General features: G+C 51.0%; 3 protein-coding genes across 4 annotated transcripts in view; 1 reads left to right on the top strand and 2 right to left on the bottom strand.

Moving 5' to 3' along the window:
• LOC113606699 (coiled-coil domain 40 molecular ruler complex subunit) overlaps window positions 1-9,359 on the bottom strand; it is a 38,119-nt gene extending 28,760 nt beyond the window's left edge. The window contains exons 1-4 of the mRNA XM_027081372.1: window positions 9,312-9,359; window positions 4,267-4,428; window positions 3,324-3,407; window positions 3,031-3,250 (exon numbers count right to left, since the gene is read on the bottom strand). Of these exons, the coding sequence (XP_026937173.1) occupies window positions 3,031-3,250; window positions 3,324-3,407; window positions 4,267-4,428; window positions 9,312-9,359 (514 nt within the window). The remainder of the gene's footprint in view (window positions 1-3,030; window positions 3,251-3,323; window positions 3,408-4,266; window positions 4,429-9,311) is intronic.
• A 691-nt stretch (window positions 9,360-10,050) lies between these two features.
• Window positions 10,051-12,781, bottom strand: LOC113606698 (sodium/potassium/calcium exchanger 1-like). Its single transcript, XM_027081370.1, has 4 exons — window positions 12,753-12,781; window positions 11,261-11,321; window positions 10,395-10,832; window positions 10,051-10,059 (listed from the first exon to the last, which is right to left on the bottom strand). Exons 1-4 carry the CDS (start codon window positions 12,779-12,781, stop codon window positions 10,051-10,053), a joined length of 537 nt encoding a protein of 178 aa, XP_026937171.1.
• Window positions 12,782-30,432: 17,651 nt separating this feature from the next.
• Window positions 30,433-93,102, top strand: TBC1D16 (TBC1 domain family member 16). 2 transcript variants are annotated; one of them, XM_027080919.1, is made up of 11 exons: window positions 30,433-30,667; window positions 33,578-34,175; window positions 81,689-81,850; window positions 82,867-83,014; window positions 83,927-84,094; window positions 84,595-84,743; window positions 85,415-85,549; window positions 86,277-86,463; window positions 88,545-88,724; window positions 91,285-91,431; window positions 92,291-93,102. In XM_027080919.1, the coding sequence occupies exons 1-11, from the start codon at window positions 30,490-30,492 to the stop codon at window positions 92,537-92,539; spliced, it is 2,301 nt and encodes a 766-aa protein (XP_026936720.1). In that variant the 5' UTR covers window positions 30,433-30,489; the 3' UTR covers window positions 92,540-93,102. The 2 variants fall into 2 exon arrangements, with proteins under 2 accessions (XP_026936720.1, XP_026936722.1); XM_027080921.1 differs by having other exon boundaries at window positions 83,930-84,094; window positions 92,291-92,594.
• Window positions 93,103-141,674: the final 48,572 nt, after the last annotated feature.

The raw sequence follows: 141,674 nt of genomic DNA, 5'->3' as shown, positions 1-141,674 counted from the left end.
CAATCCTTAACTATGATTACTACAGGGCTTTCCTCTGAGTAAAACTGCCTTGTTAGTTGCTGATAAATACTTACAATGAACTTTCCTTCTATCCTAGTTTAGGATTGACAATGAGTTTTATCCAAACACCCATTTGACATCCACCCAGAAAATCTATTTGTTCTCTCTCCTTTAAGAATATAATGCAATGAATCAGTAGATTTCCTAATTTCAAATTATTCCAGAATTAAGCCCTCTTGACTAGGAGGTATTTTTCTTTTCATATATTGCTGAACTTAATCTTTTGTTGCTGAGTAAAAATTTAATATTTGCTAATATTTTATTTAGGATTTTTACACCTCATAAGTAGGAACACTTTATAATTTTCTGTTTTTGCACGTTGTAAGCTTCTCCAGTAAGGATTATACTGAACATTGTAAAATAAGCCTGGGGTGGGGTGTGTGGGGCGGGGGGAGGCGTGGTGTCCCTGGTGGTGCAGTGGTTAAGAATCTGCCTGCCAATGCAGGGGACACGGGTTCAAGCCCTGGTCTGGGATGATCCCACATGCTGCAGAGCAACTAAGCCCGTGGGTCACAACTGCTGGGCCTGTGCTCTACAGCCCGCGAGCCACAGCTACTGAGCCCACGTGCCACAACTGTTGAAGCCTATGCACCTAGAGCTGGTGCTCCGCAACAAGAGAAGCCACCACAATGAGAAGCCCGTGCACCGCAACAAAGAATAGCCCCTGCTCACTGCAACTAAAGAAAGCCCATGCACAGCAAAGACCCAATGCAGCCAAAAAAAAAAAAAAGCCTGGGAAGAGTTTCCCAAATTTTCCACCCACTTGTGGGTTAAATAACATAGGAAGTGTCTGGTTTGGTCCTGTCTGTAATCCTATGGCATTTTTTCCCTTTACCTTTGGAATTTAAAAATTTCACCAACTATGTCTAGGCATGTTTATTTTTTCTTCCACCCATCTGGCCCTCCATGAGACTTTACATCTGAAGATTCATCTTTCTTGAACTCATGCAAATGTTTTCCTCTGATGTCACTGGTTAATGCCCCTAATCTCCTGGAATTTCTATCTCATGGATACTGACTTTACCAGACCTACAGTCCATGTCTTTTATCTCCTTCTCAAAACGTCCATCACTTTGAGTTTTTGCTTTGAATTCTGGGCAGAATTCCTCAAACTGGCCTTTTAGACACAAGTTCAATTGTTCAATTTCCAGCAGTGCTGATTTGCCTATTTAGTACTTCTGGCGGGGTGTGGGGGGTGATTCTATATTTTAATTCCGAGTATCCTTTTCCCTAATAGTTGGTTCTCATTTGACTGATGCGATGTCCTCTAAAATCTCACGTCGAACACCAGCTGGCGTATGCTATGTTTTCGGAACCCGGTCTGTGTCTGTGGAGGCGTCTGCTCTCCTGTCTGGGGATTGCCACTGATGACTCACATTTGGATGTGAAGGTTTACTGACTGGTGGGCTCCACCCCCCTCCTAAGTGAGGAGGTCAACTGTGGACATTCTCCAGAGGCCAAGCCCCACGTTTCACCTATGGGACAGTGCAGTGGCGGCACCTGGTAGGCAGGGCTGGGACCGCCACCCGAGTTCTTTAGTCTGAAGAGGGGAGAAAAGGTGCCGTTAGGTGGGTCCTTGCTTGGTTAAACAGCTTCTGCTCCTGCTACCTGGTGACTTCCAGAAAGGACAGAGTGTCCACGAAGATGACTGGATCTTTCCAGAAGCCCATCCATACCTCGAGGATCTGATGAGGGGTGTTGGTGGGCACTCACTTCTCCTGCGTGGAGGGGGTGGGGGACCTGTGTCCTCTTTCAGACTGGTCTAAATTCTGTTATATCCGGAGGATGTGGCTCCATTGTTTTAGTGTGAATGTCGTGCTCTTCTCTTTTTGGTAGATTCTGTTAATTTGGTGATACTCAGGGAGGGGTGCTCTTCCCCAACTCTGTCCAGAAAACTCTCCTGCATTTCTCAGGGTCCAAAATGCTTCTTTCCATCCACAGTTGGGATATACGTGTGATTTTTGTTCCTCCCAAATTCTTCTAGGTTATTTTCCCCATTATTATAGTAATACAGAGTTGATAAAGAAAGTTGGAAACATGAAAAAGCACAACAACTGAAATCGCCTGCTGTGACCACGCTGTTCACTGTGGCCCACGACCTCCGCTCCGTGCAGAGCTGTTGCTTTGGTAGGAACAGTGCACGGTGATTAGTCGCACCCTCACTGTCTCTTCTGCTCCAAAGCCACCTATTCCCCGTAATCTGCCACACATCGTGGGGCTGCAGGGCTCTGGACCATGGGCTCCTGTGCTTTGGATTGGCCTCACCTGTACCTCCCCACCTATTTAAACTCTGCCCATCCCCGCTCTTCCCTGCCTTCTAGATACCCCATCTTCAACCCCAGCAGCCCACCAGCCTCTCCAGCATTTTTTAAATTAATTAATTAATTAATTTTTGGCTGCATTGGGTCTTTGTTGCTGCGCACGGGCTTCTCACTGCGGTGGCTTCTCTTGCTGCGGAGCACAGGCTCTAGGCGCACGAGCTTCAGTAGTTGTGGCTCACGGGCTCCAGAGCACATGCTCAGCAGTTGTGGCGCACGGGCTTAGTTGCTCCTCGGCATGTGGGATCTTCCCGGACCAGGGATCGAACCTGTGTCCCCTGCATTGGCAGACGGATTCTTAACCACTGCGCCACCAGGGAAGCCCGCCTTTCCCGCTTTTGACTCCAAATACCCCACCTGCCGGCTTTCAGTGTTTGCTACTTTGCCTAATTAGGTGCATTTTAAGACATTTATGTTTTCCTTCCCCCAAAAGTTTGGGAACCCCTCCAGTACGGGAACACAGCTTGCCTTTCATGAAGTCCTGCGATGGCATGTGGGGACACCCCTCGGGGTCATGATGGCACGTGGGAACACCCCACCAGGTTGCAATGGCATTCAGGGATACGAAGGCATGTGAGGATGCCCCTTGGGGTGTCTATGGCACGCGGGGCCGCGCCACGGGGACGCCTGCGAGGACACGGGGCCGCCTTACGCTTCTTGCGCTCCTCGCCGGCGGTCTCGCAGGTCCTGGCGTAGCGCAGGCGCACGCTCTGCAGCTCCTCCTCCTTCCTCCGCCTCTCGCACGCTGTGATCGAGTGGCGGTCGTGGCTCTTCTCGAGCTGCATCTGCAGGCGGGCCAGGTGCTGCTGGACCCCGTAAAGGTCCACCCCCAGCTCCTGCCTCTGGATTCGGCTTTGCTTGGTGGCCACGCCCTGCACCAGAGAGAGAAGCTGGGTCATGGAGATGCGGGTGCACAGCCAGGTGGAAAGCGGGACAGGTACGCACCAGCTCTTGAAGTTCCAGCCTCAGTTTCTCTATTTGCCGGTTAAGATAGTTCTTCAGGGCAGCCTGGAATCTTATCATCAGGGGCTAAAACAGTGGAAGAGCACAGCCGGTTACTGTGCTGTCCCCTCCAGGGCTTAGCCTGAATTACCACAACTCTTGGCAGGGGACGGCAGAAATGACCTCCACGCTGGGTGCTCCCCACTTCTGCCCAGGATTCTTATTCCAGAAACCACAAATTCAAGGCACTTGTGGTCTCACCCTAGGCACTGAAGGACCTGAGTGCAAAATGACAGGGTGGGCTGGGGCAGTGGTCCTGGTTTAATCCCTGGGGCCAGAGGGCAGTGATGAGCAGTGCCTGGGATGCCAGCACCAAATGAACTCTCAGCCCCTTTTCCCAGTGCAGCCCTGATCCTTCCCGTGGTACCGGGAGCACCAAGTCTTTCCAAAGAGGTTCATCCAACCAAGACCTGCCCTCCCCGCTTGCCAGAGGGGTGGGACACTCAAGGCAGTGGCTATCAGCGGGCGTGATTTTGCGCCCACCCAATACCCAGTCTGGAGACATTTCTGGCCGCCACAACTAAGGGGGTGCTACTGGCATTTAGTGGGTGGAGGCCCCAGGGACGCTGCTCAGCATCCTACAGTGCCCAGGAAGCCCCCACCACAAAGAGTGATCCGGCCCCAAACGTCTATAGTGTGGAGGCTGGGAAATGCTGACTCTGAGTGAATGAACTTAAAGGGAGAATAAACTTTACAAGGTGGCAGCTCAAACCCTGCAGGTAATCCATTCAGGGAGCAGGTGAGACCTGAGTGTGGCATTTGCCGGGTGGAGGGTGGGCCGTGGAGGCTCGGGGCAGGGCAGGGCCTACAGGGCAGGTGTAGGAGTGTCTCTAAGTCCATCTTCGTCTGCATGGGGCAAAAGCAAAACTCCAGAATGTTTCCTTACATGGTTTGGGTCCAAAACCACCAGCTGTGATCTGTCTTCTTCGGCCTCGTCGCTGGCCTCAGACTCCACACTCTCCACCAGGCTTCCTTCCTCGGCCATGCTTAACTGCTGGGTCCTGTCCAGGAATGAGGATGTGGCTCCTTCCCCGGGGTGGGCATCAGGCTCTGGGGGGACGAGTAGTGGGGAACAACAAACATCACTGAGGAGTTAATAGAGAGAGTGCTTCTCTGGAGGAATTATCAGGCAAAGCTGACGCCCAGTTTCGTGCAACATGATGGAAAAAAGAAACAAAAGGCACCCCTTTGGGTTAGGGTTCACAAGTGCTATTCACAGGGTCTTCTGCTCATGAATTTTCTACTAGCTGATTCAACACATTCTGTAGAAAGGATTGCACTTTAAAGGTAGACAAGAAGGAAACACATTTTGTTGATACTTTTTAATCCATAAATAGTGAACAGAAAGGTGGCTTCTTAATGATGGACTAGATTTTTTTTTAATGGAAAACAGATATAATTGAAAAGAAATCAGTGAGGCTCTAGTTTCAACTTCTCTCCCTTCCTGAGCTGCAGAGATCCTGTTCTGTTTGTAACTCCTTTAGATGTGTGCTGTCTGCCTGCTGCTTGTGAGCGACGTGAGGCTTGTTAGCTGGACCATCCACACACACCCATCACATGGAAGATAAAAAAACCCAATCTGCTTTCCCACGTACTCAACACTGGGATACCGGAGCCAAGTGGAAAGATAAGGGTGTACCGGGAAAGCCTTGGAAAGTCAGCAAACAGACACATGTTTAGGGGTGAGCTTACACGGTTGGGTTACTTAATGACGCTTAGGGTCTCTAAAATGGAGAACAGTGCCTACCTCACTGGGTTAGGGTAAGGATTAAATGAGATAAAACAGAAAAATGCTCCACATGTGTTATCCATATCTGTTAATGATATTTCTATCTTTTGGCTCACAGCGCAACAGGAAACAAGGTAACAGGTGGTGAATGAGTGGCAGCCCTCGCGTAGAAGGGCGTGTGAAGGGGCTTGTCCCACAATACCTGGCTCCTGTGTGGAGGGGCCCTCGGTAACCAGAGGCGGCTCGTCAAAGTCCAGGGATGTGTTGCTGCTCCCCCGGCTCTGTCCGAGGCAGTGCTGAGCCCCCAGAGGAAAGACCTTCTGCCGGAGCGCTCCCTGGGATTGATTTTAGAGCAAAAACAACCAAATCTGAATTTATGAGGGTTTAGTCAGGACAAAGGAGTTAATTCATTACAGTGTTCAATTCAACATAGTTGTGGACTTCCCTGGTGGCGCAGTGGTTAAGAATCCACCTGCCATTGCAGGGGACACGGATTCGAACCCTGGTCTGGGAAGATCCCACGTGCCGCGGAGCAACTAAGCCCACGCGCCACAACTACTGAAGCCCGCGCGCCTAGAGCCCATGCTCCACAACAAGAGAAGCCACGGCAATGAGAAGTCCACGCACCACAATGAAAAGTTGCCCCGCTCACTGCAACTAGAGAAAGCCCACGTGCAGCAACAAAGACCCAACGCAGCCATAAATAAATAAGTAAATAAATAAATTTATTTTAAAAAATAGAATATTGTTTGCATAACATTTGGCTTTTGCAAATGGTCAAAACAGAAAACACCTACCGCCACTCCCATGAGGAATCGGGAGTGGTCTCTTTCCGTCTAGATCTGTAGCAAAGTGTGAACGCGGAGGCATGGGCGTGTGCTGGACGTGGGTTCCTTTACTCCCAAATGCTGCTCTCTCCAAGGATGGTAAGAAACACCTCTGAGCATCCTCTTTATAAAGGGATGCTGGAAAGCCTGAGCCCTGGCCAGGGTCTCCCAAGAGGGCTGTTTCTTCTCTTCTTTCAAACTATTTCACTTTAGGGACATTTCCATATGAAAAGGTTTTCCCTCAATAGAAGCACCTGGCTCCATTTTAGCTCTAAAGGGGACTCTTGTGATGATTATTGTTGACAGTAATTACTGCTGCTGATGAATAGGTGAATATTAGTAACAACAGACAATGACCCTGCACAAGACCCTGCAAGGTGGATGCCAGTCATTTCTGTCATCTGTAGGGGAAGCAGCTCACAGAAGCTGAAGCCCTTGTCTAAGTTCGCACAGCCAGCCAAGGGTCATCTCAACGCCCAGCTCCTGTTCTTTCTAATTGTACTTCCTCAGGTGATGCTGCTTCTAGAAATGATTTCTGAGGCATCCAGAACCACAATGACATTAATGGGGGCCCAGAGTCCAAAGCCCACCTCTGGGGTGTCCAGAAAGGGCTTCTCCTAATGAGACGTCAATGAGGTGTCAGAACACCCCAATGACACAGCAGCTTCTACTCCACGATTAAGTTACTTCTTAAGACTGAGCGCTGAGAGGAGAGAAGTAGGGTTCTCTCTTTGGGCTTGTCTATGCCCTTCTGGCTGATCAAATTTGGAGACTGTTTCTTCATGAGTTTTCTAGAAACTAGATTCGAGGATGGAAATTGGTTTTACAGCTCAACAAGTGATCTGTACTTCAACACTCCTGGCTATCTTTTATTTATTTACTTTTTGGTCATGACTCACGGCTTGTGGGATCTTAGTTCCCCGACCAGGGATTGAACCTGGGCCCTTGGCAATGAAAGAGCAGAGTCCTAACCACTGGACTGCCTGGGAATTCCCAGTCCTGGCTTTCTTAGAAAGGAGGGCACTGTTTTGTTGTGTTAAATTCTTAAAAGTGGTTTTGATCATGTACTTATCATTTGTAATTATAAAGCTTAATTGGGGGTCATCGAATATTGAATTGCGTCATTCTCTAAAGTTATTAACTCTTCTAGGTTTCACAGGGTGGGGAGGGATTGTCACTTCACTGTTCAGAGCCAGAGTGACCGTTTGCCATCACAGCTGCATGCCTCTGGGCAAGGAAGTCCCTTGGCCCCTCAGTTTCCTCACCTGAACTATGAGGATAATAATAGTTACCACCCCACAGGGTTGTTGTCAGGATTCACTGAAACAACACATGTCAAAGGCATTGAAGTGTCCAGCCCAGAGTCCATGATGGAGAAACGTTACACGTTCTTTTCCTGCCCCGCCCTGCCCCTCACTTCCCTTCTAGAACAATCAAACCTAAGCCAACAGGTTGGCTTGGTCCAGTGTGGGGTGATGAGCCTGGACAAGGTGAGGAGAGCAGGTTCCAGAGACTGTCCCCGAGGTGGGTCATGATAGCACAGGTGTCAGGCCTGGGCCTGCTGAGGAGGGCTCCCGGTGTGGAGAGTCACAGCCCAAACAACTGGGGCCTGGCCTGGGTGGGGTTGGCCCAACAAGGTGATGAGGGTGTCCACAGTCTGGGTGGCCCAGTGAGGGTGTATGTCTGAGCCTGAGTGGGGTGAGGAGTGTCCACATGGGGGCAGGGAAGTGCAGTGAGGGTTACATTCAGGGGATTGATCAAATTAATAATATGTTAAGGATAATAGGGACCAGGTCTCCTACTGTTGGAAAAAGGAGTTAAAATATAGAAGGGGAGAAAACTAGCAGGAACCATGTCAAGGGTGTTTGGAATTAGAGACGTTTTGGTGTGAGCTACATGTATGTGTGTATGTGTATGGTGTGTTTGGGGTCGAGGGTTCCGTGAAAAGAAACCAAGCTCCTGGAGAAATGTCTGGTTCTCAGGCTGGGGCAGTCTGTGCCAGAGAACAAGAAAGTGCCTAAAGGATGATGGTGGTTAAAAAAAAAAAAAGAAAAAAAAGAATGGTACTGATGTGTCAGAAAGACACAAAGGCCAATTTGAATAGGCTCACGGGTCAAATTGGGAACAATCTGAGTCTCAATATAAATAATGATAGTAATGAATTATAACACAGTGAATGAAATGGGAAACAATGAGTCCATACAGATATGAAACTTTACATGAATAAATTGAAAGTTTAATGAGGAATGGATGTTACCATAGTTTCAGAGTATCCCTCCCATGTTTATCTCAGAATGAAGAGTTGTTTTAATATTTGAAAATTAATCAATGTAACCACCAAATTAACAAACTAAAAAAGAAAAAACCGTGATCTTCCCAATAGACACAGAAAACACTTTTGACAATAGCCAACATCCTTTCATGATTAAAAAAAAATCCACAAACTAGGAATAGATGGAACTTCCTCAACCCGACAAAAGGCATCTATGAAAACTCACAGCTAACGTCATATGCAACTGTGAAGATTGAAAATGTTCCCCCTAAAATCTGGAAAAAGGATGCCTGCTCTCACTACTACTATTTGACATTGTACTGGAGGTTCTAGTCAGTGCAATCAGACATGAAAAAGAAATAAAGGGCATCCAGATTGGAAAGGAAGAAGTTAAACTGCCTTTTTTCACAGACAACACAATCCTTTTCATGAAAAGTCCTATGGATTCTACAAAAAAAAAAAAAGCTACTAGACCCTATAAGGGTGATTAGCAATGTTGCCGAATATAAGATTGATATACAAAAATCAATTGTATTTCTATAAATTAGCAACAAACAATTGGAAACCATTTATAATGGCATCAAAAAATGCAAAATAGGAAATTCCTTGGTGGTCCAGTGGTTAAGACTCCACGCTTCCCCTGCAGGGGGCACGGGTTTGATCCCTGGTCTGGGAACTAAGATCCTGCATGCCACACAGCGTAGCCAACAAAATAAAAAAATAAAATAAAATATTCCACAAATTCTTTTTAAAAAATGCAAAATATATAGGGATAAACCTGACAAAAGATGTGCAACAACAGTACACATTGCTGAGAGAAGTAAGAAGTCCTAAAACAATGGTGTAATCTGTTGTTGTTTTTTCTCATTTGAAATAAATATTCACTTTCCTATCTTAAACCAAAAAAGCACCTTCTCACACAGTGTTTCTTAAATGCCTAGGAGTGAGGAGTATCTTTACAGTGGATAAGGCTGACACTTTTTTCATCAAGTGATCCAAGCCAACATCATCAATAATGGACAAGCTGAAATGATGTATCACCTGACAGGACATCAGGAGAACACAGCATCCTTCTGTGACATTCCTGCCGAAGGATCATAAACCATACCTGGAAACCTGGAAATACCAGGCAAAGCCAAACTGAGGGACATTCTCCTAAATAGCTGGCCTGTGACCTTTAAAAGTGTCAAGGTCATCAAGGTCAAGGACAGATTGAGAAGACTAAAGAAACTGGGCAGCTGAAGGCAACAGGCAACTCCGTACTGGAGCTCTGCTATAAAAGACATTACTGGGACATTTGGTGAAGGAGGCCTGAGGATGATTGGGTAATGTAATATAATTTCTTGATTTTGATAGTCATTATATTGTTGTTTGTGGGAAACATACATGGAAGCATTAGGAGGCAATGGGGTATCGGATCGACAGCTTACTCTCAAATGCTTAAAAATATTAAAAGTTCTATGGTACTCCAATTTTTCTGTAAGTCTGTGCTTGCTTAAAAATTAAAAAATGAGGGGACATCCCTGGCGGTCCAGTGGTCAAGACTTCGCTTTCCAATGTAGGGGGTGTGGGTTCGATCCCTGGTCAGGGAGCTGGGATCCCACATGCCTCTTGGCCAAAAAAACCCCAAAACAAATTCAATAAAGACTTTAAAAATGGTACACACAAAAAATATTTAAAAAAAATTAAAAAATGAAAATTATAAGAATGTAACTATTGTCATTATCTAGAACTGCACTGTCCAGTATGGTAGCCACTTGTAACAATTGGTTATATAAATTTAAATTAATTAGAATCTTCAAAAAATTAAAAATTCAGTTCCTCCATGTCCCTGGCCACATTTCAGGTGCACTATAGCCACAAGTGAGTAATGGGTACCATATTGGACAGAGCAGATAAAGAGCATTTCCATCATCATGCAGAATTTTACTGGACAGTGCTGCTCCAGAGACTGGACACCTAGATGCCCTTACATGGAATGTTCCCAACTTGGGTTTGGGAACAGCAAGGGAGGGTCCAGAAACTCTTGGCATTTGATGGTAGATCCTGAGGCCTAAGTTTACTAAGCCATTTCTAACAGGGATTGCAATGTGAATTATTTATAGTGTACCCGGAGTTCCTCATGTAGGAGTACAAACAACTTGAGCAGTAAAACACTTGTGTAAAACAGACCTCAGGCTACTCACCGATTCCTGGTCCGTTTGCTCAGATGAGCCTGATACTTGCTGGGAGGGCTCTGTGGAGATGACCCCCACTCCTCTAGATTTGGATGGGCCAGGGGCCTCTCCGTCTTCAAGACCTGTCTTCCTCCTTGCTCTTTCATGCCGGTGTGTGGGGCCAACTTCATCTCTGGCCACCTCCCCAGGACTGATGTCTGAGTAAGCCAGATCTGGAGAAGTGACTTCCCCTTCAGGGGCCGTGGCTTCAATATCAGATTCTAACTCCTCTTCAAATTCGAATTCCTCTTCTGTTTCCATTCCCCCTTGGATTTCGACTTCCTCATCGTCTTCATCTTTCCCCTGCGCTGAGACTTCCCCATCGTTTTTGATTTCCCCTTCAGAATGCTCTGTAGCACCCTCAGTTTCTTCATTTCTCTGGTCACTGCTCTTCTCTATCGGTGATACCTGTAGCCATGTAGCAGGAAAAAAATCAGGATACAAAGTATAAAGGGTCTTGTGAGGTTTTATTCTTAATAAGGTAATTACACCGATGGGAAAACTGCAGCTACACACTCTGAGCATCGCTAGGAGATTATGTTTCATGCTTTAATTTATCTGCTCTCTGTTTTTGGTAATTATTTTGCATCCTTCTTTACAGGAAATGACCTCTGAAAAACTCAGGGCAATCTAACTGTAGGATATCCGAGGCATTCCTGAACAGCCACCAACACTTCAGAATGGGGTGGAAGGAAATTGAGCTTCTCTGCAAATGACTTGAGTCTGTTCTACAGTAAGGTCATAGGATCATCGTACAATTTTCTTGAGAAAGTCTGAACTCTCTTTAATTCTTAGTAAATACAGCCCAGAATAATTCATCCCATAAGGAACTTTACCCTGTTGCCTTCATGATTCTGGTCCTCTTCTCCTTCAGAAGATTTGTCTTCCAGGTGAGACCTGGTGGCAGAGAAACAATTTAGCAGTTTCAAATAACATCTTTCTTTTTCTTGGCATTTATCACCTCCTTGATGTCTGTATATCTACTTATTTACTCGCTAATTATCTGCCTTCCCTCTAGGCTGATGGCCATGACTTTGTCACTAACACCAGCACTAGTGGCACAAAAGAGTCATGCCAAGAATGAATGAAAAATGCAATTATCAAAACATTAAAGGAACAGGTAGATTACTCTAGAAAAGTCACCTTAAATATACCTCTGTCTGTGACAAAACTGGGGAAAATAAATGCAAAATAAGAGAAAATTGTACAAAAAAGGACAAATACCCTAGAAACTCTTGGTTAGTTTGCCCGTGAATTTTGTTTGTTTGTTTTTTGTTTTGGCCGTGCCTCAGAGCACGTGGGATTTTATAATAGTTCCCCAACCAGGGATCAAACCCGTGCCCCCTGCAGTGGAAGTGCAGAGCCTTAACCACTGGACCGCCAGGGAAGTGCCAATTACCCCATGATGTAGAGAGTACAAGAATGTCACATTTTAAAATTGTTTTTTTCTAATTAGAAAAAAACTATATTTTTTTAAAAAGTAAAACTAATACAGAAATATGTGACAGACAATGAAAATCCCCTGTGACTTCTCCTCTCCTTCTCAAGATAACCAGTGGTAAAAAGTAAGAGATTTAAGGGTATCTTCTTTCAAATATTTTTCTATGCATTTAAAGCTACCCACCCACCCAAATTAGAGATCACACTATATATACTGTTTTGCATTTAGTCTTTTCATTTGCTGTAATCTAGACTTCTTTCCATGTCAGTACATGTAGACCTACCTTAAAAAAAAAGAAAAGAAAAAAAAGAAACAATACAGCAGTGTCTAATGTAAAAGGTTAAATTCTTTAAAATAGTTTCTATCCTTTTAAACAAAGCATAAGAGAACAGAGGCCTGGTATTTTTACCTTACTACGGTCTATCTGTGTGCTCAAGGCATTCACGGTGGGGCTGCCTGACCATAGGGACCCCGGCCCATCGCCTGCCACCTCCAACCCTGGTGAGGGGGAGGGAGGCGGGGGGCTGGGCTGATGCTCCCTGTCACAGCACCTCGCTGGGGCAGCATCCAGTACAGGGACTACCAAGCAAAGTGGTTGTCATGGTTACTGTGGGACAAGGAAGTCCCGGGTTTCAGCGAGTGGAGCGCCCGGAGCGAGGGGAAAAGGGGAGGGTACGGGAGAGGACAAAGGGACGCGTGGTGAGAAGGGAGAAGGGCGCGCCGGAATGTGGGGGTGGCCGGGGAGGGCAGGAAAGGCCCAGAGGGTGGGGATGGCAGGGGCAGAGGAGAGGGGAAAGGGACATGGAAGGGAAGGGGCGCCTAGGGGGATATAGAAAGGGGGAGGCGTGGGGGCCGCTGCGAGACCCAAGGTCCCTAGGCCCGCTTACCCGCCAGCCCGGCCGCCAGGCTCCGCCATCTCCCGTTGCTACGCGACGCCGTCAACATCCGGCTGGCGAGGACCACGCGCTGGGCGTGCGGGGCGGACGGCCTTTGTGCCATTTATGTGCATTAGAAACACGGAACATCTAACTATGTAAATATATTAAAGGATAAATATGCATTTTCTCCATCTTTATCTCTTAGGCCGAGCTCTACCCCTCCTGGCTCAGTTTCTGTAAAGCGACAAACATGTCAACGTGCGTCCAGCTGGGCAACTCCGGCTCCCCGGGGGATCGAAAAGGGCACTCGGGGAGCCGGGGACCTGGGACGGCTAAGTGCCCTGAGGGTGGCAGGCGGAGGTAGGGGCACGAGGGGCTCCGTAGCCGGCTGCACCTTCGGATGCCGAGACCTCTCCTAGTGCCCGCCTGTCCATCTGCAGACCTGGGGGCCTCAGCACCCCTTTCCCGGGGTTCCTAAGAAGAATTCTTGGCGGAAGAGGGATGCCCCGTGGTCTCCTGATGGTTGCTGTTCTTTTCCTACCTCAAAATAGGAAAAACAAACGCAGAGGGTGGAACAGAGAGGGCGAGCACGCATGTGGAGCGTCCTAGGGGTTCTGCCTTCACTCCGGGGGCTCGGGGCTTCCTTCCGGGGCAAAGTCCTGGGGCCGGAGTCCCAGGCGGGCAACGAGGCCCGAAACGGGATGCGGACGGCCGGGCCGGATCCTGGGGTCGGAGGGCGGAAGGTGACTTAGGCAGTTCCGCGGCCGGGTTGGAGCCCGTTTGGGACCTGGGGGTTGGGGGGCTGGCCTGATTGGGCCGGGGGCCGGGTTGGCCCGGGGGGCGTGCCGGGGGCCGGGCCTCGCCTCGCGTCCCCGCCCCACCGCTCCTCACAGGCGGCGGCGGCAGTGGCGGCGGCGGCGGCTCCGGGAGCCGGCGCGAATCCGGCCCCCGGTGCGGGACCCGGGTGGGTATCTGGGGCAGGCCGGGGGCCGCGGGGGCGGGGTCTAAGGGGCCCGCGGGGGACCGGGCACATCCCCTCCGCCGGACGGGGTGGGGGCGCGTGGGGCGCGTGGGCCTGCAGCCGCGGGGCCCGGGAGGGGCCGGGGTCTGGCCGCAGCCCAGAGAGGTGCAGGGCCGGAGCAGGAGCCGGGCGGGCAGGAGCACGCCGGATCACGCGGAGAGATCCCTGGGCCCCCTCTCCGCGGCGGATGCGGGCCCCTGGGGCCGGGAGTGGGCCTACTTCGGGAAGATTCGGTGTCTGCCTGTCTGGAGCTTTGGGCCGGAGAACTTGCGGTCTTTGTCTGGCTGGTCGTCAGAGCACGCGAATGAGAAGTTGTAGGGGCCCGCCGTTCGCCGACACAGCCCCCTAAAGTGTGCATTCCACCCGCACAGCGCGCGCGCTTACCATTCCCGGCCTTAGGGTGGGTGGTTCGACTGTTTAAGAGCCGCATGTCAGGAAACTCACTTCCTTTAGGCCCGGTCTCTTCCTCCTGTTCTTTTCTTTAAAAAAAAAAAAAGAAAGAAAGAAAAAGAAAGAAAAGAAAAAGGAAAAAAAAATAGGCAATTTAAGATTGCTAAATATAACCCAAGAAACGCTGCCAGAAGCGGTGAATCTTGAAATCCTGTTATTCCCACACTCGGAAGTTGGTGTCATATGTTGGCCACAATCTAGTTCAGATTCTATTCAGAAATAGAAAACGACATAATACGTTCACTTTCCTTACCGTAAAGTTTGTTTTACTGCCTCCTCAAGTTCATAGGAGAAGCTGGGTTGGTTGGCCAGCCCCTGTGACTGGTCCCACCGACCTTTCTTTACCACCTGCAGGCACCAATTCTTTAATTTGGAAAGAAGAGGGAAATGGTTCTCAAAAAACGGCCATGTGATGGAGCATATTATCAAAGGGCAGGTGCAAAGGCCCAGTTTCGTGAATTCCATTCTAAGTCTGTCAGAGATTGATTAGAGAACTTTTAAAAAATCTGTGTGTTAGTTTTAGAAATTCCTCATTAGAAACATTAATGTTTAATTGATTAGCAAACATTAAACACTTTTAAGAACCAGGAAAACTTTTGCAAAGAAAGGATTATTAAGGTTAGGAATGCATTTTAGTATTAACTGTGAAGCTTGTTCATGGCTATTCATTGTTGGTATTCGGAGACTCGTTCTCTGCTGAGTACGCTTGGCTTGTGGAGTGTTTATGGTGAGCAGTCTCAGAATATGACTAAGGAAAGTTCTTATCAGTGGAATTTTTTAATCCTTCAGACATGATAATTGTTGTGTAAATAGCTTCTGATTATCATGCATGAATTCACTGAACCCACTAAACAAACCCATAAAGTCAGTACTGAGGTTATCCCCATTTTACAGGTGGGAACACTGACACTTAAAGTAAATTCCCCAAGTTCACACATCCAGGAGTGAGAGTAATAGAGGCCTTGGGCCCAGGATGCTCCAGCTCCAGAAAACCATTGTAGCACAGTGCCTCCCCTCTTGTAACTGGACCCTATGATTCACATGCACACACTCTCCCTGCCCCCCTTTTTGCAGACAAATAACATGGTTCACTCTGCCAAGTGATTCATAAACATGCAAGAGAGTGGGGACTAATCCATGTCACCACTAGCTGCTAATATCAGTTCAGTTTAGTCTGTAAAGAGCTCCCTAGGCCTCAGTGTAAAGGCATCTGAGAAGACAGCTACTGGGTTTGCAGAACCCTACCTACAAATGTGCTGGTCTCCCTGCCTCGGGCTTTGGGTAGCTCAGTGCACTGGTTAAAAAATGGCCTCCAAATGTAGACTGCTGGGTTCAAATACCAACCCTGGTACATAGTACTGACTTAATACCTCTGTGCCTTGTTTTCTGCATCTGTGAAATGGGGGTAATACCACCTACCACAAAGTTCTATTGCAACAATTATCTAAAATACCTAGTGCCTGGCACATTTGAAGTGCTTGGTACTATAAATTTTTAATTATTATTAATGACCATCATTTGGATTTTTCACATTTAACTAGATTGGTAAAAAGTTTGGTTTTGTTTCCATGTGTATGTGGGCCATCAGATGGAAAGCTAATCATAAGCAGAAGTGGAATTCTCCATTTAGGTATATTTACTTTTTTTTTTTTTTTGCGGTACGCAGGCCTCGCACTGTTATGGCCTCTCCTGTTGCGGAGCACAGGCTCCAGACACGCAGGCTCAGCGGCCATGGCTCACGGGCCTAGCCACTCCGCTGTGGCTCTTCCCGGACCAGGGCACGAACCTGTGTCCCCTGCATCGGCAGGCGGACTCTCAACCACTGCACCGCCAGGGAAGCCCTACATTCTTATCTTTGTAACTTTGTGGGGTGCTGAGTCCCTGTGGGCTGCCCAGGGACCAAGATGATCAGGTTGCCTGGCAACACAAATCTGGAATAAAGATTTTAACTTGTCCCTCACATCTGGCTGAGGGTCCCCAATTTTGTTATTTACAGGCCTGAATCCTCTCCTGTAAGATTAGTGAATTAATTTCATACAGTGGTACAGTTGGGGAGGATGGCTTTAAACATGATGGATTTGTAGCAGTGGAGTGGAGTGGAGTGGAGCAGTGGTTTTATTGGTGTACATTGTATTGTACATTGTTCTGTTGTAGCTGTATTAGGTTGATGAATACAATCTGATACAGATACAATAGATGAGGTCAATGCACAGAAAAGAAGGCACATACTTTCTGCTCCAAAAAAAAAAAAAAAAATTGGAGCAATAATATAGGAAATCTTTTCCCATTCAATTCGGTGCTGTTGGTTTTGATGCTACCGACCACCCATATACCCTTTGGGCACCTGGTCTGGCATCTCTAATAAATCTGCTTTGATGAGCTGTCTGATGATATCTGATCTGAAGCATGTCCTTTACTCCAATCTCCTGAACTGATAAAGACATCCTCAGAGAGGAGAGAAATCAGGTCACTTGCAACTGAGTTCGACGTCTGCCTGCGGTAGCTTCAGTCATACAGCTAGCACAAGGAGAGAACAGAAAACCCAAATTCATTATCCAGTCTGAACGGCACGCCCTTCTCTGCCTGAGCCTTGGGCGGCGAGTCTGAGCAGGTGTTTAGAGTTGATGTACAAGATGAGGAATCATCTGTATGGACTCACCTGACCACATATAGAGATGTGGCTGTGTCTTTTCCATGCTCTTTCTGGATTGGCTCCTAAAGAAACCACCATAACATGGGTGCACCTTGAGCCTGTGTCCGCACCTGCTTGCACACCTTGTTGTGTATGCTGGTTTTCCACCGAATGACCCTGATCCTGATTTCAACAGTCTGATAAATTGGTCTTTACACTTTCCGGTGTTGGAATCGGAGCAAAGCGCATACTTAACACATGGCATTGGACACCCTTTCATTTTTCAATTTCTGTAGCTAAAATGCTTTCCCTGGGCAAGATCGGTTGTGTTGCATTCCAGGGGTGTTGTCAGTACATTTCCCCCCAGTTTGATCTCTGTTTTGTGGTACGTTAGCTACTCCTTTGCCACAGATAGTGAGAAACTCTGTGTGTTAAAGTTAACAGGCACAGTACAGAAGTCAGATGCACCTCATCCTCTGTGGGGTTGGTCATTGCTTTCCTGGCTGGATTTGCACTTATCCTTGCCTTTTGGGTATAGTCCTTCCTTGGTCCTCAATCCTGACTCATCTTTAAGTCTGTTTCTTCTTGCAGGCCCCCTTCCTTGGCTCTTTGAGGGAAATGGTGTTGGGGGGGTTGCTGTCGAGGGGCACAGGCAGCAGATGGTTTCTCTCGGGAGAGGCAGAGGCTTTGGGACTTTCCAGGCAGTGGTAACAATTGAAGTGACAACTGGACAGTTGGAAGAGGAAAGTCACAGCTAAGCAGGCCACCAGACCTCCCCTCACCCTCGTTTCTGAAGCTGTCTTCTCCAGTTATGGCCTCCTGAAGGTCCTTTTTCCTTATGGCAATTAGCCCAAGCCTCTGGCTCTGGAGTTGATGCCCTAAGCGTCATTCCTTCAATTTAACTGCAAGTCGATTGTTTTGGTCCTCATTTCTACACAGAGGCCCCACCCACAGCAGCCCTATCTTTGGGCCACAATCTTTTTCTTGTGAATCCTGAATGCATGTGCAGCAAATGTATTTCTCTTCTGCAATAATCCCATAATTTGAAGTTAAATACAACTGAGAGGAGGGGTGATATCATCTCACAGGTGTCTTATCTGGGTAATGAGACTGAAGGAGACCCACCTTTCCCTAAGAACGGGGTTCCTGATCTGCAGGATTTATATCACCCAGTGAACCTCAAATCTCGGGGTTCCCAAAAAGACTATGGTGCATGTGCCTGGTTCTGGGGCGGTAGAGAGAGCTGGGGCCTCCTGCCAGGTGTGTTAGCAGAGATGTTTTGTGGGAGGAAAACGATCCTTGTTTGCGTGTGTCTGGCTTGTGTTTAAGATGGCATTGCCTTGTCCCAACTCTGTGTTGATTGGGCTTTGAGGGCAAAGCAGGTGAACCGGTTTCTCCCAGCCACATGGCAGGTGACCAGAGCTCAGGGCATTTTGCTCCTGAGCAGTGTGACAGTGACAAGGCCAGGGGAAGAATCACCTGTGGGCTTTGCCCCATGACACGTCCCCCTAAGGTTGCAGTGGCCCCACTCCCTACCTGCCTCCCCCTAGCTGCTGCAAACAGCTGTCACGGTGGGTGTGGGCTGCGACCCTCAGGCGTGTAGGAACTGCCAGCTTGTGAGCTGCTAGGACCGCACCTGTCCTGCTGACCCAGGGCGGCCCCGAGGCAGGCACACAGTACAGAACAGTGAATGGGAGAAGTCTGGGCAGAGCGTTTCTGCTACTGGCTCCAGGCTGCCCTGTTTCTTTGGTCTCACTAGGAAGGTTCAAGAGACGTTTGCACCTTTGCTCTATTTGTTTTCCCGTTTGGGAATTGATGGAGCCTCCAGCACAGGAACCAAGGCTCTGGCACTGGTCTGTGTGCAGCTTTTCTCTGTCCTGCTGCCCCCTCAGAGACACGGAAGCCAGGTCTCCCCTCTGCAGGGTCTAGGCCTGGGTAGTGGCTCTGAATGGGGGTTTGATAGTCAATGGAGATAGAAAGCCCACCCTACCACAGGTGTAGTGTGGTCGGCAGAATAGTCCCCACAGATGTCTCTTCCTAGTTCTGGGAACCTGTGACTGTATTAGGTCACGTGGCAACGGGGATTAAAGTCGCAGATGGAATTAAGGTTGCCAATCTGGTGACTCTGAGGTGGGGAGATTGTCCTGGATTATCCAGTAGGACCATGTCATCCCAGGGTCCTTGAAAGTGGAAGGGGGGCCCAGAGTCAGTGTCAGAGTGATGCCCTATGAGAAGGACTCCACTCACATTGCCGTCCTTGAAGGAGGAGGAAAGGGCCACGAGCCAAGGGATCTGTGCGGGTTCCAGAAGCTGGAAAAGGCAGGAAGACAGACGGTTCCCTGGAGCCTTAGGAAGGAACACAGCCCTGCTGACACCTGAGTTTAGCCCAGTGAGACCTGGGTTGACTTCTGGCCTCTGGAATTGCCAGATAATACACCGTTGTTTTAAGTCCCTGTTTTTATGGTGACTTGTTTCGGCAGCCATGGGAAACCAATACACTCGAGATAGAAGTGCTTTGTGAAGGAAGCGGGAGGGGAGACTTGTGTCTCTTCTAAAGGGTGTCATTTCTTCATCCGTGTTTTGCTCATTTCTGGCTTTTGGTGACTTTGCCTGTCTGTCTAGGAGGACTCTCTTTCCCTGGATATAAATCACCAAATCTTGGGGACGAATTTTGGGTAATAGATGCCTTAACTTCATCCCTGGAAACATAAGCTAGAGGAGAGCCCCACCCCTCACTGCCTCTGGGCCAAGTGTCAGTGGCCAAGTGGTCCCCAGGGGGAGGGAGGAGGGAACGTGTGTGGTTAACAGCAGGCCTGCTGCTGCCCACTGGCTCCAACCCAGCAGCAGGGCCAGTTCTGAACAGGGCTGTGAAAGAAGAAATCTGCTACCCTTCCCAGCCCCAGCTACTTCTCTTGGGGCTACTGCCGTTTCTGACATCTTCCTCCTGCAACCACCACCAAAGCCCCTCCTCCTGGAAGCAAACCTGAGCTACTTTCATCGCCAGTGTGACTTACTGCTGCGAACGACAGAGCGCCAAGAACAGTCCTCAGAGGCGTTCTGATTCTTAAAGACTTGCAGGTTAATAGGAAGGAATGACTCCCTAGTCAGGGAGTTTCTGCAGAGAGTCTTTTGTTTTATGAGGGTGTGTGCTTTTTCTGGGGGGAGGCCAAGTTGATCTTTCCTTTGAATTACACAATAGCCTATTTTGCAAAAATGTCGGTGGTCCCTGACAGCTCAGAGCAGCACAAAATTCAACTTGTAATCAGGTATCGATCAGAGATGGTTAAAAGCCAGCACTGGCATTTTTATTTTATACCTTTTAAAATCATTGCCCTTTTTTTTTGTACACCCAAGCTAATGCACATTCCAGATCTTGGCCTGACTCCATCTCTGTATTCCTTGTGCCAACTGCCAGGTTGGCATCGTTCTCCTTTCCATCAACAAAAACATGGCATTTGGAACTCTACTGAAAATGGCATTCTGGTAGGCCCTTCATAAAAAGATCTTCTCAGAGATATCTTGGACTCCGGAACTTATAATCTAAAATCAACAATATTGATGGAGACATAACCATTTTAAAGCAATGATATTAAGTGAACGCATTCGAGGAGAATGAGGTTTTTTTAATCATTGTCACTGATCTACCTGGAGCTGTTTCTCTATCCACCTTCATCTCTCAGAATTTGGGGAGAGGATTTATAATATTCGTACAAAGTGCTTTGAGCATCTCGAGCTGCTCTTTTGATTTCCATTAACTCTAAGTCCTTACTAGCGATGTGAAAAGTCAGATAGCTGTTTCTGGCTACAGGCTTCACTGGTTTTGTGTGTTTTAGGATCTCTGCTGATGGCATTTAAAGATTGTGCTATGTACCCTGGTCCCCTACTCTATCTGGGTAATAAGGAGAATAAGTCTGGCCCTTAGAAAGGCCCCAGACCTGTGAAGGGGACCTGGGTGTTCTGCTTGCTCTGGGTTCTGTACCCGGCAGCCTTTCTGGAGCACAGTTTTCTGGTCTCCCAGGGAGGTGGGGATCTTTGTTCCCTGCAGGACACCGGGTCCCTAAGATAATGGGTGTAAACTGCTCTGCACGTCGGATCAAGAACCATTCAAGGTCATGCGTCTTATGGATTCAAGGACATTAGGAAGATCTCCCATCAGGTTGTTTGGTCTTTGCCAGGCCCTGGCATTGCTGCTGGCAGCCTGCTGGCAGTGCGGGGACCAGAGCTCCCTTTGTTGCCGGCCTCGAGCTCCCTGTCCTTTTCCTTGCCTCCATCCACACGATTCCACCTCAGCCTGGCCTCTTTGGGTGCAAGCTTCCTGGTCCCAAGCGTCTTTTTAAAAAATTTATATATTTTATTTTTCAGGACAGTTTTAGGTTTACCAGAAAATGAGCAGGAAGTATGGAGAGTCCATATACCCTCTCCAAGTTCCACTATTATTATTTTTTCATTGTGGTAAAGTACACACAGCAGATTTTGAATATTGACCCCTTTGAAGTGCACAGTTCTACGGCATTAAATGCATTCTCATCCTTGCGCGGCCATCACCCCATCCGTTCCCAGGACTCTTCCCTCCTCTCCACCTGGGCCTGCTCCTCTGGCTGGGAGCTTTCCCTGTGCACCTGCTGCTGCTTTTCCTGGTGGCGTCTTCCAGACAGCCCCTGTCATCCCAGCCCGCGGTGCAGGCGCCAGGCCCTTGATTAGCTCTGCCGCCCTCCCTACCAGTCTCCCCTCCGTTTTACGTGCCCCTTGGAGGCATCAGCCCGCCTCTGTGCCTGGACATCACCCACTTCCTTGGCCTGAGCCCCAGCCCTGATATCCTTTAAGGATCGCCTCCAGTTTCCTTCGGAGCCCTGCCCCTCATGTAGTGCTCCCCAGAAACCTTCCAGCTGCGCCTCCTGCAGGCTGTGATGTGGACCCTGCTGTGGAGCAGTCACATGCCCCCCACAGAGCCCACAAGTGCCCTGGAGGAGACAGGGTGCCCCTCCCAGGCTGCCCCTATTTCTCTGGCCCCACCCCCTGCCCTGCCCCCAGCCTGTTAAATCCTGTGGGAGCGCCCAGTTAGGACATAGCCTCAGGGTCAGGAGAGGGGGGCGCATGTGCAGAGGGTGCCCACGGGAGCCTGTAGGTGGGGCGTGAAGGCAGGGTTGGATGGAGGAGGGGCCTGGGGCCCCAAGGCCAAGACCTTTCCCCTCTAAGGCAAAGCGTTGAAGCCCGAGAGCCAGCCAACAGAGGGGCTGGAGAGGGATGCAATTTGGGCTCCGCAGGGGATGCAGCTGGTCAGGGAAGTGAGGGGAGCAGGTGCTGGGGGCAGGCCCTCCTCGCCGCTACCCTGCTCCACCGAATCCCCTCCCCAGCCCTCCCCCAGCCTCTGGCCTTCCTCTCCGCCCAAGCTACTGCCCATCGGAAGCCCAGACCTGTGCTCTGCTCCGGACGCAGCTTCAGCAAGGCAGTGGTCAGCACACAGGGAATGATCCCAGCAGTGGGCAGTGAAGGTCCAGGACGGCTAGACCTTAGAAATCTAGGAGGATGACTTAAATGATAGTATAGAGGGGCCCGTTGCTTCCCAAGACGGGGTTTTGGTCAGGTGGATCTAGAGACCCTAGGGGAGCTGGGCGCTGTCTCTGCACATCTGTGGCTTATCTGTGAAGAAGGAGCCCCATGACTGACCATTAACCTTCCCACCATCCCGGGTTCGTTGGAACAGCCCTGAAGGACAGGCAGGTACACAGAGAGCTGCCCTGGGCCAGATCACGATTAGTCAAGTCTCGTTGCCAGACCAGCGAGCACTGAAGCCCAGGGGCCTCCGCTCGGGGTGTCTCTGCAGGCAGTTCTCCAGATCTGCTTCCAGTCCACGTCCCTGGACACAGCCGCACGTTCCTCTACTCCGGGTGACACGTGGGCTAGAGCCATGTTTATTAACCAGGTGACAGATAGGCCCTGGGCTGCCGGTGAGGAGAGGCCTTCTGCAGCCTTGGAACCACCCAGCACCCACCCCTTCATCCTGTTTAACACGCAACTGGTGACAAACCAGGGGATGCAGAGGGGGGTGGCCCTGGGCAGCCACTGACATGTCATTAATTTGTGCTGATAACAGCACAGCCTGAGCGTCAGAGGGGCTGGTCTACCTTCTGTCAGAGCCCAATTCTCCACCTTCCTCTGGGGGTGGAGGGGAGCAGTAGGTGAATGGTTCCCCATCTCAAATGGGGTTGTGTCACCTGGGCGCCCCTCTCCCCCAGACCTGCTGGGTCAGAGTGTAGGGATTTGCCCAATGAGTTTCTTAAAGCCCCCTGGTTTGGAGAAGCACTGAATCAGATGACCTTAGAGCCTCTGGGCACCAGTGCTGTTTCAGTCGAGCTGTGCTTTTTTAGCGGGCCCTGCTTGATGTGGGGCAACTGCACCCCAAGGGCATTGTCTTGGGCTTTGGGCGGGGGGGGCCTCCATTCTCATCTGGGAGGTGGCCTGGCAGCAACTGTGCTCTTTGGGATTCTTTTCCTTCCCTTTCTTCTGACAGGGTGGGGGGTAAACTCAGATTTATGTTCACCAGCTGGAGGACTCGGGTAGAACTGCCAGATTAGGACGCTGCCAATCGGATGCTGGGAGCCGAATAGAAATTCACACTGAGCAAGGAACCCAGCCTCTGCTGACTCGCAGCGCGTCGCCTTCCCCACGGTGGTCAGCTACAGGACGCGAGCTGTGCTGGTGGAGCTGGGGACTGTGTTGGGGGGGACTGTGGTCCCACGTGGTAAAGAGGACGACAGGTGATCGTCGCTCCCCACCGGGACGGAGGTGAGGGGCCCCTGGCAGGGCCCGCTGAGTGTGAGGCATTCTGGACCCATGGGCCTTGCGTTGTAAATAGCAACAAGCCATCTCTTTAAACAGAAGCAAAATAAGGCAGTAAGGGGGATTCAAGGGGAAAGTACTGCAGGGGTTGAGGATGCAGGCAGGGAGGGTGTGTTTGGAGAGCTTGCTCTAGGCTCCTTCCTTTGGCTCAAATGAGGAAGCTGTGGCCGGTGGGCCCCTGGAACGGCTGGGGCCTGAGGAGGGCAGCTCTGCCTGGGCTCAGTCACCATCTCAGCTGCTGACGAGCAGAGCCCGGTTTACAGTACAAGCCGGCCTGTAATGAGAGTGATTCTCACTGGAGCATGTAGGTAGTGTGACAACCATGTTTGTCCATCACGTGTGCAACGTGGGAGAAGACGAGAGGGTGCAGACCAGAGCACGGACCAGGCCACACAGGTCTCTGGGTCATTGCTAAGGGCCCCCTCCTTTTAAATTTCCCGTAAGATTTTACATGACACGCACCCCAGCTTTATTAAGCTATATTGATGTCCCTATTTTTATCAAGTAACAGTACACAGTAAAAACAGGAAATAGCGATAAAAACAACATGAACACTCATTCAGTGAGCTGGTGAATAGTTAACATGTGCGGCCTTTTCAGGTAAATGTATACTTTGAATTAGGCTTTTTGAAATATCAAAAGTAGTTCATTGAAAATGGACATCATAAGAAAATTAGATGAAAATATAAGCCAGTGATGATCTTTGGCTTGAGACGAATGATATAAAGTGTAAAAGTGATAAAAAGAAATCACTAAGGAAAAGTTATCATCAATTTGCCTAGAAGTTTAAAACCTCTGTATTTCAAAATGAGTAATACAATTAAGAGGCAAATAACAAATTAGGAAAAACATACATGCAGCAACTATAGCAAAGGATTAAGATCTTTGCTATATAAAGAGTTCTTTCATATCAATAGGAATTCTGACACCCCAGCAGAAAAATTGGCAAAGTACACCAACAGACAATTCACAAATGTTTAATAAACATAGGAGAAACTGCTCAAGTGAACTGATGATCAGAAAACCATTTTCCAATGACCAAATTAGCAAAGATTCAAATCCCTAAAACTCTGATACCTTTTTGGAAATCCATTGGACATTATGTCAGGGGTCCAGTTTTTCCTCCTAAGGAAATAGTCAGGAATCCCAGAAATTGTCCTAAGGAAATAGTGAGGATACAGGTACACATTTATGTATAAAATGTAAAGTTTATTATTTAAGTAGCCACTATTTGGAAACCAAATATCTAATGATGGTGGCTGGCTCAAGAATGGTGCATCCTTGTTATATATTTATAGCTATCAAGATGGAGGGTTGACATTTTGAATTTTTAAATTAGTTAATAATGTGGTGTATTAGTATTCTGTGGCTGCCATAAAAAGTACCACAAACTGGGTGGCTTAAGCAACAGAAATTAATTTTCTCACAGTGTTGGAGGCTGGAAACCTGAGATCTTGGTGTCGAGGGGTTGGTTCCTTCTGAGGCCTCTCTTCTTGGCTTGTAGATGGCTGTCTTCATGTTCACATTGCATTCTCCTTGTACACCAGTGTCTATCTCCAAACTCCCTCTTTTTAAAGGATACCAGTCACTGGATTAGGGCCCACCCTAATGACCTAATTCTGACTTGATTACATCTGTATAGAAGCTACTTTCAAATAAGGTTGAATTATGAGGTGTGGGGGTGAGAACTTTAACATAAGAATTTGGAGAGGACACATTTCAACCTATAGCACATGGGAAAATATATGTATGTTATAACTGAAAGAATGGTATGGTATAATTCCAGTGGGTGGTTTTGTTCTGTTAAGATAGACACAGAAGATAGTAGAAAATACACAGATTATTTTTGGATGCTGTGAGTTAAGGGACATGTATTCTTTGTACTTCTCTGAACACGTTTCGTAATCTAAAAAAAGAAAAAGCTTTTAAAAAATAGGGCAAGGATTCTCCACTCCTAGTTTGACAGAGAGCAGAGGTCGGGAACCAGTTTTAGTTGAGATGAAATAGGCTCACAAAGGAACAAATACATTGAAAAAATAAATGAGCATTGTCTGAAGAGAGTAAATATTCGTGGCTAATGTTTGACAGACGTGCTAGATCTACCCAGAGGCACGTTGTCTCCCGCACTGAACAACCTGGGGGTGGAACTGGGGGATAGTCCTTGCTCACCCAGGTTACAGGGGCAGGGGGAGGAGCCAGAATTCCACGCACAGAAGACAAAGGTCTCATGTTCAGGTGTGTCCGCTCACTGGCTGACTTGGGGTGTGCGGCCCCTGTTTTCTCGTTTGCAAAACTGCGCTTCTAGGATGTACCTTCCAGAGCTGCAGTGGGGTTTCACAGCCGATGTGGGGCAAACGCTATATTGTGAACACTTGTATTTTGGAATCTCCTTCAGAGCTTCCAGCACATTCTTTTGATTATCCTCAGTGGTGGCAAACCGTCTTAGCTTAAAGATGGTGCGGTTTTTGGACTCAGCTGAGCCTTGTTTGCAGCATGCTCTGGAGGTTAGGGCGATTAAATAAGTAATACCATTTGAGGCCCAGAAGGAGGTGGGGCTCCAGACCTGCCCCAGCCTCACCCAGCAGGAGGCCACGGGCCCCAGGAGGCCACTAAGCACCTGGAAGGTGGCTGATGTGAACTGAGGTGTGCTTAAGTGCAAAACGTACACCAGACTCTGGAGATATAAATAATGTACAATAGCTCACGAGTAATTTTTCCATGCTGATTACATGCTGAGATGATACTATAGGGGATATAGTGGCTTGACTAAAAATATTCTATTAAAATGAATTTCCCCCATTTCTTTTTTACTTTTTAAGAATGCGGCTACTAGGAAACTTAAAATTGCATATGAGGCTCTCATTGTATGTCTTCTGGGCAGTGCTGGTCTGGAGAAGGGAATTCTTTTTCTTGTATAGCTCATTAACTGATCTTGTAATTCTGGAATGATTCTTGAATTCTAAAAATATTTAGAATGGACAGACAACGGAGTGAAGTCATCATTAGAATAAAAGAATATAGCTTTGCCAGATGATTAATTGGAAGGAAAACACATATTTTGATGTGTAGGTTCCAGTGTGATTTATTTTAAGCTTCGAACATTGGTTGTCAAGCGTCATAATGTGCCTTGTGTGTTCAGACAGGACTCAGTGGTTAAGACAGCGAGAGACGCCCCCTCGACCTGGGGAGGCCACAAGGCTTCCCCAGAGGTGGGCCCGGAGGGGATTTGGGTAGTGAGGAGCAGCCCTGCCCCGAGTATCCAGAAAGTGGTCTGAGCCGGAGGTCGGCCACGTATCGCCCGTGGACCAAATCTAGCCTTCTTCCTGTTTTATACAGTGCGCAAACTAAGGATGGTTATTAGGTTTTTAAATGTGTGAAAAAACTGGAAGAATTTTCTTGTGTAACGGCAAAATTATATGGAATTGGCGTGAGTATCTATTTAATAAAGTCTCGTGGGACCACAGTCATACCTGCCCACGTACTGTCTGCTTTCATACAACAGGGCAGAATCGAGTAGTCTCCACAGTGACCGCTGGGCCCACAGAGCCAAAAATATTTCCTGTCTGGCCCTTTACAGAACCAGCTTGCCATCCCCTGGGCCAAGGGATCAACTTGATTCTGCAGCCCACATTGAAAGTGGTGTCTCAGGCATGGGGGATGCCTGAGAAGGGGTGGATTTGGGGCCCTGGATATGGCCAAGAATGGAGGGGCTTCTGTGGCTCAGGGCTGAGGAGGTGAGGACCCCAGCTGGGCCTGAGTCTCCAGGGCTAGTGATTTTCAAGGTCATCCTGACGTTGGGAACCTCAGCAATGAAAGAGAAGAGAGTGATGGATTTTTCTGGGTAAAGACGCAGGAATGGGAAGGGTGACTCTTGGGCCTGCAGGGAACTGTTAGAAGGATGCTGTGTTTGGGAGAGTTAGTAGCCGTGGAGGCAACTGGAAATATGCAAAGAGATGGGAGATCAGAGCAAGGGGGCACAGAGGGACACCCAGAGAGCCATAAGGGCCTGAGGATCCAGCATTAAGCTGCCTGGTCCCAGGACATTGAAGGAAATTAGCACTGAGACAACCCCTACCCTGCTGAGCCGGCTGGACCCCCAGCCCCCGCCCTCTTCCCCAAGAACCCATCCAAGCACTGGACACAGAAAGAACTCCATTTAGGGAACATCCTAAATCAGCCCTGGATTTAAGGGTAAATGTACAAAGTGTAGAGGGTGCAAAGAACAATATAATTTAGCCTGAGAACCGCCTCCAGTTGATTATTCAAAAAAGTTTTACTGGGCTTCCCTGGTGGCGCAGTGGTTGAGAGTCTGCCTGCCGATGCAGGGGACACGGGTTCGTGCCCCGGTCCGGGAGGATCCCACATGCCGCGGAGCGGCTGGGCCCGTGAGCCATGGCCGCTGAGACTGCGCGTCTGGAGCCTGTGCTCCGCAACGGGACAGGCCACAACAGTGAGAGGAAAAAAAGTTTTACTGTGGTAAAACATACATGACATAGGGAATTCCCTGGCAGTCCAGTGGTTAGGACTCCATGCTCTCATTGCCGAGGGCGTGGGTTCAATCCCTGGTTGGGGAACTAAGATCTCGCAAGCCGCACGGCGTGGCCAAAAAAAATAAAACGAGGGACTTCCCCGGTGGTACAGTGGTTAAGAATCCGTCTTCCAATGCAGGGGACTTGGGTCCAATCCCTGGTTGGGGAACTAAGATCTCACATGCCTCGAGGCAAATCAGCCTGAGCGCCACAACTACTGAGCTCGCATGACTCAACGAGAGAGCCCACGTGCTGCAAGCTACAGAGTCCATGCACTCTGGAGCCCACGCACCACAACTAGAAAGAGAAAACCCACACGCCACAACTAGAGAGAAGCCTGCACACTGCAACAAAAGATCCCGTGTGCTGCAACTAAGACCCGACACAGCCAAAAATAAAGAAATGGAGGGAGGGGGAGGAGGGAGGGAGGGGGAGAGAGAGAGAGAAAGAAAGGAAAGAAAGAAAAGAAAGAAAGAAAGAGGAGAAAGAAAGACCACTAAAAAAAACCCACCAAAAAATGACATAAAAATTACCCTCTTAACCGTTTTTATCTGCACAGTTCAGTGGCATTAGGGACATTCGGGTACACTGTTGTGCAACCATCACCACCATCCATTTCCAGAACTTCTTCATCTTCCCAAACAGTAACTCTCCCCATTAAACACTAACTCCCCAGCCCCCGCCCAGCCCCGGGCACCTACCCTTCTATTCTCTGTCTCTATCAGTTTGACTATCCCAGGTACCTCATATAAGTGGAATCATACAATATTTGTCCTTCTGTGACAGGCTAGTTTCACTGAGCATGTCCTCAAGGTCCATCCATGTTGTAGCAGGTGTCAGAATTTCCCTCCTTCTTAAGGCTGAATAATATCCCATCATATGGACAGACTCCATTTGGTCTATCCATTCCCAGTCAATAATTTTATCATACCGGCTTCAAGTCTTCTTTGTTTTTCTGAGAGCTTGAGTTGCAGCCCCTCTGTGACGCTTCCACCCAGCCACCCCGCCCCACAAGGCTGGTCTGCACCCTGCCCAGCGTGGCCTGAAATCTCGGCCATCCATGATCTCTGACCAGGAAATAGCTTTACACACATCTCTTCATTGACACAGGCGACATCATACCTGTGGTCATCCTACTCCCAGCTTGGTGGGCGGCGTCATGAGCCCCATTGACAGTAATGTCTGGTTGGTTCACATAGCTGCCTGGGCTTTTGTTTCATTTTTGCTGGAATTAAAATTGCTTTTTGCCAGTGTGTCGGGTGTTGGGTTTTCATTTCATGTTCTCAGTCCTTCTGTTTCCACTTCTGTGAATCGCCTGCTTTTTCTGTTGGGATATTGCTCCTTTTTTTGCAGGGAGTCTTTAGGAATTCTGTATATATTCTGGATCCGATCCTTTGGTTTCTAGTTTATTTTTTTAAAGAATGAGTTGTCTGTTAACTTGGGTCCTTCACCTATCACTTGTGACCCCTTCCCAGCTGGGGCAGCCAGCGTGTGTTGGGACGTCAGGCTGGGCTTTGGGATGATGAGGACACACGGGGCAAGTGAGGGTGGAGAAGGCTGGGAAAGGTGGGAAGGATGAAGGAGAACCAGGATGTTCCCTGGGAAGCATTGCAGATGGCTGAGAATCTCAGGAAGGAAGGGACACAGGGGTGAACTCTGTGTCCTGGAGGTTTGGAAATTGCTGCTGTGGGAACAGATTCCTCTAGACCAGTTCTCTCTCTCTCTCTTTTTTTCTTTGGGCCGTGCTGCACGGCTTGTGGGATCTGAATTCCCCGACTTGGGATTGAACCTGGGCCCGTGGCAGTGAATGTGCCAAGTCCTAACCACTGGACACCAGGGAATTCCCTAGACCAGTTCCTAACAGGGTGATTTTGCCCCCTGGGGACATTTGCAATGTCCGGAGACATTTTTGGTTGTCATAGTGGAAAGGGTTGCTAGTGGAATCTGGTGGGTGGAGGCCAGGGATGCTGCAAAACACCCTACAATGGACAGGACAGCCGCCACCACCAAGAATGACTCAGCCCCAAGTGTCCGTAGCGCCACTGTTGAGAACCCAGCTCACCCTCCACATGGCCTTGTGCTAGCAGGACCCCTTCTGTGGTTCCACAGCTTCCGTTTCCAGCCCACTGGTGTGGGGTAGGATGCTGCCCCAGGAATACCCAGTCCAAGTTCATGACCTTGGCCATGCCCTTTCTCTGTCTTCCTCCCCCAGGCAGGTCTGGAAGAGCCCCGCCTGGGCCCAAGTGTGCAGAGGATGGAAACACTCCCCCGGCAATGTCTCTGGGCCGCCTCCTTCGCCGGGCCTCCTCCAAAGCCTCGGACCTCTTGACCCTCACCCCCGGTGGCGGCGGTGGGCCCCCTTCCGTCCTGGATGGGGAGATCATCTACTCCAAGAACAATGTCTGCGTGCACCCGCCGGAAGGGTTGCAGGGGCTCGGGGAGCACCACCCAGGTGAGCTCAGAGTGGGGAGGCCTGGGGTGACAGGCCTGGGCTCACATGCTGGGAGAGGAAGGCTTGGGGTCACAGACCTGGGAGGGGAGGGCTGTGGAGTCACAGGCCTGGGGAGAGCTGGCTGATCTCTGTAAAGTTAGCCAGCTCCTGCGCCACTTCCCCGTTTGCCCTAATTTCCCCATCTCGGAAGCAGGCCAGTGACCTTTGACTCATGAAGGGGAGGCAGGACGGTTTAAGGGGAATTAGCCTGAATTTGCAAGTAGAAGAGGGCATTTGAGCACTACAGGGCTTCTGGGAGCAGGGAGCCCCCTGCGCGCGGGGAGGGAAACCAGAGGGAAGCGGGGCATCCTGGGGCAACCTGCCCAGTGAGAGGCTTTCCGCCAGGCCCCCTTGAGCATGTGCAGGAATGAGGCCCTCAGGACAGTCTTGGTGGTTTCGTCCCTTCCTGCAGTCCGGAGTGTGGGGTGAGGACTGAGTGGGGCGTGAAGCAGGCCTAGGAATCTGGGGACGTGGAAATCTTTGATCCTGCACACCCTCTGTGCTTAAATCCTCTGTTTTGAAATCGGGGAAGAAAATTCTTAGACTCTGCAGGGATGGAGATGGAGGAGGGTCCTTTCCTGACCCTCCACATGGGAGCCCGGAGTTACCCTGAGCCATTCCCAGGACACTCCAGCCCATGGCTCTCCTTAGTTCCGGGAGTGGGAAACTTTTTCCTGTAGTGGCAGTGACTTTGCTATCTTTTGCTAAGCCACAGAGAAAGAAACTACATTTTTTCCAGGGCTCCAGTTGTATTTTGAGCCCCAAAACGGCAAGCTTCCTTGTGCACTAAGGGAGTGGGCACAGATTCTCTCTGCAGGAGTGTCACTGACTGTGACTGTTCTGAGGCAGGGGGTGTTAGACCTGGTTATGGCAGCCCAGCACTCACACCTGAGTCCCTCAGCCCTGCTGCTCTGAGGAAGCATCAAAAAGATGGGTTAGTGATACTCGAGGTCTGTGTGGTCCTTTGTCATTTGCGCAAATGACTTGCAACAGACAAATGTATCGCCTTATGTAATTTGCACAACAACCTCATGAGAGTGGCTGGAGCCTGGGCAGGCCTGTCTCTCGGACAAGGAGGCTGGTGCTCAGAGGTGCTCCCCAATGCCAGCCTGGGATGGAGGTGGGGTGAGGGCAAGCCCTGGGCTCATCCTGTGGGCTCCCTAGGCTGCCGAAAGGTGCTTCCGTATCCCCAGTCCCAGTGCACCTGCAGCCTGGCTGCAGCCCACCTGAGTCCAGACAGAGGTCCCACATCAGATGTCAATACATTTAAAATTATGAATTACAATCAGATCTGGGCACTTTAATGCATGCAAATTATGTGTCAACAAAGTACTGAATAAATAAAGTAATAAAAAAGGCAAGTTTAAATTATACTAATGAACTCTTTGGAAAGTATTCTGACCTCCTGCCTTGATAAGCATATCTTTACAGTCACCCGGACAGTTAGGTGCAGACTTAGAATCACCAGACCCTCCAGGTTCCAAAGCAGGAAAGCCGGCTTCCAGCCCCAGCTCTTTCCTGCACTACAGGGGCCCCGGGTGTTCTCCTGGTGACACCACAGCCCCATCCACAGCCCCCACATACAGCTCAGGTGGGAAGCCCCGAGCAGGCCCTGGAAGCAGACTCTGAACTGTGAGGGCAGGGGATTCAGGGTCCTGGTCCCTGGAGTGTGCTCTAGAAGGGGGTGCAGGCTCTGGGTGGCATGTCACCTTGACCCTGTGGACGCTTGACCACGGGACCAACTCCGAGGACTTGGGGTGCCAGGTGCAGAGGTTCTAGACCTGGGTCTGAGGGTGTTACATGTTCTGGGCATAAAACAAAAAAAAATAGCAACAGCCTTTGGAGGGCTTCTGGTATCATCCTGTTGTGATGGGAGGCAAGGGAGAGGGGGCCAGAGGTCTCAGGCTCCCTTCCCAACCCAAAGCCACGTGATCTGCGGGTGTGGAGACACTTGGCCTCACCCGAACGTTATCCTTCTGCATAACTGGCTGACAGCCCTGGAGTTCCCCCCACCTCTTTTGGAAATGGGAGCCAGGCTAAGGATTCTGGGTTGAGCCAGAGCCCTGGGGCATGAAAGGGACCCCAGCTCCTGCCCTAGGGGCTTCTCAGAACAGAAACCAGGAGGCCTGGGAACCTGGTGCAACAGGCCCAGGAGTCAGGACACCCCGAAATGGCAGGTGCTGCAGGAGGAAAGGCCACCTTACCCCAGACTGAGCGGTCAGGGGCCCGAAGAGCCCACCCACGCACTGCCGGCAGCCTTGGAGAATCGCTCTTCTCATTTTTGTCAGCAGTGCAGGGCATGACATCGAGATGGCCCCTTCTTCCAAAACAGTGGTAAGGAAGAAATGCTAAGAAGCTACAGCCGACTGGAAAAAGCCCCAGTGCCACTCATCTTGGATTTATTCTTTTTGGGACATAACAATAAAATCTGCTGCCTGTATCCGTCCTAAGATTGTGGTGAGGCTGTGAAGCCAGTGGGGCTTCTGGGTCCCTGTGCTCCCCCCAGTTCCCTGGGCTTGCCCGGACCGGGAGGCTGATGGAGGCAGGGAAGCTCTGGAGCCCCCAGTCAGTGGACAGGGTGGGGCTCTGAACGAGAGGAGGAGGGAAAGCACAGGATGGGCTGCTGCTTGAGGCCCCGGGCCCACTGGATCTGCTAAGTGTGTGTGCTTAGAAAATGCCCACAGCGCTCATTCATCCTGAGCTCAACTGTATCCCTCAGGTGTGTTTTCTTAGGGCCAGGCTGTGTCTGGAGCCTGGCTAGTCTGCACAGCCCCACAGTTTAACTACCCCAGGTGTGGCTCCTACGAGAAACCAGCCAGCGGCACCTCGCGCATGGCCTCCCTAACCGCCTGTGCTTCTGACCCCTCTTAGGTTACCTGTGCTTGTACATGGAGAAGGATGAACTGCTGGGGACCACCCTCATCCTCGCATGGGTTCCCAACTCCCGGATCCAGAAGCAGGACGAGGAGGCGCTGCGTTACATCACCCCCGAGAGCTCCCCCGTGCGCAAGGCACCCCGCCCTCGGGGCCGGCGTACCCAGAGCTCGGGGGCCCCCCCTCCGCCGTCCCCCATGGAGCCCAGGCCCACCCTAATCCCCAGAGATGAGGACATCCTGGTGGTGGCCCAGAGCATGCGAGACCCCGAGCGTGTCAGCCCTTCGCCCGAGGACGGGGAGAAGTTGGCCCTGGGCCTGGGGACAGACAGCTCCCTCCTGGCCTCTCAGCCAGCCCACAGTGACTCGGGAATCTTGTCGGCGGTCAGCTCGCAGGACGGGACGGAAGAGGGCCGGGAGCCGCGACCCGAGGCGGGCGAGGAGGAGGGCTCCTTGGAGCTGTCGGCCGAGGGCGTGAGCAGGGCCAGCTCCTTCGACTCGGACTCAGAGGCCTTCTCTTCACCCTTCTGCCTCTCGCCCATCAGCGCCGCCCTCGCAGAGAGCAGCAGCTCCGTGTTCCTGGAGAGCGAGAGCGGGTGAGTTCCTGACTCCCCACTGCCTCTCTGGAGCCAAGAGCAGCGGCATTTGTCCCCGCTCTGCTCACTGAGCGCTGAGGATGCCCGCATCCCATCCCGCCGGCACCAGAGCCTCCGCACCCTGTCCCCTCACTTCACGCCACCCTGGGGGATTGTGATGGACGCACAGTCTGGGGGAGGGGGGCTGGGCGTTCCCTCCCTCTTCTCTCCCCTTCCCTAGGACTAACCATTCCCTGCCAGGTCTGACTGGCCCCATAACCCAGTCTAACCCCCCTGGTGCCAGGCCCCAGGAGTCCAGGTGTCTTTTGTGCTCATCTCTGGAGGAGATGGTTGGTCATCCCCCAACCCCCAGGCAAACTCAGGGAGGCCTGGGTGGTGGCCGAAGGCTTGTGGGGGAGGCCTGGTCCCCAGCCAGGCTCTGTGCTTTGCCTGGGGCCAAGCCAGGCACGCGGCCCGGCCCTCCAGAGGCGTCCGTAGCCTTTCTACTTCTCACACCCTCAAGCTGTAAGAGGCTGGAACACAACCCCAGGGGGAAGTTGGCAGCATTTACCGTACAGCCCCAGAGCCCAGGGGAACCAGATGCCTGGGCACACTGGTGGGCTCACCGGCCACACAGGCAGGGACCAGGGCGGGCAGCAGTGAGACCTGCCCCCTGCCTGACTGGGGAGGGTTGTTGAAGTCTCGTGGCGGCCACCACACAGCGTCGTTAGGGGGCCTCAGGGCCTCCCAGAGGTGGGTGTGCACGAGGCTCATGAACCCGGAGCAGCCGGGGCAGGCCTGGCATGGGCAGGTGTGGGACTTCTGCCGCCCCTTCTCATGCTCGGCCGTGGTCCTTGTTCTCATTAGATTTCTAGGCTAGCAATGGTGATGATAGTAAGTGCTGACATAATCAGACAGTCAGCACACAATTGTTGAGCTCATGAGATGAGATGGGCATGTGAGACGTGTGAATGGTCTGAGCTTTGCCTGGGCACTGGGCATGTGTGCCATGGGTTCATTCTTTCCATGCTCCCAACCGTCCATCCCAAACCCTGTGAGGTAGGTGCTAACGTCGCCCCCTGTGTATAGAAGAGGAAAGTGAGGCTCAGAGGTCACCCAGCTAATTTAGGAGCCGAGTCAGATTTGAACACTGCCGGGTCTACACTAGACCTAGCGCACATAAGGTCACATGAACTGATGTAATCCCAGGAGAAAAGGAGTAGGGCGGAGGAATGCAGAATGCTTTGCTGGCTTCAGCGGGAAGGAATTTGAGATGGATTCATTCCTGTTTTCTTCCCCTCAGTAGGATGTGGTCCATTAGAGCCCAAGGGTAAACTGATAACATCCATCTCGAGTACTGGAGGGTGCATGTAAGGGGAGCGGTCAGCTGTAGCCGAGGACTCCAGTGCCCCATGAGGTTCCCTGAGCCGTGTGCTGTTTCCCACCAGGAAACCAGGCTGAGAACATAACTCAAAGCCACGCCTGGGCCCTGCCGCCAGTGGGGCTCTGTCAGCACTCCCCCTGGTGGTGCCACACTAAGTGGCACTCCCCGTGCCCCTCCCTCAGCCACTTTCTGTCTCTGTGGATTTGCCTGTTCTGGACATTTCACCTCAATGGTATCATGCAACTTGTGTCCTTTTGTGTCTGGCTCCTTCCTTAAGGTCCATCCTAGTGTGTCAGCACTCCGTTTGTGTGTCTGGCTAATATTCCCAACAATTTCCACCTCCAGTTGGATTTGGAAGCATTATTCTGTATCGCGTGCAGACTCCTGAGCTAAAGCTGGGTGGCGTCTGTCAGGTGTGAAAGTTTGGCTGCCCCACCATGAGCCCTTTCTGTGGTCATGCTTTGGGAACCCTACTTTTACCTTCCAGATCCCTGCTCCACCCAGTTTAATTTAGGGGTCATGTTTCTGCTTAGAGCTGCAAGACGTGCTCAGAAGACTAGTGCTGTGAGGGAGCTCCCTCCCTCGCCGTGGAGCTCCAACAATACCATATTGCTTGCTTTTCTGGCCCAATCAGTCCAATTCAGCCAAGGCTTTGGGCTGGGGCAGGATGGCCATGAGTGAGGTCCCTCCCTGCCTCCTGGGAGCGTGTGCTTCAGTCAGGGGCTGATGTGGAAACAGCCTGTCTTTGAGACGGAATGTGAGAGGTATCACATGGAGGCACCCTGGTTCCTGACCCAGCCGTGCTTGACAGGTTGCTGGGAGCTTAAAAAAAAACAGATGTGATTTCAAAAGGGGCTGGGTGGGCCCTGGAATCTACATTTCCTGCCAGGCGGTCCCTGCAGTTCATGTTTACTTGCTTCTTTGCTCTCGGAGCTGAGTTGCAGTTTTGTCTCCCCACCGCATCTGAGACCTGGAAGCAAAGCTGGTGTTCCTCCACTCCCTCCCTCCCACAGCTCCTGCCCTGTGATGGGCCTGGAAATTGGGACTAAATGGTCAGTAGTACTGGGAGCTATAGAGCAAGGCTTCCCAGCCCAGCAAAAAATGAGAATGCTCCAGGCAGCTTTGAAGGCTCCTGATGCCCAGGCCACACACAAACTGATTGAACCAGAATGGCTGGGATGGGGCCCGGGCCTGGGCAGTGTTTGGCCTCCCAAGGGGTTTCCAAAGTGCTGCCAGGTATGAGAACCGCTGCTGGGGTGGGGAGCACGGGGAGAGAGATGTGGGCCTTGTGCCTCAGGCAGAGGGAATCTGGGTCGAGGTCCTGGAGCGCTGGCATCTGCTGGACCAGACACCCCTCAGGGAGCTTGTCTTTGAGGACTTGAATGCACTCATAGCGGCTCCTGGAGCAGAGGCTCCTAATTTAACTGGGAATTGGCTCCCTGGGAGGGGAGCAGGAAGGCTGGCTCATGGGATCCCTCTGGTGGCAGAACTGAAGAACTACACATGGAGGCTGAGCCTGAGGCTGGGGATGGGCGAGGAGGGGGAAGCAGCCCCCATCCGAGAGTCCCCTAAACATTTTGTTATGTGGCTGGTAGTTCACAGTAGGGCTGAGTCGTTAGAAAGGCAGTGTCCATTCGTGTGCTACCTGCGGGGTATAGCCTGGCACAGCCTCATCCCTAGATGGCAAGGCCACCTGCCATAGCCACCCCACCAGCCCCAGCACAGTGATGGCTGGAAATCCTTGACTATATGAGTGTCCAAGGACTATTGGGAAATGGGTGGACAAGGAGAGATGTGCTGCTGACTTGTCATCATGGACCCTCCTTCCATGGAGATCTGAGTTATACAGGCAGGGTTTAGGGTCTGTGGCTCTCAGCCCCATACCTTCCACAGTGTCAGAAATCAAGGCTTTGGATTGAGATGAAGGTGAGGATGACCACCGACAAGATAAGTGGCCATCCCGTCATTCGCTCCTGTCCTGAGAGGTACCCAGTCTCAAGGGCCAGTTGGATGAGGGTGTCATATAACAGGACCCGCATGTGGACCCCCGTGTGGCGTGTCAATTGCTCCCCCTTGGGGAAGTGTGTGGCGATATGTATGAGCTGAAACACAGCTCCACTCCCTAAATCAAAAGGTCTCTTCCGGAACTCGTCCTAAGAAATAATCTAAACTACAGAAATAAAGCACATTTGCATGAAGATGTTCATCATGCTATTCTTTACAATGGAGGAAAAAGGGGAAGAAGCTAGAGAAGGAGACCCATCCATTACAGTTTATCTTCCAGGTCAAGGGATTTTTAATGGGGGTCCATGAGCCCCCTGAAGTCTTACACCACTTCCTGTATGTGTGCTCATGGGTGTGCATTTTCCTAAGGAGGGGGCACCCTCTGACTTTCCAAAATGTTCAGAACCTCGGTACTGCCAGACAGAAGAATGTGTATTTGTAAAGGCTGTGCTGCAGCATGGAAATTTATAGTGCATCACAAACAAAGCAGGTAGCAAATGATGTGCACATTTTGATTGAAATCTATGGAAAGGCCTGATGCATGAATGAGGTGGGCCAAGCAGTGCTGCCCACTAGAACTTTCCAGATCTGTGCCTTCGAGACAGCACCACTGGCTTGCTCAGCTAGGGAACACTTGAAAGGTGGCTAGTGTGACTGACGCACTGAATTTTTAATTTTATGTGATATTGATTGAGATAAATTTAAGTGGCACATGTGGCCACTCTGTTGGACAGCACAGGTTGAGAGGAAGCTGTGCCAATTGTTAGGATAGCATGGTTACGAGTAATTTTTTTCTTTTCTCATGTTTCAAAAATGTTACAGTGTGGTTATATTAATCATGAACCCACACACAGCTTAGACTGGCTCACCCTTGTCCACTGTCTTGCATGCTTGTTTTTTTATTTTTGTTCTTTGGTGTTGTTTTGGCCGTGCCACACAGCCTGCGGGATCTTAGTTCCCTGACCAGGGATGGAACCCGTGCCCCCTGCAGTGGGAGCAGAGTCTTAACCGCTGGTCTGCCAAGGAAGTCCCTTGCATGCTTGTTAATGAGAAGACCTGCTAAGACCCTGTGAGGTCCTTCCCATGAAGCTGATGCTGATGGTCTGCCACCCTCGTCTCCAGAGTTGTCATCGGTGCCCCCACCCCCAGGGTAAATGCGTGCTGTGTTTCCCCTCTCTCATCCCCTCCTTTGTCATTCTTGGTGTGTGTTCTTGGGGCGGCCATCCCGAGTGAAGGGTGGCGTTCAGGTTACAGAACGAGCTGGGTGGCCTTGCCACGCAGGGACTCTCGCCGTGGCTTCATTGGGGCAGTGGTTCAGCCAGCCCAGATGTGGGTCCAGGAGAGCCGGGTACAGCCCCAGGGGGCCGCGGGCTGCCTGCCCTTGGGGTCTTGCTCCGATGCTCACCTGCCTCCTGACCTCCTGTCCTCTCCTCTTTTCCCACGCACGCGGTGTTTTGGCCAGCCGGCCCCAGCAGGCTCACCCTTCCCCAGCCTCCCTCCAACTGGAATGTTCTCCCCTCCCCTGCTGAAACCCCAGCCAGACTGCGGTCTCCTCCGTGACCCCTGCTCGCTCTACAGAGCTCCTGCTGCTTTCCCCGGGCGTCTCATTTGTGTGGCGTTTAACATATGCCGCCTTGTGCTGTTGCTTTTCCGTGAGACTTACCTGTCACCTGGGCCAGTGCCGTCCTATAGAACTTTCCGTGGTGATGAACGCTGTCCCGTGTGGTAGCTGCTGGCCACATGCAGCTATGAAACCCTGGAAATGTGTCTCTGGCAACTGAGCAACTGGATTTTTAATTTATTCATCTTCACTGAATTTAAAGTTCAATAGCCATAGGCGGCGAGGGCTTTGTGTTGGACAGTGCAGGTCCAGACGAAACAGTGCTTGTGAGGGGGGTGGAGGGAGTAGTCACACGCCTGGCAAAGAGTAGCCCCTCAAAATGCTCTGTCAAGGGAAAAGGGGGAAAAGACCAGAAAACTGAACAGGTGTTCCCCCCCACCCACGCAGGGGCTGGCTTACTAGGGGGTGGATGGCAGGAGGGGTCACAAGCAGAAGCCAGTGAGGAGGGACGGTGACAACGGATGACGGCGCCCACCCCGCAGAGGGAGCCAGGCTGAAATAAATGGCAGCTTAAGTGCTTTTTGCCTTTAGGAGGAAAAGGCTCTGTGACACCAGAGTATCAGCCGTAAAGGCTGAATTATTCATACCTTCTCGTTGTCATTGGTATAACAGGCCCTGCTCCTCCTACCCTGCTCTGGGGAGAATCCAGCCTCTGAGAAGGACCTGGAGCCGATGAGCTTGGTGGGCCAGGTCCAAGCGCTGAGTATCCTTGATGGGGGGCTGCCAGGAGGGACCCAGAGGGTGGCATTCTGGGTCACCCAAAGCCTGGTTAGGAGCAGGTTGTGTGATGCCATGAGATTCTTAGCTGCTTTGGATGGTTTTCATAAATAGCCTTGCCCCATTCCTTTTCTGTCCAACCATCTCAGGGGAGGCAGACAAGCCTGCAGGAGTGAGAGGTTCATCCAGAACCGCTCACTCCTGGAGACGGGGTGGGGGGGCGGTGATATAAATGAGGGGGACACTTTTCACCCCTTCCCACCCATAGTAGCTAAAGCAAATAAGAACCCTCTCCCACCTCTGGGATGGGAGGCTGAGAAGAGGGGAGGGGCCAGAAGGATGGGACCCTGAAAAGATGAAAGGGGGGAGCAACAGGGAACGGCCAGTGGCTAGACCAGTGGATGTCCTTGGAGGCCATTCCAGCAGCAGTGGGACTGGGGAAGGGGTGACGGAAGGTCCTGGGGCTGCTGCCGCCCGGGAAGGGAGGGTGATGGTCGGAGAGGAGCTGTGGGACGGAATGCTGAGGGATGAGTGTGGGTTCCAGAGAGATTTAGGAGGTGGAATGGCCAAGAGTTGGTGAGACATAGGATGGCCAGGTGCTGGGGGGGTGCACCCCACTACCCCCCAAATGTCAGGAAGATATCTCTGAGCTAACTCAGTATTGGGTTAGCCCAGGTCCCCGGATGCCCTGAGGATGCTCCTGGAACACGCACCCTCACCCCTTCGGGGCCCCCAGCAGCAGCCTGGCAGCCAGGAAGCTGGCAGCTTCCAAAGATCTGTTGTTTGGGTTTGTTTGTGCTTCTGTAACCGGGAGCTGAGATTTATTTCTTTAAAACATCCCATCTCCCGACACCCTGCAATCTGTTCTGTGCGTCGTTAAGACTAATCTTGTCTTATGTTTCTGTAGCACTCAGCAGGCTCTGTGCCGGCATCTCTCCCTCCACACCCGCCGCCCGCCTGTTCCAAGCCCCCCCAGCCAAGGTGGCAGTCACCCGTCACTTCCCATCTCTGTGCCTGGGGATGGCTGGTAGCAGTGGCCCAAAGGAAGCCGCTCCGAGAAGGGCAGCAGGCAGGACTGAGCCCTTGGACCTGCCTGGGAGCCTCACTGCTAGGCAGGGAAGCCAGGCACTGCCTGGGGAGGAGAATGGCCCTTCACTGTCTGCCCCGCAGCTCTAGAAACGCATTGATGGGCTGCTGCCACTGCCTCCAGGAGCTTGGAGGGGCTGCCAGGGAATTCGGGCTGGGTCTCGACAGTGCCCAGTCCCTTGGTGTGAGACTTAGGGCAGCTGTTGGCTCAGACACACTGTCCTGGGAGGGAAGGGGCAGGCCAGCTGGGCTGGGCAAGATCTGCAGTCAGATGTGAACCAAGTCCTGCGTGATCCCTGGGGCATGAGCTTGGCGAGGTGTTTAATCTCTCTGAGCCTCCGTTTCCTCATCTGTGAAATGGGTCCATCGTGAAGCCAAAGAGAGGCGATAGGCGAAAGCACTTCGAAAAGGTTTAGCACAGAGTAGGCAAATGGTATGATGATGATAAAATAAAAGTGGCACTTTTATGGCACCTACCAGTGTGCCAGCCAGATATTAAGTGCTTTGTGTTAGTTTCCTGGGGCCGCCATAAAGAAGGACCACAAACCGGGCAGCTTAGAAAAACAGAGAGGGATTCTCACAGTTCTGGAGGCCAGAAGTCTGAAATCAAGGTGTCTGAAGGGCCTTGCTCCCTCTGAAGCTCCAGGGAGGATCCATCCTGCCTCTGCCAGCTCCTGGTTCTCCAGCCATTCCTCATGGCTGCGTCCCTCCAATCTCTGCCTCCATCGTCATGTGGCTTCTCTTCTTGTAAGGGCACCAGTCCTTGGATTTAGGGCCCACTCTCAATGCAGGATGATCTCATCTTGGGATCTTTAACTAATTATATCTGTAAAGACCTTGTTGCCAAATAGGTTCATATTAGGAGGTTCCAGGTGGATGTGAATTTGGGGGACACTATTCAACCCAGCACATGCTTTGTGGGTACTGACCATTTAACCCTTAAAACAATGCCTGTGGTCAGGGCTGTTCTTCTCCTGTTGTAGAGAAGCTTGAGGCACAGGGTCACAGAACGAAGGCTCCTAGCTGAGGTACCAGCTCTGAAGTTAAAAAAGCAAAACAGCAAAACAAAGTCGGGCCCTGTGAAGCCCCTGTTTCCGTCATCACTTGGCATATCAATCGCCCCTCCTGGCCCAGCCCTGGCAGCCCTCTGGGTCTGTTCAGGAGCCCCCCTGAGAGGCTTGTGGGGCCCGAGCAAAGATGCTGTGGAAATCTACTTTAAAAGTGACAAAAGTAATATACGTCTATTTTAGAAATTTGGGAGGAAAGGCATAAAGAAAATATTTACGGTCATCAATCCTTTCGGCATTGCTATTATCATTTTGGTTTGCTTCTCTCTGGCCTTTCAAAGTTGGGGATTGTAATTGTGCATCTCAGGGGTCAGCAGATCTTTTCTGTAAAGGGCCATGTAGTGCGTATTTTCAGCTTTTTGAACTGTACAGGCCTCTGTGTATCTTCTTAACTCTGCCTATAGAGAGAAAGCAGCCACTAGCAATATGAAAGTAGTTGGGCGTGGCTGGGTTCCAATAAAACTTGATTTATGGACTCTTTGAATTTCATATAATTTTCATGTGTCATGAAATACTTCCCTCCTTTTGCCTTTTTCAACATTTAAAAATGTTCAAACCCATTCTTCAATTAAAAACCTGCACACGGATGTTTGTAGCAGGTTCCGTCATAAATGCCAAACTTGGAAGCCACTGAGATGTTCGTTCTTCAGTAGGTGAATGGAGAAATAAACTGGTCCATCTAGACAAGGGAATTCTATTTGGTGCTAAAAAGAAATGAGCTATCAAGACAGGAAAAGACATGGAGGAAACTTAAATGCATGTTGCTAAGTGAGAGAAGCCAATCTGAAAAGGCTACAGACTGTGTGATTCCAACTATATGACTTTCTGGAAAAGTCAAAGCTATGGAGACAGTAAAACAAAGATCTGTTGTTGTCAGGGATTAGAGGAGAGGGAGGGTTGAATAGAGCATACGGAGGATTTTTAGGGCAGTGAAACTATTCTGGATGACACTGTAATGCTGATACATATCCCTATGCATTTGTTAACACCCATAGAATGTACAACACCAAGAGTGAACCATAAAATAAACTATGGGCTTTAGATATTAATAATAATGTATTGATATTGGTTCATCAATCATAACAAATGTACCACGCTAATGTAAAATGTTATTAATAGGGGAAAGGCCGTGTGTGAGTGGTGGAGTATCTAGGAACTCTTTGTACCTTCTGCTCAACTTCTCTGTAAACCTAAAACTGCTCTACAAAATAAAGTCTATTAAAAAATATTCTTAGTTCATGGGTTGTACAAAGACAGACAGCGGGCCATTAGGTGCTGACGCCGGGTCTAAACCAACACTGTCCAGTAAAAATGTAGTGTGAGCCACATAAAATTTTAAATTTTATAGTAGTCTTGTTTTTAAAAACTCTATTTTGAAATAACTGTAGAGTCGCAGGAAGTTGCAAAAAATGTACAGGGAGGTCCCATGCATCCTTCATCCAACCTCCCCTGATGGTAGCATCCTGTGTAAAACCATAGTACATGTTCCAGACCAGGAAATGGAGGCGGGTACAACTCACAGATCTGGCTGGTCTTTCAAGCACCCATTTGTGTGTACATGTGTGTAGATTCCTGTGCAGTTGTATCCCGTGTGTAGCTTTGTGTAACCACCACCACAATCAAGGTACAGAACAGTTCCATCATCACTCGGCTCCCATACACTCCCCTCATAGTCACAGCCACTACTCTATTCTTTGTCTCTGAAGACTTTCATATAAATGGAATCACACTCTCTGTAACCTTGATATGGGCCTTTTTTACTCAGCATAATGCCCTTGAGCTCCATCCAAGCCATCATATGCATCCGTAGTTCTTTCCTTGGTATTGCTGAGTCGTACTCCATGGTGTACACAGGTCAGTTTGTTTAACTGTCTGCCCTTTGAAGGAAGCTCATTGATGGGTTGTTTCCAGTTTGGGGCATTTATGAATAAAGCTGTTGTGAGTATTTCTCTGGGAGAAATTCCCAGGGGTGCAATTGCTGGGTCCTATGTATGGTAGTTGCATGTTTCATTTTAAAAGAAATCGCCCAAACTGTTTTCCAGAGTAGCTGTGCCGTCTTACATTTTTACCAGCAGTATGTGAATGGTACAGTTTCTCCACACCCTCACCAGCGTTTGGTGTGGTCACTATTTTATTTTTTGGCCATTTTGATATGTGTGTAGTGGTATCTCATTGTGGTTTTAATTTGCATTTCCCTAATGGTTAGTGATGTTGAGCATCTTTTCATGTGTTTCTTTGCCATCTGTTTATCCTCTTTGGTGAAATGTTTCTTCATGTGTTTTGCCTATATTCTAACCGTTTTTTTTAACTGTTACATTTTTGAGAGTTCTTTATATTTTCTGGGTACTAGTCCTTTGTTAGATACGTGATGTGCAAGTATTTCTCCCAGTCTGTAGTTATCTTTTCATCCTCCCAGCAGGTTCTTCCACAGAGCAAAATATTTTAATTCTGATGACACCCAATTTATCAGGTTTTTTTCTTATGGATCTTGCTTTTGGTGTCAGGTCTAAGAACTCCTGGCCTAGTCCTGAATCCCAAAGATGCTCTCCTGTTATTTTCCTAAAAATTTTATAGTTTTACATTTTACATGTAAGTCCATGACCCATTTTGAGTTCATTTCAGCGGAAGGAGTGAGGCTCAGGGCCTGGGGGTGTTTGGCTGCCCCAGGACCACTGAGAAGGCCAACCCTCCCCCATGGAACTGCTTTTGCACTTTTGCCAAAAGTCAGTTGGGCATATTTGTGTAGGTCTAATAGCCCCATTTTAATAAGTAAAAAAGAGACATGTCAAATTAATTTTAATAATTACCCAGTATATGCAAAATATTACCATGCGATCAATATTAAAAGTTGATGAGAGATGTTTAATATTGTCTATCTTTGTACTTAGTCTTGGGAATCCCATGCAAGCTTTAACCCTAGAGCACATCTCAGTTTTAATTCGCCACATTTCAAGTGCTTGATGCCATGTATGGCACAGGGCCACCGAGTCGGCCAGCTCTAGTCTCTATTGGTTGGCGTCCTGCTTTTGTTTTGTTTTTGTTTTTATTTTTTTAAATGTTCTCTGGCCAGCCCTCTTCCTTTTTCCTTGATGGCTGTGTGGCTTCTAGGAGGAGGTCTGGAGAGCATTCTGTTGCTCCTGCTTGTTGTGGGGAAGGTTCTGTAGCCCTGACCCCTCCCTGGCTTGGAGCAGGGATTCTGAAAGTCACCAGCCAAGTGTGTCACCCAACGAAGTAAGATTCCAAAGAGATGCATGGTGGAGCCCTTGCATGGGTGGATCTTCTTGAAATCATGCTATTGTCTACTGCCCCCCCCCGCCCCCGCAAGGACCATCAGCTCTTTAGAAAGCTGGCCTCTTTCTATGAAAGCTGTCAGGACAGGGAGGAAATAGGTGCATCAACCCTCCTGAAGTGAAAAGAAGGAAGTTCAGCCTCTGGGAGAGGCTGTGCTCCCCAGGGAATTGGCATCCCCACTGCAGGATGGCTGTCGAAGGACAGGAAATGAAACTGTTGTCGGCCTTTCCCCCTCAGCTCACAAACCACGACAGCCCCTCTGGAGGTGCCTGATGCAGCCCTCGATGATTTGTTGCAGGGGGTGGTGGGGATGCTCTCTGCGGGCTATGTTGCTCTGACTGCACAGAGCCCCACTCGGGAGCAGGAAGCTAGAGGCCCTGGAGGCCCTTGCTCTTGCATCAGCAGCCCTGGCAGGGACTCTGCAGGGCCCGGGGCCCACCTGAGCTTCTGAGAGCTCTGAGCATGAGGCCACAGAGCAATGACATGACAGTGCCTCCCAGGTGAGACGGGGAGCCTGAGCTCTGCCTTTCGGGACTCCCGCTTGGCTGTTGCAGTGTAACCCAATACCTGATGAAATCCTCCCTAAAAGCGAGAGGGGGTGGCAAATGACCTTTGTCTTTTGATCAGAACGTTCCTGTATCCTGTACTGTTTGCCTTAACGTTCATTCCCAGCAGAGTAAACAAGGCATTTTTACTTGGATTTTCCTTTCAATTCAACCAGTGTTCCCTAAATGCCTGTGATGTGCCAGGGAGAAAGGGCTCCTGGTGGCCCCTCCACCATATCCAGAATGTGCTTCCTTGCTTCAGGGAATCTGTTTGGGGAACCTGAGAGTATCGTTTCCCTGACGATCTGACAGCTGAAGCCCGGCCACACTGGTCATTGCAAACCGCCTGCCCTTTGAAAGTCATGGGCTGGAGGAAGCAGGCCTGGACTCTGGTGCCAGCAGGTGGCCTTGAGCAAATTCCCGACCTTCCTTAGCGGCAGGCAGTGACACAGATGGTCCTTAAGTGTGGCCACCCTGGAGCCGAGCCCCTGATCACCTCCCAGCTCTGCCCAGCCCTGTGCCCTGGCAAGTCTCCATCCTCACTGCCCCGCCTTTTGTCCCACACAGTGGGACAGTGACCATCCATGCCCACAACACCATCACGGGCAAGGCCCCTAAGTGCCCTGGAGGTTCCCAGGAGGAGGCAGGGAGACCAGACTGCAGGCTTAGATAACACGTGCCTCTTCTGTTACATTTTATTTGATGGTTTCCAAGATGGGATGCAGACCCTCTAGAGAAGGGGGCCTTTCCTGAGGAGGGGTTTTGGGGCCCCAAAGGCCTATAGGAAGGAGGTGCCTGCCAGGGTCGAGGTAATATGGGAGTAAGAAGTCAGAAGTGGAAATGTTCTGGAAGGAGAGAGGGGGGCTGTCTCGTGGGTCACAGAAAGGGAGATTCGCACACATCTGGAAGGGAGAGGGAGGAGACCCGGGACCCAGCAAAGGGGGCGGGGGTGGGGTGGGGTGGGGGTGGATTTGGCCTCTCCCAGGAGCCCCAGGGCTGGCGGTTAGGGCTGGACCCTGTAGATGGTAAAGGCATCAGGATCTGTCTTGCTTCTGTAAATATTTAAACACTGGGAGGATTATTTTTGGTAGCTACGGTCTCTCTCCAAGCCTGGCAGGCTGCCGGGCTGCCGGGAAGAGTGTCGAGTGACAGCGGGCTCCCTGCACGCTCCCCGGTGCTCCGTGTGAGCACGGTCACAGCAGCCACGATTTAATTGGGGTCACGGTCCCCCCCCCTTTTGGGAGAGGGTGGACAGGCACCGGCTTATAGGCTTTCACCTTCAGGGTGAAACTGACGTGACCAACATGGATGTCAGGTCTCAGAAGTTCCCCTGACGGTAGTTGAAAGTGACAGTGCCTCGAGCTTCCAAACCACGAGCAGGGAAGTGTCGGGCCAGCTGCCCGGCCGGGTACCCCCCAGGGAGGTCGCCACGCTCCACCAGACCCACCTGGGGTGAAAGGACACATTGTGTGCCCCGCAGAGCATGAGGGGCTGCAGAGAGCCGTCTTTGTCGGGTCCACGGGGCTGACGTGCAGAGAAGCCTGCTCTCCGGGCGGGCGTGGACGTGGGGCGCTGAGGGCCACCTGGGTCCGACTCTGGGATTGGCAGCCTGTTTCCTCCAGCCCCAGAATCAGGTTTGTCTGGACATCACGGCCCTGCAGCTTCCGCATGAAAGATGAGGCCGGCAAACACCATCCTTTGAAACTCCACTTTCCTGGAGGCGGCACTTCAGCTGAGGAGGGCTCTCCATGTGCCCAGCAGATGGCAGGCTTCCTCCAGATCAGCCAGGGGTGTCCCCTGCCCGATGAACCCGCCGCGCCTCCTGACCCCACCCCTACCCGGTCTCCCCAGAGGGGAAGTTCCATCTGCCCTTTGTTGCTCACCTGTCCCCACTCACTTCCCACTGTCCCCTACCGAGGGGCTCTCTGAGGGTGTGCTGTTGGGAGGGGGACACAAGCTCAGACCCAAGCCAGCCTCCCTTGGCTGTGGAGCTGCCAGACGCTCCTTTCCTGTGTCCTGTCTCTATTTTCAGCCAGCTTCTCTCTCCCCACTGACTTTCTGTCTCCTCTCTGGGGGTCTGATGGGTGGAGTATTGCCAGCATGACGCCCCCCCAACCTTGCGCCATCCACGCCTCCCCAGAGATCAGATGGGTCCTAGAGAGGCTTGGCCTCTGGCTCCAGAGCAGAGGTGCACGGCTGATGTCAGACCTGGGATGTGAGGAAGCGGTCAGCCAGATATAGTCGCACACAGGGATGCAGCCTGGTTCCTGTCCTTCCCACTGCCCCTGTGGATGTGCTGACCCCTAGGACAGCCCGGCTGAGTCTCAAGGGTGGCCTTGTTTGAGATTTACTTTGCTGGACCGCCTCTTTTTTAAAAAACTTATGATTTTTATTCAATATATAAATAATACGTGGTTAAGTGTTAGATATAAAGGGATGGTGCTCCAAAGAATTGAAAGCAGGGACTCAAACAGATATTTGTACACTCAGGCTCATAGCAACATTACTCACAATAGCCGAAAGGTGGAAGCAACCCAAGTGTCCATCGATGGATGAATGGATAAATAAAGTGTGGCCCATCCATGCAATGGAATAGTATTCAGCCTTAAAAAGGAAGGAAATTCTGACAGAGGCGACAACATGGATGAGCCTTGAGGACATTATGCTACGTGAAATCAGCCAGTCACAAAAGGACCAATATTGTATGATTCCACTCGTATTAGGTTCCTAGAATTGTCAGATTTATAGAGACAGACAGTAGAAAAGAGGTTACCAGGGGCTGGGGGAGGGTGATGGGGCGTTTCATGGGGACAGAGTTTCAGTTTGGGAAGATGAAGAAGTTCTGGAGACGGATGGTGGTGATGGTTGCACAACAATGTCAATGTACTTAATGCCACTGGACTATACAGTTAAAGTGGCTAAAATGGTAAATTTTACGTTATGTGTATTTTGCCACAGTAGAAGAAAGGACAAAGATGGGAAAAGAAGTTGAGATCATCAGGGTAATTGGGACTGTGAGAAACCACCTTGGGTGCACATCTTCCCAACCTTTTGAGAACCAACTTTTTCAGATTAGCCATAAGCCTGTGTCGATTGTCCCCTGCCCCAACATTGGTCTGGGACTTCAGGCACTGGGCAGTCATGCCCGTATGGCCTAGGACTCCTGTCTGGGGGCATCTCTGTGCCGGCTCTGTCTAGGCTGGAAGGAGAGGCCGTCAAGGCAAGCCACGGCACCATGGCCAGAGGGCTGACCGTGGCCTGGGCTCCCACCACCTGCCTCCTCCTGGTGACCAGGGCCTGAGACTGGTCGCCACACATGCCTCCCTGTAAGAGGGACGTATGCCTGCTCTCAACATGTCTTGTTCAACCCAAATCGAAGGCGGCGGAAAGTCAAATTCAGTTCTAGGCCCTGAAAACTGGTTCTTCTGAGACTCTGGTGGGCGGGGAAACCTGCAGGAAGCTCCCGGAGGCTTCAAGGTGAGATCAGGAGATACTGCTGTCCCAGCCTTTTCCAGAACTTAGAAAAACAGACTCTCCCCGTCGTCTTCGGGGAATTGGGAAACTGAGCATGCCCTTCTGGGTGCCTGTCACTGAAGGGAGGGCACCATGGGTCCCCCTAAACAGGACCTCGAGCCCCCAGCCTCCCCACCTCCTGCCCCAGAGGATGGGCGTTGACACTGGGAATCCAGAAGGGGGCATCAGGGAGGGGCATGCCAGCCATGAGGGTCTCCCTCCCACCCCCCAGGAACCTCTACCAATAGCGTGTGATGAGATTGGCCAGGACCAGTGTTTATGCCCCTCCTCTTACAGCAGGAACACTGGTTTTTCTATTAATGAATGTTCTAGAGTCCTCCCAGCCTGCAGCAAAGGTAAAGGCAGCTCGGGTCACAGGCAAAATGAGCGAGGGCCACTGGGGAGGCGGGCCTGGCTTGTGGGAACTGGGCTGGTGAAGCTGGCCTGCTCTCCACTGCCCACCTTCTGTTAGCCTTCTGGGCTCCGAGGTGGCTACTGTCAGAGCCCAAACCCCTCTCCTTCTTGCCCTGGGGCCAAGTAGCAGGAGGTGGGGTACCAGTTGGGGTGGGTCCCAGGACCAATGCCGACTGCCCCAGAGGGCACGCCTGCCTTCTCAGAGGGACCCACACAAATTCCAGGCCTCCAGAAACAGCTAATCATGGAGGGACCTTTGAGTTTGGCAGGTGCTCAGCCAAAGATCAGCATGAACTTGGCCCAAATGGCCCGTGTCCCTAGTGGCACAGGGCAGGACCTCCAGGCTGCCCTGGGGCCCACCTCTGGGGTCATCGCTCACGGAACAGCCCAGGCGGAGCCTGAGCCCCTGATGACTCAGCACCCTTCACCTCTGCCAGGACAGGGTCGTCCTGCAGACGGTGCTTGCGCAGACTTGCCCGTCCAGCCAGGATGAGAACAGCCCCGCCCACATGGGGAGAAGCCTTTAAAACAATTCTGAGCTCTGCACAGGCCCTTAACCCTGGCGGGGGTAGGGGAGAGGCAAAGATACCTGTACTTATTAGGACTTTCTCTGCAGCAGGCGAAAAATCATGTCTTTTTGTCCTCGAGAACACCCAGCGCCATGTGTATTTTGGAGGCCCCTCTGTCACTCAAACAAGGCTTAAAGAGGAATGCTCACCTGCTCAAGGCCACACTGATGGAGATGACCAGAAACCAGTTAAAAGGCTTTGGCGTTTAACCGAGTACAGAGCGGTAGTCCCCAGCTTTGAGAACTCCACTGCGATTGTTTAATGGGCAGAATTCACTCCTTGTTCACAGTACCTCTTCTTCAGGGGAAAGCGGTGCTGCCTGTGGGGGTCTTACTGGTTCCCCACATTTGGGGTGCCCTTGGGGCCACCTCGAGTCCAATCTGTGAGTGGGATTGCAGGTCACCGCTCCCTAGCCATTCACACCATGCTTTTACCCAGAGTTGGCGTTTGTATAATGGATGGCGGAAAATGTCCCCACTCATCCCTGTGCTTTTTCCCCCATTTTTAAAGAAACGTCCTTTGGGGAAAACTTTTTCTCTCTTAATTGATTGAAAGACTTTTCCTTGGCAGAACTGAGGATACTGGGTCCCCAGAAAGGGCCCGGGGTCGGGGGCAGATATGGGGTGGGATGTGATACACTGTCCAGCCTGGCAGAAGTGGGAGGCATGGCTATGCCTGGGCTTTTCCACGGGGCTGGCCAGGGCACACTTCACTGTGCTTGGCAGAACTGAGCTTTGATTCTGTGAGGCTTTAACTGACAAAACAAGCAGGAACCACTGAGTTTTGCTTTGTGGCTGATTAACGATTAAAGGGACCAACATTCCATGCATAAAACCTTCCAGAAAAACTCCCTTCACCCCTAAAGTGAATGGTCTGGGGTTTGTCCTCTTTGCAGTGGAATGGGTGTGTTGAGTTGCTGCTGTGCGCTGATGGAATTCTTGGTTCGGAACACAGGGGAGCAGCCGCGGCTGCGAGGAGCAGGCGAGCTGTGTGTGTCTGACTTTCCACCACCATCTAATGATTGGGCAGATCCAGGGAACCCCATTGGGTGCTGCCCACTGCGCCCCTGGTAGCTGACAGTGTAGGGTTTGGACTTAACACACAGCTCTCTGTAGTTGACAAAGGAAAACTATTTCCAGTTTGGGCAAACTGGCCACAGCTGTTGCTGAAGCTGGGGGAGAGGCCCGCTGACTTGGTGTGACTTTTTGGATGGTAGTGTTTTGTTTTGTGACTTTGGAAAGAACATGAAAGACTAGGCAGACGTCCACTTGCCAAGGAGCCCAGGGCTGGTGGCCAGGCCAGCACCTCCCTGGTAGGTGTCAGGGAAAACGTTCAAAGTAAATAAATACAGTGATTTCTGGGAGTACATAATACCTTTCCCCTCTCTTTCCTAATCCCAGTGCCTGGGGCTGGAACCCCACAGGGGAAGTTCTTGTCCTTTCATAACTGAAGGTTGGCCTGGGCCTGGACAGGAATGGGGATCCTGGCTCAAAACACACGTCCACACTCACATACACATGTGTACACAGACATACGACATATATGTGCACACACACATACGCATACACCAGACATGCACACACCCCACACACATACACATACACAGTTTCAGGGAGAAGAACTTGAGAGTATTTTGTTTGAGTCAGAAGAAAATATTCAATATCCTCTCATTCTCCTCTACATGTTTAGTTTTTCCTTTGCTGTTTTTAAGAAAATCACTTTCGGAATTGCTGGGCTAGTTTTTCCAAGTTTAAGATACAGTCAGCCCTTTGTATCCGCAGGTTCGGCATCTGCTGATCAACCAACCTCAGATTGAAAATACTTGAGAAAAAAATTTTCCAGAGAGTCCCAAAAAGCAGAACTTGAATTTGCCACATACCAGCAACTATTTACCTGGCATGGACATTGGATTTACAACTATGTACATAGCATTGCCACTGCATTAGGTATTATAAGTTATCTAGAGATAGTTTAAAGTTTACGGGAGGATACATCCCCAGTGTTCATGGCAGCACTATTTATAACAGCCAAGGCATGGAAGCAACCTAAGTGTCCATCTACAGATGAATGGATAAAGAAGATGTGGTATATATACACAATGGAATATTACTCAGCCATAAAAAAGAATGAAAAATGCCATTAGCAGCAACAAGGATGGACCTAGCGATTATCATACTAAGTGAAATAAGTCATATAGATAAAGACAAATATCATATGATATCACTTATATGTGGAATCTAAAAAAATGGTACAAATGAATTTATCTACAAAACAGAAATAGACTCACAGACATAGAAAACAAACTTATGGTTACCAAAGGGGAATGGAGGGGAGGGATAAATTAGGAGTTTGAGATTAACAGATATATACTACTATATATAATATAGATAAACAACAAGGATCTACTGTATAGCACAGGGAACTATATTCGATATCTTGTAATAACCTATAATGGAAAAAGAATATATTTATATATATATGTGTATATATACGTGTATATGTATATAAAACTGAATCACTTTCCTGAAACTGACACAACTACACTGAATCAACTATACTTCAATATAAATAAATAAATAATGTATCCAGGAGGATATGAGTCGCTTATATGCAAATACTGTGCCATTTTATATGAGACTTGAGCATCCTCAGATTTTGGTATCCACAGGGGTCCTGGAGCCAATCCACCATGAGCATGAGGAAGGACTGAATAGCCTCTAGATCTCATACAGACATAACATCCAAGACCCTCAGAGGGTTCCAAGCCTGTGGGCCTCCAAACACGTGTGTTTGCCCCATATTAAAAGCTCCAAAAAGGAAAATTCCTCGCCTGCCTCTAAGGCAGCCACTGTTGAAAGAGCCCCCAAGCCCCTCTGAACCCAAATCTCCTTATTCCTACATAGTGTCTTTTCCCCTGAGAACCAGCTTGCAGCAGTGCCCAGCGTTCTCCCGGCGGAGTGAGGCCACAGTCACAAAACTGGGGGAAAATACTTCCCAGGGGCACCCCCCCACCCCCAGCCTCCACCCTCGGAGAGAGTGATGGTTCCTGGTCACCGGGCACATGGCTGCACTTGTTTGTTCTGTTTCTAAAATAACCATCCTTAAAGAAATGCTTGTTCCTCACCACCCCCAGACCAAGATGTTCTGGACAATTCCCTCTCTTGGTTGGGTGGGGCCACAGCCTGGAAGACGCTTCCTGTAAGCCGGCTCCCGGCTGGAGGCCCGATTCTGCTCTGGGCAACGATACAGCCCCGCCCCCATTGCCAGTCCTGACCTTCTGTTGCCCACGGTGGAGGTGCCTGGGCTCCACCTTGCATCCGAGGGCCTCTGTGTAAACAAAAGACCCCAGATGACTTTTCTCCAAGGCCACTGCAGGAAGGGAGCCTGGGAAACACAGCAGCAGAGCCCATAGGGCAAAGGGACAGCTGACCTCAAGTCCAGCTCCTCTCAGCGGTCGTGGCAAAGGCAGCCCAGGGCCTGCCTGGACAGCCCCCAGCCCAATCCTGCCCAGCCTGCCCAGGAAGGGCCTCGGACATCAGTCTGGCTGCAGGCTTCTCATTCAACCAAACCTACCCGTTGACCTAACAGGGGTGACATGTCCCACTGAGGATGCGGGATACAGGGCTCAGCCACAGCCTCCTGAAGAGTCAGGTTTGCCGAGCTCTTCCTGGTGAATGGGAAACCCAACTGGGATGTTGCTTTCCAAGGTTAAACCCACTCACTCGCTGGAGTGGCCCCGTCCTTTTGTAAGGCACGAGGAGTGGTGCATTGTGGACATGCAGGCCCCACTCATCCTTCAAAGCAGGAGTTGCTGGCTTAAGCCCGTGCTTTCTCAGGTGGCAGGGGCAGACTTCGTCCTCTCCTTTGTCCTCTGATGCAGATCTCGGGGTGAGGATGCTCTGCAGGCAGGGCCTCTGGAAAATGTCCTGGGGGCTATGGAGCCATGTGGTTGTGTCGAGGATTTGGGGCCGAGGGGCCTGCTCTTAAGCTCTGATTCAAAACTGTGCGTTTGTGACAATCAAAAACATCCTCTTGGGCTGGACACCTGTCTGGGAGGATGATCAGAGATCTTGCACTCAGGAAGTGAACGCATTCTTGCAATGTGGAGCTTATGCCCAGCGTGCCCTAGAAGTACAAGGTCTGAGACCAGTGTACAAAGCTAGCGATGGCTTTGGGCCCAAAGTGGGTGGATGCGAACCCAACAGCACCTTTGCTGCCTCTGCACCCTGCCCCCTGCATTGGGACCATGCAGGAATTGGCACTGCAGTGATTTATGCAAGTGCTAATCAAAAGCTTTTATTTTCTGATTATCTCTCCATTTGATGGATGTCAGATGCCAGTGCAGTCAAAATATAAACAGATTCCAGTCGGAACATTTCAAAGAAGAAACTAGCCGTTCCAGAGAGCAGAGGACAGCGCCCCTTACGCCGCCTGGCAAAGAGTTTCATTGGGGGAAATTATTTTTCATCACCTTTTTGCTTTCTATTTAAATTAAGCTTCACCAAGCAAGTTTGGCAGCAACGGAGGGCTCCTAATTTGGTCCCCCTTGACCTCCGCTGCCTTGATTGGCAGTTTGTTGCCGGGCAGGAAGTTGTGCCCGCGAGGTTGGAGCAGCAGAACAAATGCCCTAGGACAGCTCTGCGTCCCCCAAGGACCCCAGCGGAGCGGGGAGAGCACGCAATTAGAGAGGTCTTCACACAGAAAGTTAATTAGCTACTAAATAGCACTTAGCACAGTTTACGATGGTAAATGCATGTCTGAAAAGCAAATGGAGACCAGTGAATAATGGCGGCCATAAGATGGGTGGGGGGGAGGGTCCTGGCCGCTGGCACTACACCCCTCGGGCCTGACTCAACACCAGGGTCTCAGGACATGGGGCCTGCGTTCCCTCGAGGGTGGAGGGAAGGAACCCGGGATGGCCAAGTCCACGTGCCCAGGAGCTGTCCCCTCTGAGAATGAGGGCCAGGCACCCTGGGGACCAGGCAGGGCAGGATATCCCCCTAGACTCCGCCTGCCCTTGGAGTGGCTGTCCTGCCTCCAACGTGCTGTGCAGCTTCCCAGTCATAGAAATTAGTTCAATATGCCTTCAGCTCCTGGGAACCGTATGTGTGCTGGGTTGAAGGGTGTCCCCCCAAGTTCATGTCCCCCCAGAAGCTCAGAGCAGAACCGTCTTGGGAAGGATCTTTGCAGACAGAATTAAGGCAAGGATCAAAACGAGATCATACGGGATTAGGGTGGGCCCTACATCCAGTAAGTGTCCTTATAAAAGACAGAAAAGGACACCCAGACATGGGGCGGAGCCCGTGTGACACGGAGGCAGAGATCGAAGTGATGCTGCTGCAAATCTAGGAACCAGGAGGGTTGCCAGAGCTGCCACAATCAGGGAGAGGCAGGAAGGACTCTGTCCTGGAGCCTTCAGAGGGAGCACGGCCCTATGGACACCTTGATTTTGGACTTCTGGCCTCAGGAGTGTGAGAGAAGAGATTCTGTTGTTTTAAGGCACCCGGTTCGTGATGATTTGTTAAGGCAGCCCTGGGAAACGAATAGTGTAGGGGCCACACTAGAGCCCCACCTCGGTCCATGGGAGGCCCGGCATGGGTGCTGGTGTCTGAAGCCAGAGATGGGTTGGTGGCCAGGAGAAAACCAGGGGCCCCAGAAGGGCGGGGGAGGTGTCAGGGCCGCCCTTGTGTTCTGTTACATCCCAGTATTGACTCTCATGTGCTCGTCTGACCTACTTCATTTATTTGCCTGCTGAAACCGTGGGTTGATTGCTTGCGGCAATCGTTTTGCTTTTTGTTTGTTTGTTTGTTTTTACCTTGGAGGTTTTTAATGATTTGGAGGGCTTTTTCTTTTTTAATTATAAAAGTAACACCTGCTTACTAAAGAAATTTTGGAAAACAGGAAAAAGATAAAACAAGGGGGTGAAATCTTACCCGCGACCAACACAGCCATTGTCAGCATTTTGGTGTATTTCCTCTGGCCTTGTGATTGTTTTTATTTTTTTGTTTCTGACGCCTAAGTTATTTTACAGAGTTGCAGACATGCTGTTTGTAAAATTTGGTTTCGTGGTTTTTAAAATAATAATTTAAAATTTTGTTATATTGAATACATGCAAAAAACATATATAACATGTAAACAATGCAGCATAATAATAAAATGCTCCCCCATTACCTGTCGCACAGCTACACGACCGAACTGACCCAGCCACTGCAGCCGCTTCCTCTCCTGGAATCCAGACTCTAGAAGGAATCACTTTCTGGAATGCCGTGGGCATCATTTCCTCCCTCTTTTAAGGCAGGTTGTCCGCATCTGTATACTTTTCCCAACAACACATGTTTAGTTCTGTCTGATTTTGAGAATTATTAAAATGTCAGCATCCTTTGCGACCTTCTGTGACTCAGGTCTGTGTCTAAGATCTCGCTGTTCATTTCTTGTGACTCTGCCGTGAGGTACCCCAAGCTGTAACTATTCCCCAGATTGTCCATCCATGTTGCTGGCAATCGCCATTTGGTGTGTATTCGGGGATTTTCTCTATGACAATTCTTGCGCCCATCTTTGGTGCAGGGAGAGAATCCCTCTGGGATGTGTGTGCTCAACTTCACAAGATGCACCCGTGTTTTACACCGGCAATGGGCTGGCTTACACTTGCCCCCACCAGGATTGTGTGAGTTCTGTCCTGCTATTTTCAGTTCATGTCCTATTGTAAATTCTTCCCATGTCTTCTTAATGGCCATCATTTTTAATGCCTACTTAATATCCTATTGGGTAGATATATGACATTTCACTTGACCATGCACCTTTCATGGACATTGAGTTGTTTCCAATTTTCTGCTCATCCTATGAGAAACCTGCCTGGGTTTGGTGCTGGTACACAAATAGGATTATTCCTCCAGTGGGTTCCCAGAAACAGAATCAAAGAGGGGAACATTTTCAATTCTTGAAACATGTTGCCAATTATTGCTTTAAAAGCTTAAGCCTTGGTTGTGGAGAAATTCACAGATGTGCACAAAGGTGTAAATATTTGTATACACACAGAGGTTCCACGTGTGCAAAGGTCTGATGTGTAATTTTGTGCATGCACAAAGGTTTAATGCATACACACGCACACACACTGAAGTTCAGTGTGATATTGTTTATTTTACAAAAAAATAGAAACAGGAACCATCCCCCAAGTTTTTGTCTATAGGGAATGTTTAAATAAATACACAGAACCTGAAGCAGCCCTTAAAAAGAGGTGCAGCCGATCCGACGTACTGACAGGACAGAGGCCATGAATATGGTAACTGAGAAAGAGCCAGCTGTAATAGTATTGACAGCATGATCCTATTTCTGCTTTAACGCATGTGCCTGTGTGTGCACGTGTGTGTGTGCACACGTAGAACAGCCGCACTGGTACCTGGAGTTACGATGGAGGGGTGGGGTTGAGTCTGGGCTGAGGCTGGTGAAGGAACAAGAGACTTGACAGTTTTGCTTTACACGCCTCCGAGTGTCTGAATTTGTAACAAGCACATTCCTTTTCCTATGAAAGTAGGGCTCATGGAGAGGGTAGAGATTTGACTGTTCACCCCGCCTGGGGCAGGAGGAGGTGCTGGCTTCATGGTACACCTCCCAAAATTGGCTTCCACCCCTTTGGAAGTAAATCATTGCTGATCCAAGGGCTAAAAACCATGCTCATTTGCATTTCTTTATGACTAAGGATTTTGAATATATTTCTGTATGTTTATTCATGTTGTTTCTTCTTTTGTGAAGTATGTGTAATTGGCCCATTTATCTCCTGGGGTCTTTGATTTTATAGAAGAGTGCATCCAAGAGACAAAGCCCTCATCTGAGGGTCTCCCAAAGCCTCCCGCCAGTACCACCATTTGGGGATTATTTACATGGAGACCAGGAGGCAGGGAGATACACCACCTCCCTCGGACCCGCCACCCATGATGTTTGGTGTCCCTTGTACCCTGTAAACCAACTCCAAGGACAGACAGTTGCTTGGCAGTCAGGGCCGACAGCCAGCCTCGGGGTCCGGCTGAGTCAGGCTGCTGGAGGATGGCTGTGCCACCCTGAGAAGCAGAGCTACCCAAGCCCATCCTCCCCAGGTTGGTGAACAGCATTTTGCTCTAAGAAGATTCTGTCAGCCAGCGTCCCAATCCTGGTTTGCCTTAAATGCCCTGAGCCAAGCAAACCATGGCTCGATGCCAAAGGATGATGTTGGTCAATGTGAAACCAGGCCCAGGGGACAAAGAAACAAGAATGGTGTGTAAGGGGCGTCATAGGGGAGGGAGGAAAAGGATCCAAAGCAAGTTCTGTTTCAACGTCACTCATGGGATGTGGTGCTCTATACAGAATTCAGGTTTGTGGGGTCAACCATGTGGATGGAATTTAAGTGAACGTAAGTGAATAGCCAGCACCCCATCCAAGAATGCAAGCGATTTTTTATTTATTGTCTTTATTATTTGCGGTTTGGGGTTAGGAGTGGTAGAGAATGGCAACCAACATCCCCTCCAGGGCCCCCCAGCACCCAGGGCCCAGTTGCTGACCCCTACCCTCAATACCAGCAGCTCCGAGTCAGCTCTGGTATGGGGTTCCCGAGTCACTCATGGCTCCCCTTCCAGCCTGCAAGGACTGAGGGCGCTGGGCCATGCACGGGAGGGCATGGCAGGGCTGTCCCTGGGCCATCACTCTGAGTGTCCCAGATGGCATGTCGGGGAGAGCCTTTAAGGACTGGCTGTCTCTGCTACTGGGGCTCCTGAATTGTCCACGGGAACCCAGACTGGCTGAAAATGGGAAGGAGCCACAGGGAGGGTGCAAAGCCCAAAGCTCAGAATCCAGAAGGTTCTGGCTCCCAGCTCTGCCCTCCCTCCCACCAGCTGTGCTTCTCAGCTCCTCCCTCAGTGTTTCTTGTTAGGAAAATGAAACGATTGGCCTCCTGACCTTTGAGGTGCTTCTGTGACCACATGCTCTTTCTCTGGACAGACCTTGCTTACCCCGACCCATGACGCAGCACTGCAACCCCCAACTGCCCTTCCCCCAGAAGCCTCTTTCGGGAGGGACAGTCCAGCCCGACAGGTGGAGTCCACTGACTCACGGGATGGCCAAGCAGACCTTGCCGTGAAGCTGAGAGAGAAGGCGAACTTGGGCTGAAAGCCTGAAAAAGAGTTCATGAAATTTAATCAGATGCCTAAGGGGAACACCTAAATTTAGTCAACTTATTATTAGTATTCATTCCATTTTTAAATTGCCTAGGGGAACGTCACTGAAAAAGTTGGGAAACCACCAGCCTGGATGATGATGATTCTGTTCTGCAGACCTGGGGGACCTGCCAGGGGACTGCAGGGGTCCTGACCTACTGCACAGCCACCACCCCCAGCACCCACACTGTGAGCCACTTTTCTGGGTGCAGGGGTGCATGACCCAGAGGGTCTGGGCAGAGTGGGTGCCCACAGTGGGGTCAGGCAAGCCTTCCTGTATTTGGTCATAGCAGACGCATACGGACTCACATCGACCTAGGCCTCATCAGCCCTAGGCTCTGGCCAATGGAGCCCCCCTGCCCACCCATAGCAAGGCCCCTGGTCAGCGAACTCCTAGGCCCCCAAGAGTCTGCTTCTCGTTACTGAGTCTTTGGCCTCCACCTCTGCTGGTTCTGCAGTCTAGGGCGGGCTTTTTGGAGGAGGAACATAGAGTCCCTTCCCACTCTAGGAAGGCCCGAGTGACTTGGGGCCCAATAGATGGTAGGTGACTTTTCGGGGCTGATGGCTGATTTCAGGAATTTTTGCAGAAAAATCATGCAAGATTAACGTGGTGCCTTTTTAAAATTAAAAAAAATTTTTAATTGACATATAGTTGATTTATAATATTGTGTTAGTTTCAGGTATACAGCATAGTGATTCGTGATTCAGTATTTTTGCAGATTATACTCCATTATAGGTTATTACAAGATAATGTGTATAATTCCCTGTGCTATGCAATATATCCTTGTTGCTTATCTATTTTATATATAGTAGTTTGTATATGTTAATCCCATACCCCTTTTTTGTCCCTTCCCCTTTCCCTTTCCCCTTTGGTGACCACAAGTTTGTTTTCCATATCTGTGAGTCTGTTTCTGTTTTGCATATACATTCATTTGCATTATTTTTTAGATTCCACATATAAGTGATAACATACAGTATTTGTCTTTCTCTGACTTATTTCACTAGACATAATATTCTCTAGGTCCATCCACGTAGCTGCAAATGGCAGAATTTCATTTTTATGGCTGAGTAATATTCCACTGTATATATATACCACATCTTCTTAATCCAATCGTCTGTTGATGGGCACTTGGATTGCTTCCATGTCTTGGCTATTGTAAATAGTGCTGCTGTGAACATTGGGGTGCATGTATCTTTTCAAATTATAGTTTTTTCTGGATATATGCCCAGGAGTGGGATTGCTGGATCATATGGTAATTCTATTTTTAGTTTTTTAAGGTACCTCTGTACTGTTTTCCATAGTGGCTGCACCAATTTACAAGGTGCCTTTTTTTTTTTTGCCTTACGCGGGCCTCTTGCTGTTATGGCCTCTCCCATTGTGGAGCACAGGTTCCGAACGCGCAGGCTCAGCGGCCATGGCTCACAGGCCCAGCCGCTCCGCGGCATGTGGGATCTTCCTGGACCGGGGCACGAACCCGTGTCCCCTGCATCAGCAGACGGACTCTCAACAACTGTGCCACCAGGGAAGCCCTACAAGGTGCCTTTTTATGGCATTAAATTACCTGACCTGCGAGGTTCTTTCTACCCCCAGCCAGCACTTAGATTACAGTTGAATCTTGGTCCCACAGAAAGGACACAGGAACATTTTCACACCCGGGTGTTTGTGACAACCTGTGTTCCCTCTCCTGTCCTCCCTGCCCTCCCCCGTCTTCCTTGAATATCACCTTGTTGGTTTGGGCTGGTGTAGTAGCTTCATTTTGAAAGGGTCACGTGACTGGCCATGGACTAGGCTGGGCTTGATGCTGGGGACACCCCCACCTGTGAGTGTGCATTATTTGCTTGTCTCTGCAGCTCAGGGCGTTGCCTGAGTGGCCCTCACGGGCCGTGCCTTGGTCAGGGTCTGGCTCTTGCCAGAACTTGTGTCACTCATAGTTTTCTCGGTCTTACAAAACTTCCAAGGTACAACCATGAATGGGCTGAGCACATGCGGCTAATAAGAGCACTTTGGTTTAGAAATGTCTTATTTTCTTACCCATATTAAGTTCCTGTAAAATCTGGAGGAAATGTGTGACTCTGCTTTTCATTCTTTTTGTGTTTAGAAAGCTCTCGCTGCTGTTGTCTTCTCAGTGAAGTCTGTCTCAAGGATGGAGTCAGCCGGGAATGAAGCAGAACAATTGCTTCTCAGAAGCCTAGCTCGAAAGCAGCTAGGAGGGGTCTCTAGGCTGCTTGGGCTATTAATTATTTTGCTTTATTTATTAGATGTACCCAGCATCCCTTAGCCTCCAAGCATATTTGCAAATGCCTTAAGGGAAAAAGAAAAACAAATGATTCCTGCCATCAGAGTCTCCAGCCCATAATGAATGATACCATATAATAAAGTTAAGTGGGAAAAGACCCACACAGCATCCCATGTACATCCTGAGTCTACCTGTGTAACAATCATACATGCATATGATACATGGTTGCTCAGAAACCCTCGAAAGCAGTCGGGTTGGTTAAGTGAAATTTTTCTTAATTTTACTTAGAAATCTGACAATGTCATTCTATATGACTCAGAAAAAAATTAAAATAAAAACAGCTCCCTGAGGACTAGTGCGTTTTCCCCTCCTATCTGCCAGCACCACTCCCCCCGGCTGCCAAAGGAAGAGAGGCCTGGCCTGGTTATCTTTTCCTAAATTGTGTTGGTAATAAACCTGCGTAAGGTGTCTGCTCTCCTCCTCCCCGTGATTTACACCTTTCATAATTAGCCCTGTGCGGCATCAGGGACGCCCAGCAGAGTTAATCGCCAGAGCTCAGCCGCTGCCCTCCCAGCTCCCAGCAGAGCCGAGCTCTCGGCACCAAGAGCTGTGATTTAAGCCAGGCCCCGCCCGTCCATCCTGCGGCTCTCAAGTCCCTCTGGACAGGAAAGCCAAGTTGGTCTCAGGTGTGGCTGGTGACACCCTGAGCTCAGCCACGGCAGGTTCTGGGGGCTGGAATAACAAGATGCAGGGCTTCTACTCTGATAACTTCCCATTTCCACTTGTGTCAGAAATGACCCCTTGAGCCCAGTAGAACCGGGATCCCTTGGTGATCTTCAGCACCAAGGTCTCTGAAAAGCTTGGGAAGGGAAGTCGCCACAATCGCTAAGGTTTAGAGCTCTGGCCAGCTGTTCCGGAAATGACATTGATTGACTGTCTTCTGGGTGCACAGGGGGGCTGAGGTCTGCCAGCAAACCCCAGAGCAGGGCCCCACAGTCTCCGTGGTGAGCGGAAACCGGGCAGAGTCCAGCCCAGGGGGTACATTCAGCCGCCACTACGTGTGTGTGCTCGTGTGTTTGTGTGACGTGTGTGATGTTAATTATGGCAGAGGTGCCTACACTTTTGCTTGCAACAGTCAGCTTAGTATGCATTTTCCAAACTGCCAGAATTTGAGAGCCTAACAGGGTCTCAGAGATCAGAATCCAGCCACTGTCACCTCCATTTTACAGATCTAAAAATTAAGATGAGGAAAGTGAAACTTCCTTTGTCATCCAACCGCACCCTCCTCTTCCATGCCAGGCCCCTGTGGGGCAAAGGTTACAAAGACGGCTAAGACACCATCCCTGCTGGGAAGAATGACACATCAGGGGTGGCACAGAGGCCGGGGAAGGGCTCACAGCTGGGGGGATGAGGGGTCAGGGAAGGTGGGCTCCCTGTCAGTGATGGAGGGCAGCTGCCCCACACCCGCCCTTCCTGCCCCATCCTGTCCTCCTGATTAACAGAGCCCTGGGGAGTCCCCCAGGGTCAGGTACAGGGAACACAGACGGGACAATCTCTCCCTGAAGTCCTCACTCACGGAGGGCTCGGCCACACTCCAGAGGATGAGGAGCAGAGAGGTGCAGGGGACATTAGGGGGCGGGGGAGGGGTGCAAAAGCCAGGGACTCAGGTATGGGACTGGGGTTGGGAACAGCAAGCACTCTGGAGCCTGAATTTGCAAGGAGGAGATAGGGCTGACTGGGGCGTTGGAAGGCAAAGGACGTCCCACTCCGGACTGACCTCCCAACAGCCACAGACAGCTGGCAGGACGGCAGAGCTGCACCTGACAAGCAGGCAGTTAGAACAGCAGTGTCCACTCACTGTTATCTCAGTCCCTCAGCCCTGTCCCTGTGCTTCCCCCCCTCCCATCTCCCCATTTTACAGCTGAGAAGGCCAGGGCCCAGCAGAGGTAGGTAACTGACCTAAGGCTAGATAAGGGGCCAAGGCAGGATTGGTCCCAAGTCTTCCAGGCTCCACGCTGTGCAAGGGGAGGATTTCCCATCCGGTTTGTCTTTGGCAGGAAGGATGTAGGCACACCGCAAACATGCCTGATGGCCTGACGTGGCCGTTCGTGTTTCAGTATTTAAACACACACGTGTGTGTGTGCTGCCGTGACGTGTCCTCCAGCATCCTTTTCTCTTTAGAACTCTTCTTCCTGTATTTTTAGTTGGCTGCTTGTCAGTCAGACAACATTTGGAAGCCCTATGTGAGAAAAGCCGTAAAATTGGTACATGATAGAGGAAAAAGAGATGCTTTCCCCTGCTGTACAAGAGATAATTTAGTGTAGTGGTCAGGGCACAGCGTGGCCTTGAGCAATGACTGGGCCTCTCTGGGTCTCAGTTGTCACATCTGAAAAGTGGGCGTGCTAGTAGAGATGCGGTGGGGATGCCGTATAAACCTTTAGGACTTAAACTGCTCTGTATGTGTTGGTTCTTATTTTATCCTGTCCTTTCGGCTTTGTCTGGGCAAGGTACAGTTAGTGAGGTCAAGATCACAGGTTGACCTGTGTGTAGACTAGTTAGTTTTGCAGGAACAAAACAGAACTCAGAAATGCCCAGCGTTGTGAGGCCGGCATCTTGTACTGGCCTGCATGATGTCCACGCCCTGGCTGGCCTCCTGGCCTACGAATGGGTGGAGGCTGTGGGAGTGCAGGACGTTGGCCCTCGTGACCAAGCCAGTCGCCCTCAAGGCCACTGTTGCCCTGATGCTTAGCCAGAGGCTTAGCCAGGTCTTTGCAGAGCCCCGTCCAATCCAAAGTGGCTTTGAAACAGCCCCTCCCTCTCCAGGTCCAAAGTGGCACTCAAGCTCCACGTGCATGGGCAGAGGCAGGCTTCTCCAGAAACTGCATCTGTGCTGAGGGCTTTGGGAACAGTTCCTGGGCCGCCAGTGGCAAGTTGGGGTGGTTGGGGGCCTGAAGCTATGAATGGTTGGTGACACGCAGACCGGGTTGGTGGCAGACTGGGGTAAAAGTGATCTTTGTCTTCCCCAGTCAGGGTGGACCTGTTGTGGCCATGGCTCTCTGAATACCCATGCCTATGTCATTGATCCCTTAAAATCAGGAGCCTGGGGCTCCCAGAACATCCTGATTGCCCAGGCTTCCTTCTTCTAAGCAATCTTCTTGTGTAACGATCAAGGAATCTTCATAAGGGCTTGTGGAGCACCTGGCTGGTTCAGGGCAGCCCTTCAAGTAGGCTCCATAGGAGGCGAGAGTTCTGAGAAAACCTCACAGCCAGCAGGGCCAAGCGTGTGACTCTGCCAGGTGGGCGCGGCAGCAATGCCAGCTGGCCGAGCGCTCCCACCTGGTGGATTACACAAGATCCAGTTGTTTGTTCTTCCTTGAACCCCTCAGGTGGATTTCTTGACATAGATTTTACCAAGCGGGAAGACAAAAAACAAAACAAAAAACTCTTCCCCGAAACCCAAAGCCCTGCTTGGGGGAGGGAATGCTGCCCAGACTAGGGGGCCTTTCTGAATCCTTTTTTGTTTAAACCAATGTTGGTTTCTTGTTTTAATTTTTATTTATTGATTTATTAGTCTATTTATTTATTTATTTCTGGCCGCTCTGCACGGCTTGCGGGATCTCAGTTCCCTGATCAGGGATTGAACCAGGACCATGGAAGTGAAAGCCTGGAATCCTAACTACTAGGCCACCAGGGAACTCCCACTGGGTCTTTGTGGGCCTTGCTTTCTCTCAGGGTCCCCTGAGGACAGAGCACTTCACGTCGTGAAGCAGTGGAACAGCCCAGCTTCTCCCAGGGTTCACTTTTTTTTAAAAATTTGTATTGGTGTATAGCTGCTTTACAATGTTGTGTTAGTTTCTTCTGTACAGCAAAGTGAATCGGCTCTATGTATACATATATCCCCTCTTTTTTGGATTTCCTTCCCATGTAGGTCACTGCAGAGCACTGAGTAGAGTTCCCCATGCTTTACAGTAGGTTCTCATTAGTTATCTATTTTATACGTAGTATCAATAGTGTATATATGTCAATCCCCATCTCCCAGTTCATCCCACTCCCCCCTCCCAGGGGTCACTTTAACATAGAAGAAGTGGATGTGGGGCAGCCTGCCAGGTACAGTGCGGAGGTCACCACCACCAACAAGGCCAGAGATGGAGGCAGGATAGGAATTTGACAGGGAGATGCCACACACAGTCACTTTGGAAGCAAGATGGCCAGCCTTCTACCCACTCTTTCAATATTCTTGGACTTATTCCACAGACTCTTCAAAGTGCTCAAGATAACGCAGCTCCGTGGCAGGGCTTCCTTCCTTCCCACCCGTTGGTCTGTGTAGCCTCCGCATGGGTCAGGGGCTGGCCAGTCCTACAGCTGATCCGGCATGGGCATCCTGCCTGAGTGAGCCAGGGAGAGATAGGAAAGATGAGAAAATATATTTTGGAGTGGAGGAAACTGAGAAATTCTAAATCAGTAACCCATTGACGTTTTTTAGTATTGTCATTGGGATAAAATACAGTTTACCATCTCATCCTTTTTTTTTTTTTTTTTTGTGGTACGCGGACCTCTCACCGTAGTGGCCTCTCCCGTTGTGGAACACAGGCTCCGGACGCACAGGCTCAGCGGCCATGGCTCACGGGCCCAGCCGCTCCGCGGCATGCAGGATCCTCCCAGACCGGGACACGAACCCGCGTCCCCTGCATTGGCAGGTGGACTCTCAACCACTGCGCCACCAGGGAAGCCCCATCTCATCCATTTTTAAGTGTACAGTTTGTAATGTTAAGTACGTTCACACTGTTGTGCAACTGTCACCACCACCCATCTCTAGAACTCTTATCTTGTAAAACTGAAGCTCTATTCATTAAACTCTAACTCCCCATGCTCTCTCCCCCAGCATCCCGTAATCTACTGTCTGTCTCTATGAATTTCACTATTCCAGGCACCTCATATAAGTGAAATCCTACAGTATGTGTCATTTTGCGGCTGGCTTACCTCACTGAGCAGAATGTCTTCAAAGTTCATTCATATTGTAGCCTGTGTCAGGATTTCTTTCCTTTTTCAGATGGAATACTATTCCATTGTATGTATAGACCACATTTTGTTTATCCATTCATCTGTCGACGGACACTTATTTTGTTTCCATGTATTTTAGAGAAATGGCTATTGTGAATAATGCTGTTATGAACATCGGTTTACAAATATCTGTTTGAGTCCCTGCCTTCAATTCTTTGGGACAACCTGATTAAAAAATCAATACCAGGGCCCTTCTGAGAATGACTCCAGCCAGCCCTCTGGCTTCCTTATCATTCCTTCCGCACATGCCCTGCGCCTGTCCAGGCTCTTCCTTCCACCCAGAGACTCTCAGGACCAGCCCTCGTGCCACCTCCTCTGGGACGGAGCCTTTCCAGGGGCCACACCCCCTTCCCTGAGTGATGTTTTTCTCTGACACCTCCCAGCGCTTTGTGCTTCAATGACAGCAGCACCTGGTCCATGTGCTGTCATCATCCACTTACCCATGATCCTCAGCTTAGCTTTCCTGTGAGATCCCCATCCTCTGGTGAGCAGGGAACCGGCTTCCTCAAGTCCTCCTTGAATGAAGTCAAGTGTTATAGAGGAGAGTGATTGATTCACTTTAATGAGTCAAACTGAATAAAAGTTTAGACTGTTCTATTTTAATTGTGCCTCAGCCATTATTCTAAAATGGTTTCTACAAGCTACCTTCAGATGCATGAACACACGAAGCAAGGCTTGGGAGAAGAATCACCAAGCTGCTGACAAGGATGGCTTCTTGGGGGGCACACTGGACAGAGTGGGGAGGTGTCAGAAGGGGCGCTTCCACTGCTGATTTTGCACACTTTAGTATATTTTGAATTTTTTAACCACAAAAATGAATTTATTTATTACTTGCAAAAGTTAAGCAATAAAAAATGCAAGGAGTATATTCCAATGTAAAATTATTTACAATATGAGATCATTTCCATTCCTTCACTAGGAGGAAAGTTAAACTCAACAATGTAAGAGCAAAATGAACTTCTGTTCCCAGGGTTGGTGCCATTTCCCCTGTAGGACACACCTAGTGATGGGTGCCTTTTGCCAGCATGTGTTGCTTATTTGACCTATTAATGCTCTCTGCGCTCTTTGCTTTACTGGCTCTTCTCCCCACCTCAGGCCTCACCCAGGCTTCCTGAGACCACCCTCAAGAGTGTCTGCTCCCAGCCCCTTGGCCTCCCACCTCTGCGCCCGTGTCCCCATGACATAGTCATTCCCTTATGTGTCTGCTCTCCGTTCTCCACCAGAATGAAAGTCCACATGTGTGGGGACGGCATCCAGCTGTCCCCAGAACACGGAGGCACTGAGAACTTTGTGTTGAATAAACAAGTATTGACTGAGGTCATGCTTTGTGCCTTTGCCAGGGGATATGCCGGCTGAATCAGACAGGCGAGTGTGGGGACACAGTGACTTCTTCTTATTGAGATATCATTCACATGACGTAAAACTCACCCTTTATTTATTTTTTTAAAATATTTTATTGCAGTATATTTTACATGAATTGAAACAGAGATCTTTATTGATTTTTTCTTTGCCACGTGGCATGCGTGATCTTAGTTCCCTGACCAGGGATCAAACCCGTGTCCCCTGCAGTGGAAGCACAGAGTCTTAATTACTGGACCGTCAGGGAAGTCCCCAAACTCACCCTTTAAAAGTGTACAATGCAACGGCATTTAGTACATTCACAAAGTTGTACCATCCCCACAATCTAATTCCAGAATATTTTCATCACTCCAGAATAGAAACTTCATACCCATCACAGTTAAAACCCACTCCTCCCTCCCCTAGCCCCTAGCAACCACTAATCTGCTTTCTGTCTCTATGGTTTACCTGCTCTGGACATTTCATAGAGATGGAGTCATACAGTATGTGTGTGGCCTTTTGTGACTGGTTTCTCTCACTTAGTATGTTTTCAGGATTCCTCTGTGTTATAGCATTTATCAGTACTTCACTAATTTTCTGGCTGAATAACATTCCATTGTATGGATATACTTCATTTTGTTTATCCATTTCTCAGCTGATGGATATTTGTGTCATTTCCCCTTTGGAGCTATTATGAATAATGTTGCTATGAACATTAATTCATATACAAGTTTTTGTGTGGATATATATTTTCAATTTTTTTGAGTGTATACGTAGGAGTGGAACTGCTGGGTCATATATGGTAACTCGATATTTAACTTTTGAGAAACTTCCAAATTGTTTTCCACAGTAGCTGCACTATTTTTTATTCCCATTGCAATGTATAACGGTTCAAATTTCTCCACAACATCACCAACACTTACATTTTCTATCTTTGGTTTTTACTGTAACCATCCTAGTAGATGTGAAACGGTATTTCATTGTACTTTTGATTTGCATTTCCCTAATGGCTAATGATGTTGGGCATCTTTTCGTGTGCTTATTGGCCATTTGTATATCTTCTTTTTTAATTAATTAATTTATTTATTTTGGGCTGCGCTGGGTCTTCATTGCTGCGCGCGGGCTTTCTCTAGTTACGGCGAGCGGGGGCTACTCTTAGCTGTGGTGAGCGGGCTGTAGGCGCGCGGGCTTCAGTAGTTGTGGTGCACGGGCTCAGTAGTCGTGGCTCACGGGCTCTAGAGCACAGGCTCAGTTGTTGTGATGCATGGGCTTAGCTGCCCAGCGGCATGTGGGATCTTCCTGGACCAGGGCTCGAACCCTTGTCCCCTGCATTGGCAGGTGGATTCTTAACCTCTGTGCCACCAGGGAAATCCTGTATATTTTCATTGGAGAAACATCTATTTAGATAGATCTATTGTTTAATTGGGTCAGTTGTCTTTTTGTTGTGTTCTAATTTTTTTTTATATATATATATTCTGAGTACTAGTCCTTTATCAAATATGTGATTTCAAATATTTTCTCCCATTCTGTGGATTTGTCTTTTCACTTTCTTCATAGTTTCCTTTGAAGCACAAAATTCTTTAATTCTAATGAAGTCCGATTTATCTATGTTTTCTTGGGTTGCTTGTGCTTTTGATGTCATTGAAGAAACCACTGCCTAATCCAAGGTCATGAAGATTTATGCCTGTGTTTTTTCTAAGAGTTTTATAGTTTTAGCTCTTACATTTAGGTCTTTGATCCATTCTGAGTTAATTTTTGTATATGGTATGATGTAAGGGTCCAAATTCATTCTTTTGCCCATAGATATCCAGTTGTCCCAGCACCAGTTGTTGAAGACTATTCTTTCTCCCACTGAGTTGTTTTGGCACCCTTGTTGAAAACCAATTGACCATCAATGTATGGGTTTATTTCTAGATCATCTGTTCTATTCCATTGATCAATACGTCTGTCCTTATGGCAGTACCACTTTATAGTGTGTTTTGGAGTTGAAAAGTGTGAGTCCTCCAACTTTGTTCTTCCTTTTCAATATTGTTTTGGCTATTCTGGGTCCCTTGCATTTCCATAATATTTTTGGATCAGCTTGTCAATAACTCCAAAAAAGGCAACTAGGATTTTGATAGGGATTGTGTTGAATCTATGGATCAATTTGGGGAGTACTGCCAGCTTAGCAGTATTAAGTCTTTCAATCCATAAGCACGGGATGACTTTCCATTTGTTTAGGTCTTCTTTAATTTGCTTCAACAATGTTTTTGCAGTTGTTGTTGTGCAACTCTTTTTTTTTTTTTTGGTGGTACGCGGGCCTCTCACTGTTGTGGCCTCTCCCGTTGTGGAGCACAGGCTCCGGACGCGCAGGCTCAGCGGCCATGGCTTACGGGCCCAGCCGCTCTGCGGCATGTGGTATCATCCCGGACGGGGGCACGAACCTGCGTCCCCTGCATCGGCAGGCGGACTCTCAACCACTGCACCACCAGGGAAGCCCGGAATTGTTTTCTTAATTTTGTTTTTGGATTCTTTGTTGCTAGTGTATAGAAATGTAATTAATTTTTGTAAACTGATCCTGTATGCTTCAACTTTGCTGAATTCATGTATTAGTTCTAACAGGTTTGTGTGTGTGTGTGTGTGTCTCTTAATTCCTAAGGATATTCTATATGCAAGATCATATCATCTGCAAACAGATAATTTTACTTCTTTCTTTCAGTCTGGATTCTTTTTTGTTCATTTGTTTTTCCTTGCCTAATTGCTCTGAGTAGAACCTCCAGTAGAATAGAAGTGGTGAGAGCAGACATCCTTGTCTTGTTCCTGATCTTAGGGGGGAAAGCTTTCAGTCTTTCACCATAGAGTATGTTGTTAGCTGTGGGTTTTTATAGATGCCCTTTATTAGACTGAGGAAGTTCCTTTCTATTTTTAGTTTGGTAAGTGTTTTCATCATGAAAGGTGTTGGATTTTTGTCAAATGTTTTTTCTGCAGCTATTGAGATGATTATGTGGCTTTTGTTCTTTATTTTATTAATCTGGTATATTATATTGATTGATCTTCATATGTTGAACCACCCTTGCACTCCTGGCATAAATCCCACTTGGTCATGGTGTATGATCCCTTTTATATGTTGTTGGATTTTGTTTGCTAGTATTTTGTTGAGAATTTTGTGTCTCTATCATGAGGGATATTCATTAGGGCCTAGAATGTTATGTTCTCGTGATGTCTTTGTCTGGTTTGGGCATCAGCAAGTGACTTAATACAAAATCCAAAGCAAAACACACAAAAGAGAAGGATAAAATTCTAAGGATTTTGCAAGAAATAAAGGAAAATCAGCATATATTGGGTACCTGTGACACACCAGATACTCTGCTTAGCAGCTTCCCTAAGGTCAAAGGAAAACAACACAGACAAACTGGGTCTTGGAGAGTGAAAAGAACAGGAATAGAGACAGGAGAGCAGGCAACCCAGAGGGAGGGACCCAAGGAGGCAAATGCACGGAGAGAGGGCCTTATGGGGTGGAAAGACGTGAGTTGTCCAGTTTGCCTAAGATATAGTGGGAACATGCAAAGGGGTATAACTTGGTTGAATAATGTCCCCCTAAATCCATGTCCACCTCGAGCCTCAAAATTCCACTTTATTTAAAAAGAGGGTCTTTGCAAATGTAATTAGTTATGATGAGGCCAATCTGGATTAGGGTGCGCCCTATTCCAATGACTGGTGTCCTTATAAGAAGAGAAAACAGAGACACAGAGACCCACACACAGAAGGAAGAAGGCCATGTGAAGACAGGTGGAGACTGGAGTGTTGTATCACAGGAGTCCCCAACCCCTGGGCCACAGACTGCTATTGGTCTACAGCCTGTTAGGAACCCAACCGCACAGCAGGAGGTGAGCAGATAGTGAGCGAGCAAAGCTTCATCTGCTGCTCCCCATCGCTCGCATTACTGCCTGAGCCATCCCCCCACTACCAACAACCCCCCCACACCTTCCGTGGAAAAATTGTCTTCCACGAAACCGGTCCCTGGTACCAAAAAGGTTGGGGACCGCTGATGTACCACATGCCAAGGAAAGCCAAGGATTCCACCAAAAGCTGGAAGAGGCGGGGAAGGATCCTCCCCTAGACCTTCACAGGGAGCTTGGCCCTGCTGACACCTTGATTTTGGACTTGGGGTCTCCAGAACTGGGAGAGATAAATTTCTATTGCTCAAAGCCATACAGTGTGATGCAGTAATACAAGGAGGAACAGGCAAAGATAAGCTGAGGTTAACTTGTGGAGTGTATCACGTGCCAGGCTGAGGACTGGGGCTTTACTGGCAGACAAAACCTGACTGCTGACGGTTTCAGATCCAGGAGCATGGGGCAATGGGGAGCAGTAGGTATGTTTTTCAGGGGCATTCTTTAAGAGATGCTTTTTAAAATAGAATTTTGTTTTCCTCTGTATCTTCCTTTTTTTCTTTTTAAGTCATTGCCATTGTCTCTGGAAGTCACACACCATAGGAGTCAGGAGTTTGAGCTTTGGATGAGCCACACCTGGCCCATCCCTGCTCTGCCATTTACCATCTGTGAAATTTGAGGGTGATGTTCCTGGCCTCAGTCTATTTAGCTATAAAATGGGGTTAATAATATCTCCTTCATAGTGTTGGTATGAGAAAGTCTTTAAAGCAATCAGCAGAGCTCCTGGCACATAGGAAACCTCAAATAAAGGGTAACTGATGATAATTGGTCCTTGATACCTCACTTTTTCTTTTCTTTTTGAAATTATCCTTATTGGTTTTGCAGTATAAAAGCTAATATGGACTTCTTGTTTAAAAAAAGATAGAAGATTAGCTTATTGTTTCTGATTATCAAAATGATACATTATTCCTTTTAGAAAATGCGTAAGATAAAGAACAAGATGAAAATAAACTATAATGCCATCTAGAGATGATCTTTATTGTCATTTTGGTGTAGTTTTCTACTCATATATTTATGTAGATTTAAAATATTTATAAATATACATTATATACAAAACCATACTGTATCATTTCATATAATTTTTCATCCTACTTTCTTCATTCAACATAATAGCATTTTCTTTGGTCATTAAATACTTTTATAAAACGTTTTATAGTAGCTTAATGGCATTGTATCATATGCATGTGCTACAATATATTAAAATATCCCTTATTGCTAGAAATTAGGTAATAATACTGAGTTGAATATTGGTATTTTTTACAACTTTATTGAAGTATAATTGAGGTACAATAAATTGCATATATTTAAAGTGCACAATTTGCTGAGTTTTGACATATGTACACTGGTGAAACCATCACCACAATCAAGATAATGAACATCCATCACCCCCCAATTTCCTGTGTCCCTTTGTAACCCATGCCTCCCTCTAGCCCCTACCTCAAAAATGACTTATCTGCTTTCTATCACTGTAGATTAGCTTGCGTTTCCTAGAACTTTATATATACGGAATGCCCACAGTATGTTTTTGTTTGTTTGTTTGTTTTCGTTCTGGCTTCTTTCACTCAGCATAGTGATTTTCTGATATATCCACATTGTTGTGTATATCAGCAGTTCATTCACTTTTATTGCTGAGTCTGATCCCGTTGCATGTATATATCATGATTTGTTTATCCATTCACCTGATGATAGACACTGGGTTGTTTCCAGTTCTTAGCTATTACAAATAGAGCTGCTACAAACATTGTGTAGATGTCTTGCATATGGACATAATGTTCGGATTTCTCTTGGTAAATACCTGGGAGTGTAATGGCTGGGTCATATGGTAGGTGTGTGTTTAACTTTTTAAGAAACTGCCAAACTGTTTCCCAGAGTGGTTGTACCACTTTACATTCCCATCAGCAGTGTGTTCCGGTTCCTCCCTATCCTCGTTAGCACTTGGTATAGTCAGTCTTTTAAATTTTAGCCATTCTCACAGGTGTGTAGGGGTATCTCATTGTGGTTTTTTTTTTTTTTTCTCATTGTGGTTTTAATTTGCACTTCCCTGATTACTAATGATGCTGCATATCTTTTCGTGTATAGTCTAGCTTTTCTCACTTAACATAATACATTTCAGATTCATCCATGTTGTGTGTATCAGTGGTTTCTTCATTTTTATTGCTTAAGAGTATTCCACTGTATAGTTGTACTGCTGTTTGCTTATCCATTCAGCAGTTGAAAGAAATACCTGTTGATTCTTGCTTTTGCAATTATGAAAAAACTGCTATAAACGTTCATACACCGATCTGTGTGTGAACACTTTTCATTTCTCTTGGATTGAGATTGATAGGTTGTATGGTAAGTGTATGTTTGACTTTCTTTATAAGATACCACCAGACTATTTTCCAGAGTGGCTCTTTCATTTTCTATTCCCACCAGCGAAGTATGAGAGTTCCAGTTGCTCTGCATCCTGGCCAGCACTCTGTAACAGCAGTTTTCATATGTTTGTTTTTTAATCATTCTAATAGGTGTGTAGTGTGTCACATTGTATCTCCTTATATCACATTGTGGTTTCCATTTCCATTTCTCTCACATGATCAATGATGTCATATGCTTATTTGGTGAAGTCTTTTCAAATCTTTTGGCAATTTTAAAATTCTGTTGTTTGTTTTGTTACTGAGCTTTGAGGGTTCTTTATATATTCTGGATACAAATCTTTTATCAGATATGTGTTTTACAAATATCTTTTCCCAGTCTGTGGCTTGTCTCTTTATTTTCTTAACAGTGTCTTTCGAAGAGCAGAAGTTTTTCATTTTAATGAGTCTGATTTATCACTTGTTTTCTTTTATAGATCATGCTTTTGATATCACACCTAAGAAATATTTATCTAACAACACTGTTGAGTTTTAAGGGTTCCTCATGCATATTCTGGATACAAGTCTTTCATTGGATATATGTATTATGAATATTTTCTCCCAGGCTGTGGGATGCATTTTTATTTTCTTTAATAATGTATTTTGAAGAAAAGAGTTTTCAATGATCTAATTTATTAATTATTTATTTTATGTTTTGTGCTTTTTGTTTTCTAAGAAAACTTGGCCTATTCTAAGGTTGCAAAAGTATTCTTTTATGGATTCTTCTAGAAGTTTTAAAGTTTTAGGTATCATATCTAGGTCTGTGATCTATTTTGAGTTAATTTTTGTGTATGACATGAAGAAAGGGTTGATGTTAATTTTTTTTTCATACAGATATCCAGTTGATCTAACACCATCAGTTGAAAAGCTTTTCTTTCTCCATTGAATTGTCTTTGCATCTTTGTCGATAATTAACTGATCATATTTGCCTATTTCTGGGCTCTATTTTGTTCCATTAATTTAAAAGTTTGCTCTTTAAGCAATACCAGACTGCCTTGATTGTTGTAGGTTTATAATAAGTCCTCCAACTTTCTTCTTCTTTTATTTATATTTGCTTTGGTTATTCTAGGTCTTTTGCATTTCCATATGAATTTTAGAGTCTGTTTGTCAATTTCTACCCAGAAAATTCTGCTGGAATTTTGATTGGAATTGTGTTGAATCTGTAGATCTATTTGGCAAGATTGCCATCTTAACGATGTGACTGTTTCAATCCATGATCATGGTATATATCTTCATTTATTTAGTTTTCCTTTAATTTCTCTCAGCAAGGTTTTATGTTTTTCAGTGTATAGGTCTTGAATGTCATTTGTTGGACTTATTCTAAGTATTTTTTAAATTAATTAATTAATTTTAAAATTTATTTTTGGCTGTGTTGGGTCTTCTTTGCTGCATGCGGGCTTTCTCTAGTTGTGGTAAGTGGGGACTACTCTTCGTTGTGTGGTGCGCAGGCTTCTCACTGTGGTGGATTCTCTTGCTGCGGAGCACGCGCTCTAGGCACACACGGGCTTCAGTAGATGTGGCACGTGTGCTCAGTAGTTGTGGCTTGCGGGCTCTAGGGCGCAGGCTCAGTAGTTGTGGCGCATGGGCTTAGTTGCTCCACAGCATGTGAGATCTTCCTGGACCAGGGCTCAAACCCCTGTCCCCTGCATTGGCAGGCGGATTCTTAACCACTGCGCCGCCAGGGAAGTCCCTATTCTAAGTATTTTATATGGGCTTTTTGCTACTATAAGTGGAATTTTTTATTTATTACATTTTCCAATTATGTGTTACTAGTCTTTAATAATACAATTAAGTTTTCTACATTAATCTTTATTTTATAGCTCTGCTAAATTCACTGATTAGTTCTAATAGTTATTTTGTAAATTCCATGGGATTTTTCATGTAAACAATTATATCATCTGCAAATGAGGACAGTTTTACTTCTTCTTTTCCAATATTTATGTGTTTCAGTTTCTCTGCTTGCCTCTTGCTGAGTGTAGAGCTTCCCAATTGTAGGCGGAAACAATTCAGTCTCCTACCGTTGAGTATGATGTGAACTGTAGAATGTCTGCAGGTGCCCTCTATCAATCTGAAGTGGTACCCTTCTATTCCTAGTTTGCTGACAGCTTTTATCCTGAATGAGCATTAGATTTTTGTCAGAGGCTGTTTCTGTGTCTATTCACATACATATTTTCTGTAGGTATCTCTGGCTGTTTTCTTAGGATCAATATCTGGAAATGAAAGTAAAGGGTCAAAATACATAAACATTTTTAAGCCTTTTGCATCCGATTTCCTAAATGCCATTGAGAGAAATCTGAACAGCATACAGTGCCCCCAGCTGTGCAAGAGTGTTTCCCCAAACCCTTACTTACACTATATTTCATAACTTTTTAATTATGCCAATTTCATAGACCTCCCCTCAAATTGTATCTTGTTTCCATCTGCATTTATTTCATTACTCTGGACACGAAAATTTTATTGGCTAGTTGTATTTATTCTCTAGTGATTTGTTTTTTCTTGTACCTTTGCCATTTTTTCTGTTGGGCATTCATTTTTTTAAGTTTACATACTTTTTTCTGTATTAAAGATATTAATCCTTGTCATATATATGTCCCAGTTTGTTTTTTGGCTTTTCATTTTAATAGACTTTATTTTTTAGAGCAGTTTTAGGTTCATAACAAAATTGAGGGGAAAGTACAGAGATTTCCCATATACCCCTGCCCCTACACATGCAAAGCCTCCCCGTTACCAACATCCCCACCAGAGTGGTACATTTGTTACATTTGTTACATTGGATGAACCTACAGTGACACATCATTATCCCCCAAAGTCCATAGTTTACGTTACGATTCACTCTTGTACATTGCATGGGTTTTAAGAAATGTAATATAATGACATGTAGCCACCACTACACCACTATAATGTCATACAGAGTAGTTTCATTGCCCTAAAACTTTCCTGTGCTCCACCTATTTACTGCTTCCCACTCCCCCCAGTCTCTGACAACCAGGATCTCTGACAAAAGGATAGTGATCCTTTTACTATCTACATAGTTTTGCCTTTTCCAGAATGTCATAGAGTTGGAACCATATAGTAAGTTTCCAACTCTGCCTTTTCAGATTGGCTTCTTTCACTTAGTAATGCATATGGACATAATGGCTTGATAGCTCATTGCTTTTTATCGCTGAATAATATTCCATTGCCTGGATGTACTGAAGTTTGTTTATCCATTTACCTACCAAAGGACATCTTGGTTGCTTCCAAGTTCTGGCAGTTATGAGGGGCCACCAAAGGGTGGCATTATTTCCAGCCCTCCTCCCCCAGAGTCCTCCCCACCGTCACTCCACATGCACACAGCACAATTTCCGAAACCTGCACACCCTTCCCACCACGCTGTGTCCTGCTCGCCCCACGGGGCAGGCCAAGGTTTGCAGAAACCAGATCCAGGATGGACGCTTGCTCCGACAGAGTCCAGGGTAAAGGCTCCTGCTCCTCTGCTGTGGTGGAAGGACTGGGGCCCTGAGGTGAGGGAGCCCCAGAGAGAGGGCCCCTCAACACCTTCCTGCAGCAACTTGCCTCCAGGCAAAAGTCTGCTTAAACCCTTTTACAACTCCTGAGGGGGAAATTATTTGCATTAATTAATTGACTGACTAATTAATTCAAGACACTATACTTGGGACCTACAGCTGGGGTTCCATCGACTTACTGTTCAACTGAATCAAAAGGCTCAGAAGGAAGAAAAGCAAGAGCTAACTTAGAAGTTTGGATTTTTAAAAATGTTAGAGTCTGGCCGCAATGTCTCTTTGACCTTGAGAACCACAATTCAGTAATTTTGGAGGAAGGGAATTCCCTGGCAGTCCAGTGGTTAGGACTCCGCGCTTCCACTGCAGGGCGCACAGGTTAAATCCCTGGTCGGGGAACTAAGATCCTGCATGCTCCTCGTCATGACCAAAAAAACCCCAAAAAACCAAAAATAATAATTTTGGAGGTTTCTTCCTTCCTGCTCAAGCTTTTTCTGAAAACAGACACTTCTCGTATCTATCAGTTACCTATAGCCCCGTAACAAAGGACTCCAGAACTTAAAACCACCATCTTCAGTTTGCTCACAGGTCTTCCCATTGGGCTGGGCCAAGTCAGCCTGTTCTGTTGGGTGCTCTGGGGCTTCCTCAGGCAGCTGTCGGCAGCTGGGAGCTCAACCGGGTGGAGGGTCTGAAATGGTCTCTGTCCATGAGGTTCGGGGACTCTGACGCTGTCAGCTGAGTCTCTCTCTCCTTGTGATCTCTCATCACTTGTGCCTGGGCTTCCTTACATGGTGGCAGGAGTATACCAAGAGTGAGAATACAGAAGGTTCTTGAGGCCAGGCTCTGGAGCTCATAGAATGTCACTCATACCACATCCTGTTGGCCAAAGCCACTCGAAAGGCCAGCCCAGATTCAGGGGTAGGGAAACAAACACCACTCTAGGAATTTGGGGCCATATTTAATCTCCAACTCTGTGCCTGACATTGCAGGAGTTGCCAGATTGACAAAGAACACGCTTGCTATGTTTTGCTGCGGCAGAGCTGGCTTTTCTTATTCATTTCTGTTTTGCATTTTGGTGATCTTCAGAAAGAAATGCTATATTTCTTAGAGTTTAGCATCTTCTCCCTCTACCTATAAAACATTTTTAACTTATAGCATATTGGGAGTTATTGCCTTAGATAAACCATCCTTATAATTTTAATGTACCACACAATAATTTTACGAACAAGCCAAATTATATGCCACACATGAGTATTCTTAAAACCAAATTGCTCTGCATGTGTAAAAAGATAAAAAATAAAAATTGTACATATTTCAATTTTCCCAAGATTTTATTTCCATGTTTTTCTATGACTTCAAAATTCCCAGACATTTAACACTTTCATCCCAGGCATGGGTGTAAAATCTCTGTGTTCTGTGCCAGGCTTGTGCTGAGAGCTGGGGATGCAGAAGAGCAAACGAGATACGGCCCTCAACCCCATGGCAATGGGTCTTCAGGCAGAAACAGATGTGGCCCTAGGTGACCTAGATGACTGTACAGTCATCTGCTATGACAGGCCCTAAATAAAAGAGAACGAAGTCTCCTATCAACTTTGCTCCAGTTTGAACCGTGGAACCCCAGCTGTAGGTCCCAACATAATGTCTTGAATTAATTCATCAATCAATTAATTAATGCAAATAATTTCCCCCTCAGGAGTTGTAAAAGGGTTTAGGCAGACTTCTGCCTGGGGGCAAGTTGCTGCAGGAAGGTGTTGGGGGGCCTCTCTCCTGGGCTGCTTCCCCTCAGGACCCCAGTCCTTCCACCACAGCAGAGGAGCAGTGGCTTTGGCCAGGACTCTGCGAGAGCAAGTGTCCATCCTGGATCTGGTTTCTGCAAACCTTGGCCTGCCCTGTGGGGTGAGCAGGACGTAGCATGTTGAGAAGGGCATGCAGGTTTTGGAGGATCGTGCTATGTACGTGTGGAGTGGCGGTGGGGAGAACTGGGGGAGAGGGGCTGGAAATAATGCCACCCTTTGGTGGGCCCTCTCTGGCTGGGCTTGGAGGTGAGCCCGGATGGGCCGGCCCCGCCGGGGAAGCACGCCAAGCACATGCTCTCCGGCCACTGCGGCCTCATTGTTCAATACGCAGATTATGAAATGCTGTGTGAAGCGGCATGGTGGGGGGCTGTCTTCAGACCTGCGGCTGCCTTGTTTTGCAGACAGTCATTGCATAGTGCAGCCACTCAGGCTCCCCTCGGGAGGACAGGGAATCCCTCAGCCTTTTTGGGTCCGAGTTTGCCGTGTGGCTGCGTGCTTCAGCTTGTCTACCTACCCTCCCATCCGGCTGTCTATCTTTACCTGAGTCTGTTTCCTGGGAGAGCACAGGTGCCCCTCAGAAATGGGAGGACCTGGCTCAGCCCACTTCCTTAGGCAGGTGGGGAAGAACTGCACACCAGGCCCAGTATTGTTCTAGAAGCAGCGAAGTTTCTACAAAGGCCAGTCTTCCTCTTTGAGGAAGTTCCGAGTTAGAGGGATTGTGCTTGAACAATCCAGAGTAGCTTCATTTGGAGACCTGGTGCCCATCAGAGGAAGAGGTGCCTCAGGATTCATTGCCTCCGACACTTTTATGTTCTCGGCTGAAACAGGAAAGTGGGATAAAGTGATTGCAGTCTTACCTCTGTGGGATATCGGGGTTGGGATCCAGAACTGATGCTTGCCTTTACTCTGGCGATATTTTAGCAGTCATCTGCTAGATGTTACTATTAAATCTCAAGAGACGGCATTTAACCTGTGGTGTAGCTGAATCCGTGTAATAAAATATTTGGCAACCGAGGAGCCAAACAAAATTATTAATTTTTTAAAGAAGTAGAATAAGATAATGGGGTTGTATTGCTGAACTTTGAACTTAGAAGCAGTTAAATACACTGGTGAAGGTGTGGGCCACAAAGCTTGGGTTCAAATTCCAGCTCTACCACCTGCTAGCTGTGTGACCTTAGACAAGTTACTTAACCTTTCTGAGCCTCAATTCCTGTTTTGTACAATGGTGGTAATAATCACCCATTTCCTAGGATTTATTGTGAAGCTTATATGTGATAAAAAGCACATGAAAAGTGGTTAACACAGAGCTAAGTGTTTACTATTAGTATTAACAGTATTATAACCCAAATGCTTCCTTATGGAACCACTATTTTTTCAGGAAAATACTGAACCCAAAAGGAAGCCCCACACTGTCTAAAATGGTCACAAAACAGCTTCTTTCAGTAAGCCCTGAAAACCAGGGTGCCCAGCACTGAGCACTGTTCATTCTACACGAAGCCATGTTATTATCTTCACTGTGCAAAAGAGGAAACAAAGGCTCAGAGAGGCTTGGTAACTTGCCCAAGGTCCCATAGCAAGGGCTCAAACCCAGTCAGTAGGACCTCATCTGCCATTATGACAACCTAATATCTCTGTTGAGGTGGAACAAAATTTGATCACAAAAATGCTTTCCCATCCACATTAAAGTGTAATTGGGCAAGACCTATGATAGGATTCATTCGTTCGTTCATTCATGGGTGTCCGTGGACAGCCTCTATGTGCCCAGCGTGTTCAGCTATATCTCTGAGTGTGCATGCACGTTGAAATGGTTTCCCCAGCCCTCCCTGCCCTTCCCCCATGGCTGCACAACAGAGAAACGTGTGGCCCTAACATGACTTGCTCCACCAGCTCCCCCTCCAGCGTGGACGCCCACCTGCAGTTCCCGGACAGCAGTGGCCTCCTGCAGCCCCCGCGCTGGGACGAGCCGCAGCGGGCCTGCGCCTTGGAGCAGATCTGCGGTGTGTTCCGAGTGGACTTGGGTCACATGCGCTCCCTCCGCCTCTTCTTTAGGTGAGGCCCTCTTGGCCATGTCCTGGAAGCTGCCTGTGTGCCGTGTCCCGGGGGGCCATGCTTGGGTCCAGCACCCCTGCATCCCCAAACATCTGCTTCCCAACATCACTAGTCTCGTCAGCAGTGCCCCCTATGGCTGCCCCACAGGAGCTGGGTCTGGGTAGCTCCCAAACTCTTTCCTCTGCTTTCAGGGTGATGGTAAGCAGCTGTTGCTTGGAGCTCTGGTTTGGGGAAAGACAACGAACCAGGGCTACACAGAGAGCAGTTGCTGCAGGCTGCCCCCGGTCACCCACCCAGAGGCCCAGCTCGGAAGAGGCCATGGCTTTCTAGAGGGAGGCACGCTTTCCTTCAGTATGGGGAGCCATCCCTTTTAGTTCCCTGCCTAACGGCCACCTCATGTCTCTCTTCCTGAAAGGCAGGGTGGCCCAGCCGCAGGAAAGCACCAACCAAGACTGGTGCTTAGAAGAAGCAGGCATGTCTCTGTGGGAGTTCCCAGACCCAGAGCCACATCCCGCCTTTCATGGAAGGGAAGCCAAGTTTGGGTGATGGCCCTGAGGCATGTGTTGTGAATTTCCCCGGAGGATTCTCCCAGAGTGCCTTCCATGACGGATGGGGAAGGCTGCTGGAGGGGCATCCCTTAGCGCTGCCCCATCTGGGTTCAAAACCTGATTCCCCGTCAGGGCATCCACCCCCAGGACCCCCAGAGAGAAGGGAGGATATGACCTGGCAGGCAAGGGTGGGGACAGAAGGCTGCTCTGGCAGGTCTCCCGGGAGTGAGGACAATACAACCTGGGGTCTCCCAGGAAGGGAGCTGCTTTGCCTTCTTCAGCAAAGGGGTGATGGCTTCTGTTGGGGCATAATTCTGTCCCCTTGCCGCCAGCAGCCAAACTCCACGGAGACTTCCTGTTTCCTGCCTCTGAGGTTGGCAATAGGGGCCTCTGATTATACTTGGAAATAAAAACCCATGTTTACATATTCATGGGTCTGTTCTCTTCCACCCTCCGATGGCCACTCAGCGATGAGGCCTGCACCAGCGGCCAGCTGGTCGTCGCCAGCCGGGAAAGCCAGTACAAGGTGTTCCACTTCCACCACGGTGGCCTGGACAAGCTGCCCGACGTGCTTCAGCAATGGAAATACTGCGCAGAGACGCACCTCAAAGACCAGGTAGCCCGGAGGAGGGTTGGGGACTGCCCCCAGGGAGGCCCTGCACCACCCCTGGAGGCACCTGGCTGCTGAGACACCCCCCCCTCCCACTCCCCCCTCCCCTCCAACGGGGGCCCAGGACATTGGTTCTCTCCCCCGGAGACCCAGGCCTCTCCGGTGTGACCCGTGGTTGCTGGGGGCCTACAGAGCAGCAATTTGGGATTTGAAACATGTGCCCAGGCTTCTTGTAAAGGCAGTACTCCGCACTTGAAAAATCATGTTTTGACAAGGCTTCCTGCCATATTTTGCTCAATCTACATACAAATGTAATAAGAGCTCTTTAATTATCTGGTTAAGATACTGTATGTGCTTATTAGAAACGGGCTGACTTTAAAATTCCCTTCCTTCCCACAGAGCCTCCTGCTGGCTTCCCTTATTACAGTAGCATGGCTTTTTTTTCCCCCTACATTGAACAACCTTTGATTTTTGAATTAAATGTCAGCTGCAGTTTTGCCCTGGATCCGTGACTGCCCGTGGAGACAACCTGACAGGCGGGCTCCCCGCTCGCAGAACAGCCATCCCTTTGTATGTGGCCAATCACATGTAATTTATTGCAGGCCCTCCCGGCAGAGGGAAGTTGGCCGTCCGAGGCATTAATTCCATCTTTGCGGCGGGGCTGGAGGGACAGTGGGGGGCGGCGGTCGATGGGAGTGGGCCGGGAGCCGGGAGCGCGAGGGGGGACCATGGTAAGAGGACGGTATTTTCATTTGAATTGTGTCTAATTACACTTGCCATTTAGGGGTTTGTATGCAGGGAAGAGGCGTCCTCCTCCTTTCGGAAGAGAGCGAGGAAGGCTCACATCCCGCGAAGAGCGCGGCTGGCTTCGAAAGCGAAACGGCTGAGACACTGATCCCCAACTGTCCTCCCGTCCAGCAGGTCGCCGACGAAAAGACGTGCATGCAGTTCTCCATTCGGCGTCCCAAACTGCCGTCTTCCGAGACGCACCCCGAGGAAAGCATGTACCGACGGTTGGATGTCGCGGCCTGGCTCCGCCACCTGAACGCGCTGGGCCAGGTGGAGGAGGAGTACAAGCTCCGCAAGGTGAGGCCCGGTATGCCCGCGGGGCCCGATTCAGGACCAGGGGTCGGGGCCATGCCCACAGGCCGCCTCCGGGGGGTGCGTCCGCTGGTGCCAGAGCTGGCTGTGTGAACGCGCCCGATAGAGCAATCAAAGCCGCTGCGATGAAAAAGCAACCTCCGGAGCGGGTTTGGAGGACCCCGCGTCAGCCTGTATAGCAGAGCTCGCAGCCCGCGCCGCGATTCCAAAACCGGGATTAGGCCCTGACGTGAGAACGACAGGTTAATCTGAGTGCCGCACCAGGGGGGGCATTGACATTGAAATGAGCCTGGTTTGTGTCCTGTATGGGAATGGGGGGCCGGCACTTTCCCCTTCCAAACATGTGCAAATTGCAGCGATCTGAATCAAGGCATCAGTTGTCAAGAAGGCGCAGCAAAGCCACCAAAACACAGATCTCCTGGGATTTGGGGGTCCTTTGAGCGGCCCTGCTTTGGCCCCTCCCCAACTTTTGCCGCTTCCTCCAGGCCATTTTCTTCGGCGGCATTGATGTGTCAATCCGGGGGGAGGTCTGGCCCTTCCTGCTGCGTTATTACAGCCACGAGTCGACGTCGGAGGAAAGGGAGGTGCTGCGGCTGCAGAAGAGAAAGGAATACGCCGAGATCCAGCAGAAAAGGTGACCGCGGCGACCGGCCGGGGCCCCCTCGAACCGCGGAGGGAAACGAAACCTACCCCAGCGCCGCGGAGGGAAACCCACCCCAGCGCCGCGGAGGGAAACCCACCCCAGCGCCGCGGAGGGAAACCCACCCCAGCGCCGCGGAGGGAAATGCCATTTGGAAAGGCAATTTGAGGTGCAATTCAGCATTGATAATATGTTCCGTGACCCATAGTTTCCTTGAAAAATGGGTCCCCCAGGACCGTGAGCGATGGGGCTGGATAAGTGCAGTTATTACCCCAGCGGCGGGCCCTGGGACTGGCTCTCTTTAGCTCGCATGTCAAGATTTTAGAATACTTTTTCAACGTACTTAACGAGGGGCTGACATCCTTCCGCAGAACCCCGGGGTGGCGGGGGTGTTTGGGGGGCACTGGGACTGCTGAGGTCCGTTTGGGCCTCGCTGATCCCGGGGCTACGGTCAGCTCTCTGTTTGGGACCCGTGAGGCCGAGTTAATGTTTGGAAAGCCTTGTGCACCACCCCCACCCCAGGTCAGTGGGAGCCGGAGGGTTTGCCAGCGGCCCCAGTTCCCATCTGGGAGCAGGGTTGGGCGGGGTTGGGCGGGACGCCCGCGCCAGCCGGGAGCGTTTGTGCCGCTTGCTGACCCCCCAGCGGGCGCTCTGCTCCATGCCAGGCTCTCCATGACCCCTGAAGAGCACAGAGCGTTCTGGCGGAACGTGCAGTTCACCGTGGACAAGGATGTGGTACGGACAGATCGAAGCAACCAGTTCTTCAGAGGAGAAGGCAATCCCAATGTGGAGAGCATGAGGTACCACATTCCCGGCCAGCATGTTTCCTCCCCCCTCCGTTTCACTCCCACCTGCCACCTCACCCCTCAGGCCTCAGTTGACCCTCTGGGAAGTGGAAAAGCAGCAGCTTCTGCAGGGGTCAGGGGTCTTTCCTCCAGGTTCAATGCCCCAGAATCAGAGGGTTGTTAGCTATTTTAGGCAATGTCAGTGGGTCTTTTATTGTCCTAGAGGCCCAGGGAAGGCCTGTAGGCCCCACCCGCTGGGCATCCACTAAGCCTAACCTTGCTTGTCTCACACCAGCTGTGGGCCAGCCTCCCCCTGAGTGTCTCTGTCTCCCATTGGGTGGTCTTCTGGATGATAAAGCCACACAGGGCTGAGGCTGGCATCTTTGACGTGCTGCTACCTCCTGGCAAATAATTGCACAAAATTAGCAGCCCATGAAAACGTTCCTGGCCAGCCCACCCTTTGTCACAGGCAGTTGACAATTAAGAAAATCAGACCCACATTCCTCCTTGCCCTGCTCTCGAGGGGCTGGGCTGGTGAGTGCCTAATTGCAGGCCATTACCTTTCCCCAGGCTCTGGAGACGGTCCCAGAGCTGCCCTCCTTCCTCTGAGATCATGGTGAAAGATGGGGGCCCGGACAGCCCAGGGTCTCCAGCCTGGGGTTCTACTGGCCTGCACAACAACACACTGCTATGTTGTGGCCGTCCTCCACTGACCTCCCTGCTCTCTGCACTGCGTCTCCAGGAGGATCCTGCTGAACTATGCGGTGTACAACCCAGCCATCGGCTACTCCCAGGGCATGTCGGACCTGGTGGCACCCATCCTGGCCGAGGTCCTGGACGAGTCAGACACCTTCTGGTGCTTTGTGGGTTTGATGCAGAACACGATCTTTGTCAGCTCTCCTCGGGATGAGGACATGGAGAAACAGCTGGTGAGGCTCTCAGTTGTGTATGGCTTGGGGGCTGTGGGTCAGCAAGCAGCAGAAAGGCCAGGGTCAGCCTTGCCAGTGGACTGTGGGGGGCTTGGCCCTGGGCCTCTGGGGTAGGGCCAGCTCCCCCAGGAGGGACGCATGCTGTTCCCAGGTCCCAGGACACATGTTGCCATCCCCACCTCACACTCCTGCAGGTCCAGAGTCTAGACTGTGCAGGGCCTTCCCCTTGTGGCTTCCCACCTCCCTGCATGTGGCATCCCAACCCAGGCTCCCTGGGAGACAAAGAAGGGGGGGGGGTCCCTATCACACCTGACCCTGTGCTGTGTAAAATGGTTCCTCAGGTGCATCTGGGCCCCTTGCAGGGGTCCAACATAGCCAGGGTTCTGGGGGTGGGGATGGGAGGGGCTCCTGAAACCACCTCGAGGCCCGCTGGGTAGTTGTCACAACCGTACCTCCAGGGCAGCAGGCTTGCTGTGCGCAGCCGGCACCCCTCCCTTCATGGCCTCCCCTAACCTACACAGACCAGGCAGCACTGAGACTTGGGAGCGAGGAGGCAGAGCTGGGTAAGGCAGGGCCAGGAGTGCGCACTCTTTCCTTACGTGGCATCTGTGCACTCCAAGCACCTGCTGGGTGCTGCTGGCACTGGGAGATGGTCTCAGGTCCCCAGTCTGCAAGAGATTTTTGGTCTGGAAGCTGACAGTGTGAGGAGAGGATGCTGGGTGCCAGGGAGTGATACAGAAAGAGCTCTGGTGATAGAGGTGGGAACCAAGACAGGTGTCCCAGTGTCTCCTTGGACTAGGCCGACCCAATGGCACGTGGGGTCTGGCCCTGGACACTGTCAGGCCTGCCGAGACTTGGCTGAGAGAGCTCTCTGGGCAATGGCACTGGGTGCCCTGGTCAGGTTGGTGGCCCACATGCAATGAGGGTCGAGCTGAATGGAGGGCCTCAAATGCCAGGCCAAGGAGCATGTCCCGTCAACTTGCCATTAGGAAGCCGTTGAAGACTATGGATGGTAGAGCAGAACACAGCAGGGGATTGGACAAGGGGGAGCCAGGAGCAGGCAGGTGGGGATTGGAAGGTGCCGGGCACCAGAGCGGGGGTGGGGGGCACCCGTGAGGGAGGGAGGGGGTCAGCTGCGTGCCTGGACTTGACCCTGCTGTGGGCCACTGGGTGGAAAGACTGGCCAGTCGGGAAGGGTCCTCAAAATCAGTTCACGTGCCATCCCAGCGGCTGTCTCAAGTAGGAACAATGGGTCGCTTGTGTGGGAAGGGGCCTGTGAGTCACCAAGCCCCCACCCCAGGATCTGGCTGGGATCTCAGCCGAGCCTGCCCACTCTGTGCTCTCTGCATCGGCCCTGTGATGTCAGGTTTCCACGGTACCTGCGGAGGCAATTACGGGCTCTGATGCGATTCGCCCCTGATGGGCTCCGAAGCACATGGCCCCGTGACTTGTTAGCTGCCGGAGATTGATTTTACAACGATGCTGGTGAAGTCAGCAGCCAGAGCAGGACGTTGCCAGAAACAGCTTCCATCTCGTCCCAAGTCACTGGGTGGTGACCTTAAGTGCAGGAATTGAGCCTCTCGGGGTTCAGAAACGCCCCCTCTCTGTCCTCAATCAGCTCTGGAAGATGATGGATCTTGGTGATCAGAGCGGAAGGTGGTTGAGTGGGTGTGGGGGAGGGGGCGTTGTCAATGGATGATCTGCTCGACATCCCAGAAGGGAGGGGGCGTCAGAAACAGCCCCATATGGCGCCTGAGGCCTGGGGGTCTTCCTGCCACTAGCCTCCTGGTCCACATCAGGGTGCTGTGCTCTGCCTTGCCCTGGGCCACGCCACAGCCTCCAAAACAGTCTGAAATCTGGGCTAAACTGACAAAGACAGGTGTGAGTCAGACTTCCAGCGACAGAACAAAACAAGTGGGTGCAGTGACATGTAGCAGGTAGAGACCTCACGCATGGCACACAGGCTTTGGCGGGCGGGAGGGGTGGACCGAGGAAGGGCCTCGGTGGGAGTGGGCTTCCTGGGCCAGGCAGGCAGGCGTGCTCGGGGCTGGGGGGCTAACTCATCTCGGCCTCGCCCCCAGCTGTACCTGCGGGAGCTGCTGCGGCTGACGCACCTGCGCTTCTACCAGCACCTGGTCTCACTGGGCGAGGACGGCCTGCAGATGCTCTTCTGCCACCGCTGGCTGCTGCTGTGCTTCAAGCGGGAGTTTCCCGAGGCTGAGGCTCTGCGGATCTGGGAGGCCTGCTGGGCCCACTACCAGGTGAGTCAGGCGCGGTGCCCAGGGCTGGGGGCTGGGACAGCCGTCCTGCACCCAGTCTAAAAGGAGGGTGGGGTGCCCACGTAACCGTGCGCCTCCTCTGGGGTCCCCCTCCACCATCCCTGACCCCCCGCAAGCCACAGTCCGCCCCTCACATGGCGACTGCCTTCCAGTCCCACGTGGCCAGCCTCAGACCTGCAATTCGCCTCCCAAGTAACTGAAATCGATGCAAATTGCCCACTGACTGCACTCATTACCACGTTCTGGGGCTGAGCACGCTCCTGTCACAACCAATCAGCGTGAAAGACATTGCGGGGCCGAGCAGGACGCCAGTGCCCACAAGCTGGAGCCAGTGCCCGCCCGCCTGCCCCCTCGGGACGGCTCAGGGAAAGGGCCCGAGACCTTGCTTCCCCATCAGCCCCTCTGAGAGCCCGGGCCTGGCCCACTGTCCCCACCCAGGGATGTGATTTCCACTTGCCATCCACTGTTATCATTGTCTCCTCAACAAATTCCCCTGAGAGCGTCGAACTGGCCCTGTCACACAGCTTTAATGCCCAAATTAGCAACAAGCTGGCGACGTGAAAGGATAGGCAAGTCTCTCTGAATCCATCAGCCTTAAAAAAAAATAGTATTGACGCATCCGGGAGGTGGCCAGGACCCTTTCTGCAAGAGCGGGCTCCATCCTCCCTGCGGCAGCCGGAGCAGCTTGGATGAGACAAACCTCGCTGTTACGTGGGCACGCCCACCAGCCCTCGGAAATGCGCATCAGCGTTTCCCCTCCTTACTAATGTCAAAGAAGGGTTATGTCTGATAGAAGTGAGTGTGAACAAATGTGGTGCTGGTGCCACAGGCTGTCTTTGTGTTCATCCATCCTCACCCGCCTCCTGCTCCTGCCCCCAGCCGGGCCCAGGTCTGGGCCGCGATTCCTGCGTGGGTTAGCGTGCTCGACGTGTACTGCAGGCTGGAATCAAGGAAGCATTGGGAAGGATGGTCCAAAACACTGGATCACATTTTAAAAAAAAAAAATTGTGTCCACTTTGCAAAGCCTCATTGCATGTTTTTCCAGCAGCAAGTTTGCCACCCTCGTGACATCACATTTAGGCTAATGTTACAAGTGAACTCAGAGCATTACCCAACAAATGGGGCCATTTCTCAGGCTAAATTTAGCCACATTTGGCCCCACCACTTGATCAAATTAGTGGCAGGAGATTGGAAGCGGGGGGTAGGATGATTGTAGTGGGCGTAGGCTAATTCATTAGAGTGAGCTCGTGGAGAGGGGGGTGGTCACTACCAGCTGCTTTAACTTTTAAAGTGTCCCCAGAGTGAGAAATGCTCTATTTCATTCATTTATGATACTTCTAGTTTGCCCTCAGGGGCTGCGCTGCCCTGGGCCTTGTCCAGTGAACTGGGATTAGTCCTGTACTGCCATCCAGCCCCATTTAGAATGTGCCCCACCTTTTCTGCCCCAGAGTCCTCTCTGAGAGGAGGTAGACATGCACCTTCCTCCGTCCTCCCCCCTCCCCCCAGCCCTCCGCCAACCCTGGCCACAGTTCGAATAGCTGCAGGAGGATCGTTCTGAGCCACATCAAGGCCATTCTGGAGTAATTCAGAGGAAGGGGCTGGGCAACCCAGAATGGTCTCTTCAGAGTGGGTGGGGTGTGGGATGTTTGCTGCCCATAACTTCTGCCCGCATCCAGGGCTCCTCCTGGCCCTGTTTGCAAAGGAACAAAGTTCTGTCTGGCTGGGTGGCCGACGTCAGGAGACTAAACACAGGCTTCCTGGTGGTCCTTGTCCTTCCTCTGCCCCCGAGAGCAAGTGTGACTCAAAGGCGGTGTGCCCTCAAAGTGTCCGGGCCGGAGAGCGCACAGGATGTACCCCAGCCAGGACCAAGTGCCGGCTTCCTGCTGTGGGCCAGGCCTTCTTTGCTGGGCAGCCATATGAGGCAGCCTCCAAGGAAGACAGCGGAGTCCTCAATGGGCTCTGTAAAGCTGGTTAAAGATGGTGGGCTCGTTGGGGAGCTCCATGGGGACCGTCGTGATCTGCCGTGCTCTGCTCCGAGGCTCTTCTCCTCACTTTCTTATCAACAATCCTAAGAGTCGTCTCTGGGGCACGAGTTGGGACGTTTGGCCTGGAGGCAGGAGGACAGCGACCAGTGGGTGGGTGCCAGAAAGTTCTTTCTCAGTGGCGTGTTCTGTGACCCACTGGAGCATGTTCTGACGCACTGTCTCTCAAGAGAATGGGCACGGGCCAGCCTTCAGAGGAGCATGTTCTTTGCCCTGTGCTGGAAAGCCTCCCAGAGGGCTCCCCGGAGGGTAACAGCAGCCCGTGGGTGGCCAGCCCCTTTGTATGTCACAGCAGCCTTTGGATAGAGGTGCTCACACTGGCCCATTGCAGGTGGGGAAACTGAGGATGAAGGAGGCTTCTGGGCTTGCCCAGGGCCACATGAACCCAGACGACCTCACCCCGAGCCCTTACCCCGCACCTCTGCACTTGGCCTCTACCTGCAGGCAGGCCCTGGGGCTGGGTCAGGGGCCTTATCTGAACCCAATCTCTATCCCCCCAGACGGATTACTTCCACCTTTTCATCTGTGTGGCCATCGTGGCCATCTACGGGGATGACGTCATTGAGCAGCAGCTGGCCACCGACCAGATGCTTCTGCACTTCGGAAACCTGGCCATGCACATGAATGGGGAGCTTGTTCTCAGGAAGGTGAGTGTGGCCCCTGCATGCAGGCCCGCCCTCCCATATACAGAGCCCCACCCCTTCACTTCCAGAGCTCTGCCCACACACAGCCCCCACAAGCCCTGCCCTCCACACACAGAGCCCCGCCCCTTCACTTCCAGAGCCCCGCCCACACACTCCAGCCACCCTGGGAGCTCCTGACCAAGGCCCAGTGGTCAGCATGTCTGGCAGCTGCTCAGGGTGCCCATCAGGCCCTGGCAAAGAGGCCTCTCTCCTCATGGACTGAACAGATTACCTGGTTTGATGGACAGGTCCTCCACCTGCGGTACCTCAGTCCTAGCCCAGAGCCAGGAAAACTGAGCAGGAGGCTTAGGGAGGGGAGGTGGACACTTTTCATCCGAAGTTAGTGGAACAAAGGGCGCCTTTGCCACCTCCCCACTTCCCAGGCTCCTGCTGGAGTCTGCTTCTTAAAGCTCTCTGGTGTCTCCCGGGGGCAGTGAGGAGGGCCTGGGGTCAGGGTGCGGTGGGTAGGAAGAGGGTGGTGGAAACAGACCCTGCAGGGCGGAGAGGTGGAGCCGTGGGGCCAGGCTGAGCCAGGGAGGGACAGGGTGGGCCCTGTGCCGCTTTTGCCTGCCCTGTTCACCCTCCATATGAAGGCCGTCGGGGGAGCCTTCTTTGTGTCAAGCCACATGGGAGCACTGCTCCGGGTACCATGTGAGTCCCGTCCCTCAGCTGGATCACGGTGTTGAAAGGGACGGGGCAGGCAGAGCCCTCGCCCTGACCTGGCACAGGGTGAGCCCTTGGGCGCTGGCTATTGCTGCCCCTGCTCTCGGGCCACTGGCTGTCCCCCAACGCCCTCGTCACTGCCTGTCCTCTCTGTTTGCAGGCAAGGAGTTTGCTCTATCAGTTTCGCCTCCTGCCGCGGATCCCCTGCAGCCTGCATGACCTGTGCAAGCTGTGTGGGACTGGCATGTGGGACAGTGGTTACATGCCCGCCGTGGAGTGCACAGGCCAGCACCCGGGGTCTGAGAGCTGCCCATATGGGGGCACTGTGGAGACGCCTTCGCCCAAGCCCCCCAGAGAAGGCAGGAAGGGCCCAAAGACGCCCCGGGAAGGCTTCGGTTTCCGCAGATAGGTTGGGCTCCCTGTGCTAGACGAGGGGTGAGGGAACCTCAGCCAGGTCCCAAGCATGGGGGAGGGGGTGGGGCTGGGCTTGGAGGGGATGGGATGGTAGAAACAGAAGGAAAATGCCCTTGGGCGGCATGAAGGGAAACTTTTCATATTAAGGACAAAAGCGGAGTCCAGAAGTGACAGAAGTGGAACCCGCCAGCTGCCCAGAGAAAAGTCACCTCCCAAAAAAGCGGGACCAAAATGCACAGCCATCCCACCTGGACACGCAGGCTGGCTGGGTTCTCGTGTTGCCTGCCTTTGATGGCTCTCCACACGTCCCAGGAATTCCTCCAGCTTCATCAGCCACCGAAGGGTATTGCCAGGCACTGGGAAAGGCAGAGACAGAAGGAGAGGTCTTGTGCACCCACCAGTGCCGGGGAGTGCAGAACAAGGGGGTCCTGTCCAGGCCCAGAGACATCTTTGCAAGCCGGACACACCCGCCTCATCAGGCTTCATTCTCTGAAAGAACCAAACATACTCCACAGCTTCTCCAGCCACAGCTGCAAAGCTGATGTGAAGACATCTGCCCCCCATCCCCCCGCCAAAAAAAGCCCCACTGATTTCAGGGTAAAGAGGTGTAAGAGCAGCGGACTGGGGGCTTTCACACTGTCCATTTCAACATCCTGTCCTCTTGGTATGTGAAGGAATCTGCTGCCTGAGCACAGGCTGTTGAAATGTTGGATTCCTCTCCCTTTGTTGGGGAATGTCTGCATTTGGCATTGTTTAAGGCCAACCTCACCAAATACTGCAACCAACTGGGGTCTGGATGGGTTGAGGTGTGTGTGTGTGCATGCAAAATCATCTGAAGGGAATCTGCAGTGTTTGAGGGAAGGGGGACTATATTAACTGACCAACCAAGACAAAGGCACCTGAAAGTGCTAGAAAGACTCCCACTTCCCTGCAGGGCCTGCATTCTGCCATGAATGCCAGTCTTCTGTAAGTCAGCTTCTCAGGTGGTTGGACGCAAGAGTGGCCACAGTACGGTAGCCATCACTCAGGGCACCTCTGCTTTCTGTGTGGGAACCAGGTCTTCCCAGCAAGCTCTCCCTGCTCCCAAAGATTCTCATCAGTTGCTCCTTCTGGGATTTAGAGAAGGACAGATAAGGGCATGGGAGGGCTCCCAGCCAGTGTAAAGTGGTGGAGCCATTTGCACAGGAAGCCACCTCTTGAACTGGCAGGAGCAAGGAGGCTGGAATCGTTCCTTGAATCCTCCTGCACATTCTTCTGGGGAGAAAGATTCCTGAAGTGCTGAGAGTCATCGCGGAGACGCAGCCCGACTAAGGCTTCTTCCTGCCCCTCAGCTTTTCCCACTGGGACCTGACGCTGCTGGATGGCGCCACTTTAAAAAGATGTTTATCAACAGGAAAGAGGAGTTATCAGCCTCCTCCCTTCTCAGCTTCTCTCTTCTCCACGAGCCCAAGTCCTCCAGCAGGCAGGAGACTGACACTGGTACTTCCAAGTTCCTGGCCCCTCTACCCAAGAGTCTTTCGGAGAGACCATCCTGGAGCCCCATCAGTGCCCAGATCTTAGGGTACTGACCATTACAGTCCAGCAGCAGGATCCAGGCTGGATGGGGGTAGACTTGTGCTCTGCTTCTGGGGAAAGAAGATTGCCTTTCCATCTGGAGGATGGCTCCTGATCCATTATGGAAATGGCTTGAGTTACCCAGGCACTATGTTGACCCTCCTCTAGAGACCACATCCCCATGAACAGGCGTAACAGTTACCCATTGCCACAGTAATGCTACATAACAAATAGCCCCCAAACATGGTGGCCTCAACTAGCACACACTTTTACCTAGCACATGAGTCTGTGGGGCAGCAGCTCAAGCTGGGCATTTCTGGTCTGGGTTGGGCTTGCTCCCATGCCTGGAGCTGTTAAGTCCCAGGGGTGTGCTCACACATGCCGAGGTGTGTAGAGGTCAGACTTGGCTCTGCTCTGTGCTTCTTGCATCCTTCCCGCAAGCCAGTCCTGGCCAAGGCGAAGGTGCAGAATCAGAAGTGTACAGGCACCTTCCCAAGCCTTGACAGATGCCCCCCGTGCTGCCACCTCAGTGGCCAAAGCAAGTCACATGGCCAGACTCAGCATCTAGGGATGGGGAAATGGACCCTCCCCTGCAGTAAGAGAAGTGACATGGCGAGGGACTGGGATTCAGGGAGGGGTGAGGAACTGGGCGGCTGGTACGGGGCTGGAAGAGTCTACCAGCACCACAACAAAGTCCTGGTCCAGATAACACTGTTTTGGAGCTCACCTTCTACCAGGGGCGTGACTTCCCCTGAAGGGGCAGGAGATGCCTAAGAGGAGAAAGGGTGCTCCCCCCTCATCCTCCGTAGCAGAAGAACGTCCGTGCATTTTACAATACCTTGTGCCTTTGGGTTGCTGTGTGCGGGGTGGAGGGAGAGGGGTCCCAGGCTCCCTCACTTTGGAGGGTCCTGGGTGGAAAGTGCTCATTCTGAAGCTCCCAGCTCCCACAGCCCCTCACCCCCACGGCTCCCCAGGACCCTCCCACCTCTCACCCTATGGGCTGGGTGAGGTCCCAGTGAGATCTGGGCCTCCTGGAGCAGCCAGGACCTCGAAAGCTGAAGACCTGGGTGTGTGGGCTCTGCGAGGTCCCGCTGCTCCGGAGGGATGGAGAAGGCCCGCCCCTGCACGGCTCCCTTAATCTGGATGCAATTAGAGGAAACCAGCCAAAAACCCTGCGGCAGCTGTTGCCTCAGGATTATTCCCAGCCAGCAAAAGGCATTAGGGTGATAATTCAGTCATTAGACTTTTAGCCTTCCCACCGCCAGAACGTGCAAATACAGGATAATCAGCCCAGCACGGCCATCCTCGGCGATACTGCTTATTTAACCCATTTTTTCTAAATGACACTTAATGTTATTGGCTGGGGTGCGTGTGCATGCATACTTAAAAGTTTCCCTACCACTAATGTCTGTGCTGACGTTACATGATGTCGTCGGGGCCTCTGGGAAGAGCGGGCACCTTTGATGCGCATGTGCTGGCACAGTGAGGGCAGTGGGGCAGGGACTTACCAGCCCAGTGGGGCTTCACCCTCTCAGGGAAGGTGGATGATGGCAGGATGAAGCTGGGTGTGGGGAAGGTGGGCATATAGTGGGGTCAGGATCTGGTTAAGTGCAGAGGGGAACAGTGTGCTATTCCAGAAGGTTCTGACTTAAGTCCCAGCAGGGGGGACTTGGAACTCACAAGTCAAGGGAATTGGAGTTCTTGAGCCAATTAGAGGGGTGGGGATAGGCAGGCTGGGAGGGGTCCTCAGCCCATCTCTGCAGAGGAGGAGGGTCTGCAGTCCAGAGGGCAGTTCCATTGGCGGCCTTGGTCTGAATGCCATCAGCAGGCAGCGCTGTGTTGTCCTGATCAGCTGAGTGTCAGGCAGGACAGAGAGCTTTGAATCCAGGACCTTTGAGTTTTCTGTAAAATCCTGCTGCTGGGGGCAGACAGCTGGACAGGATGAAGATGCTGGTCCTGAAATGAGGGCAGTGGCTGGCAAAGGTCACCCAGCTCTGACCTTTGATGGGTAGGAAATGGGGCAAAATCTGTGGACCACAGTGGGGGACCTCTGTGGCTCTCCCCTCAGTTTTTTGTGAGGTCCCTCTGAGCTCTCTTGTCTGCTTCTTGTTCGGTAGAAATAGCTGGGAGGAGGGCAGCCCCCAGGGTGGTGGGAATCTGCTCATGGCTGTGCCCTGCACCTGCGGAAGCCTCCATCCTCTGTTTGGCCTCCCCTCCGCCATGCGGGGAGGCTGGAGGGTGGCAGGAGCGCCTGGGTTCACCCGGCCGAGAGAAGGAAGCCTCTTCCAATTTGTTTGCCCAGCAGAGGCCCCCAGAGGCCGCCCCGCCTCAGAGGAAGGAGGAGGAGTTTCCCTGGGAAACCCCACACACGAGCGGAGGTGCAGCCTGCAAGCTGTGCCGCAAACCCATAGCAAAGGGAAGGAGCCTGCGGGTCTGGCCTGAGGCCAGGCGCTTCCTCTGGAGACCCTGGGGAACCAGATGGCCCAGGATCTGATTAGCCCTGGGTTTCTAAGCCAGGCTGCAAGGCCGTCCTGAAGTGAAAGCATTCTTTCCCTGCCCGTCCTTGGCTCAGAGGGAACTGCCCCCAAAGCTGTGAAGCCTAAGAACAGGGCTCCCCTACAGAGGTTGCGCAGTGCTGCGTGGAAGGAAGACGCTTACCTAGGGGTCAGGAACCTGGTTCTTGTCCTGCCTCTGACCCTTCCCAGGTGCGTGACCTTCCTGCACTCTGAGCCTCGGTTCCCTCATCTGTAGAATGAACGGCGCTGCCCTCCCAGCCCACCTCACAGGACTGCCGTGGGGACTCTCCAGGTGAAGCTGTCATGAAGATGCTTTACCAGCCCCGGGGGCTTCACCTGCCACTCAGGGAAGAGACCACTGACCTTGGCCTTGCAGCCTTGGCGGAAAGGCGGCATGCTCCCAACCCGAGAGCTCGCCCTGCTTTGAGAGTCAGCAAACCCGCTCCCTTCTACACGTCCACTTTGCTGCATGTCCCCGACTAAGGGGGACCTCTCTGTGCCTCTTCTGTGAAATTCACCCCATGCCACCCCACTCCTGCCATGAGGATAACCGACCATAAGCCATGACCTTGGTGACCCCGAGAGGTGTGTCTGTGTGCCATGTGCCCAGCTCTGCATCAGGGATGAGGTCCAGGCCTCGGACCCCCACGGCTGTGGAACCCACTCAAGCAGGGGGCTGTGGCCTCCTGGGTCAGGCTGTAGAGACTGGAGAGGGGTGTCCCTGGGCCTCTTGGGGGCAGGGCGGGCATGCAGACAGCCTGCAGGCATCTGGCCGTTAAACACATTGTGCTGAATTTCTAGGTAGGAAAGTACATTTCAAGTTCAGAGATCAAGTCACTTGGTCATCTTCTCTCCAGCACCTTGTGTTAGTCAGAGGGCAGGGTTTCTGTTGTTTAAGGGAAAGTTTAATGAAATTACCAAGAGATTACTGATGTCCGTGGCTAGCATTCGTTCTGTGTATTTCATTTTGTTTTCTTTTTTAAATACAATCGCCCACTGGTCAGGCCATGCCCCAGGCTCGGGACTGACCACCCAGACCCCAGGGGCCACGGCCCCCACTGTGCTTCTGGCTCTCATGGATTCCACTGCAAAGTAAATAAAATCATATTGACAACAAACATACGCTCTACGGCGCCTCTAAGGAAAAGGTCCGGCGAGATTTGTTAGGTCAGAATGTGGCAGGTTCCAGTGCTGGGTAAAGTGGGCTCCCGTAGAAGAGCAAGGAGGGCCGGAGGGCTGGCCAGCGGCACAGCAGGCCCTGCTCTGGGGAGCCTGGCTGCAGGCCCAGGGGTCCATCAGGCATCTGAAGGGGACGGGGCGCTCGGCCTGCAGCAGAGAGGAGCTGCTCGCCACCAAGGTGGAGAGGTAGTAGGAAAGTGCCTGTGAACCCCAGTGACCAGGGGCCTCAAGACTGGCCCCAGCACCTGGAAACACAGTGTTTTATTGAGACTTGGCTGCCAGGGCTCTGATTTCAGGAAAAGCCGAAGACTTGCATTTGTGAACTTTCTACGGAGGCAAAGAAAATGAATTTGACCTTGTTAAGGGTGGGAGTTAAAGGAAGAATTCAGGCATCAGCTTCTCTCATCTCCATCCCCTGGAGCCCTACCATAGGGAACACGCCCCAGGGATTACAGGGAGGTGGGCAAGGGGGCTGGGGCCTGTCCTGGTTCTCCTGGACCGTGCTGGTGGGTGGAGGGCTCCCAGCCCTAACACGTGCCTGTGGGATTGCGAGCTGGTTGTCTGTGGTTTTGTGTGTACCTTTTCGTCCCTTTGCGTGAGAGGGGAGGAGGGTGCATATGCCGCCCTCCTGAATGTCTGCACCCCTGGGGGTCTCGTGTCTGCAGGGTCTGTCTCATCCTCCACCCACCTGGCCTTGGCTGAGACGACAGAGAGCTTTGTCACCCGTTCTCTGCAGGCCAGGAGTGCCCCTGCCTGAGGCTGGCTGGCCACGTGGCCAGGAGGGGCAGCAGCCCCGCTGATGCATCAGCTGCCGTGCCTGGCTGGTGGATCCACTTAGACCTTCTCTGTCCTTTTGTGAGTGGGAGGCGCTGCTTCCCCCTCATGCCTGGCCTTAACCTGGGATCTGAAGTCGCCCCTGATGGCCGAGTGCAGACAGAGAGGGAGCCTGGAGTTCAGGGGCACCAGCCCTACCATCACCACCCTCCAGGGCACGGCTGTGGGTCAGTTCGTCCTCAGAAAGGGGCAGTCCCACCCCACAGAGCAGCCCTGCAATGGGTCAAGGCCATTGTGGCCCTCACCTTGGGCCATGCCCCTGCCCGAGAGGGCCTTTCAAACCTGTTGGGCAGCTGGTTTCCTGGGTCTGGCCCAGCCAGGATACTCCATCAGGTGTTTGTCTTTGCTCTGCTCTAGTTCTCCCAGAAATAACAGCCGTGTAGTCACGGGCACAGGGATGTGCTGCCCTAGAGCCAGACTCTCCAGGGTGGCCCCTGGAAAGACCTGGCCTCTGTTGTCCTGTGGTCCTGAGGGCTGGGCCTGGGAGCAGCTTGTCTGTTGTGGCGCGGACGGGCCATCTGCACGGTTCGCTTTACACCCCTGCTAGCGGCAGAGGCACCCCCGCCCCGCCCCTGGGGCCCATTCACTTCAGAGAGTGAGCGTCCTGTGCACCACCCTAGTCCTATCATTCCTTCATGCATCCGTTCAGCCAGCCCCACCAGGGAGACGGGTACCATTGTCCCATGGACCTGCTCCAGGGACCCGAGGCTGAGCACACCAGGTCACTGGGGTTTCTGGGGCGGGCAGGACGTACTCTACAAATGCTCCATGAGCAAAACTGCCTTGCCGGCCCTGGGAGAAGCCACTCAGTGTCTGCACTTTTGGGGCCCCCGGGGCAAACCTTGAACTCCTCGGGTCTGAGTGGCCTTTGGCTGCAGAGACTCAGGTGAGCCAGAAATGTCAGAGATGATTTTCTTTCAGTCAAGTTGAATTCCATTATGAGCCCTGCCAACCCAGTTAAGTCTCAGTTGTTATTGGTGTCTCTCCTTCCCCCCGACACCCACATGAAGACATGCAATGAACAGGGGTGGGAGGGATCCCACGCAAAACGTGCAGGGGGCTCTCTGCTCCTGGCCCATGGTTGCCACTGAGACACCCTCTGTCCAAACCCAAGGAGCCCACGAGGTCTGGCTCTTTCCTTTGACTGGGGCCCTGGTGCCCAGGTACAGCTGCATCTCTACCCCCACCCTGTCCCTCTGCAGGGAAGCCACCGCCACTATACACACACACTCACGTACACACAGGGCGGGGAGGCCTCAGCCAGGCCCTTTCCCTCCCCGGTTCCATCGTCCACCTCTCTTCAAGGACCACCAGCTTTTAGAACAGAACCCACAGGAGGCTGGCCACAGGCTCCTTCCCACCACTCGGCAGAAACCTGGAGGGGAAGGAGCACAAGGGCTTGACAAGCCTGGGAGATGCTCGGAAGAAAAACTACAGTGAGAACAGGGCCCCAATCATCTCTGCGCGTTATTGGGCCACATGAAGGATCTCACTGTTAAAGGGGTTGTGTCTTCACACACCCTCACCTCCTCATGGCCATTGGGGAGGGTCCCACCCAGCCACTGCCATGCTCTCTGCAGACTGGAGGACACCTGCCAGTGGCCTCATGGGCCACATTCAGTTGCTGGCCCTGGGACACCCCTAAAGTCATCCCTCCTCCTCAGTGGACCCCCTCCCTTACCTGTGAGGCCCTCCTCTCTCTGCATCTCAAGAGAATAACCAGACCTCTGGGCTCCTGGGGCATGTACTGTGTAATTTAGATAAAAGTGGTTTGAAAATATGCTATTCATTCTCTGAATGTGATAATACGTCTGCCTTGATAGGTCAGATGCCACAAGCTCTTTCATCGGCGCTTTGACATTGAACAAACGAAAGCACTTTATATTTTGAGTTGTTAGAAAGAATGGCTTAATGGTTTTCTAAATGGTGGTTTGGATGCTGAAATTAAGTTGCTGCAACAGGGGGATAGTGCCACAGGCTGGGTATAGCAGCCCCTCAGGAGGGAGAAACAGGTTCAAAACCCCCTCAGCCAGTAAGAGACATGTGCAGTTCAACAAAGTGGGAAACCTTCATCGGGGACCAAGCACAAAGTTCACGGGGTTCATTGATTACTGGCCATGAATAAGCACAAATAGAAAAAGACATGGAGGGTCCTAGTGGCCACAAGTTAACGGTTAGTGAGCCCAATTGTCCGGCAATTTTAAAACCTAACAGTAGAATATGGCAATGGGCAAGGCCCAGGAAGCCCTCTGGGATAGGAGGTCAGAGCTTTAGATCAGTTCACTGGAGAACTATGGCCAGTGCCTGTCTGGACACCAGCTACAGGGGGATGGATAGAAGATTCTGAGAGGCACAACAAATGACTAAAAAGACCTCAAAGGGTAGAGGACGGGGCCCTGTCCAGAATAAAGACTGAAGGATAGTAAATGTTATCAAGAGTTTATGACTTAATAACGAGAGTGCCAACTAGCTGCTCTCCACTTTTCTGGTGGGGAGAGCTGGGCAGAGGCAATTGTGGTCACAGGAGGCGCTGCCAAAGGGCTGGGCTTCAGGAGAGCCACTCTTGAGTCACCGACCTCTTGGTGTCCCATCCCCTCTGCTCTCCAGGACTCTTGGTGTGGACTCGTCCCTTGTGGGAGAAGCCCATCGCTTGCAGGGCTCCTTACTCTGTCCAAGGTGCATGAGCACAGGGAGTGTAAGGGAGTGGGGAGTTCTGGCCGTTCATGTGAGCTCAATTGGGAGCCCACGTTCCGATGTGGGGTCTCAGTGTCCTTCTGTAAAAGGAAATCCAAGTGTACTTAAAGCAACCATCTGAGACAAAAAACCAATGAGGAGTACACACAGTGGGGGGAGGGGGATGACAGTCCTCCCAGGGCACTGTCTGGTATCCAGGCCCTGTCCTCTGTTCTGCCCACCTCCTGCCCCTATTGGAAAACTTTAGAAACTTTAGAAAAAAAGTGCTGGAGACCCTCAGACCTCTGGACAGGTGCCCTCTGGGGGAATCCCACCCACCTACCCAAATGGCAGCATCTGTTCTATTTCCAGGCACATTCTGCCTTTCTCCAAAGCCCAGGCATCCTTTGGGTTTTCTGATAAATCCCCAGGTTCTGTCAAATGATTCATTTAGATGGGAGTTCCCCACCCCCATTCTTGGTCTTAGTGCTCCACTGGGCCACATGACTGCCTGAGCCAGGCTGATAAATAGCAAAATTTTAGGGATCAGAGTCACCAGCCTGAAGCAGAGTGGCAAGGAGCGGGTGGGAGGTGTCCGGTGCAGAGGGACGCAGGGGTGAGGGCATTTCCAGGAGAGGTGAACTGCTGGCTTCGAAGGGAAATGAGACAAAGAGCTCAGCTCTTCCCCACGTTGCCTGGAATGCATGCCTCAGAGCTATTGGTGGGGGGGGGGGGTCTTTCAGGTGGGTGAGACCCAGGAACTGGACTCGGGCCAGTGCAGGTAGGAAGAGGCACTGCTCCCACAGGTGTTTCTTCAAGAGCTGGCAGGTGGGACAGCGCAGCAAGGCTGGGAGTTGGCCCCCCACCCCCGACTTCCAGCTTGCAGTCTCTCCGACCCCCTCCCTGCCTGCTGCATCTGCACCCCTCTGCCATGCAGTGACCAAAGGATTCTGCAGAGTTGAATCTTACCAGAAAGGCCACTGTCCTTCCCCTCAATCTGCTGGGCCAGAGTGCAGTCGCCAGGCCAGCCCCAAAGAGGTTTCTGGGTCCCCCAAATGGGGGGAGGCCCCCAGAATCTGAAATGTAACTATTGGTTCACCAAACCGGCCTGGCCTCCTGGGTCCCTGCACAGACCTCCACTCCCATCATGAGCCTGAAACTGACCCAGAATGCCAAGGTCTGCTTGTAGAGTGAGCTGCTGGGCCCCCAGAAACTGGCTTCGATTAGAGGGGACACACCACCAGAGGGTGTCCCAGTGATGGGTACAGACTCCTGTGGCTCCTGCCCAGGCTGAGGATGGGTACCTAAGAGACTGCCAAAGCCTGGGCAGGACTGGGCTCCCCATAGGGGTTTTCCTTTCCAGAAAACAGGTTCCAAAGTTTGGGTGGAAGCCTGCTTGGTATGCCCTGCCCCTAGGGCCTGGGACACCAGGTAGCTTTGCACAAGGCTGGAGGCAGGCTGCATGGGCTTCCCACTCCTGTTCTCAGCTGTCCTGCTGAATCCCAGACACAGGCCTGGCTGTGGGATTCAGCCACACAGTGGCACCTCTGCAAAGCCTGAGATTCTCACCAGGAACTGGTCTCCCAGGAGGGAGGGAGGTGGGCAGGTGCTCCCCTGCCCGCCCACAAGAGGCCTGGGGAACTAGGGTCCCGGTGCCTGGAGCCCCCACTGGGGCCTGTTCAGAAGGTGGCACGTGTGGGCACAGTGGGGCACCGCTTCCTCAAAAATAATCCTTGGTGCTAATTCCCATTTCCCCAGGAAGAGGGCCAGTGTCTCTCAGATCCATCCCATTTTCTGCAGAAGGGCTTTGTTGCAGCTTCTTTTTTTTTTTAAATTAATTAATTTATTTATTATTTTTATTTTTAGTTGCATTGGGTCTTCACTGCTGCACGTGGACTTTCTCTACTTGCGGTGAGCGGGGGCTACTCTTTGTTGTGGTGCGCAGGGTTCTCATTGCTATGGCTTCTCTTGTTGCGGAGCACAGGCTCTAGGCACATGGGCTTCAGTAGTTGTGGCGCGTGGGCTCAGTAGTTGTGGCACACAGGCTTAGTTGCTCCATGGCATGTGGGATCTTCCCGGACCAGGGCTCGAACCCATGTCCCCTGCATTGGCAGGTGAGTTCTTAACCACTGTGCCACCAGGGAAGCCTGTTGCTGCTTTTTTTTTTTTTTTTTTTTTTGCGGTATGCCGGCCTCTCACTGTTGTGCCCTCTCCCATTGCGGAGCACAGGCTCCGGACGCGCAGGCTCAGTGGCCATGGCTCACGGGCCCAGCCGCTCCACGGCATGTGGGATCCTCCCGTACCAGGGCACGAACCCGTGTCCCCTGCATTGGCAGGCGGACTCTCGACCACTGTGCCACCAGGGAAGCCCTGCTGCTTCTTTTGATTTCACACCCATTGGGCCTTTTCTCCAAGTCCAGGCATGGGGACCCTAGTTATAGTGTGTGTGTGTGTGTGTGTGTGTGTGTGTGTGTGTGGTGGTGGTGGCTTCCCTGCAGAGGGACAGGATGGGGGTAGAGATGCAGCTGTGCCTGGGCACCAGGGCCCCAGTCAAAGGAAAGAGCCAGACCTCACGGGCTCCTTGGGTTTGGACAGAGGGTGTCTCAGTGGCAACCATGGGCCAGGAGCAGAGAGCCCCCTGCACGTTTTGCGTGGGATCCCTCCCACCCCTGCTCCTTGCATGTCCTCATGTGGGTGCCCTATGCTGGGCACACGCCTCGGGGCCACCATGTGGATGGGTTCTGGTGGGCAGCAAGGGGCACCAAGGGAGAGGGGCACGCAGGACAGGGAAGTTCCTGGGGCTTCCAGAGGGAGGGGACTTGGGGAGTGGAGGCGGTATGAGGGCAGGGGAGCAGGGTGGGAATGGGGGAGAGGTGCAGGAGGGAAGGGAGAAGGAGGGGCAGCCCCCTCCATCCCTCCCAGGCCCACTGATCGAATCGTATCAGGTGTACTCCAGATAAATATTAATAACCCGGTGACAGAGGGAATTGGGGATAATCTAATTAAAAGGGCACCATCCAAGCTGGAAGCTTTACTAAGGAATCACTCCCAGTGAAACCCATGAGCCCCCAAGAGGGCCCTAAGAGGGACAGGAAACTTCCCCCCTCCCCACAGCTGCCCACCCAGGGCAGCATGGGCAGGACATGGCCTCTGGCAGGGCAGGTGCCTGGCTCCAGTGCCCTCTGAGCCCCACCCCCACCCCTGCCCCAGCTCATCACTCCCAAGCAGCAGCCCTGGGCACCAGCCTGAGGCTAGAGGACCCGGCCCACCCCCATTCCAGCATCTTCTCCCTCAGCCCCTCAGCCTCCCCCTCTGCCTATCTGTCTGTCTCTGTGTCCAGCTGACAGTTTCTCTTGACAAAACCTGAACACCCCATGCCCCCCACCGTGCTCCAAATGCAAAGAAAAGGCAACCTCAGGCCTCAGAAGGGCTCCCTGGGTACCCGGCTTTCCCTGGGAGGCACTGGGGCCTCTCAGGAATGCAGACCTGACCCCTCCCAGCAGGGCCAGGCCCCACCGCTGAGAGCTGCCCATTCTTGCCTTGGACAAAGTCCTCATCCCAGGGCCAGAGTGGCCCCTTGCCATGACCCCAGAGTCCAGCCAGCTTGGGAATCTATCTGCCTGATGGGTCCCTTATCATGGGATTCACAGGCTTCCAGGGCCCACTTTCTCTTGAAATCAAGATTTATTGGGGCCCCTTATGTGAGTGAATGGTGTTCTTTGGCCTTCGTCAACTTGGCTTGGTCCAGCTGGAGTGAGGGGAGCGGGGTACGGGGCAGCTGTGGACAACAAGTAGAACGCTGAGCCCAGGCGAGGTCCTTCCTGGGCTTTGCCGTCCAGCAGCCCAGCCCCCGCCCTCCCCTGGCCCCTGGCCCTGCCCTTGACAAACAGATGGACAGCCTGTTGGGGCAGCTACTGAGCTCCTGGACTTGAACAGCAGCATCACTGGCTCTCTATTCTGTATTTGGGGTAAACAGATCTCTCCTTCCAGTCCCCACTTTCCCTCTAAGGCTGTCTGCAGGAGAAGCCTGTGGGAGGGGTGGGACACTGCTGACCATCCACCTGGCTGGGAGGAGGCCTCCTTGGGGAGGCCCGGGAAGAGAAGGGGTTAGTTCATCTAGTACTACTCCAGGCAGGGACTCAATCCGCCCAGCCATGTCCTGTCATCTGGAAAACCCCATGGTGGAGAACTTACTACCTGTCAGTAGAAGCTGCTCTTTGGCCGGGAGCCACAGGACCTCTCTGTGGACTAGGCAGGCCTGAGGGTGAGACCAGTGAATAGCAAGGACAGGGGCATTTGGTACACGGACGCTGCAGGGCCCTTTCCATCCATTAGAGCACTCAATACTCACAGCAGCCAGATGGGGGCAGTGCTGGGTTTACCCTGTTTCCTAGAGGAGAAAACAGAGAGGTTAAGTAATTGGCCCAAGGTCACCCAGCCAGTAGATGGCAGAACGAGGACTGGTGCCCAGGTCTTTCTGATTCTCTGCTTCCTGTGCTTGGACAGTCTCTGGCCAAGGGCTTTAGGCCATCCTTCCCCAAGGGAGGGGACATCTGAGCACTGTCCAGTGGGCACATTGAGTCTCAGTTTATCTGACTCTGAACTGAGCTGCTCATGCTGTCTCTGGTTTCTCCCTCATGCCCACCCAAGGGATGAAGGGCAGGATGTGTGAGCCGGAGTTGCTGTGTGACTTGGGGCATGATGCCTCCCCTCTCTGGGCCTCTGTCTGTGGGGCAGGAGGTTGGTGTGTGATCCCCAACCAGAGGACAGAAGTCCGCACCTCCTCTAGGGGCTCACCTGGCCCCACCCCCTCCACTGGGACCCCAGCACCCAGTAGGAAGGAGCCAAGCCCATCCAGACTGAGGCTGCCAGGAGCTGCACCCAGGAGCCAGGTCCTGGGGCTCCATCCCCTGCAGGCTGGTGAGAAATGCACAGGTTCTCTTACCTGCCAGGCTGGGAGACTTCAGGGTAGAGGGACACACCCAGAGTTGGATATACCCCTGGGCTTGGTCCTGAGATGGGGGAGGAGGTGGGGCCAGGGCCAAAGGGGCAGCTCTGGGATGGAAGGAGGGGCCACTAGTTTCAGATTCCCCCTTGGGGCAGGGAAGGTGGCCCCTTAAAAAAGGGGGAAGTGAGGACAGGCCCACCTGGAGCCCAGCGGGTCTCAGGGGGAAGAAATGGGGAAGGGCAGGGCTGTGGGGAGTCGATTCTGAAGTAATAGAGACGGTGCCTCTCACTGACTGCTGGGTCCAGCCCTGGCCTTGACTCAAGGGGTACAGTGGGGAGAGGGGGAGAGTAAGTGGGTTCTGTCCCAGTCTCCCCAGGTTAATGCCTCAGCTGTAAAATGGGGCCCTTAGCGCCCTCCTCTCAGGGACAATAGTAGCGACCATGCACTGAGCACCTGTTGTATACCAAAACTCTGGTCCAGGTAAAGGATGGGTTTTCAGGGGAGAAACAGGCTGGGGGAGGGGAGCTGCTTGCCCGAATCTACAGGGAAGAGTCACAGGCAGATTTGGAACCAGTGGGGTGGGCTCTTAACAACACCCTGCACCCCTTTCCTCCTCCTGCCTACTTGTTCCCTGCATATAGGGCGGCCTCAGGGGGCCGCTGCCCCTGCGCCCATAGGATGCTGTCAGGTCTGCTGCGTTTATTGCGTGGGGCCTGGAAAAAAGAGACCTGGGCGAGCCTGAGAGATGGTTGTCAGAAAAATCACACAGAGCACATGCAGGAAGCTTGACAAGCTCCGCTGATGGCACAAGGGCCCAGAGGGAGTGATGAGCGTGAGGCTGGGGGACCAGGGGCTGTGAATGAGGGCGCAGCTTCTGCACCCTGGAAGATGCCTGCATCCTGCATCCTACCCATAATGTGGCTTAGCTGCTAGGACTCACCTCTTCCAGCCATCCTAAAACCAAGGCACACACACCTGCCTTAAAGGGGTCCTGCATCCCAGGTACCAGGAGGCCAGTTCAGGTTCAGAGCACAAGAAAGGTGGTTATGCTCACGGGTCATGTCACTCTTCAGGGTCCTCACCCTGACCAGACATGAGAATCACCTGGGGACTTAAAACCAGGGATGCCTGGACCGCTCCCAGATGTGTGGGGAAATGGGGGAGGCTCTATCTGTTTGAAGGTCCTCTGGAACCTCAGAGTGGATAGCCCAGCCCTGCCCACTAAGGGAGCTGCTCCCCGCTGAAGCCTGGCACTCCCTCACTGCCCCTCCCTCCCCTTCCCACCGAAGCTGACCTCTAGGGCTGTGTGGAGGTACCCACCCTCCTCCCCAGGGAGGCGCTGGGTGGGAGCATTGGGCACCTGGGACTCTCTGAGGCTCTCTTCACCTCACCCCCACCCCAGCTTTTATATTCTGGAAACCATAGAAGTAGAACCTTCCTGCATCCACAAGCTTAGAACTTGACAGATCCACAGACTTGCTGATTTTCCAAAGTGCTGAGCTGGTGTGGCCACAAGATGCTTCACACTTCTTGTAAGAGAAGAATAAGCCCCTGCGTGTCTTTGGCGGCCCCCGGGCCAGCCCTGCCAAACCTTCCCTGCCCGCCCCCACTTCCACCTTCTCTGGGGCCACTGATGCAGGACTCCTGGATCAGAGCACGCCTGGGGAACCAAGGCTGCACCAGGCGAGGCAAGGGGGCATTGAGCTGCTCTCGCCTTCACCCAACTGGGCCTCAAGGCCCAGCCCAACTGTGCCCACATGGTCCCTCTTCTAATCCTCTGTGACCCCCGACAGCACCCCACAGCTTCAGGCCCTGGTCCCCATGAAAAGCAGTGCAAAAATAGACACTGGGTTTCCAGGGGGTACCAGCTTTGGCTCCGAGGCCATCTTTCGTGGGGGCTCCCAGCCCCAGCCCATTTCTAGGCAACATGGGTCTCCCCTAATTCGGACTTTGACTCAAGGAGTGGGTGGGAGGCTGTGTTTGCGTCTGAATCCCACAGTCCTGCATCCAGCTGTGGGAATCTGGGCACATCACATGACTTCTCTGAACTTGAGTGCCAGCAAAAAGGACATTGGTTCTACCTCCCAGAGCTGGCTCCTCTGCCCCCACCCACCACGCCCTAAACTTCCCACCAGGACCCTCAACCTTAGCAGTGAGTTATTGGCATGGCCCCATGGTCCCCACACCCAGCACGGAGCCTGGCCTACAGCAGCCTCATGGTGTTTGAGGATAATAAATTAATAACCAAGGCCCCCTCCCTGATGCTCAGCAAATATTGTCAGAATGAAGGCATGTCACCACCAATACGGACACATGTCAGAGTACACAGACCATAAAAGAGGCATGACAAGTGCTGATGGGGCGGATAAGATTAGATCCCAGATGTAGAGGCCGGCTCAGCAGGTCACCGAGCGGTGCACAGGGTGGAGTCTGAGAACATTCTCGCTGCTCTCCAGAATCCTCTGTGCACCGAGGGTCCTTTGGTTCCAACCCAGTATCTCATTGTGTTTCCTTGGGCAAATGGCTTAGCTTCTCTGAGCATTATACTGCTCGCCTGTAGAATGTAGACAGTAACAGTAACCACCTCTCATACTCGTTATGAATTAAATGAAAAGCATGAAGAAACACATAAATCCTGTCACACGTGCCTGGCCTGTTGGAAGCCCTCAAACTGCAGCCATGTCATTAGGGTCTTCCTCACATCACGTGGAGTGCACAGCTGCAGGAGAGAGTGAGTGGCTTGTCCCCTTGTCCTCAGCTCTGCTGCCCTGCACAAGCCCCCTGTCACCCATGACCCTGTCTCTGGGCTTCTCCCACCAAGGTCTCAGTGCCTGCCCCAGGGCAGGTGTGAGAGGCAAAGTCCAGGGGACAAGGGACTGCACCGTGGGCCCAGCTCTCTACTGCTTGTCCAGCCCTCACGGCACCCTGCCAACAGGTAGGCAGGCAGTTCCTGGACCATTTCACAGATGAGCAGACGGTGGCACAGAGAGTTTGTGGAACATGCTAATGTCACTTGGCCTGACTGGGGCCGGCCCAGAGGGAATGGGGGGGGGCGTGGTATGTGAACACAGAGGGGCAAAGGGGATGGGTGTCCCCAGGATGGGAAGGTGACCTGGGCCTGGCCACAGCTTGGGGTTGCTGCAAACCTGTGCTCAGTCCCCTTGGTTGGGGAGGGACCACTGTGATACTTGGGTTTCCTACCCCAAGGCAGCACTGGTGCCTGGGCCCCTGCTCTGGCTGAGGGGGTGAGTTTCCCAGGAAACAGAAACTGTCTATAGCACAGATCAGCATCTGCTGGATGTGACCCAGGACTGGGCAGCTAGCAAGGGCCTCCCACAGTCTCATAGGATTTGTATCTTTCAGGGCTTGATTTTCACCCGAGGGACAGGGCCGTCAGAGCATTGTGACTACGGTGGTTTGGCCTCACCAGGTTGGGGGAGGTGGTGGCAGGGGAATGGGGGTCCCTGGAGCCCCACAGAAGGATAAGGGGATTGTCGGAGCAGGGGTACCTCCTCAGGAAGGTCTCATATTTCTGGGAGGGTCAGGGAAGCTGGGCCAAGGCCTCCAACCTGGGGAAGGGACTCAGCGACACTGGGGGTGACAGGGTTGCTGGCCAGAAGCTACCATGCTGGGGGAGGGGCATTGGAGTCCTAAACCTGGGAGGCTGGTATTGACCTAAAACAATAAAATAGCCAGTTATTTTACCAGCAAAATGGGTTTCTTTGGGAATGGCAAAGAATTGCAGTTCGAGGGAGGCAATCCATGGCAAACCACTGGCAAGTCCGGAGAACAAACGAGGGACACCTTCTTTTGTAGAGGAGAAGCCCCCGCCCACCCCACAGGCTGTTATAAACAAAGAGCTCATTGGAGGAAACTAGGAGTTGGAAGTGTGGCTTTTCATTGGCTGAGTTGTGACAGTCTCTCATTGTCTGGGCTGTTGCCAGGCTGAGAGAAATTCTTCCTTCCTCTGCTGGGTAGAAAAGTAGTAACCTTCTTCTTGTTGGAGATGCCAGGTACTCCCTTCTTGTTGGGTCTGCAACTGACGCTGAATAGACCATGAGAGCTCCCTCTCCAGCCTCCCAATCCCACTTCAAATAAGGTTTCTGTTTATTAAATTTCACACCACAGAGCTGAGGGAGGATGCCACAAGCCTTGACTGGAAGTGCTCTCTCTGCCCTCCACAACAGCTCTATGGGCAGTGGAGGTCTCCCATGCCTGTGGCAGTAGTCCAGGGACCCCAGCTGCTACCTACTTCCGGTGGGTGGTTTGTGCCTGCCAGGGAAGAGCCTGGCACAGTGTAAAGACAGGAGCACAAGATTCAGAATAAGGGGGGCCCTGAGTTTCTAGGCCACAGTGGTTAGTCTACACAGTGAGGGGCTTGGGCTGAAGTGAATGGTTTTGGGGCCCTAAATGCTTTTGCCCCTAAATGTGACGGGGACCAGCCAGGCACTCTCAGTTATTCCTCCTAGTGGCCATACAGGGTAGAACTATTATTATCCCCATTTCCTAGATTAGGAAACTGAGGCACAGAGAGGTTAAGCGACCTGCCCGAGGTCACACAGCTGCTTAGTGACCTGTGCTGGGTCACTGCAGTTCCTCTCGCCCTCACCTTCTGCCCTCTAGGTTGCTAATGCCAACAGGAGGATGACAGCTCAAGGACAGGTGTCCCTGGGAAAGATTGGCCAAAATCAGGTCCCAGAATTGGGGAGGGGTGACTCCCACCAGAAAGCACTGAGCAGTGAGCAGGGAGGTAGTATGACCCCCACTGTAACCTGGCCTGGGCCCCACCAATACCATCAGACAATGTCCCGAGGGAGAGAATGCACAAACTGGAAATGACTGAGGACACTCAAGGAGGTCATCCTCCCCACAAATCTGACGCCTGAAGGGACAGGCTTATGGGATAAACAGGAGGCAGTGTAACGGGGTTCACACCCCAATCTGTGTGCCTCAGTTTCCCGCCCATCCAAGTAGGAGGAAGTTGCCACCTTCCACACAGGGTGGGTGTGAGGGAGTGAGATAATCGAGGTAAATAAAGCAGGTGCCTGGCACCAAGCAGGCCCTTAACGGTCCAAAGCTGCTTTAGAGAATTTTGACAAAACCTTCTGAGAGGAAGCAGCCTCTCCGATGTCCTGGTCCCCTGTGGAATGGGCAGAAGATGGGGGAGGGGAGGTGATTGAGCCAGGCCCCCCTTCCTGTTGCCAAGGGGCTGGTCAGCCCGAGGCCTGTCTGAGGCCAGGGGGCCTCCTGGAGGGGCTGCTCCCTGACGTTCTCAGCTATCTCTCAGCCTTGAACTTTCTATTCTGTTTTGCAATCAGCTCAGAAAGCGGCATTTCTAAACTCCCTTCTTATCACCGGGAAACTTCTGGCACAACAATAGCTGATTGTACTGCTCTCCTGGGTGCGGCTAAATTCCTGGACACCCCCTCCAGCCCCACCCCCCAAGCACACACACCTTTTTTTTTTTTGGTAGCTTTGAAACTATAATGATGCCATTGTGATTGGTGTGGTTAGGTGACAGTGTGAGTTTATTTTATTTATTTATTATTTATTTTTAGCATCTTTATTGGGGTATAATTGCTTTACATTGTGTTAGCTTCTGCTTTATAACAAAGTGAATCAGGAGAGAGGGGGGACCCGGGGGCAACCAGTGAGACAATCAAGGGAAATCTTCTTAGAGAGCCAAAAAGGCATTATCTTGCATAAGTCACCTGGAGATAGCAGCGCCTGGACTGGCTGGATTCAAAAATCTGTACTTATTTGTCAAAATACCAATTTTATTTTCAGTTATTATAATTTTCTCCCCCAGCTCGAGCCCAGCCAGTAGGACTCAGCTGCATAGAGTTGATACAGATTCATCTGAACATAAAGTAACAACAGGCCGTCAGATAACAACCCTTAGTTGGCCACGTGCGCTGTGGTGGGGAATGAGTCAGGCCCAGCCCCTGGCCTGCGTAGCTCTGTGACCCTGGGCATGCTGCCCTCCAGGGCTCAAAGTCTATAAATAGAGCAGGTGGGGAGCCCTGCATGCTGGGGGGGGGGCCCTCGGTTCACGTGTAGGTGGCAGCCACCGGCAGGAGCCCCTGGACTGGGCCCTGCACTCCTGCCTCCAGTTCACCAGCCTGGGCCCCTGGGAGATGGCCCCTGCCTGGAGCTCGGTGCCACCTGCTACCACTGTCCCCTCAGCCCAGAGGACTTCCTGCTTCACCCGGGCTCCCAAGAAAACCCTGGGAGGCATTTCTTAGAATGTTCGGCAGTTGCTGCATATTCAGAAGGACTTGGCAGGGGCCCCAGCAGCCGGAACAGAGAAGCAGGTTGAATTCCAAGACCTGGAAGCCAGACGCACTGGCAGGGAGACCAGCAGGGCCAGTGTGGGGCCAGCATGGTGCTGGCATGGACGCTGGGAACCGGCAGTTTGTGGGGAGTTCAGGTGGACCTCCTGCCATGCTGCCCCCTAGGGCCTCTACCTGCAGAGTGGCACCTCAAAGCCTAAGCCTTCCTTGACTGCCTGCTTCAGGTAAATGGGGAAACAGGTAAACGGTGAGCTGGCATTGGACACCGTGCGCAGGCTCAAAGAGGGGAGTCATCATCTTTGTTAAAGAAACAAATATGCTTAAAGACATTAGTATTTGCTCTTTTCTGGGTGTTTCACTGGCTTCATCCCAGGCAGCCTTCCCCACAGGATCTGAGTGGGAAAAGAGAGGCACTTGTCCAAGGTAAGTCCCTGATCAGTTTCCTGGCCAGTTTCGCAGCAGGGGCTGAGTAGGGCTCTGGCTGACTCCAGGGACACGCCACGGAGGCTCATGGGTCCCAGGCTTTATTTCTGCCCTGAGACCCCTTCTCACCCTGGGTGAGACTCCCCAAGGCCTGTGGGACAAAACTTGGACATCAGAAGAGAGACCTGGCCCAATGTCATCTTCCCAAGTGGCTGGACCGCCCTACCCAGCAGAGGGCCTTCAAGGGTTTGGGTTCCGGGTGGACGTGGCCTTGGAGAGCAGAGAGGAGCGGCCAGGCTGGGAGGAGCCCACGTCAGGGACATTCAGAGACCACTGGGGTGGAGGCTGGGAGCAGCCTTCACAGGAGGGCCGGTCTGTTCTAGAGAGAGGGGACAAGGCTTGCTCTTCCCTGGGCAGGGCAGGCAATTCAATCCAAGAAAGGACTTTCAGGTAGAGTTGACCTGTGAGGGAGCCATGAGCTCTCTGTCATTGTGCGGTGCAAGCAAGCCTGGAGGGGGCTCTGGCTAGCAAGTTTGGGGGTCAGCCGGATGACCTTTGAAGCCCTGAGAAAAGGCCAAAGCTTCTGACAGCTTAGCTCAGACCTGGGGGGGGGGGAGGGGGGGGTGGGCTCAAGTCAAGGGAGGGCCAGGGGTTGAGGGGGCCCCCAGGGACCCAAGGGATGCTGGAAATGCTTTTGTGCAAGTCCTGTCTGGCAGGGAGCCAGGGCACCCTGCCCTGTGTGCTGTGGACAGAGCCATGGGCCACAGGGCAGAGCCACCGGGCAGAACCAGATGTGACAGGGACAGAGGCCATTGCAGTTGGGAGGAGCCGTCAGAGCAGATGAAGTCAGCCGGGAAGGTTTCCTGGGAGAGGTGACTCTCCTGCTGGGCAGGAAGGACATCTCAGAGTCTCTCCTGCTGTCATACCTCCCCCAGGAGAGCAGAGGCGGGCCGCCTCCGCTGGGACACCCAGAGCTAGCCAGTCACCCAGCCTCTTGCCAAATAGGTGGCAGAAAAACCTAAGCCTTTAAAGAAAAAAAATATTGAAGTGAAGTTTACATGAGATAAAATCAACCATTTTAAAGTGTACAATTCAGTGGCATTTAGCACATCCATTATGTTGTGCAACCATCAACTCTATCTGGCTCCTCATTTTCGTTGCCCCAGGAAACCTGTGCCCATTGAGCAGTTGCTCCTCAGGCCTCTTCTCACAAACCCTGGCAACCATCAATCTGCCTCCTGCATCCACGGACTTGCCTTTCTGGATATTTCATATCCTAAGCCATTTTTAAAAGAGCAAAGAGCAGAGAGTTGGGATCTGGTCCCTCTGCGTGTTTCCAGCTGTGTGGGCTTGAGCATAATATTTTGTCTCCCTCTGCTTCGGTTTCCTCATCTGAAAAATGGGCATAGAGTGTTTCATAAAAGGGTTGTTGTGGGCATAAAGGGGTCATCTAGGCAGTGCACTGAGTGCAGGGTCTGCCCCTGGAAGCCTGGGTGCATTTTAGCTGCTGTAGTCATGGGCATCAGCTGTTTGGATGGTGTGGTACAGGACAGCCGGGGGCATGGAAGGGCAAAGCCTGGAATAGCAGATGTGTTTTCCACTGGGCATGGCTCATGCGTGTCACCTGGGCAGGTCACATACCTGCTTCCAGTCTGCACCTGCTCCTTCCTACTTCTGTGACATGGAATGGCAGGGCCTCACAGGGGGTGGGGCCTGGCACGATGCCAAGGGTTGGGAGATGCTCAGGAGGGTTGGGAGAGCCCGAGCAGGGTTGCAGTGGGGACCAAAGGGGCCTTGAGAGGAAAGTCCTGGACTGGGTGACAGCAGGCAGGTGCCCAAGGCCACAGTGATGGGGGTTGAGAGCAGGCAGGCATGGCCCTGGCTCCTCCGGCATGTCCTCTGGAGCCGAGCTTTTGATCAAGTGGCTGGATGCTTCCTGTCCTGGCTCCCCTTACAGGCGATCTATCAGCTCAGCTGTTACTGTCTGGGCCGGCGAGTGGCCATAAATGCTCCCGCCACCTCCCACCCCCACCCCCCCGCCCCCGCAAGTGGGCCAGGTTTTATGTTGTAAGAACACTGTGGGGCGTCTCAAACACACCGCTAATGACAGGCATCATGAAGCAATAAAAGTGATGGGGCTGGGAGGGGGCTGGCAGGAAGGGCGGGGGGCCGCCAGTACCCAGCTCCCCTGGCGGTGGTGGCAGGAGCTCTCGGAGAATTGATTAGTCTTGGACGTGCTGACCTTTTTGTTCTTGAAAAATTGCTTTTGAGCAGCTGAGGCAATAAAACTAAATTGATTCAGAGAGTAGGAGGATGAAATTTGCGTTAGGTGGGGAGGGGTGCATAAACGCCTCATGACGTCAGCACTCCTCTCCCCCCACCCCCCGCCAGCCCCAACTCCTCGGCAACAGGAGGGCAGGACCTGAGGCGCAGGCAGGGCAGTGCCGGGGGCCAAGTGGGCTGGGCCTGAGGGACCTGGCCCACACTCAGCCAGGGCTTCACCAAATGTCTGGGCAGAGAAACGAAACTGATAGTGAACAAGCGAGGGCCAGAGATGAAATGAAATGAAGTAGGAGTGTGGGGAGGGGAAGGAGGCAAAAAGAGAAAAACACCAAGGTGAAAAAGTGAGGGAGATTTACGCTAGACAAGAAGGCAATGGGGACCCAGAAAGGAACCGGGAAAAGGAGAGAAGGGATGAGATTTGCCCTCGTCAGGGTTCTCCTGAACACTGCCTGTGCCTGAGATCCTATTTAATCCCCACAAAGCCTTATTTTTGTCCCCATTTTATAGAATGAGGAAACTGAGACCCAGGGAGGTCACGTCACCTGCTCAAGTTCACCCAGCTGGGAAGTGGTAAAGCTCAGTTGAGCTCTGAAGCCAGGCAGGGGGATCCGGAGGGTGGACCCGTTACTGAGTCACTGTCAGCACCAAGGAGCTACTATGGGCCTAACAAGGCCCCCTAACCCGTGGTGTCCAGATGAGAGGCTCAGAGCAGATAAGCTGAGGCCCCGAGCGCAGGGTGGTGGGCTGGGTCTCAGCCATCCTGCAGTCTCAGCCTGTGTGCCCCTCGCCACCCGGAGTCCATTTCTTCACTGGGGGCCTTGGGAAAATGACATGAGTCCGGGTCTGTGAAATCCAGAGCTGTGTGTACAGGTGCCCAAGATGTACTGAGGAACTGGACCCGGCCGCTGGCCCAGGAGAGGGATAAACCATGTTTGATCCTTGCAGCAGCCCAAATCTCTGCTTCCGCCAGTGCATCTCTGTGTTCATGGGCCACAGTCCTGGATTTGGGTTTGGGAGTTGGAGATGTGGAATCCTGTGGCTTTTTAGTTGGAGTATGTAGCCTCAAGTGGTGACTAAACACCAAATCAGGCCCGTGCAGGAAGTGGTTGATGTCTCCCTAAAATGCGGGCACCCCAAGGGGAAAAAACGCAAACACTGTCCAAGCTCTGTGGGTGATCCTGTCCCCGAGGCTACCCTCTGCCCCCAACCAGCCCCAGAAAGACCAGCCCCCAGCTAAACGTCGCCTCAGACATTCTGGATCCCACACCCTGACACGACTCTCCCACCCACGGGCACTGCACCTGGCCCCTCCTCTGTCTCTGTCTCACCAGGCGCTCACAGCTGCGGCACCCTTGCTCCTCGCCCAGCCTCGAGAGAGGGCCAGGAGACTTTGCTGCCTCTATATCCCCCGGAGGGAAGGGGCTTGCCAGGGTCTCCGCGAGACCTGGGTTTCCTGTCTCCCTGGATGCCAGCACGTGGCCGCCCAGGTGCCCCAGACCCAGTGCGCAGGTCCAGCGAGAGGCCGCCGGGGTCTGGAGCGGGCGCTAGGGTTCCCGCTGCAGTCTGCACCCCCAGGAGGGAGGGGCTGCTTGGAGCCGCGCGGCGCCCCCTCCCAGTCTCCCTCCGGGCTACCGGGGGCGCAGCGGGCCTGGGGCGCGCAGGTTGCCGGGCGACCGCGCCGTTGCCAGTGGAGACGCGCACGCACACTTCCCCCACGGCGGCCGAAGGAAAGCAGGAGGCTGCGGGGCGGTGGGTGCCTGCGCTGCGGGGAGCACAGCGGGAGATGCGAGGAGGCTCCTCCAACCTTCTCGATTCGGGGCTGGGGGGCGGCCTCTGGCCCCCGTTCCACAGTCGGGGGCGGCTGAACCGCGGGATGCCCATCCCAGCGCCTCCCGGCCTGGGCGCCAACTCGCCCCACGCCCACCAACCCTGAGCGAGTGCAGGAGAAAATGTGGCTGTGACTCCGTTCGTCCTTCCTAACCCGGCTGCCATCCTCCTGGCAGTTTGCCTGCTAGGGTCCCAGGAGGATGGAAAGGGACATTTGTCACGGGAGATGGGTTATTTCCTTCCAGGAAAACTGAGGCTCTGAGTGGTTGGGAAACTTACCCGAAGTTTTAACTGCTAGGGACTGGACCGGCAGTGCCAGGATTCGATCCCATAATCCTCACACTGTCCACTTTGTTCTGTAGCTTGGTGGGTGACCCTGGGTGGCGCCCTCGCCCTCCCTGGCTGCCCTCTTCCCGCTGTTAAAAGGGGTGGTTCCTGGATCCAGGAGTGGAGGCTGGGGTGCAGGCCTGGGCCTGGCGCTGGGCCAGGAAGCCGCTGCTTGGTCCCACCTCCCTCCGGAGCAGTCCTGACACTGCCAGGGCGTGAATAAAGACTGGCAAAGCGCCGGGGAGGGTGTGCGGAGGTCAGCCGAGAGGGCTGTAAAGGCAGCCTTCTTGGGACTGGCTGCCAGGTGCAGCCAGGCTGTTCTGCCTGGGCCCAGGCTGTGTCACCTACCCTGGAGCAGGGGGGCAGCGGGGAGTGAGGTGGGGTTGGAGACAGGGGACCCAGCCAGCCACGCGCTGGAGCTGAGAGCAGGGAATTTACTGAGGTCATGTTTTTACCCCTAGTCCCCCTCCCCCTGAAGACCAGTCTAGGCGAGCTGGCAGAGGCTGTGATGGGAGGTCCCCTCCTGTGTCTTGACTGGTGGTCCAGACTGTGGCATCCACCCTACACTCCACAGCAAGATCCTTGCATGGGTAGGTTCTAAAAGACTCCAGGAATCCTGTGCCCACAAATATGGCTGAAGGCCTACGAAGTATCTAGTCTATGATTATTCATTCATCAAAGATTCATTCAGCAATATTCAGTCATCTCAATACTGTTGTATTAAAATGCAAATTCCTCTGACAATATTCTGGACTTCAGAGTAGGTCTTGTCATTGTCAGATACTAAATGTGCCATCCCAAGCAGGTCAGTGACTATGACATTGAAAGGGCCCCTTTCTGGGGAAAGTGGATCACCTCTGACCTGGATAATGTACCCACCACCACCCAAATTTGTCTCTCTCCCCAGCACCCGAGGTTGGTGGAAAAGGAAAGCATTCTCTGTAGGGCTGTTCCTGTGGTGATCTACGAGCTGTCCACTCGCCACGTGTCCTGGCTATGCTGGATGCTGGACATGGGGCATGTGGAGGGTGGTCAGGAACACTAACTGCACGGGCCAACTTGCTCTGTGAGGACAGGAAGGGCACATGAGCCCACACTGTGTGTGCAGCAAGGCAGGTGGCAGCCGTGAATAGTTTGGGGAAGTGTGCCCTCACGGAGGAACCAGCACACACCTGTGCATGATGATTGGGGGGTGGGGGGGGTGTCTGTGTGTACACCACCCAAAGGCAGGCACTCAGCGTACGGTGTGCACACACATGGCAACATCTGGACAAATGCCTTTCCAGTGTGCGTTGGTGACACACTAAGCACTCTGCAAGGGAAGGGACTTTCCAGGGACACAGAGCAGTGTCCAGCCAGAGAGCCAGGTAGTCCCTGCCCTGTGGCCAGAACTGGTCCCACTGCCTGATCTGCAGGAGGAAAGTTGACACAGAACCCCAAAGGACCCAGCTTTGAGTCCCCCAGAAGACAACACTTTGGGGAGATCTGCAGTGGCTTTAGTCGTCCGTTCTCACTGAGAATATCTGGGGAACTGCCTTTTAGAATCAGTTGACAAGACATGTGAAAACCTCATTCCCATTACTTTGCAGCCTCCTTCAGGCTTTGTCTCAGTTTGGCTTGTGACTGTACAGAAGATTCTACTTCCAAGCTGGATTGCTCACTTTTTCCACCTGATCTGCTGTCTCCTCCTGACAGTAACATCAGTGAATGAAGATTTCTTGCCAGAAAAGCCATCCCAGTAGCATTTGTTGGGTTTTGGAAGGGGAGCCCCCACCTGCCCCGAGCATGGGAGCGCGTGGCCCCTCACAAGCAAAGCCAAGCGTGCTGGCGAGGCGACGGCCCTGGTCGGTGTGTGGTCAGCCACCGTGTCCCGCTATGGACAGGTCCTGGCAGCACTGGGGGTAACTTTGTGAGCCTGGAGGGGGTCCCTGTTCTCTGGAGAAAGGTGAGTGAATGCACGCTCCTCCCGTGGGGTGACATGCTGAGTACAAAGACGGGAGGGCAACTCATTCCATCTCAGCCTTTATAATCCCACCTTTAGATCCTCCAGTGGGGGCGGTGGGTGGTCCTCCCAATGCAGAGGAATGTTGGAAACAACCGAACTACCCCACAAGGAGATGTGCTGTATCCCAGATCAGAAAGCCCAGCACCCATTTAATTCGGGGCTTCCAAAAAATAGACCTTCGTGTGATTCCATTTATGGAACGTCCAGAATAGGCACCTCTGTAGAGACAGAAAGATTAGTGGTTATTGAGGGCTGCAGGGAGGGAGCGGAACGGGGAATGACAGCTAATGGGCCAGAGTTCTTTTGGGGTGATGAAAATGTTCTGGAATTAGATTATGGTGATGGTTGCACAACTCTACATCACTGAAACCACTGAATTTTACACTTTCAATGGGAGAATTTATGATACATTGATTGTATCTCAGTAAAGCTGTTAAATATTTTAAGTCTCATGGGGAAATGTTCCTGATGGTATTAACCAGCATGTACATGATTTCATCTTTATAAAAATAATATACGCACAGGTGTAAGTAGTCAGAAGACGGGAAGGAAATACACTAAAAACACTAACAGGGTAAAGGGATCAGAGGAGGTTTTATTTTTCCTGCACAAACAGCCAGGGGACAGGATCCATCTAGAGTTGGGGGTGACACCGAGGCCCCAGACTGGAGCCCCTGGACCAGCCCATCCCTGCCGGAGGCGGACCTCATGACTCACCTGCAGAGGCATCATGCATCAGGCAGCCAGGGGTCAGCTCCTCCCTGGGGAGGGAATGCTGCTGGGCCGGTGGGGCACCAGGTGAGGTGGGCAGGGCGGGCGTGGTGGGCAGGCTGACTTGTGAGTCCCACTCTGGCTGTGAGCTTCAACTGGTTCCCCTCAAGGCAAACAGGCAGGAGAGGTCAGGCAGGAGAAGAGCAATAATTCTCCACCAGGCAGACAGTCTTGGCACCCCTACTTCATTCCCGAGCAGAGAGGTCACCCCTGGCACCCAGGCCAGCCCCGATGGCATTGCCCAGCAGCAGAGCTGGCAGAGGTGCTCATGGCCCTCCAGGACGGTTCAGACAATGGGGCTAGTCTGGAAGGGAATCCACTAGGGGACCAATGTTAGGGTCCTGGCCTGACTCTTAATCCAGACTCCCAGCAGAAACCTCAGCCCCTGAACTCTCCGTTTTGAGCAGCTGTATCCCAGTGCTTTGCAAAGGAGCTGGCTCCATAAATAGTGGTGGACGAATGGATGGATGAATGAAGTGGGACAGCAGCCTGCATGTCACCTCCGGGTGGCGGGAGGGATACACGGCCTTGTAGGGGAAGATACCCAGGGAGCAGGGTCAGCACCATAGGCACTGCCTGAGTCACTTGGTTATTCCTGGCCGCCAAGGACATCTGAGGCGGGAGTGGGACTGAGCAAGGGGCCACCCGGGGGCTTGGTGAGGCTACAGTCAGGGAGTTCAGCCCTAGAGTAAGTGGAGCAGGGGTGTCTGAGGCCTGGGTGGGAGGTTTTCAGAAGACTGCTGGAGTGGGCCAGGGATCATGTCCAAATCAGGACCTGAGTCCCAGTAACAGGGATGCATAAGCTGGCGGCTTGGTCTGCTCAGCACTGTGAGCCCTTCCTCAGGCTCCGACCGGCTCAGGGGACGGGGATGTGACCATGAATAAGGAGCCACAATTAGCCCTCCCTTTCACTCCCCCCATTCTGGCCTGGCTGGCACTCGGGGAAAAAGGGCAGCCTGACAGCACCTGCTGCCTCCAGAGCCCAGAGGAGCCCAGAAGATCACAGGTGCAGCCAGCTGCGGGTGCTGGCCCACGGAAGGCCCAGCCGACGGAAAGCTCACAGTGTGGATGGGCCACGGGCTCACCGCAGCACAGAGAGGCCACAGGAAGTAGTGCAGACGTCAGAAACCAGGGTCCATGGCCCAGCTCTGCCTTTTTCTAGCTGTGTGACCTCAGACAAGTTACCTCACCTCTCTGAGTCCTGGTCTCCTCCACTGTAAGATGAGCTTAAAAATACTGAGTCCCTGGGCTTCCCTGGTGGCGTAGTGGTTGAGAATCTGTCTGCCAATTCAGGGGACACGGGTTCGAGCCCTGGTCTGGGAAGATCCCACATGCCGTGGAGCAACTAAGCCCGTGTGCCGCAACTACTGAGCCTGCGCTCTAGAGCCCGTGCTCCGCAACAAGAGAAGCCACGCAGTGAGAGGCCCACGCACCGCAACGAAGAGTAGGCCCCGCTCGCTGCAACTAGAGAAAAAAGCCCGTGTGCAGCAACAAAGACCCAACACAGCTTAAAATAAATAAATTCATTAAAAAAAAAAAAGAATCCACCTGCCAATACAGGGGGCATGGGTTCGAGCCATGGTCCGGGAAGATCCCACATGCCATGGAGCAACTAAGCCTGTGAGCCACAACTACTGAGCCTGTGCTCTGGAGCCACAAGCCACAACTACTGAACCTACGTGCCACAACTACGGAAGCCCGTGCGCCTACAGCCCATGCTCTGCACGCAACAAGAGAAGCCACCACAATGAGAAGCCCGCGCACCGCAACGAAGAGTAGCCCCCGCTCGCCGCAACTAGAGAAAGCCTGCACACAGCGAAGAAGACCCAATGCAGCCAAAAATAAATATATTAAATAAATTAAAAAAAAAAAAAGTGAGACTTTACTTCCAAAAAAAAAAAAAAATACTGAGTCCCAGAGTCCATGCAGGCCTCTAGGAGATAAACACTACATGCAAAGTGCTTGGGATGTAGTCTGTACTTAAAAAGTGGCGGCTGTTGTTATCCTATTCTTCTTCTATTATTAATAGAACTAATATTAATATCATTACTATTACTGTCCAGTCTTAATATCTCTAATCCTAAGACTAGATCTGTCCCCAGGGCCATCCCTCAGTTGTTTAGTCTCCTCCCCCTTCCACACACCTAACCCTGATGACTTAGGATATTTCAAGCTATTTCTCATGAATATGAAAGGTTTTGCCCCCAAATCTCTTCTGACTTTGCAAAAGCTCCCAGGGCCCTCCGTGCTTCATCCTCAAACTGGTCCACTTGCTCTGTGACCATGGGTGCTCCCTCCCCAGTTTTGGTGACCTCTGGCGTGGCCTTCACTAATGCCTGGGGCCTGGTGTCCTCTGCAGTCAGCAGGGACCCAGAGAAGGACTGGCATGGGAGAGGGTACTCTGGGCTCTGTCCCGGACCTCTTACATCATGGCAAGGCCCAGCCAGGCAGGAGGAGGCAGCGGGAGGGGGCTCAGGGAGAGGCCAAGGAAAGAGAAATCTCAGCCCTTCGAGGTCAGCCTGTCTATTTTTACATCCCTTCCCAAACGGGGCCAGGACGGCAGGCCTGCGGCCATCACTCAGCACGAATGTAATCCCCAGGGAATCAGGTGTCTTTGGAAATGGGACCCAGGCTGGGGATGCTCAGAGGCCCTCAGTCCCCCATGGGGGCCTGAACCGAGGGAGATCCTGGCCTCTGGAGTCAGACAGCCTGGCCTGAACTGAGAATGGGGCAGGGGCTCCACCTCTCCAGGACCTGGCATCCCTTCTGTGAAATGGACATCACGCCTCCTGGCCTGTGTTGAAGGGGTGGAGCTGCGGGAGAGCTTCTGGGTGGGATCTGCTGGGAAGCAGGCCGAGCAGGCCAATGGCTGCGGGCCTTCTGGAAAGGACTTGCCCTAGGGAAGGCCCTGTCCTCTGGGGAGGGCCCTCTGAGGCCGTGGGTCAGGGGTCAGCACACTGATTTGCTCAGAACAGCGAAGGCCACAAGGCCTGACCAGTGAGGGTCAGGGAGCTTCAGGGAGCTGGGTGGAGGTCTCCCGGACCCACCTTTGGGAATAAGGGGCTGATTTCCACAGACGGCCCGAGCTCTCAGCCCCCTGTGGGAGGTTCCCTCACTCAGTGGAAGAGAGGGCCTCAGCCAAGGGCACATCCTTCCCAGAGCAGCGGGCATCCAATGACCAGAGAGGCCCTGCCTGCTCCGCCCAGCTCCGACAGCCCTGGGCCCAGGTGAGTCTGCCTCAGGACTCCTCAAAGCTCCACCCTTTCCTGCTCCGACTCCCTCCTCAGGTGAGATCCCCAGCTGCCACACCTGCTGACCCCAAGCGTCCCACTCAGAGTCTGCTCCCCAGGGAGCCCAGCCTGCGAATGAGCCACTCAGCCTTGCACTGCAGGCTGGGCAGCTGGGAGGTCCTGAGAAGACCCCACACAGATGCCTGCCTCAGGTTCCCAACAACAAATCCACCTCCAAGACTTCTGTAATGGGTTGAATTTGTCCCCCCAAAATTCCTGTCTACTCAGAACCTCAGAAGAGGAGGACACAGGATCCTTGCACGTGTCATTAGTTAAGGATGTCAGGATGACAACCTCCTGGATTTGGGTTGGGCCCTAAACCTAATGACTTAGATGAAGAGGAGAGACACAGAGAGACACGCAGGGGAGGCTGAGGGAGACGGAGGCAGAGATTGGGGTGATACACTGAAGAGAAAGGGAACACCGAGGGTTGCCACGCCCCCCAGAAGCCAGGGTTCTCCCTCAGGGCCTCCAGAAGGAACCAGCACTGCTGACTGTTAGCGAATAAATTTCTGTTGTAAGCCTCTCGGTTTGTGGTAGTTTGTTACAGTGACCATACGAAGCTAACACAATTTCAAAGGCAAAATTGTCTAAAGACACAGAGATGGCTATCCGCCCCGTACAAGCTGCCTTTTCCCGCAGGTGCTGTGGTGCTGTTTCATCCCAAAGGTACTTTGGCATCTCAGCAGAAGAGAAATGAGATGGGATTTAAGTTACAGGAATAACTTCCTTGCCTCTGTTAAGGAGCATTTGTTGGAGGGGAACTGGCGTGGAAGAGGGGACACAATTACAGGGTGACCCACCACCCTGTTTTGGCACTGAAAGTCCCGCACCCCAAGAAACCTCAGTCCTGGGAGAGGTGCACAGCCAGCCAGCCTGACGGCCCAGAGGCCTTTGCAGTCCATCAGGTAAGATAAGGAGGCCGGAAAGGAGGGAGCAGGTTCTGGGGGTGTTTGGGGAGAATCGGTGGGTCTGAGAGGCATGAGGACAGGAGAAGCCAAGGCTGAGGGGGGCCCATTCTTGGGAAGACATCATTTGGGACACATAGGCTGAAGTCCGGGTCAGCTGTCAGGGCTGGAACTGCCGTGCAGCCCTGCCGGACTGGCTAGGAGGCTGATGTTGGAAACAGAAGTCGAGAGGCCAGGACACCGAGGGCCCTTGCTCCAACCACATGGGGAAACACCCTGGAGCCTTAAGAGTTGTGGGCGATGCTGGCAGGGGTGGTGAGAACCCTGAGACTGTGGGACCAGAAGCCAGACACGGTGGGCAAGGCCAGCAGGTGCAGAGAGCAAAACCGCAGCTTGTTCTCCCTGTTAAGTTGCACAGCAAGTGAGAGAAGGACTCAAAAGCAGCAGAGCAATACAAAGAGGAGAAAGGGTCACGTCACACGGAGAAACCTGGTAAGAATGACCTCAGCCCAGTGGGCAAGGTCGGCATCAGCAGTGATGGTCAGACGCCCTTGACGTGCCATGATGAGCGAGGACTTTCACCTCTGCAGTCTTCCTCCCCCAAACCCACTACCCAGTCCAGTCCCGAGAACAACTTCAGATTCATCCCAGTGGCGGGCATTCTGCAAAGTACCTGAGCAGCGTTCCCCCAAAGTGCCAAGGTCATCCAAACAAGGAAAGTTTGAGCAACTCACAGCCAAAAGGGGCCCGAAGAGACATGACCAATAATGTAACGTGGCTTCCTGGATGGGATCCTGGATAAGATAAAGGACATTAAGGAAAAACTAAGGAAATCTAAAGAAAGCATGGGCTTTAGCTAGTAATAATATGTCAATATTAGTTTGTTAATTGTAACAAATGTGCCATCCTTGTGAAAGGTATTAACAATAGGAGAAACAAGGGGTGGGGTGTATGGGAACTCTGCACTGTCTTTGAAACTTTTCCTGTAAGTCTAAAACCATTCTAACATTAAAAGTTTATTTTAAAAAAAGGAAAGGAGCAACATTCAAAGGGTACAGATAATCAGATTACAAAAGAAGAAATACAAATGGGTGAATAAACATATGGAAAAATCCTCCACCTTTCTGATAACTAAATAAAAGTAAACACAGCAATGAGATATTTTTGCCTTATCCTATGGGCAAAGATGAAAACTCCGATTATACCAAATGCTGGTGGAGGAGTATTGAAAACAGGCATGTGTTGCTGAGGGTGAAGAAATTGGTAATTTGTCCCAACTGTATATATACAGGGGGGAAAGATGGTAATTTGTTTGTGTCTTATAATATTCACATCTTCATACACTGTGAACCAGCAGTTCTACTTCTAGAAACTTAGCCTCCAGAAACATTGGAGTGAAAACATTTGCTCAAAGGCACAAAGATATTTGAAGCAGTATTATTTGTAAGAGTGAAAACTGAGAAAAATGTGTATGAGTAGAATATTGATTAAATATATTTTGATACATTTAATGGAATTTTATGCATCCACTTTAAAGAATTATGTACATTTTTTACAGAATATATGAAGTATATTCACATATAGAAAGTTTTCAAAGACAGATGATTAAATTATAAGGCAAGTTGTAAAACATTTACATGACTACACACACATACACAGGTGTACATAGGCACAAACAGGGCTGGTTTCATGGAGAACTACTTCTGCAGCCATGCAGGGCCCCGTGCTCGGAGGGACCTGTGCTTGGCTTAAGGGTCTTAATAATTTTATTTTTGGACTTGTGTTTTGTAAGTGAAGTCTTTGGGATGATGGAGTGTGCACAGAACCAGATACTTGGATACACACCCCCTTGCATATGACGTTGGCAATGGCCCACGAGCGTGGAGTTCTGTAGACCCTGCTCTGAGGGAGTTCGGTGAAATTGAGCGTGAGAACAAGGCAAGTGCATTATGCCTACAACCGGGTAAGAGGGAACACCGATGGCTCTCAAAGGCCACGCCTTCTGTTCGAACCAGAACTTACTTTGAATACAGAAAGAATGCAATGCAGTTCTAAGAAATAGAATGACCAGGAAACCCTATCATATCCTTTCTGACCTGTGTTACTTCCTTGTATCAGCCAACCATTCACGCTGAAATGATGATGTGAAAGGCAAGGGGAAAATAGGGCACCCCGTTGCTCCTTTTCCTCCCAGTCCTTCCCTGCTCATCTGCGTCCCTGAGCCCCTTTTTCTCACCCATCACAGGGGACAGTACTGGTCAGGTGTAAAGCAGTCAGCTCTCGGGTGCGCAGAGCCCTGATGAACCACTATTCTGTTGGATTTTCTATCGGTCTTGGTCAAATGCAATAGTGCTGGATTCAGGGCTGGGCTCTGTGTCCTAGCCACCCTGGGGAGGGCATCACTTTCTTACAGAAGGCGGTGAGGAGAGAAGCAGCTCGGGCAGGCAGTGATGGGGGTGGCATCCACGCAGGGCCTCGGAGAGCTTCCCTCCCACAGACCCTCCTTAGGAAGTGACTTGGATATGCTCAGCCCAGTGAAGGAGCGCCAAGGAGTAACAGGGCTTCCTCCAGCAGGTACACAGGGAATCACCACACGACCCAGCAATTCCACTCGCAGGTATGTACCCAAAAGAACTGAATACAGGGACTTGAATGAATACTTGTATACACACGCTCATAGCAGCTTAACTCACATCGCCAAAAGGTGAAAACAACCCAACTGTCCATCAACAGCTGCATGGAGAAACAAAATGTGGTCCATCCACACAATGGAATAGTATTCAGGCTTAAAAAGGAAGCTCTGATCCAACCCGGATGGAACACTGAAAACATGATGCTGAGTGAAGGAAGCCAGACGCAGAAGCCACATAGGGCGTAATTCTATTTCTATGGAACATCCAGAATGGGCAGAGCCCCTGGAGGCAAAAGTAGAGCAGTGGTTTCCAGAAGCTGGAAGAGCAGATGAATGGGGAGTAATGACTTAGTGGGGTCAGAGTTTCTTTCCGGGGTGAAAAAAGTTCTGGAACTAAATAGAGGGGATGATTGCACAACATTGTGAGTGTACTGAATACCACTGAATTGTAAACTTTAAGACGATTCATTTTCTGTTATGTGAATTTCACCTCACACCTCACACCTTAGAAAAAAGGGGCAGTAGTGCTAACTAGCAGTAGGGCTGGTGGTGGTGGTGGTGCTAGTAGTATTGTAATAGTAGTAGTATTATAATACTAGTAGTGCTAGTACTATTAGCAGCGGTAGTAGTACTAGTAGTATTGGCAGTGTTAGTAGTATCGGTAGTACTAGTTAGTAGTAGGAATAGTGGGGCCTGGACTCCTTGGTTCCACCCCAGGTGAGGCACGAAGGGAGGTCATTCCCAGGAAGCCAGCTGAGCAGCGGCGCCCGCCGGCAACCCTCCAGGCTAGAGCAGGGGCAAGGACTCCAGAGGGTCTTCTCACGTAATAGAGGCATTTCAGAGACTTTATCTATTATTGACAAGTTGGAAGAACCCCAGAATGAGATAGAGGCAGGCAGTGCCAGCAACAGGGAAGACAGAGCCCCAAGGAGAACACCAAAGCCGTAATCACTGTATGCCGCTCAGCTGTGCACTGAATTTTTATATACAGTCATAATAATATAACTGTTATTGATCTTCCACTTTTAGCACCAACCTGTAAAGAAAGCATCGACCATAAGTGGTTACAGGGTAGATGACCGACATCAGCAGCCTTGGCAATGCCCAAGAAGCAGAGCTGTGGAGGGATGTGTGCAGGGAGGGGAGTCCCGAAGGGCAGGGCAGGAATTCTAATATCCTCAACCTTCCCAGAGGGAAGTCGAGACATGCTGGGACAGTGTCGTCTGTGGCTCCAGAAATGGGGTGGGACAAAGTGACATGGGTAACAGGTGAGCTAAAAGCAGTGGTCCACCTATATTGGAAAAACTGGGTGGAATTGGGTTTAATCCTCAACCATCACAGCAGGCAGCCAACAGAATGTCTCAACATGAATTAAGAGATAAGATGTAAGTGGTGATTTATTCCAGTTCCATGGCCTTAAGTAGCATCTTTGTACATCAACTCCTAATTTATACCTTTAATTTGTACCAAAACACCATCCCAACTCCAGTCAACCACATCCAACAATAAAGCTGACATTCCTACTAGGCCAACGAGGAAGCAACCCAAACTCAACACATCCAAAACTGAACACTCAGTCTTTCCCATACGTGCTTCACCTACAAGCTTCTCCATCTTGACTTTGTCAATGCCATCCTGCCAGTTGGTCAGGTAAATAAAGCTTGGAGTATCCTTGACTCCCTTTCTTTCACTCCCCATCCATCAACAAGCCCTGTAGTCTTTGCCTTCAGCATTGACCCAGAACTTGGCCACTTCTCACTCCCCTCCATTATCCATGACTGCCTGCATCCTGCCTAGAATACTGACCAGTCTCCTGGCCCAGGGGTCCCCAGCCCCTGGGCCACGGACCCGTACCAGTCTGTGGGCCTGTTAGGAACCGGGCCGCACAGAAGGAGGTGAGCAGTGGGCCAGCGAGTGAAGCTTCATCTGCTGTTCCCCATCACTCCCCATACCTCACATTAGTGCCTGAGCTATCCTCACCAACCCCCACCCCTGTCCGTGGAAAAATTGTCTTCCATGAAACCAGTCCCTGGTGTCAAAAATGTTGGGGACCGCTGTCCTAGCCAGTCTTCCTGCTTCTGTCCTTACCTGCCCCAGAGCTTATCCTCAACAGAGAAGCCAGAGCACTCCTCTGAAAACCCAGATCAGCTCATGCTCAGAATCCAGCAATAGCTCCTTTAACTCAGGGGGGAAAAAAAAAAGGTTGAAGTCCTTACAATTGCCTACAAGGCCTAGGTGCTGGAGCACCCCTCCCCATCCTCTCTCTGACCTCATCTCTGACCCTCTCCCCCAGCCCCTGCTCCAGCTCACCTACCTCCTTGCTGATCCTTGAACACACCATGTACACTTCCACCTCAGGGCCTTTGCACTGGCTGATTCCTCTGCCTGGGGCATTTTCGGGTAGTGTCCACCTTACATGTTCATGATGTTTGTTGTCTGTCTGCCCCTGCTGGAATTATATTCACTCCAGGATGAGGGGAGCCCCATCAGTCACCTGCAGGGCAGAGATCTTTGTCTTGTTCAGAGTTCCACAAGGGCCTCGAGCAGTGCCCGGCATGCAGTAGGCCCTTCATAAGTATTTGTCAAGTTATTGACCAGTGTGCCAACTGAAGTTATGAAAGAGCTAAGGGCCCTCACAGTGATTGCCTCCAGAGAATGGGCTCAAAAGAGTGGAAGGGATGAAGGAGGAACCGTTGTCATCATAAGCCTTCTGCACCATGTTTAAAAATCTGTGCATATGTATTACTTTGATTTTAAAGTTTGTTTTTAAAAACAAACAAATAAATGAGCTGGCTTGGCCCTATGCATTTCGCCTTCAAGAAATAGTCTTCCTGGGCTTGTTAAAACACCATGGGGAAAACTTCCCACAAAAATACCCAGGACCAGATGGCTTCACAGGTTAAATATGCTAAACATTGAAGAAATAAGTAATACCAATTGTACACAAGCTTTGTCAGAAAACTGAAGAGGAGAACACTTGCCAGTTCATTCTATGAGACCTGTGTTAGTCTGACACAAAAATCAGACAAAGACGTTACAAGAAAAAAAAAAACAACAAAAAAAACAACCAATATCCCTCATAAACAAGGTGCAAAAGAGCTAAACAAAATTTTAGCAAATCTAATCCAATATATTAAAAGGATAATGCATCATGACCAAGGAGGAATCCCAGGAGCAAAGACGGGTCCGACATTTGAAAATCAATCAATGTAGTTCATTTTGAAAAACTAAAAAGAAAAACCATATGATTATCTCAAAATAGAGACAGAAAACATCATTTGACAATATCCAACATCCATTCATGACAAAAAAAATTCTTAGCAAACTAGGAAAAGAAGGGAACTTCCTCAATCTGGTAAAGGGCATCTATGAACCCCAGAGCTAACATCAAAATAAATGGTGAAAGACTAAAAGCTTTCCCCCTAAGATCAGAAACAAGACAACATCGTGTTGGAGGTTCTAGCCAGTGAAGTAGGGCAAAGGAAAAATAGCATTCCAATTGGAAAGGAAAAACAAAACTGTCTTTATTTGAGGACAGCATTAATCATCTATGTAGAAAATCTGACGGAATCTACAAAAAAAAAAAAAAACCTGCTAGAACTTATAAGTGAGTTTAGTAAGGTCGCAGGAGAAACATCTGTATATAAAAATCAACTGTATTCTATATAATAGTAACAATCAGAAATTTTAAAAGTTTAATATCATTTACAGTAGCACCAAAAATATGAAACACTTAGGGATAAATCTGACAAAAGATGTCTAAAAACCACAAGTCATTGTTGAGAGAAATTTAAAAGATCTAAGTCAATGGAGTTACTTTGTTCATAGCTTAGAAGACTCAATATCACTAAACTCTCCCTTCCCCCCAAATTATATACAGATCCAATGCAATCCCAATCAAAATCGCAGCAGGCTCTTTTTGGTAGAAATTGAGAAGCTGATTCTAAAATTCACATGAAAATATAAAAGGACCTAGAATAGCTGAAACAACTTTGAAAAAAAAAAAAACCACGAAGTTGAAGGGCTAACATTACCCAATATCAAGACTTATCATAAAGCTACAGTAATCAAGGCAGCACATTACTGTGAAGATGGACAAATAGATTGATGGAACAGAAACAGATGTTTACATCCCTGTACAACTGATTTTTTACAAAGGTGCAAAAGCAATTCAGTGAGGAGAGTAGTCTTTTCAACAAAGGAAACATTTGGACATCCATATGCAAAAAGAGCACTCCAATTCATACCACCCACCACTACAAAAAGCAACTCAAAATAGATCATTGACCTAAATGGAAAACCTAAAACGGTGAAACTTACAGAAAAAAAAAAAAGAGAGAGGGGAAAATTTTGTGATCTTGAGTTAGGCCAAGATGTCTTAGATACAATACCAAAATCCATAAAAGAAAAACTTAATCAATAGGAGTCATTAAAGTACAAAAGTTTTATTAGGAGTTACCTAGGGCTGGGGGTGGGGGTGACTGCTTATGCATATGAAACGATGAAAATGTTCTAAAGGTTCTGTCACTGTGGTGGTGTTTGCACATATCTGTGAATATCTAAACATCTCTGAGTTGTACACTTAAGTGACATTGCATGGTATGCGAAGTATATCTCAATAAAACTGTTATAATTTTTAAAAGAAAAAATTAAAACTTCCACTCTTTGAAGACTGTTAAGAGAATGGAAAGACACAGACAAGGGAAAAATATTTGTAAATCACGTATCCAATGAAGGATGTGTATGAAGAATATAGAAAGAACCCTCAATGCTCCATAATAAGAAAACAGACACCCCCCTTTCCCCGCCCCCCCAAAAAAATCCTCCCATGATTTAAACAGACACTTCATCAAAAAAGATATATGTATGGCAAATAAGCACATGAAAAGATGGTGAGCACTGTTAGTCATTAGAGAAATGCAAATTAAACCATAATCAGATACCATCACACACCTATTAGAATGACGAAAATTAAAGTCTGATGACATCGAGTGTTTGATGACGATGGTGAGAAACTAGACTTCCCAACACTGATGGCGAAAATGCAAAATGGCATAATTGCTTTGGGAAAGTTTGACAGTTTCTTAGAAAGTTAAAGATACCCTGTCAAATGACTGAGCCATTCCATTCCTAGGTAATGAAAGCATAAATCCATACAAAAACATGCACACAAATGTTCTTAGCAGCTTTATGTGTAATAACAAAAAACTGGAATCAACCCATCAACAGGTGAATGAGTAAAGAAATTGTGTCATTTCCGTGCACTGGAACACTGTTCAGCAATAAAAAGAAATGGGCTATTCATACACACAACAGCGTGAACAAATCTCAAAACTAGGCTGAGTGAAAGAAGCTGGACAAAAAAAGAGTATGTACTGTATGATTCCATTTATACAAAACTCTCCAAAATGGAAAAGAATCTGTGGTGACAGAGAGCAGATCAGGGGTTGCCTGGGGAAGGTCTGGGCAGGAGGAGGCAAGGAGCGGGGAGGGAGCAGAGATTGGGGGAGGCATCACGGATGTGTCCACTATCTTGAATGCATATGTCAGAACTTATCAAATTATACCCTTTAAATAGTAATGTGAGGTTTTGTATGCCAATTTTGCATCACCAAAGCTATTCTTAGAAAGTAATATATCTTCATTTTAACAAGTGAAACGATGCAAAGATAAATGAAAACAGAATCACTGTCCCCTCTTTTCCTCCATTCTCACTTCTCTAAGCTTTCCAGTATCAGGCAGTTTGGGATTTGGCCACAAGTTTCTCACATTCATACTGCAGTCTCCGGAGGTGGTGGGGATTATTACGGCCTGATAATATTAAGACAGGAATCATGCCTTACAGCTTCCACTTGTTGGGTCTTTCCCTCTTTACCAAATATCTGATGGGCATCTCCTTCCATCTGAACCAACACAGATTTAACTCACTCCTTTTCAGGGCTGCTCTATAAGCCATGGTGTGAATTTACCACAGTTTGCATAATCATTCCTCTAAAGATGCACATTTTAGCTGCTTCAGTGTTTTGTTTGTTTTGCTTTGGTTTTGCCGACCATCAACAATGCTGAAAAGCATTCTTTTATGTTTATTTTCATAGACTATTGTCTTTATTTCTCTAGAAGAGGCTCCCACAGTGGGATCATTGGGTCAGAAGGTATGTGAATTATTTTCTTCTTAGTAGATATTGCCAGATTATTTCCACCAGACATGTATGAGGTGTCTATGTCACCCACGTTTTTGCCTCAGTGGATCTTAGTGTTTGTATTAAATTTTTGCAACCTAAAGACTGAACAATATATCATTTTGAATTTTCCTATCAGTGAGGTGAAATGTTATTTCATTTTGCCCACTAGACACAATGTGGTCATTGTATCCATATCCTTCAATACTGTTTTCTTTTGTTGGGGTTTATATATGTTTTAAATTCAATTGACCATTTAAATCTTATTTTCTATGAGTTACCTGTTTATATCCTTTGTCTATTTTTCCGTTGGGTTGTTTAGATGTTTCTTATCAAATTGTATTAGCTTTTTGCATATTGAGGAAATTAAACATATGATACACACATACATGCATGTACATTACACACATGCAAGCGCAAAACATACACGTCACACATGTGCGCAACCATTGTATACACATGTATCACACAGCTACATGCATGCATCATACACCAGTATATACACATACCCCCACACATCATGTGTACGTGCATGCACACATATATACATAAATGTATGCACATGCACATATATACATATGCACACACGTGCATCTTATGTACATATACAGATGCGCATGCTCATACAATACGCACGTACGAATACATGCCTACATACACATATGTGCACACATACACATATATGCACATACATACACATGCATCTTATACACACACGTGCATCACATGCACACCATGCGGAGAAGGGTGGGTCCCAGGGCCCATTCCAGCAGGAGGATCCAGGGCCTGGACAGGGTGAGGCGGGGAGCCACAGGAAGGCAGGGGGCAGGCAGAGGGGCCGTGGGTGGACTAAGCAGCCACCCCAGCCCTTGGAAAGGGTTTTGAGGACCACTTGGCCCACTGTGACAGCCTCCACCACCTCTTGGCCCCCATATGGTGAGGCCCTGGGGCTCCTGCACCCCACACCCCAGCACCCCTGGCCACCTCACCTGGCTTCCACCCTCCCCACCCCCTGCCAAGAGGATGGTTGCAGCACCAGGTGAGCAAGCAAGGCTGGGCCCTTCGAGGAGCCTTGATGCAGACTTCTTCCCTGCCTGATGTCTCTTTGGGGTGTTTTGTGTGAGCAGTTTGTTTTTGTTGTTGTTGTTTTTGTTTTTGTTTTTGTTCTTTGCGGTACGCAGGCCTCTCACTGTTGTGGCCTCTCCCGTTGCTCAGCACAGGCTCCGGATGCGCAGGCTCAGTGGCCATGGCTCACGGGCCCAGCCGCTCCGCGGCATGTGGGATCTTCCTGGACCGGGGCACGAACCCGCGTCCCCTGCATCGGCAGGCGGACTCTCAACCACTGCGCCACCAGGGAAGCCCTGTGAGCAGTTTTTGACATGTTGAATGAGAAATTGCTTTTTTACCTCCTGCTCATGAGATTCCACTCTTAAGACTTTACTCGCAGAGGCTCTAGGCGTGGCGAGTGCTTCTCTCAGCCTGGCAGGTGCAGGTGATATCAGTTCGCAGCGCCTGGCAGAGCTGAGCCAGGGGGCTTCTGCAAGGATGTGAGCTCCTCTCGCCGCCACACTGCAGCTCCAGGGGCGACGTGGGGCAAGCAGGGGTCCTCAGGTGTGGGAACTGTTATGTGCCAGGATTCACGCCATCATATAACTCCTTCTGTGTTCTCAGACCTCCCAGCCCATCTAAAAAAAATATTTTAAGTGAGAAAGCTAAAGGGACCTAAGTAGGAGGGAGGTGTCCACACTTCACGGCAAATGTTAAAATGTTGACACCCATAGACAGATAAATTATGCATGTGTGTAGTAATACCCAGAGCAACCACTAGGAAAACCATACAAATAGATACATCCAAAATCACTATAAATATATCAAGATGGACCCTAATGTTCAAGTTATCCACAGAAAGGCAAGAGAAGAGGAACTGAGGAAGCAAACAGAAAATTAATAATAAAACAGCAGGCATAAAAAAAAAAAAGCAGGCATAAGTCCTAACATATTAATAGTTTGCCTTAATGTAAATTATTTAAATAACCCAATTAAAAGGAAGAAATTGGCAGAGTCTATTTTTTTTAATGACCCAACAATATGTTGTTTACAGGAAACTCACTTCAAATTCAACAAAGACATTTCACTGAAGAGGATCCACAAATAACAAATGAACACAGAAAAAGACCTTCAACATTGTGAGCCATGAGGCAAATGCAAATTCAGACCACAATGAGATGTCACTACACACCTAAAATAAAAAATACTGACCATACCACATGCTGGCAATGATGCAGAGACATTGGGTCACTCATGCACTGTGAGTGGGAATGCAAAATGAGACAGCCTCTCTGGAAAACAGATTGGCAGTTCCTTACAAAACCAAACATGCATTTACCATATGACTCAGCAATTACACTCTTCAGCACTTACCCCAGAGAAATGGAAGCTTATGTTCGCACAAAAACCTGTCCATGAATGTACATGACAGCCTATTCCTAATAGCCCAAAATTGGACCTTCAATGGGCAAATGGTTGAACAGTATATCCATGCCATGGAATACTACTCAGCGATAAAAAGAACTGTTGACACATACCACACCTTGGACTAATCTCCAGGGAATCCCAAAAGGTTACGTGGAATATGATCCCGTTTATAAAACATTCTTGAAATGACAAAATTACAGAAACGGAGAGCAGATTAGTGGCTCCTGGGGGTGGGGGTGGGGCCACTGGAGAGTGGAGGAGGGGGGTTGGGAATGGTTACAAAAAGGGCAACACAAGAGATCCTTGAGGTCAGGGAACTGTGCAGTATCTTGGCTGTGGTGGTGGATACATGAATCTACACAGGTGATAGAATTATTAAAACTAAACATACACACAGATGAGTACAAGTGAAACTGAGGAAACAGTAAGATGGGGGCATTATATCAATAGTGATATCTTGTTTGTGACATTGTGCTGTAGTTTTACAAGATGTTACCATTGGGGGACCCTGGGTAGACGTGCTACACGGGATCTCTCTGTGTTGCTGCTTATAAGAGCATGTGAATCTACAATTATCTCAACATAAAAAGGTCAATTAAAAAAAATAAATGAACAAAAATAAACAAAACCAAATGAAACTCCCTCTGGACAGCACTGACCTTCAGTCCTGCCTTGTGATTCCCCTACTCTCCCACCCCCATCGCTCCCTGCCACTCCCAGGTCGGTCCTGCTCCAGCCCCCAACGACTACAGTATGTCACTAAATTCAAGGTTATGGCTTATCCTGGATTCTCCCAAACAAAAAACCTGTCCTGGGTTTGGCTTGATTTGCAAGTGTTTTATTTGGAAAAGTGATCCCAGGGAGCAGAAGTGACGAGGAGTAAGGGTGAAACAGGAAAGGAGGCGACCCAGAGAGAGGATGCTTTATGGAGTTGCCAGCGCCATGGACAACGGTGCCCGGTCCTGGGGGCCCTACAGAGCACAGCGGGGAGAAGCATTTGTTTGTCGTAGATACCTTCTCGGTCAAGGGTGACCCTGAGGGGCATACTTGTGGGGTGCACATGTGTGGGTGCGTAAGGGGCTCCCTTGGGCTCCCCCACCTTGGGCAGATGAGAAGGGCCAGGATTGAAAGTCCAGGGAAAAGCTCATGTTCGCCTCTGGCCTCTGACCCTTCAGCCTCCCATGGTGCCCCTTGGAGCCTCAGCACGTGGCACATCTGGCAAGCTCCCCCCACAAGCCTGCCCCTCCTGGGCTTCTCTTCCCAGGAAAGCACTTCCATCCACTCAGATGCTCAGCACAGCCCAGGAGCCTCCCTGCACCCGGCCCTTCTTCAGAGACATCACTAGAGCTGACCTTCTGTCCACATCTGTCCTCCCACGCCTGTCCTTGTCCAACCACTGTCTCCTGGGGCTCTGACCAGCCTCCTTGCTTCTGCTCCTGGCCTTTACTCCATTCTGCCCACGCTAGCCAGAGCGGGGCTTTCTAACCTGCAGAGCCTGGGAGTGTCCTCCCACAGAGCCCCAGATGGTGTCTCTGGGCTTTAGAACAAAATGCAATTCCCTACCTCGGTCTCCGACTCCCACTACAGGTGGTCCTCCCCTCCAAACTGGCCAGGTACGCGGCCATCCTCCCCAGCTTCGGCCTCAGCCTGCAGGACATGCCAGCGCCATCCTGCATGCATCTGCTTAAGTGCCGCTTCCTCAGAGGGTCTTCTTGACCAGCCAACCCACCCAACAGGGCCCAACTGCAGTGGTCACAGGACAGGTCATGCTTAGTAATTACACATTTATCTGATTCAGACACTGGCAAAGTTAGCAAATAGTAAATGTTGATTGAATGCCTACCTGTGCTGGGCACTGAGTTGCGAACTGTCCCACACTTTCTGGCACCTTGTGCTTTCAGCCACTGCCCAGGAAGCATCCTTTCCGCCATGCAGTCTGAGAAAGCCAGAGCCAGGGAGGGTCAGAACCTTCTCCAATGAAGTAAGAAGATGATGGAACCCAGGTGTGTCCTGCTCCCAAGCCCCCATACAAGGGGCTAGAGCGACTGAATCCAGCCAAGAGAGAAGCGCTCAGAAGCCGAGCTGGCCCAACGTTGCCGAGCTGGAACAACAAGGCTGGGCTGGCTAGTAAGCATATGGCCTTACCTCCCAAGCTTTGAAGTTGGCCTTCTGTGCTGGAGAGCAGGGCAGAACTTGCCCTGGTGAGCCTGAGGTTGCCTCAGGCCAGGATGGGCAGTCCCCAGGGTGGGAAGCATGTAGGGGACAACACTTTGTGAGCGAGGAGGGACTGGGTGTCAGGGACAGCAGCCTCATAAGCCGGGTGTTTCCTGCAGCCACGTCCTGGCGTGAGCAGTTGTCTGGTGAGCCTTCCACCTATGGTCAAGCTCAAAGCCAATGACTTCTTTCCCCAGAGGCCACAGCTCCAGGGTCTGGGGGTAGGGGGTGGGGCCCACACTGCTGGTAAACTCCAGGGGCGGGAAGATGCGGAGCCCAGCTGAAGTCTCTGTAGAATCCATCCTGTGTCCCCCAGCACATGCCCACGCGCTCAGGCCACGCACCGCAGATAAAAGTCCACACAGAGATCAAAAGTCCCCATGCGCCTGGCCAGCACAGTGGAAGTGCACAGAGATTACCTAAAAAAAACCCAGGAGGCCAGCAGGGGCCTGGCAGATGCAATTCACTGAATCCATGCCTGTTGAAGGGTTGAGCTCCCAAAGTACATCAGTCAAGGACGAGGGTAGACAGTGGCTCTGGCTGCAGCACCGTGGCAAGCGCTACCCCAGGTCATGGGTCACAGCCCCATCGGGGAGGCGGTTATGGCATGTGTCCAGCATTGCCAAGCAAGAGTTGGGGTTTCTGTTACGGGTCTGTCTCTACACTCCATGTCTTCCAGACTCTGTGTCCCCCAAAGCACAGCAGCCAGGGCTTGGGGGTGCTTGGTGAAGGCTACCCTGATCCAGGACGTGTGGGGTGGGCATGTGTGTGTCCTGAGAGAAAGGAGAGGACCTCCAATCCACCCTAGGCCCCACATCACTCCAGGGTTTCCCAGGCATCTTTCTGCAAATCCAAGAAGAAAGGGTGTGTGGAGATTGTAGGCCACTAGGAAACTGTAGAGTCCTGGCCTGGGATCATCCGGGGTCATCTAGACTGCCCCCCACCCGTGTCTTCACAGCAGGATGGGGAATCTGTTCCTCTGAATCACAGTTCACTGCCCTGGATGCCATCAGGACCACCTGGGCAATTCTGTACAAAAAACCCCCCCAGATTCTGAAGCAGTTGGTCTGGTTGGGGCCCTGGCCTGATATTATTTTAAAGTGCCCTCATGCTTCTACTGTGCAGCCCAGGTGGAGACCCCACTCCAGTCACCAGGGCCATTGCAGCTCGAGCTACTGGTACCACGTTACCAATGTCTCAAAGGCCTCCATGTGCTCATCTGTAAAATGGGAACACGACACCTGCCTCATAGGGATGCGAAATGGGAAAACCCTGGCAGGTGTCTGGGCCTAAGCAGGGACCCCATAGTGAGTGCCCCCACTCCCCCCGCCCCGAAATTCCTTCCCCTGTGTGGTCCAAGTCCTGGGCTCCAAGGCAGCTGTGCTGTATGGGAGCTGGAACTGCCAGCCCTGAGTTCAAATCCTGTGATGCTGTTTTCCAGCTGTGTGACCCTGGGCAAAGACCAGAGGAGGCCCCAAATCTGAAGAGTTCCTAAAAATATGAAACTCACACCCCATCCCAGGCTTATTTAGTAAGGACTGTCTGGGAGAATGATCCTAGCTTTTTTTTTTTTATCCTAGCATTTTTATTTTATTTTAATTTATTTATTTTTGGCTGCATTGGGTCTTTGCTTCTGCACACGGGCCTTCTCTAGTTGTGGCGAGCTAGGGTTACTCTTCATTGTGGTCCCCATGCTTCTCATCGTGGTGGCTTCTCTTGTTGTGGAGCATGGGCTCTAGGCACGCGGGCTTCAGTAGTTGTGGCTCGCGGGCTCTAGAGTGCAGGCTCAGCAGTTGTGGCGCACGGGCTTAGTTGCTCCTTGGCATGTGGGATCTTCCCGGACCAGAGATCGAACCTGTGTCCCCTGCGTTGGCAGGTGGATTCTTAACCACTGCACCACCAGGGAAGTGCCCTATCATTTTAATTTTAACCAGAACACTAAGTACCAGAGACAGCCAGCCAGACACCCATGCTTGGGGTCCACCACATTAAAGCCAAGCCTTTGGTTTCCCCTCTGGGAAATGGGGTGATAACAATGAGCTCCCAGTACTAAATGAGACCAAAGGAGTGAAGGGGCCTCAAGGGTGAGAATGCAGAAACGGGCGGGGCCCAGAAGGTGCTGCCTCCTCACCTCCCCGGCTCACGATCCCTCTGGGGCTCTTTCTGCTGCCTCCAGGTGACCTTCAGTCACGCTTGGTGTCAGGGGCTGCTCGTGTCCCACCTTCCATTAGACGGCCTTCCTTTGGGTAACTCTCCTGGCCTCTGGCCTGCCTTCCCCTCCAGCAGGTGGTCTGGCTGGTGAGTTTGGAGGAAAGAGAGAAACACACTTGACTCAGCCTCCCCCTTCCCTCTGTGGAACTCACCAGCTGCACCCGGCACACAGGAGCCTCTGTTCCCCTGGGCCAGGAAAACAGGCACAGCCTCCAGGGCTGGACCAGATGCGGGGTTTATGGGGTCCGGAGCAAGTGAAAGTTTGGGGTTCTTGTTCAAAAATTATTAAAATTGCCAAGACAGGGACTTCCCTGGTGGTCCAGTGGGTAAGACTGCTCTCCCAATTCAGGGGGCCAGGGTTTGATCCCTGGTCAGGGAACTAGATCCTGCATGCCGCAACTAAGAAGTCCGCATGCCGCAACAAAGGTCCCGCGTGCTGCAACTAAGACCCGGCACAGCCAAAATAAATAAATTAAATAAATAATAAATAAATAAAATAAATATTTTTTAAAAATGCCAAGACAGCGATGGCAGAGCACTAAAACAGGGGTGGCAGGAGGGTGTCCGTCCCACTGGGCAGGTCCCCTGTGGTGAAGCAGCCCTGACCCAGGGGAGTGGCAGGGGTCCAGCTCAGCTAATGACACAGTGGGAAGAGAGCAGCCAGCAGACCAAGCCACCTTCTCGCACCCAGCGTGCCTCCCTCTGCCCTTCAGAGCCTGCCTCTCATGCTCTGTTCGTGAAATTTAAGTGGAACTAAGAGGAGCTGTTCATTGACCCACTTGAGACCCTGACAGTCTGCGAGAAGATCTGGCGAGGAAAAAAACACACTTGGGTCCTGTCTTCTAGATACATGTGGTCCAGGAGGCAAGGCCTTCACTTGATCCCACTCAAATCCCTCTTGCTGCACTGTCAACCCTCTCCTCTGGCCCAAGTGGTAGGCGAGGCTTTCTCATAGAGCCAGTAATAATACTTAATCCAGACCTTGGAGCTGAGCCCTCAGCGCCTTCCCAGAACAGCACAGCCGCACCTTCTACCCACTGCACATGCCCAGAGTATGGGCGCTGTCACCTTGATTCCTCCCCACCATCTCATCAACGAACCCTGCAGAAGGACCCACTCCCTGAACTTCTCTCCACCCCCTGCCCCAGGTTCCAGCCACCAGCCTCCCAGGCTGAGCTGTTGCAATGTTAGCCTAACCACCTCCCTTGCTTATCTTGCTAGAACATTTTCCGATAGAGCTCCAAGCACTGTGGCACACCCTGCAGGGGACAGACCTCAGTTTCAGAGCCCTGGATTAAAACCCCCCCGGCTGCTGCAGCTCCTCTGAGACATGTGGCCCTAGACCAAAGGGACCAGTCCCCCACGCCCCCCAGCCCAGGCTGACCCTCAGTCAGAGCTGGGCTATATGCCTACTTGGTTTCCAACCTGTTGATGGTTCCTCCCTGCCCTGTTCCTCCAGGCTGAGGCTGGCAGAGGGCCAAGGATGTGTGTGTGCCTGAGGGGCAGGCATGGGGCAGGGAGGGGTTGGCAGAGTTAGACCACTTCCATCTGCCTCTTTAGTAGTTGCTGGGAGAAGAGGAGGAGAGCC

Source organism: Aethalodelphis obliquidens, unplaced genomic scaffold (assembly GCF_003676395.1).
Source record: "Aethalodelphis obliquidens isolate GAN/ISIS:26980383/991018 unplaced genomic scaffold, ASM367639v1 scaffold44, whole genome shotgun sequence".
Lineage (NCBI taxonomy): Eukaryota > Metazoa > Chordata > Mammalia > Artiodactyla > Delphinidae > Aethalodelphis > Aethalodelphis obliquidens.
This window is presented reverse-complemented; position numbering and strand designations above follow the sequence as displayed.

Bases quoted from the DNA above. Each gene is read 5' to 3' on its own strand.
- LOC113606698 (XM_027081370.1), bottom strand. From the start codon at position 12,781: ATGGCGGAGCCTGGCGGCCGGGCTGGCGG. The intron at 11,322-12,752 runs GTAAGCGGGCCT...CTCTGCCACCAG, and splicing joins CCTGGCGGCCGGGCTGGCGG to GTCTCACCTGGAAGACAAAT. The intron at 10,833-11,260 runs GTAAAGTTCCTT...ACATGGCTACAG, and splicing joins AGAATCATGAAGGCAACAGG to GTATCACCGATAGAGAAGAG.
- TBC1D16 (XM_027080919.1), top strand. From the start codon at position 30,490: ATGTCTCTGGGCCGCCTCCTTCGCCGGGCCTCCTCCAAAGCCTCGGAC. The intron at 81,851-82,866 runs GTGAGGCCCTCT...ATGGCCACTCAG, and splicing joins TCCCTCCGCCTCTTCTTTAG to CGATGAGGCCTGCACCAGCG. The intron at 91,432-92,290 runs GTGAGTGTGGCC...CTCTGTTTGCAG, and splicing joins GGGAGCTTGTTCTCAGGAAG to GCAAGGAGTTTGCTCTATCA.